The sequence below is a fragment of the Ambystoma mexicanum genome, chromosome 8 (genome assembly GCF_040938575.1).
Source record: "Ambystoma mexicanum isolate Mex_15411 chromosome 8, UKY_AmexF1_1, whole genome shotgun sequence".
Lineage (NCBI taxonomy): Eukaryota > Metazoa > Chordata > Amphibia > Caudata > Ambystomatidae > Ambystoma > Ambystoma mexicanum.
Genome location: NC_090929.1, coordinates 834,295,444 through 834,439,622, shown reverse-complemented (window position 1 = coordinate 834,439,622; position 144,179 = coordinate 834,295,444). Strand labels below are relative to the sequence as shown.

General features: G+C 48.4%; 1 protein-coding gene across 2 annotated transcripts; it reads right to left on the bottom strand.

Annotated features, from left to right (window-relative positions):
- Positions 1-67,744: 67,744 nt before the first annotated feature.
- Positions 67,745-132,382, bottom strand: MACROH2A2 (macroH2A.2 histone). 2 transcript variants are annotated; one of them, XM_069610710.1, is made up of 10 exons: positions 132,151-132,294; positions 119,697-119,749; positions 113,284-113,501; positions 104,860-104,966; positions 99,731-99,931; positions 99,455-99,565; positions 87,124-87,223; positions 83,821-83,910; positions 80,557-80,731; positions 67,745-68,502 (listed from the first exon to the last, which is right to left on the bottom strand). In XM_069610710.1, the coding sequence occupies exons 3-10, from the start codon at positions 113,453-113,455 to the stop codon at positions 68,337-68,339; spliced, it is 1,122 nt and encodes a 373-aa protein (XP_069466811.1). In that variant the 5' UTR covers positions 113,456-113,501; positions 119,697-119,749; positions 132,151-132,294; the 3' UTR covers positions 67,745-68,336. The 2 variants fall into 2 exon arrangements, with proteins under 2 accessions (XP_069466811.1, XP_069466810.1); XM_069610709.1 differs by lacking the exon at positions 119,697-119,749 and having other exon boundaries at positions 132,151-132,382.
- Between the last annotated feature and the right edge of the window lie 11,797 nt (positions 132,383-144,179).

Sequence of the window (144,179 nt, the reverse complement as noted above, 5' to 3'; positions counted from 1 at the left end):
AGCCAATGACTGCCCTCTCCCTAAACCCCTGCTCTGGCAGCCATCTTCAGATTAGGTAGCACGTAAAGTGGCAGTAGGACCAAGAGAGGAGCCACAGAGGAGTAGGTAGGAGGGTTGACCCATGCTGGAGAACAACAGTTACAGGTAAGTAACTTGTTCCTTCTCCAGCATGGGGTCTGGCATGGATTCACATGCTCAGGAATAAAGAATACACAGCAGTACATAATTACTCAACCAGAGGAGGTGGCAAGGCTCAACAGAATCAATTACTCTTACCTCCTCACCAGGTTCACCTTCAAGCGAACAGGTTGTGCAGCACTGCTTGGCCGACTCTGGACTCCTCCCTGGAATCCCTGTTGACGCACAAGAATTTCATGAAGGTGTGCGTCGACCTCCATGTAGCAACCCTGCAAATGTCCAGCAGGGGCACACCAGACAGGAACGCCGTCGTTAAATCGATCGCTCTGGTATAATGGGCTCTCAGACAGCCAGGCAGCAGTTGGTTTGCCAACCAGTGACAATGAGGGATGCAGATGGAGAACCACCTGGAAATGGAACCCTTGAACAGGGCCTTCCCATGGTTCACAGTGCCAAAGTTCACAAAAAGCAGAGATGTCTTCCGGAAACTCTTTGTGCAGGCGACATAAAACTTTAGCGCTCCAGCCACATCTAGTGAGTGCAAAGTCCTCTCAGCCGGCGACAAAGGCGTCGGAAAAAACACAGGCAACACCAAGCGTTTGTTGAGATGAAATTCCGACAGAACCTTGGGCATGAAGGAGGGGTGCATCCGCAGCACCACTCTTGTCTCGTGGAAAGTCAAAAAAGGCTGTTTGCAGGACAGAGCCTGAGTCTCACCTACGCTTCTGGCAGAGGTGATGGTGACGAGTTAAGCTGTCTTCCAAGACACAAACTTGAGCTGAACTTGATGCATAGGCTTGAATGTAGGCCCCATGAGCCTAGTTAATACCATGTTGAGTTCCCACCCTGGGGCCGGAGCCTTTACCGGCGGGAACGAATGGAACAGTCCCTTGATGAACTATTTGACAAGAAAATGCGACCAAAGGGAAGACCGTCCTGGAGATCGGGTGTAGCTGGAGATAGCCACCAGATGCACCTTGATGGAGGCGTGTGCCAACCCCGATTTAGCCAATAACAATAAGTACGGAAGAACTTGGGGGGCTGAGACCCTCAGCGGGTTAATCTTCTGTTACCAACACCAAGTCGCAAAACACTTCCATTTGTGTCTGTAGCATTTAAGAGTCGATGACGCCCTGGCCCTGGCAAGGACCTCCCTGCAGTCTGCCGGCAGCTCATAACCACTGAACTTTGCAGAAGCCAGGCCTTCAGGTTCAGCGATCCTGGGTTGTGGTGCAGGATAGCACCTCCTTCCCTGGCGAGCAGATCCACGACCACTGGTAACTTGACTGGACGGGACGCTGACATGCTGAGAAGGTCCGGATACCAGATCTGCCTCGGCCATGCGGGTGTGACGAGGATCATCCTGCACCAGTACCATCTGAGTTGACTGATGATTCGTAGCATTAATGACAACGGCGGGAACGCATATAGAAATGGGCCTTCCCAAGGGAAGGTGAATGTGTCCCCCATGCTACCCGGCTGGGGAAACCTTCAGGCGAATCTCCGGCACTTGGTGTTCTTTGCCGTCTTGAACAGATCGTTTTGGGGACTGCCCCACTAGTGGAAAAGTCTGTCCACTTGATCCTGCCAAAGCTCCCACTTGTGACAAGAGCGCAGCTCCCTGCTGAGAGAGACGGCAGTGGTGTTCTTTACCCCCATCTGGTGAAATGGAACAAGGAGCATCCCCAGGGCTATGGCCCAGTACCACAAGTCCTGCGCCTCTTTGGAGAGCGCTGGGGGATCTGGTGCACCCCTGCTTACGGATGTAAAACATTGTGGTGGCATTGTCTGTGAAGACCCTCACCACTTTGCCCTTGAGGGATGGCAGAAACAACTTGAGGGCCCACAACACTGCCCGTAGTTCCAGTTCACTGATGTGTAGCATCTTCTCCAGCAGCCACAGACCTCTGGCACGAAGACGTCCGGTGTGGGCTCCCCAACCTTCCAGGGAAGCGTCTGTCATGACCGTCTCCTGGTACAGGGAGCTCTGGAAGTCTGTACCTCTGGCGATGTTGGAGCACACGCCCCACCACCTTTTCGTTCAATGGAACTCTTCATTGAGCGTGATTCTGTCCTGGAAGCCTCCGGACACCTGGATCCAACGGGCATCCAGGAATTCCTGCAGCAGGCGCATCAGCAATCTGCAGAACCGGATCAGGTATATGCAGGTCAGCATCATGCAGAGCAGCGACTTCATGGTCTTCACCATGGCGACCTTCCGTGCTAACAGCCGTTGCACCTTGCCCAAAATGGCAGCTATCCTCTCCTCCAATGGCGGTGCCAGGCAGGACACAGTGTGGAGCCTGATTCCCAGGAACAGCGCGTTCTGCGATGGAGTCAAGCAGGACTTGCCATAATTCACTGAGAACCCTAGGTCCATTAGCAGCCGGGGCGGTCCTCGCCGTGTGATCGACGGCGATGTCCCTCGACTTGGCACAGATGAGCATGTCGCCGAGGTAAGGATACACATGAATCCCAGTAGTCGTAGATGGGCCACCACCGGCGCCAGGCACTTGGTGAAGACTCTGGACGCTGACTTCAGTCCGAAGGGGAGAGCCTTGAACTGGTAATGCTTCCCTAGTACGACGAGCGCAGGAACTGGCAATGCTTTTTGTGTATGGGGATGTGGAAGCATGCGTCCTCTAGATCCAACGATGACAGAAAGTCTCCCTCCTCCCGCTGATCAAGCATGTGCTGCAGCGTGACCATCCTGAACTTCTGGGACTTTATGTACTTGTTGAGTCGTCATAGATCGAGAATGGGCCTCCAGCCCCCGGTCTTCTTTCTTACGAGAAAGTATCTTGAGTAAACTCAGGAGCCCTGGAGTCGCTTTGGAACCAGCTCTAACGCCTCTTTTCATAATATGGCCTGAACTTCCAGCAGCTGCTCAGGGATGTGTTGTTTTTGTTGGGCCACCAGTGGCATTTGCAGACACTTCCGTTGAAATTCTAAAGTGTGTCTGTGGGCGACAGCGTCCAGTACCCATCGATCGGTGGAGATGGTCTCCCACACGCTGACGAAGTTCGCCAGCCGGCCTCTCACTGGGGTGCAGGGGTGGGGACCCGACGTCTTGGCTGGTTCAGTACTGTTTGGAGGCCGGCACGCCGCCCTGGGAGCCTTGACGATGACTGTGGCCACCTCTGAAGGCCTTGTAGCGACCCGTGTTCGCTTCCTGGGTCATGGAACAGGAGGGTTGGCGGTAAGAGAATGAGTCCCTGCCGAAACGCTTTTGAAAACCTACTAGACTTCGCTCCAGAGGAACGAAAGGGCGGACAGTGCTTTTGCAGTGTGCCCAAAGCATGGGCTGTCTCTTTGTCGGTCTTGATGGCCTGGAGGGATTCATCGACTGCCTTCCTGAAAAGGTTGTCTCCGTCAAACGGCATGTCCAGGACCTCCTGTCTAAAGTTGCTGGCCTTGAGCTAGCCACAACGACAAAGGCAAACCCTGCTTCCCATCTGGAGGAATCCTGTGTCCACAATGTCCAGGGCCACGGTGATGGCATGGTCCGATGCCACCTCACCTTCCTGAAGAATCTCCCAAGCTTCAACCCGTTTGTCATGAGGGAGGAAATCCAGGAGTGGAGCCATCTTGTACCAAAGCTCCCGTTCGTATCTGGCCACGATCGCTAGGGCATTGGCCGCCTTGACCGTCGTTGCCACCGAGTAGATGACCTTTCTACACATGGAATCTAATTTCTTCCCTCTCGTTGTCCCGGGTGCAGATTAAGAAGCTGACGAGTTTGACGACTTCTTCCTGGCGGCTGCCGAGACCACTGAGTCTGGCGATGGCTGAGATCGCAGACACTTGGGCGCAGACTCCAGTACACGGTATTTCTTTTCAAGCCGGTCTCTCTTCACTGGGGCTGAGGCAGGGTTCCTCAGCAGTGCCAGCCCCTCATCCCCGACATCGTCCAGGAGCGGTACAGACAGAATGGACTTCCTTTTCACCTCCCGGCGCTGGGATAGGAAGCCCTCCTTCTTCTCTTCCGGAGTAAGTTGGAAAAGCTCTGACGCACGGATAATCATGGAGTGGAAGGATCCCACTTCGTCCGGCGTAGAAGTCCTTGGTGGAGGGGACATCCTGCGTCGTCATCGGTGTCCGTCGCTGTCTATGTCCCCGACCCCCTGGGGGGGCAGGGCAGCAGTGGTTGGAATAGAGGCGTAGCGTGCCTGCTCCTTTTTTTCGACGGTGGTTGCCCCAGTGTCAACGGGGTCACTGCAGGTGGTGTCGCTGGTGGTGCCGTCCGCATCCTCTTTTGATTCTCCGACACCAGCGTGTTGGAGGGTCAACAGAATATCCTGTGGCAGGTCTATAGGAGGTACCCGGGGACAGGTTGCTGGGCCCAGCGCCCATGTTGTCATCGTCGCTGCCTCCGGCAGGCATCTCCTTGATGTTCTCCTCGTCGTCACCACCACCCTCCTCCTCCGGGATGGTGTGAATGGTAACTCTCTTCCTCCTTGGATGAAGAAATGTCCGTTGCCCTGGAGTTCCTCTCTGCCTCCCCCCTCCCCTTCTTTGGTTCCTGAGTGGTCGGTCTCGGGCTACGTTCCGGCATCCTCTTCTCCAGAGACTTTTCTACTGGCTTGGACGAAGCCTCCCGCCTGGGAGGAAGAGCCACTCTGGTCGCCACCAAGGCACCCTGGACCAGGTCAGCCTCTTTCGCATTCGTGAGGGCAGCACCGACCATCTCAATGGAAGAGGACATTTTGGCCTGGATCACCTGGGCCTTCACGGGCAGGTCGGACGCCTTGTCCTGCTTGGCCTTCTCTTGTTTCTCATGCAGCTTCCCTAGGGTAGCTGACTTCCTCTTGGACGAAGAGCTGGAGCGATGGCTGGAGATCGAAGCAGATGGAGATGATGAATGCCCCCTGACCGTTGCGGGACCCACTTGCGCGGCGACTCCGACGGAAACGGACTTGCGGTGCTTGGCCTTGTCTTGAGCCCCCATGGATGGAGCACCATCAAAGGACTTAGAAACCCACTCTGGTTGGCTGGATCCTGATGAGGCATGCCCCTGTGAACCACCCGGTGTAGAGGCCCTGGCCTTGAGCCACGTCGCCAGCCAGACGTGTGGATCCTTCATCGTGCGCTTGGCGAAGCCACGCAGATCTCACACTCTTCTTCCTTGTGCGTTGGACGTAGATAATACAGGCACTGGGAATGCTTGTTCATGAAAATGTTCAGCAAACCGCAGCTGGTGCACAGCTTGAAGAGGGAAGCTCCGTCCTTCTCATCCGACATGATCCGGCGCAGTGTAGGCCTGATGGACTTCTTGAAACTTCCAAGAAGAAAACTCAATGATTTCTGTCCTAGAATGGTGATGAGAGTTGCCGTAAAAAACGTGTCCCTGTTAATTGGATGGATAAACGATGGAGTACACGGGCTCGATTGAACCGAAAACAGAGTTTTCCTATGAAAAAAGCACGAAAAAGACACTGAAGCTCAAAGAGCAAAATGCAAGGACTCCCAACACTTGAACGCGCAGTAAAAAATCTCAAGATGGTCGCCAGAGGAGGGGCTTAGGGAGAGGGCAGTCATTAGCTGGGGCAGTAAGACCAGAGCTCAGTGATTGGTTTATAGGAGAAAGACAGTTTATAAACAAAAGTGAAACTGTTTTTTCTTTCACAAGGATTCCCAGCCTGACGACGGGGAATATTCGTGAGCATGTGAATCCATGCCAGACCACATGCTGGAGAACCAAGGTTGGAGGGCCCACATTGGGGTCACCAGAATCATCCTGACTGGTTCTTGCTGCATCTTGTGCACTAGCCTGTTGAGCAGGGAAAATCAGGGGGAGGGGGAAGCATAGACAAATTTCCCCGACCATGTTATCCAGAGATCGTTCCACTTACAGCGGTTCTGAGTCTACCTGGAGGCATAATCTGGGCATTTTGCATTCTCCAGAGTTGCAAACAAGTCGATCTCTGGGAAGCAATCGCCACTCGTACTCTACAGGTAGTGGGAAGTCTCTGCTAAGTACGTACACCAGAAGATTGAGTTCCCCTGGAACGTGTTGACAGAAGGTAACATCTTGTGTTTGAGAGCCCATTGCCATATATTCTGAGACAGTTTGGACAGTCCTGGAGAGTGAGTGCCCCCTTGTTTGTTTAATTAATACATGGCTGTAGTACTGTCCGTGAGGACTAGAACTGTCTTCCTCTGGAGATGTGGTTGGAATGCCTTCAGGGCTTTGAACACAGCTAGCAGTTCCAATAAGTTTATGCGATTGGATGCTACTGCTGGGGATCCGCACACTGTGCATCGTCTGATGATGGAGGTGAGCCCCCCACCCTGTCAGATGCATCTGTGGTGAGAGTGGATTCTACTGCGGGGGTGGTGAAGGTTTTCTCTTGCAGGAGGTTTTCCCTTGAACACCACTGCAGAGACTGAACAACGGCTGCTGAGAGAACCTCTAGATCGTCCCATTGTCCGCTGGCCTGACACCATTGGCTCGAGAGCCACTCTTGCAATAGGGCGCATGCGCAAATGTGCATGTGGAACTAGGCAGATGCAGGAGGCCATCATCCCTAATAGTCGCATAGTTTTGCCTACAGTCACCTCATGACTGGCTCCATAGTGAGGGATCTGGAACAGCATGTTTTGAACCCTTTTATTTTTTTATTTTTATTGCATTTGGTTTGCAATCTACATACAATAAACAAGAAACCTTAACAATTTAACATAAAACATTCAAATACAAAATTTGTAACTCAAACATTTTCTCTTTCAAGCTAAAAATGCCAGGGAGGGGTGGGAAAAAAATAATAAAAAGAAAAGAAAAAAAGAAAGGGAAAAAAATAAGAATAAAAATCTTATGGAGTCAAAAGCCTGCCTCTTTCCCAGTTCATTAAGGAAATAATTTTGTTTGAGGATTATGTAGATCTCCATGATGAGACAGCTTCATGACCCTTTTATTCTGGCTAAAACCCGCCCCCCCTCCTCCTAATCTTAGGTTTATCAAAATGTAGTTCATTTGTTACCCCTGGGACCAATTTTCTTGCTGCTTATTGAAATTCCAGCAGTGCTGATCTATATTTTCTTCCTCAGTCCTTCTTTTTGGTTGAGATGTTGCAATCCACCAGATGTATGGATTGGAGAAAATGTACCACTGCTGCTGTAAACTGTGTTTCATGCCCTGCTATTATTCTCTGCCATGTATTCTCTGATAATAACCAGTCAGATCTTTCTACGAATCTTCCTAGTATTTTCACCCTTCGGCCCCACGTTGCTTTACATTCAATTAATAAATGTCTCAGGGACTGGTTTCTTGGAGCCGCACATCCCTCACAGTATTGCACTGCCCGGTCAGGCTGTTTTCGAATTTCCAATATTTCCCCGTGGGTAGTAAATTAAGTCTCGCTCTGAGAAGATTATTCCTGATTTTTTCATCCGGGAATTTTTCCAGGGAGGGTTCCCATTCTCTTATCAACGACCAGAAAGGTATTCTTTGGGACTGATGATCTTATTTTCCCTATTGTTTCTATCCAATCTAATGTTTCCAACTCCCGTTTTACCTTCAGGGGGTTTTTGTCTAGTGTTTCCAGACTCTGATCCGTCCTGGCTAGTGCAGTTTTTATTTTCTGTTCCAGTCCCTGCAGAATCCCAGATTCCAGTTGATTATGATGTTCTTTGATCTCCTCATACAGAGAGCCACTTTTAGGATTTGTGATCTCCCTGTAGAAGGACATCAATTTCCATTCTACTAAGCAGTTCAAGGACTTTAATTCCAGTTCAAATCGCAACTGTCCTCCTGGTGTGCTCCACGGTAGATTTAGGGCTCTCTTCCAAATTCTGCCCTCCACTTTGGCCAAATTTAGGTCCCACAGTTACAGTTTGGCTTCTACGCCATACAATTGTATTGGCACTATCTTGACCAAATAGTATTTTTATCATTGGGACCACTGAGAATTTGCAATATCTACCTCTGATTTTAATCAAATGGGGAATTAAACAGGGCTTTAGAGAGCAAATCTCTTTCTGCTTTATGGTTGGCTGGGCTTGCATAGACCTTATAACCCAAATATGTAAGATCTTCTACTTGTGGGATTTTATGCCCATCTAGGACCCATTGCTTAAAGTTAACCCTTTTCCTTGAATGCTTAAATACCAATATCCTGGACTTCTTCGGATTTATTATCAACCCATTTTCCTCTGCATATTTACTCAGTCCATTCAGCATTCGCTGCAAGCCAATAGTGGTTCTGTCAAGCAGGACGATGTTGTCCGCGTAGGCCAGCCAGAATATTTTCGTTCCATTAAGTTCTGGACTGGACAACCCAGACGAGATCAAATGGTCCCCTGCGTCTAATAGAAATAGGTTGAAAAATGTGGGTACCCCAGACAACACTGTCTTATCCCTCTTTCTACTAAGACTGAGTCTGAAAGGTGGCCCTTGTTATCCAAGCGTACCCTAACACTTGTTCCCCTGTGTAATTCTATTAACATTGACAGGAGCGTCTCTGGGATTCCCTTTCTTCTGAGTTTATGCCATTGCCTTGATCTGTCTTTTTGGTCAAAGGCTTTGGACAGATCTATCCAGGCCCCAAATAGTGGTGTCCCTCCCTTGACTATTGATGTTTCGCTAAAAAGGTTTAGCATAATCCCGTTCAAGGCCATTGATTGACCCTTTCTAAACCTGGCTTGACATTGGGATATTACCTCCTCCCGTTCTACCCAGATCGAGAGTTCATTTAGCAGAAGCTTCATGAATATTTTACTTTCGATATCCAGGAGGGCGATAGGGCGCTCGTTTGAGGGGTTTGATCTATCCCCCCTCCTTGAAAAATGGTATAATCAATGCTTTCTTCCAGGACGGGAGAAAACTCTTTTGCTGTAGGATCTCGGTGAAGAGTCGTTTTAATAGTTTTGCCCAAAGTGTTGGATTTTTCCTAAGTACCTGATAGGTAAGGCCGTTGGGACCTGCGGCTCTTGATGTTGAGGACTTGGATATTACTTCCATGATCTCGTCCTCCTCTACTCGCAATTTCCACCCCTTATCTAATAACAAGCAATCTGGTTCTTTTAGTACCTTCCCGAAGCTGTTTGTAAGATGTTCTAGCCAGCTTTTTTCAGGCACCAAATTACATAGCATGCTGTTAGACTGAGAGTCTAGCTCTCGTATCACTCACCAGAAGCTTCTTGATGTTGAGTTTGAGACTAGTTTTAACATTTGCTCCCCATCTCTTTGATGAAAGAGAGCTTTATGGTTCTTTACCCAGGCCTTGTAGTTTCGTTGAATTACTTTTATTTGTAGAGTGTAGGATTCTTGATCCAATTTTTAAATCTTTAATTCTCTAATACTTTTTCTCAGATTTCTCTTTCTTTCCCTGATTTCTTCATCAACGCTATGAAGATTTTTCTGCTTTGCTTTATTTAATGGTGATTTTGGGGGGGCTAGTGACCATATTCCATTCACAAACTTTTCTGGTTGACATAGCTCTTGGGTCATCTGTTCTGAGATGTTTTGTAGTTTTTTATTTCGATCTTTCCCTTCTTGGCTGCATTTCATCAACCTTATTTTCCCATTTATCCCTTCTAGTTCTTCGTTATGGATTAGCTTAGTCAATTCAGGGCCGTCTGTGAATGAAAGTTCTAGTCTCGAATGGTCACTTCCTCCTTCTTGTTTTACTTTTAATTCCGATTTGCGGGAGAATAATCCCTTGCTGACAAAAATATAATCTAGCACTGAAGCAGAGTTGCCTTTGTGCCATGTCATGCGGGGTTCTTCCTCCTCTTGATTGGTATTGTTTAACATTTTCAGGTCCCATGCCTTTGTAAAGTCCAGCCAGGCCCTCCCTTTATTTGAGAGTATGTACTTCTCTCCCCCCGTAGATTCTCTTTTGTAATGCACACTGTTAAGACGGATTTCTGAACTCTGTCCGGGAGGGGCAGAGGTTCAGAAGGCCAGCCCAATTTCTTGGAACAGGGTAACCTCTGGACAAGCCAGACCAATCAGGGTAGCAATCGCGGCGGTCAAGACTAGGTCTCAAGAGGGGTGAGGGTGACTGAAAGCTCGCAATGAGCACACATAGCAAGGACACTTACAGATTACTCCAAACAGGTGTTATATTAAAAATATAGACACATTTATTCCAAGGCCTTTGCAACAATGACCGTAGCGAGAAATCACAATAAAACTCAAGTAAACCAACACATACCAAACCAATACAATATATATACAAATACAAAACGAGTCTAACGCGTTAGACGCACGAAATGTGTAGACCACCTAGATGGGGAGAAAAACAGGCAGTGCGAATAATAATCAGACCCAGTCCGTCTTCAGAGGCACCTAACTAAAAGGAAGTCCAAACCCTACGGAGAGTGGAGCCTTGTGCTCAAAAGTACCTGCACACGCTGGTGCCAACGGGCAAAAAAGGGGAGTCTCTGCGAGGGAATCAGGCAGTTCAGTTCGGTGAACAAATGAAGATGAACAGAGCTCCGCGACTCAAGCGCAGCCTCCACTGTGGGCAGAAGCAGAGCGCGAGTACGGAAAGGTGTGCTGTTAGACACAGTGGGGAAAAGCTATGGGCTCCTGCAGGAGGGTGACCAGTTCCTAGCTAGGCTACTCACCGGTCCCTGATGCAAGCAGACCCAGGCTTCTCCGCGTCCGTTTCAGTGCTGGCAGGTTCAGATAGGAGCAGGGGACGTCTCGTCGTCGTGTAGATTCCGCAGCAGCAGAAGATGAGTTGGGGACGTCCCAAACGCAGTGAACCCGCACAGTTTGTTACCACGGCAGGGCAACGGAGCGGCCATGTGTATCTCAGCCAAATGTACACTACTCACTTCAGACCTGGGAATGCCAAGTGTACGAATCGTGTGAGAGTGACAAGGACTCGAAATACAACACAGCCTGACGGCGGTTACAGAGCCAGACTCCTGGGTAGGCTGGTCAGTCTGCTGGATGGCCCAGAGACACTTCCAAAGGCTTACGTGCAGGAGATGGTGAAGGTGCCGAGAATAGCTGTCCCCGCTATTCCAAGGGTCGAAGTACCAGTACAGGCCTTCTCGTTCGATCTGAGGTAGAAAGGGTTTCACAAAGCGACAGCAGTGCAGAGGAGCAGTCCTTCAGCGGGTCACCAGCGATTCCTTGGATCAGCCTCGTGGTTGCAGGATACTTGGCTTCTGTATCCCTTTGTTCGTGAGAACTCAGGAGATCGACATGGTAGTGGTGTTTCCAGCCTCCTCTTATCCACGGTTCCCTTCGCGCCAAAACGGAGAGGACCCAATGGGAGATCTGCTCACAAAACACTCACACCATACGTGGACCTTTCACGGACCACGGTGGTCCCAGGCATTCATACCACACTAGACTCTCTGGCACCCAGGATGTGTATTGGGACCAGACATCCCAGCCCACATCCTGGAGGCACACACAAGGCCTGTAGAAGCCCGCAAAAGCATATGTGTTTCGCGGGAAAGTACATGCCCAAATAAGGAAGTCCCCGGGTCGGCTCGACCTGGGGAAGGTGAAGGGGGCAAGACGGTCAGCGGACAGGACAAAGAGCCTCGTGGTCTGGCCATTTTGGGAGCCAGGCCACCATTTTGGGCTAAGCGTGAAAGACGCGCTTAAAACGCCAAAAGGAGCTCAAAAACACAAGAAACGATCGCTGCCAGCAGTCCCGTCCGTGATTCACTTGCACCGATCATTTACAATCCAAAAAGAGTATCTAGGGCCTGTAGAAGACTAGAGACCCAAGAGAGCAGTAACTTAGCTTACAGTGCCCTCTTGTGTCATGTTGCACAAAAGCTGCAACATGATAAAGAAACTACGGAAAACAACGTTTCCCGGTACTGACTGTCTTAAGGGCATGTCAGTTTCCCCATAAGAATGGAGCGAAAGCCCAAAGGAGTGCAGCAGAAGGCTGCACTTCTCTGGCAAAGTCTAGATCCTGGTGAAAACAACAGCAAAAAGTTTAGGGGTTGCCACATGGAAGGAAAATTACCCACAATTAAGAAATCTTTCCTAACACTCGCCCCTCCCAGACTATGGACAGGGGGAACTAATCCACCCCTGGATGAGTCTCTTGTTCAGGTCGGTTAAACATTCAGGACAACCCATCAGCATTGCTATGTTGGACACCTGGCCTATGCTCAATAGTGAAGTCGAAGCCTTGTAGACTTATGGACCACCTAAGCAACTTTGGATTCTCTCCCTTCATGTTCATTAGCCACTTTAAGGTCTTATGGTAAGTTTGCACAGTGAAGTGGGTCCCATATAGGTAGGGCCTCAGCTTCCATAGGGCCCACACAACAGAGAAACTTTCTCTCTCCAGTGTGGACCATCTGAGCTCTCTGTCCTTAAGCTGGCGACTAATAAAACCAATAGGGTGTTCCTTACCCTTCTCATCTACTTGCGATAGTACAGCTCCTATCCCAGTGTCAGAGGGGTCCGTCTGCACAATAAAAGGTCTTTGATAATCAGGGGCCCTGAGGACAGGGGCCTGGCACAAGGATTATTTTAAGCCGTTGAAGGCCTTCTCACACTCGTCGGTCCAAGTTACCTTCTTGGGTTTCTTCGGAGTGGTGAGGGCAGTCAGAGGGGCAGCTATGGTGCCATAGTCTGCCACGAAGTTGCGGAAATACCCCGTGAGTCCTAAGAAGGCTCTCACTTGGGTCTGTGTAGTGGAGGTAGGCCAGGCTTGTACTGCTTGTACTTTACTGGGAAGAGGCTGTATCCTCCCTGCACCTACTTCATGTCCAAGGTAAACCACTGAGCCTTGTCCAATCTGGCATTTACTAGCCTTTATGGTCAAGTGTGCTTTCTGAAGAGCCTGGGGCACAATCCCGAGGTGTTTCACATGGTCTTCCCAGGTGGCACTGAAAACTGCTATATCCTCCAGATATGCAAGACAGAATTCGTCCAACCCATTCAACACATGATTCACAAGCCTCTGGAAAGTGGCAGGTGCATTTTTCAACCCGAACGGCATTACCCTGAATTGGTAAAGGCCGTCTGGAGTAGAAAATGCTGTCTTCTCCTTGGCATGTTCTGCTAAAGCTATTTGCCAATAGCCAGCAGTGAGGTCAAACGTGCTAAGGTACTTGGAGGCACCCAAAGTATGCACCAGCTCATCTGTTCGAGGCAAGGGGTGTGCATCTGTCTTGGTGACAGCATTCAGAGCCCTGTAATCCACGCAGAACCTCAATTCAGAAGTGCCTGCCTTTGGAACCAAAACCACAGGGCTGGACCAAGGACTACTAGAGGGTTCAATCACCCCAAGGTCTAACATCTTGTTGACCTCAGTCTTAATGTAAGACCGAACTTTGTCTGACATCCTGTATCCCCTACTTTTGGTAGGTACATTGTCTCCTGTGTCTATGTTATGTTTGCACCAAGGTGTCAAACCAGGGGACTGTGAAAACAGGGGGGAAAACTGCCTAAGCAAACTTTTCACCTCAGCCTGCTGATTAGAAGTCAGGTGAGGGGCCACTCGGACACCCTCAAAGGAGCTATCTGAAGGACCGCTTTGGAACAGGTCGGGGAGAGGTTCAGACTCCTCTTCCTCAACATCTGAAGCCAGTAGCAGTGCTGCGATTTCGACTCTTGGGACGAAAGCCTTCAGCCTACTTACGTGGAACACTTTTGGAGCCTGTCCAGGCCTTCCAAGGTCCACTAAATAGTTAACCTCACCCAGGGGCTCCACCACTGTGTAAGGGCCTGACCATTTGTCCTGTAAAGCTCGAGGCCTTATGGGATTCATGATCAGGACTTGCTGACCAGGTGTAAAATTGATGAGGGAAGCTTTCTGGTCGTACCAATGTTTCACCAGCGCTTGTCCTGCCTTCAATTTATCACTAGCCAAGCCCATCAGAAGTATCATCCGTTTTCTGAGCACCAGCACATAATCTACTACATTGGTAGTAACAGGGGGAGTGGGCATCTCCCATCCCTCTTTGACTATGGCTAAGGGTCCCCGTACAGGATGACCGAACAGAAGTTCGAAGGGGCTGAAGCCAACACCCTCCTGTGGTACCTCTCGGTAGGCAAACAGTAAGCATGGTAAAAGAAGATCCCATTTCCTTCTCTGAGGTTCTTCCAGAGCCCCAATCATGCTTTTTAACGTTCTGTTGAAACTTTCCACCAGACTATTGGTCTGGGGGTGGTAGGCAGAAGAGAACTTGTAGGTGACCCCACATTCTTTCCACATAGCCTGCATATACTTCGACATAAAGTTGCTGCAATGATCCGACACAACTTCTTTAGGGAAGCCAACCCTAGTAAATATGCCAAGTAACGCTTTTGCAACTGACTTGGCAGTTACAGTTTTCAATGGGATGGCCTCAGGATATCTGGTTGCATGGTCGACCAGCACCAGGATAAACCTATTGCCTGAGGATGTTTGCGGGTCAAGGGGACCAACAATGTCGATGCCTACCCTTTCGAATGGTACTGCCACAACTGGGAGTGGTACCAATGGAGCTTGGATTGTCGAGCCAACCTTACCAGATAACTGGCAGGAGACACAACTCCTACAGTGACTTTCTACTTGCACCCCCATCTGGGGCCAGTAGAAGTGCATGGATAACCTTTGCTTGGTCCTCTTAATACCAAGGTGACCAGCAAGGGGCACTTCATGCGCCAGCTGCAGGAGGAAGGGTCTTACAGCAAGGGGGACCACCAACCTCCTATGGTCTCCTTCTGTAGACTCTGTGGGCTCACTATACAGGAGTCCACCTTCCCAATAAATCCGATACGTCCCAGGAGGTTCACCCTCAAGCTGGGAGCAGGCCTGTCTCCTTAGGCCTTCCAGAGATGGGCACTCACGTTGGCCTTTACTGAATTCTTCCCTGTCAGGACCACCTTCTACTAACAAGTCTTTTAGTTCCGGATGGTCGTTGGGCTCAAATACTTCAGGCATCGCCACCTCCTCATCAGGCCCGGGCGATTGACCAACTTCCTCCACCGCAGTGGTAGGCGAGCTCGGGGGAATGTTCTCTTTCCCTCGTCTTGACTTTCTTACTCCTTTCGCCTTGGGTTTCCCCTTCGGCTGTGGCGGCATATTGGTCTTGGCCAATGCTGCCCGTGTTTGAGACCGTGTGCAGGGTCTGTTGGCAGTGTCTCCTACGAGCCCTAAAGCTCTGAGATCATTGCCTAACAAGACCTTTCCTGGGACGTTTCTCTGAATGCTCACTGGAATCCTGACTGCTGTACCATTTAAAGCAAGATTTACAGGTATTACTGGAAACATGCGAGGTGGGCCGTCAGCCAACTTAGTGGGCATCAGAGTAGCTCTGGCAACTTCCTCTGAGTCTACCAAGGTAGAATCCACTACAGTTTGACTGCACCCACTATCCCTAAGAGCTGGAGTATCTACTCCATTGATCAGCACACTGTCTTTAAAGTAGTGCTTGGTATTATCTAGAATCCTAGCATAAGCCTCTGCGACTTTAGGCTCCCAGGGAAACTAAAACTACCTCAGCTTCTATCCCGCTGGGCAAGGAGTCGGAGGAGAAGGATGCTCCTGTAATCTCTTCTTCCTCGTAGGAGGGGAAGGCCAGATTAGCGGAGTGGACCCCCAAAGGCTTAACCTTACACCGGGGATCCCCCTTCACGTGGTCAGTTGCTCCACAAGCAAAACAAGATCCATTGGGTCTGTTTACATAGGGAGGCTTATTGTAACCATAGTTCTGTTTCGGAGGCTGACCTCCACTACCCTGTGAGTTCTCTTGTGTCTTACCCTTATTTTTCTTTTTGTGGCCCTTTTGAGAAGAAGATTTATCAGATTCCCCACCTCCTTATCTTTGGTCTTTTTCCCTTCCTCCTGCTTACCAGGATGAGTTTTGTCCTTATGGGACACTCGATGTGACACCCATAAGTCTGCTACAATGGCCAGCTTCTTAGGATCTATCTCCTTCGAATCGGCCAAATGCTGCTTAAGCTCCGGGGAAGAAGATGCAAAAATGTGTTCCAGCATGACAAGATTTATCATGCCTTCAAAGGTAGAAACCTTATAACCTTCGACCCAGCCAGTCAAGTTTTTTAAGGATTCGGTTACATAAGATACCCAAGTACCACCTTCTTTTTTCTTGTACTCTTGGAATCGTTTTAAATATTGGGCAGGAGTCTTTCCAAACTTAACTTCACATGCATACTCAAACGTATTCAGCCAGTCCATAATGTCATTCCTTTCCTCATACACACTGAGCAGTTCTTTTGGAAACCGTGGATGAGAGGAGGCCCCAGACCCATGTCCGGGACCCTTGGATCCATTTGCAACCTGAAGCTTGGCCAGTTCCAACTGGTGATCCCTGTCTTTCTGTTTTTCTGCCTGTTCGATTTTTAGCTTGACCCTATTGAACTCAAGCTCCTCCTGTAGTTTGGCCATATTGAACTCAAGCTCCTTCTGCCTAAACAGCAGCTCTTGCTTCTTGAATTCAAGCATGGCCTCCCCATCGACACTGGCAGAGGAAACATTAGACCTCACATCCTCCCTGTCCTCGTGGTCGCGGTGGACCAGTGCAGCGGCAGAACCGTCGGTTCTGCCAGTGAGAGCAGCCCCACTTCCTTCCGCACTGTCCTCCGAAGTTATAGCGTCAAGCTGTGCTTCTTGCCACGCCACGATTCTTTGGATCATATCCAATTTGGTGCCTTAAGAGGAGACACCTCTCTCCGCACACATCTTTCTCAATGTTTCGGATTTAGAAGCATTTAAAGTTAACAAGGTATTTGTTTCCATACTGTTAGATAGGACTATGTTATACTACGACAATTTACTAGACAGGGTAGCTGCCCACATGGAGAATGCTCCCCTCGTTGCTGCCGGAGCAGTGACGCCTGCACGAAGCCTCCTGAAACATATGCAGTCCATTCTGCTGTTTTAGGAATAGCGCTGTGCATGCATCTCCTTTTCGGCTGCACCCGCTAAATTGGATGCTGCCTACTCTCTTTTTGAAAATCTCGGAGCTTTGACTCACTCCTTCACCCCAGCTGCCTGCTGGAATACTGATGCTTGTGGACTCTTGATGCCGCCATTGGCACCCATGTGGTAAATACCACGCCAAGATGGCTGCTCCACTGAAGTGAGCTGCCTACACTTCCCCGAGGCCACCCCCGTGACGTCGCAGCCGACTGCTGCATCCGGATTGGATGGCCAGCACCATATGATTGCCCTGCCGGAGCCGTGAGGCGCAAGCCGTCCCACTTCATAAGGACCACAAACAAGGATGAATCCTGTCCTGTGCCTGTCCAGTGACTCTAGTGACTGTGGCCAGACCCTTTCGCTTATCAATGCGCACCCCTGCGCCCACTGTCCGGTAAGTCTCCTCTCCATCGGAGAGGCCCTTCGCAATGCCTGCCACGCATACTTAATCACCCCTACCATATCTTACTCTATGCCGGCACTTTTCAAACTTCCTGCCATTTTTACCAGTAACCCATGCGTGAACCTCTCAACATTTGCCTTCCCGCGACCTTTACCTGGGGCACTCTTGGGTCCATGTCCACAATATCGTAACTTCACCATTACCCTGCTATCTGATTTGTCTCAACTCGCCTATGACTTCCAGATATGACACTTTATAAACTTTGACTGCTAATGCAATTTGTACTCGAGCCTGACTATTTGCACTGTATGTTGACTATGTATAGGTCTTCATTGATTGCTAACGTGCTATTCTCTGCCCCACTTTGACTTGGTCATATTACATGTCAGCCTATGCCTGCCTTGCTGCTGCATATCTGAAACCTCCCGTTTTGCACATTATCAGCTATTTCGATTCTAGCCTATGTCTGCCTTGCTGCTGCATATCTGAAACTGCCCGTTTTGCACCTATCAGCTTTGCCTGTGCTCGCTCTGCCTAGCTAAATAAGTGCCTGCAACTCTAACTTGTGACCGCACTTCGAACGTTGTGCCCCTCCCCTCTTTAATCTCGGTAACATGTTACTACACCTGGCCTCCCTTCAGTCACTGCTTCCCTTACTACAAGTACCACTCTTAGTGTGGGCAATTACCTGGACGTTATACCTACCACCACCCAATTTAGCTGCACTCAGCGCCGTGCACACCACACCTAGACTCGTTGATTCCTACCTAAGTATTGCACCGCAAAACAGCAACATCTACCTTAACGATCCGGCCTTATGGCTTGCCCATTTCGCCAAAAAGCCTTCTCCTAACCGACTGTGCTCCATCGCTCTCAGGAATGAAAGACTAGGCTCCAGACTCATGGGCAAGAAGGGTCACCCTATGTACCCGAACTTACATTTGAAAACAATGACGCTTAGCCCGCCCCAACAAACACCCACTTCACCTATGCCCTCTCACCCTCAGACCAACACAGTGTCAAAAAGCAACGCTGGTTTAATCAAAGCTGCTTTGATCAACGCAAGGTCCTTAGCTGCCCATGCTCTGGACATCGCTGATCTCATCAAGACTCAGGAACTTGACTTCGCCATTTCTGAGACTTGGTTACACGCGGCATCTGGCCCTGCACTCTCTAGCCATCCCCACAGATTACTCTATCATCAGATGTGATCGCACCTCGAGAGGGGGAGGAATTGCATTTATCTCTAGAAACTCATTAGGACTCAGAACGATCATCCCAAGCACTAAGGTGGAATCCGCAGAGGTACTCTCTGTCAAACTCGGACTGTCAGCCAACCAAACAGTCACCATCCACCTCATATACAGACCCCCTGGTCCACCCACATCCTTTGTGGATGACATTGCTGCTTTAGCACTGGACAATGCAAAATCTAACTCGCAAACCATAATTCTTGGCGACCTCAACCTAGGATACCAAGACCCTAATGATACTGCGGCCCTCGACCTTGCTAATACCTTATCAGATTTAGGATTTTCACACCACATAGAGGACCCTACCCACATTAAAGGGCGGTCCATTGACTGGCTCAGTGACACCAATTGCAATATTAGCGTACTTTCCAACGCCCCTTGCATCTGGTCGGACCACCATGTCATCACCTTCAGTATTGAAGCAGCCTTACTACCTACGCCCCCGGTCGCCCCAGCCACCCTCACTAGAAATAAAAAGAACATTACTTCGGTAAAATTACTCCCACTCATCCTTCCCACCCTAAACAATGCTCCTGACACTTGTATAGACCCTACCATCTTAGCCGACATGTACAACCAGTCGGTGCTTGCAGCCATCAACTCTATTGCCCCACTCAAACTGAGGAAACCCAAACAACGAGCTCACCTCAATTCGTGGTTCACTACCCAACTCAGAGTGCTACGCAAAGAGAAACGGACGGCAGAGTCACTTTGGAGAAGTCACCATTCCGACGCCCATAAGGACAGTCTCTTGATAGCTACCCTTAATTACAAAGTAGCTCTACTTCAGGCAAAAAAGATTCCTACAACCACCGCATTATGTCTGCCCAGTCTAACACCAAGGAACTCTTTAACATTCTCAAGGAACTTGAGACACCTGCGCCCCCCCCCCCCCGACTCCTGTACTAAAGATAGCTCTTGGTGCACAAATATTCAGTCGGCTCTCCTGGGTAAAATTGCCACCCTCCAATCTAAAATTAGAGACAAACAGAATGCCTGACAGTCGGACCAACCACTGACCACACCCACACTCAATACTTACCAAGTTAATCCTTCTCATAAACCTTTCTCTTTCTCCCCACTCACCACCGTTGAAGTAGAGGGAATCATAAACAACTTAAAACCATCCAATTGCCAAGGCGACCCTTGCCCAACACCCATTGTCAAGGAAGCATCTCATGAATTAGCCCCTTTCATTACAGCTTTCATAAATGCTTCTTTCAAGACAGGTATTGTCCCGGATAACCTAAAGGATGCCTGGGTTATCCCACTCCTCAAAAAACCTACCCTTGACCCTAACATCCCAACTAACTTCAGACCAATCACAACAGTCCCATTCCTGCTTAAGATCTTGGACCGTGCAGCTTACCTGCAGATTCAGGATTACCTCGAACTAAACAATCTTCTAGGCTTGAGACAATCAGGATTCCGCCCTAAACACGGCATGGAATCAGCCTTGATTGATCTAAAAACGCAGATGGATTCACTAAAGGACAATGGGTAGTTAGCCCTTCTACTTCTCCTCGATCTTTCTGCGGCTTTTGATTTGGTCAACCACCAAATACTATGCCAACATCTTAAATCCGCAGCCCATTTCTCTGACTCTGCCAATGCCTGGATCCACTCATTCCTGAGCAATAGATCTATGAGGGTCTTCTCTCCTACGGCATCAGCTGACCCCTCCCCCATTCACTGTGGCGTTCCTCAAGGATCATGTGTATCCCCTACGCTGTATAACGTATTCACTAAGCCCCTCTTCGACGTGCTTGACTATCTGGGTGTCTCCTATACCAACTATGCGGACGACACCCAGATACTCATTCCTATCACGGGAGACTACACAGCTGACACCAAAGCCCTCAATGATGTCTACTCGGTCATTCAGGCTTGGATGGCACATCACGAACTCTGCCTCAACGATGATAAGACCGAGCTCCTACTTCTAGGTTCCAACCATCGGCTTAACAAATTAGACCAGACCTACAAGTCATTCACCATTGACGGCAACAATATTAAGGTTTCCAAAGACACCAAGACCCTAGGCGTCTATCTTGACTCCACGCTTTCTTTGAACAGACAAATGCAGTTAGGTCAGCATCTGCCTATACTTGCAAACTCATCACCGCTTGTAGACCCTTCCTTAACTCGACCAACTGCATCACCCTCGCCAGAACTCTCGTCAAGGCCAAAATTGACTACTGCAGTGCTCTTTACCTAGGGACCAGCCAGTCTAACCTCAATAAACTGCAAACTGTACAAAATAATGCCTTAAGGGCAGCCTTAAACATCCCGAGACGTTCCCATATCTCCTGTCAGATCGGACTTACGTTGGCTCTCGGTAAAACAAAGAATTGCCCTGAAAATGCTAGCCTTGACTCACAAATGTCTTAACAACAATGCCCCACCTTACCTGTCTGCCCGTCTCACACTACACACATCATCTCGTCCAATTAGAGCAGCCCAAACTCACAGCCTCACGTTGCCTAGATTCAAACTCCAAAAAGCGGGCGGGGTGAGCTTCCCTGTCCTAGCCTCCAAACTTTGGAACACGCTTCCCACTCCCATCAGAACTGAACCATCGTTCCAATCCTTCAAGAACAACGCCAAAACTTGGCTGTTCTCCCATGATCTATGAGACCCTCACCTTATCTAGTACTCTTGTGTGTTTTAGGTCATGCTTATACACCTCACTGTACTTACACTACAATCTGCTATGATACTCTTTCTGTATATTTCTGTATATTACCGTATATTGTGTGTAATTTCCTTGTAATTAAATAATTCTGTAATTAATGTACTTAATGTAATGTAATTATTTGCTGTAACATGTTCTCAAAAGTATGCGCCCGGTTGCCCCTGGGCCTGGTTCTTTGCGCTTTATAAATAAATAAAATACAAAATACAAATACTACGTGTCCTGGTAGGAATAACTTGAAATGCCTTCACTTGTGCGCAACACTGGATACCTTCAGTCGTATCCCACTGCTGTACACCAATTTGTTAAGACGGATTTCTGAACTCTGTCCGGGAGGGGCAGAGGTTCAGAAGGCCAGCCCAATTTCTTGGAACAGGGTAACCTCTGGACAAGCCAGACCAATCAGGGTAGCAATCGCAGCGGTCAAGACTAGGTCTCAAGAGGGGCGAAGGTAACTGAAAGCCCGCAATGAGCACACACAGCAAGGACACTTACAGATTACTCCAAACAGGTGTTATATTAAAAATATAGACACATTTATTCCAAGGCCTTTGCAACAATGACCGTAGCGAGAAATCACAATAAAACTCGAGTAAACCAACACATACCAAACCAATACAATATATATACAAATACAAAACGAGTCTAACGCGTTAGACGCACGAAATGTGTAGACCACCTAGATGGGGAGGAAAACAGGCACTGAGAAAAATAATCAGACCCAGTCCGTCTTCAGAGCCACCTAACTAAAAGGAAGTCCAAACCCTACGAAGAGTGGAGCCTTGTGCTCCAAAGTACCTGCACACGCTGGTGCCAACGGGCAAAAAAGGGGAGTCTCTTCGAGGGAATCAGGCAGTTCAGTTCAGTGAACAAATGAAGATGAACAGAGCTCCGTGACTCAAGCGCAGCCTCCACTGTGGGCAGAAGCAGAGCGCGAGTACGGAAAGGTGTGCTTTTAGACACAGCGGGGGAAAAGCTATGGGCTCCTGCAGGAGGGCGACCAGTTCCTAGCTAGGCTACTCACCGGTCCCCGATGCAAGCATACCCAGGCTTCTCTGCGTCCATTTCAGTGCTGGCAGGTTCAGATAGGAGCAGGGGACGTCTCGTCGTCGTGTAGATTCCGCAGCAGCAGAAGATGAGTTGGGGACGTCCCAAACGCAGTGAACCCGCACAGTTTGTTACCTCGGCAGGGCAACGGAGCGGCCGTGTGTATCTCAGCCAAATGTACACTACTCACTTCAGACCTGGGAATGCCAAGTGTACGAATCGTGTGAGAGTGACAAGGACTCGAAATACAACACAGCCTGACGGCGGTTACAGAGCCAGACTCCTGGGTATGCTGGTCAGTTTGCTGGATGGCCCAGAGACACTTCCGAAGGCTTACGTGCAGGAGATGGTGAAGGTGCCGAGAATAGCTGTCCCCGCTATTCCAAGGGTCGAAGTACCAGTACAGGCCTTCTCGTTCGATCCGAGGTAGAAAAGGTTTCACAAAGCGACAGCAGTGCAGAGGAGCAGTCCTTCAGCGGGTCACGAGCGATTCCTTGGTTCAGCCTCGTGGTTGCAGGATACTTGGCTCCTGTATCCCTTTGTTCGTGAGAACTCAGGAGATCAACATGGTAGTGGTGTTTCCAGCCTCCTCTTATCCACGGTTCCCTTCGTGCCAAAACGGAGAGGACCCAATGGGAGATCTGCTCACAAAACACTCACACCATACGTGGACCTATCACGGACCACAGTGGTCCCAGGCATTCATACCACACTAGACTCTCTGGCACCCAGGATGTGTATTGGGACCAGACATCCCAGCCCACATCCTGGAGGCACATACAAGGCTTGTAGAAGCCCGCAAAAGCATCTGTGTTTCGCGGGAAAGTACATGCCCAAATAAGGAAGGCCCCGGGTCGGCTCGACCTGGGGAAGGTGAAGGGGGCAAGACGGTCAGCGGACAGGACAAAGAGCCTCATGGTCTGGCCATTTTGGGAGCCAGGCCACCGTTTTGGGCTAAGCACGAGAAACGCACTTAAAACGCCAAAAGGAGCTCAAAAACACAAGAAACGATCGCTGCCACCAGTCCCGTCCGTGATTCACTTGCACCGATCATTTACAATCCAAAAAGAGTATCTAGGGCCTGTAGAAGACTAGAGACCCAAGAGAGCAGTAACTTAGCTTACAGTGCCCTCTTGTGTCATGCTGCACGAAAGCTGCAACATGATAAAGAAACTACGGAAAACAACGTTTCCTGGTACTGACTGTCTTAAGGGCATGTCAGTTTCCCCGTAAGAATGGAGCGAAAGCCCAGAGGAGTGCGGCAGAAGGCTGCACTTCTCTGGCAAAGTCTAGATCCTGGTGAAAACAACAGCAAAAGGTTTAGGGGTTGCCACATGGAAGGAAAATTACCCACAATTAAGAAATCTTTCCTAACACTCACATCCTGCATTAAAATCTCCTGCCAGCAGAATATCTGCTTCTTGCCATTCTATCTTGATCTTACCCAGCAATTCTGCTAGTTTTCCCAAAAAAACACAGAATTTTAGAGGATTCAGGATTCCAATAAACATTTCTCAAAATTAAAGCAGTCTCTTTTGGGTCAGTGGAAGAATTGATTTTGCAGGCCAGTATTCAGATTTCACCTTTCCAGATTTGGGTGGCATGTTTGCTGGTACTTTTTCTAATCGAGATGATTAATCCCCCCACCGGCCTCCCTTTTGCCTGGCTGGTAAGCAGAATGTTGTGAAACCTTCTATCTCTATTGGGTTTACCAGCCAGGTTTCTTGGAATGCCAAAATATCCATCTTCCCAAATAAGTAGTCTTTTGTTTCTTTCACCCTGAACATGCTGGAACCTCTTGTGTTCTAGCTGACCATATTCAATACCTTTTGCCTAAAGGCTCTGGGTGCCTAGACCCATGCTTCTCAGAACTTGTGTCAGTATGTCGGGTAGAGCTGCCAATGTTTTTTTCCTGCAGCAATGCTTCTTGAGTAACTGTTCCTTTCCCTTCTACGCCAGGCCCCCGAGGGCCCCTTCCATCCCGCTGCTCCATCGCCTTGTGCCACTCTTGTTGGTTTGGCTGGGCTCTGGGGGAGCTGGGGAGGGAGATATACACTATTAGTCCTTCTTGTTCAAGCTCTTTGCTTGCCTTTAAAATTGCAGCTAGTGCTTTTTTTGAGGTCATACAATTTCCACCATAAACACATTTTTCTGATCCGGAAACTTCACATATTCAATGTCCTCTGTAGAAAATAAGTAGAGACATCTGCTTTTTTTGAATATGGACAGTATCACCATTCTGCTGAGGGATTTAGATTTTGATGTTTTTGGGGACATCTTCAGCTATAGTTTTGGAATTTCAAAGCAGAAGTGGGCCGATTTCCGCCTACCGGCGGTATGTTCTGGTTCAAGTACAAGAAAGCGTTGCTTAGCAATGTACCAATAGCCTCGCTATCGTGCTGAAAAGCGCACGGCGGGCATTATCAAGGCAGGCATATTTGGGACAAACGGAGATATCTTATTTCAAGAACAGCTGTGCACATAGCAAATGGGGTTATGCAGGATGCAGGAGCACATGCCTTTGCCTTGGACATCCCTCGCAGTGCGGCAGAGCGTGAGGGAATGGCTGCTTGCATTTCCCATGCAGCGTGATGTTGAACGAGGTGCGTCTCGATTCATTGGATTGTTGATCAGCTGGGTGGAGATGATTCAGGCAGCACGGTCATCCGCAGAGCTTCCACATGGTTGGAGATTATGTCTATGGGGCTCATCGCCTGGAAAGGGCTCCTGCCCTCGCCAGGAACGTTCGGCAATGGGGCGAAAAGGTGCAAACAGGGCCTTTTCTACGTGGGTCTTATCAGAAGTGGGCCGGCTTCCGCCTACCGGTGGTATGTTCTGGTTCAAGTACAAGAAAGCATTGCTTAGCAACGTACCAATAGCCTCGCTATCGTGCTGAAAAGCGCACGGCGGTCATTATCAAGGCATGCATATTTGGGACAAACTGAGATCTTATTTCAAGAACAGCTGTGGACGTAGCAAATGGGGTTATGCAGGAGCACACGCCTTTGCCTTGGACATACCTCGCAGTGTGCCAGAGCGTGAGGGAATGGCTGCTTGCATTTCCCATGCAGCGTGATGTTGCACGAGGTGCGTCTCGATTCTTGTGATTCTTGATCAGCTGGGTGGAGCTGCTTCATGCAGCGTGGTCATCCGCAGAGCTTCCACGTGGCTGGAGATGATGTCTATGGTGCTCATCGACTGGAAACGGCTCCTGCCCTTGCCAGGAACGTTCAGCAATGGGGCAAAAAAGGCGCAAGCAGGGCCTTTTCTATGTGGGCCTTCTCAGAAGTGGGCCAGCTTCCGCCTACCAGCAGTATGTTCTGGTTCAAGTACAAGAAAGCGTTGCTTAGCAACATACCAATAGCATCGCTATCGTGCTGAAAAGCGCACGGCGGCCATTATCAAGGCAGGCATAGTTGGGACAAACGGAGATATCTTATTTCAAGAACAGCTGTGGACGTAGCAAATGGGGTTATGCAGGAGCACACGCCTTTGCCTTGGACATACCTCGCAGTGCGCCAGAGCGTGAGGGAATAGCTGCTTGCATTTTGTTGTATTGTGCTTACTAGCTGAGTGGATGACATCACTGCTAAATGGAATGTAGTGATGTCAGTGTGAGTGGAGTGTTGGTGTGTGAGGGTTCTAAGCTTGGCAGTTGGAGTTATGCTGACTTGGAAAGGACATGCCAATGTTTTGTTCCTGGAATTGAACTACAATAAATCTACTTAATAACTTACCTGCTGGCTCGGGTGTACATCAGCTTCCAAGTTATTACACTGGCGACGAGGATGGGATCCTGTCGTGGAGGGGACAGAGAACCAGGAAACATTGCCCTCCTTTGAATCCATGTCCATGATGCAGTTGTCAGCAGGCTTCGGATCCAGAGTTGCCTCGATTGGGCTGTGTGTCCTTTTTCAGCAGGCCGGGCGGTGCTGAGTTGGGGAACCCAGTCGGCACACAGGTTGTGTGTTGGAGCAGGTTTGCACAGCAACTCTGAGAGGGCCGCCGGACCCAAGCGCCACAGGTCGGTGTGCAGTGCCTCTGTATCTTCTCCAGTGTGGAGTGTCTGGCAGCACTGGTATCGGCTGCTGGTGTGAGGTTTCCAGTGACCGGGTGGTGCTGAGGGGTGCCTGTCGGCACACGGGTCGGTGTGCGGTGCCCTGGGAAGCCTCTGTAGCTTGCTCCGTTGTAGAGTGTCTGGCAGCACAGGTGTCGGCTGCGGCGTGAGGTTTCCAGTGACCGGGTGGTGCTGGGGGGCGCCTGTCGGCACACGGGTCGGTGTGCGGTGCCCTGGGAAGCCTCCGTACCTTCTCCGGTGTGGAGTGTCCGGCGGCACAGGTGTCGGCTGCTGGTGTGGGGCTTCCGAGACAGTTTGCAAGGAGTGGGAGCATTTTTCTGCGTGGCCACAGGGCCACCCGAACGGCGTGTTCCACGTGTTGGGCGGAGACGCGTGTGAAGCAGGAGTCCGGACTGCCTTCGGTGCCGGGGAGAGCGAGTCGGAGAGCATCGGTGCCGGGGAGAGCGAGTCGGAGAGCATGTGGCGGAGGGGACCATGGTGACTCTTTCCCCTGGTGGCCTTGGTGTTCCGTGCTGTGTGAGCGGAGGGAGAGCGTCCTGAAAAAGGGTTCCTGGTGCTGTGGACCTTGGTGAATCACCTCCGTTGTTTTGCGGGAGAGATGTTGCTGCGACCCCAACTCTAAGCAAATGGTGACGTGGGGTCCCATGCGTCATGCGTTCCAGCACGTTACGCTGGAACGCGGACGTATTGCTGACGAATGGATAGAACTCACGTCAGGGCTCACGTTTTCCCTGTTGCTTCGTGTTTATCAGCGCGAGCTGCAGGAACGCAAGGGGGAACTGTTTTGTATGGCGAGTACGCAGCACAGGGATGTGCATTTATTTGATCGCGACTCCACGGACGATTTTCAACTTGCGACGAGGGGATGCAGCAAGGAGAATTCTTGGTGCTGGAATTCCATCAGGCCAGGTACAATGGAGGAATTGCCTGCGCCTGGTGTATGGAGTTGTGGCGACGCGCGGGCCTGGAAGCAGTGGAGATCCCTATCAATGCGGTCCGTTGCGAGGAGGAGGACGTTCCCTTTGATGGAGAACTGTGTTCACTAGTGAGATTCATTGGTAGTTATGCCGGCTGTGTTTTGGGTGTAGCGTGTATATGTAATTTGGGCCCGTGTCATTTGGGCCCGTGTCAGTGAAGTGGAAGCGCGCGCGCTGGTTGTTTTGTATGAGTGTGAGTGGCTGTCTCTTAGGGTTGTGGTTGTAGTATGCCACTGGTGAGTGTGAACTAGTGATATGTTGTTGTGTTAATGTATTGAGAAATTGCAATCTTGTGTGCTAATGAGAAGTTGTTGAGTGTGTTCCTGCATTATTTGTATTACGTTGCATATTGTTTTCTCTCATTCAATGATTCTTTGCAGATGGAACTGTTCATTACTTAAAATGTTTTCTTGCAGGTTGTATTTCCATTATTGGGGGTACGGACTCGTGGGTGGGGGCACTTGCGGGTTGAATTGCTTTGTGAACAGCATTGTTTATCCAGTGCTGTGTGTATTTATATGCGCCTACAGTTATCCTTTACCAATAATTACGTGATATGCATTTTTACACATCATTTTGTATTTAAAATGTGTGCAATGTTTTGCGTGTATGCCAACCATCCGGTTTGGGGGTTTGCATTGGTGCATGAGGTGAACGTTGCGTTGTGTGGGAGTGGTTGGTTATTAGGTGTTCTGCTGGGGTGCAGCAGGTGAGGCTGGACCTGGGGTCCATGATGAGTGGCGAGTGTGCTGCGTTGGTGCAGTTTGGCCGGACCAGGGGTCCAGTAAGTGAAGTGTGCTGCGTTTTGCGTTCGCAGGAGGCTGGACCTGGGGTCCATGGTATGTGGTAGGTGTGCTGCGGGTGGCAGTAGGCTGGACCTGGGGTCCAAGGTGCGTAGTAGGTGTGCTGCGGCTGGCAGTAGGCTGGACCTGGGGTCCAGGGTGGTTAGTGTGTGGTTGGTGCGTGTCTAGTCCAGGTGTTTGGTCCTGGCTGTGTGCCGCTTTCTTGCGAGTTGGTTCTCTAAGGTTAAGGGTTTGGTGGTTTTGTGGTATCCTTAGGGGTGCTGTAGTGAACTGTTCCGTGTTGTGCTTGTTGTTGCTCTGTTGAGCTGTGTGGAGTGTGCCCGGGGGTGGCAGCCCTGGTGTCCTAGGGGGCAGACTAGGACGGGAGGATGTTTGTGCACTGAGGGTTGAGGAGTGTTAGGTAGTTATCTATTGGGGACGCTGGGTCGTGGCAGGACCTAGGTTCTAAGGGGCAGCTTGGAACAGGTGGAGGTGCGTAGTTTTTATTTTGTTTCTCGAAGGTTGTCCAGTTCTGTTTTTGGAAGGAGTGAGCCCTTTGTAGAATGCGTTGGGTTCCTCTCTGTTTGTTATAAAGGGAGGAGTGGAAGTGGTGTAGATTTGGGCGTAGGACTTGGTATAAGGGTTTGGTAGACACTTACGTGTCAAGTGGCCCAACGTGTTGGCACAGTGTTAGTATCTTGGGGGTGCCATGTAGGTTTTATTGGGTTCTTACTCCTTTGGTGGAGCACTTCCTGTTCCTTGGTGTGTCGGGGTTTTGGAGTTATCTGGGGGCAGTTTCTTGTCGCCAGTGGTGTAACTAGTTGGAGCATTACGTGCTGGCCACACGTACATGCAGGGGTTTTGTCTGGTGATGGTTTAGGTGTGATCATTCTCTGTTTCCAACAATGTAAAGGAGGGAGAAGTGTTGTATTGTGCTTACTAGCTGAGTGGATGACATCACTGCTAAATGGAATGTAGTGATGTCAGTGTGAGTGGAGTGTTGGTGTGTGAGGGTTCTAAGCTTGGCAGTTGGAGTTATGCTGACTTGGAAAGGACATGCCAATGTTTTGTTCCTGGAATTGAACTACAATAAATCTACTTAATAACTTACCTGCTGGCTCGGGTGTACATCAGCTTCCAAGTTATTACACATTTCCCATGCAGCGTGATGTTGCACGAGGTGCGTCTCGATTCTTTTGATTCTTGATCAGCTGGGTGGAGCTGCTTCATGCAGCGCGGTCATACACAGAGCTTCCAAGTCCCATGGCCCACTTCTGAGAAGGCCCACGTAGAAAAGGCCCTGTTTGTGCCTGTTCGCATCGTGGAGCGCAAGGAAGCGCTCTTTTCTGAACTCCTTTCACATAAAGTATGTATCCTTTACCAGTATAATGCATACCTGTTAAAAAAGAACTCCTGCTGCCGCTAGACTAATCCTGTTTTCTACCTCTGCTCCAGACTACCTTAGCACTGCTACTGCATCCTGTCTTCTATGCCCTTTACAAGTCGTAATGCAATACTATTTAAGATCGGACAAACTCCAAACCGTATATTATTGCTGCATACTCCTATTACAAAGTAATCCTGTTTTCTACCTCTGCTCCAGACTACCTTAGCACTGCTACTGCATCCTGTCTTCTATGCCCTTTACAAGTCGTAATGCAATACTATTTAAGATCGGGCAAACTCCAAACCGTATATTATTGCTGCATACTTCTATTACAAAGTGTTTCTAGGTCGTCCATAGCCATACGTCCATAGCCATAGTCCTCCACCATATCCCTCAACCAATCCAATGTCCCCTAGCTACACAATGTTTTCTTTTTTAAATAGTTTATTATTTTAAACAACACACCAAACATTACAAACAAATAGGACTTCCATGTTTGTTTTACAGCATTGCATTACAGAGTACACTCTTCTGTCCTTCCCCCTCCCACCCCATTAACTCGAGCCCCTGTGTCCATATCATCAGCCTGTTCATCTTCAGACATATCCGCTGCCTTTGTCTCTTCCGTGTCATCCTCACTATGGTCGTCCTGGGGAGGTCCCGCCATCGAGGCCACCAATTGTCTCCGTGCTATCAGGGGTCCCACCATCCCTCATGCTGACCGCCTCGTACCAGGCGGCCGTTTCTGCCTCTGCCCACTTCATGAGATCAGCCCACCACATCACAATTCTAGGCCTGTAGGCTGCTTTCCAGGCCATTATAATCCTCCTTTTGGCCAGGATGTAGGCCACGTCCTTCATCTTGATAATGTGGCTCAGGTTGCGTGGTCTGGGAAAGCCCCCAAGCATGCATGCCCAAGCTGACTCCACCTCCAGCGTGATACCTTTCTCTGCCAAGCACATTTTCAGTTCTGTCCAAAACCTTCCCACCTCCGGGCAAGCCCAAAACATATGTAGCATCCCGCCTCCTCCTCCCCACACTTGGGGCATTCCTGAATCACTGGGCCACCAAACCTGGCAATTTTGCTGGGGGTCAGATATGCTCTATGAGTGATATATAATTGGATCTGCTGGAGCCTCGCGTTTCGGGACACCTTCTTATGATACTTTTGGGCTCTGTCCCATTGCCCATACGACATGGGTTCCCCCACCTCCTCTTCCCAATCTCGCCTCAGTTGGAACAACTCCTTCCCCACCCTGGTTCCCAGTAGCTCATATATGCGGGATATTTCATGCCCACCCTCCGAGATGTCATACATCGTCTTGATGGTAGCATCAGGTTGTTCCGCTAGCACTGCCGCAGGCCACCTTTCTCGCACCTGTCTGATGATTCTGGAATAGGTAATATGTTGGCCCTTGTGCACTCCGGTGTCCACTGTTAGCCTCTGAAAGTCCAGCGCCTCCCCCTCCTGCCCCATGTCCCCAAGAGTAGCCAGGCTCACCGGTTCCCAGTATTTACAGACCCCTTTTATCATTTGGGAGTCCTCTCCGCATAGCGCCACTAGCAGTACCTGCATGGAGAGCGGGGTTGGGCATCCCACGGGCCGCCATGCTCTATGCCACACCTCCCGGCCAAGCACCAGCAGCCTCGCCATTCCCAGTGTCTTCGCCTTAGGCAACCACGCGGTCTCTCTAAGGTAGTAGGGAGCAGGATCCTTATATAACAGCCTAGCATTAGCCGTTTCCTCCTCAGACAACCACCTGGCCACATATTGCAGCTGTCCCGCCAAGTAATACAACTCGAAATTCGGTAGGTTTATACCACCCTTGTCACACGAGTTTTGTAGTTTCCAGAGGGCCACTCTATTCCTGGAGTTATGCCATATAAACCCCCTGCACAAGCTGAGGAGTCTGGCGAAGAAGCGCTTGGGGAATCACATATGGGATGTTTACAAAGAAATGTAACAGTCTGGGCAGGACTACCATTTTAATCAGGGCCGCTCTCCCCATCATGGCCAGGGGTAGTCTGGACCAAAATCCCATGCTATTTTTAATACCTTTTGTGTTTGTGTTCTTTTCCTGTCGTGTGGTAAATGTCAATACCAAGGTATCGGAACGTCTCAGTACGCCAGGGTATTGTCAATACCGGTAGGCTACTTCTATATCTCCACAGGGGAAACAAACTGGATTTCTTGGGGTTCACTGCTATGCCCGAGAGGGTAGCGTATCGTTCCATCACCTCCAGGACATATTGTTGGTTCTCCTCTGGGAAGCGTAGATATAAAAGTATGTCATCGGCATGCAAGGATATAAGATGGGAGCCTCCCGCCGTGTGGATCCCTATCTCCCCATATTGTTGTTTGAGGCATACTGCCAGTGGCTCAAACGCTAGGATATATAGCATAGGCGACCAAGGGCAGCCTTGTCTAGTGCCCCTGCTAAATTGCCATTTATCCGAGATAGTAGCACCCGTTTTGACCCTTGCAATTGGGGAACTTTACAGCATTTTAACCCACCTTAGGTACCCCAGCCCCATTCCATATTCTGTAAGAGTCGCTAGCAGCCAAGGCCATCTCACTGAGTCGAAGGTCTTAACCGCATCCAGCAAAACGATTGCCAGTTCGCCAGGGTCCTGCTCTGTTTGGTCAATAATATGGTGGAGTCTCCTATGGTTGTCAGTTATATTCCTAACAGGGACGTAGCCTGTTTGGTCGGGGTGTATCAGTCTCCCGATGACTCGCTTAAGCCTGTTTGCCAGCACAGCCGTGAGGATTTTGCTGTCCTGGTTAACCATCGATAGGGGTCTGTAAGACCCACAATCTGTGCTTGGCCTACCTGGTTTTAAGAGCGGGATGATCACCGCCTCCCGTAGGGACTCCGGCAACCTACCACGCTCAAACGCCTCATTAAGCATGGCCAGCAGCGGGGGGAGCAGCTCTTGTTTATATGTTTTATAGAATTCACTGGGGAGCCTGTCCGACCCCGGAGCTTTGCATGTGGGCAGGTGCTGGATCACTATCTCTAGTTTGTCTGAGGTGATTGGAGCATCCAGGTCTGCCCGTTCCAGATCATCTACCGTGGGCAAGCCTATGTCTTCTAATGTATCCTGGATCTCTTGGGCCTTATCTTCTCCTATGTCCTCATAAAGGCGCTTATAACATCTAAGGAACTCTCCGTTTACTCCCTCTTGGGTATTCCAAATCTGGCCTTCGTCTCCCCTAATTTCCCTGATCACCGGTTGTGCTGTTTCACATTTATATAACCAGGCCAGCAATGTGCCCGGCTTGTCTCCCCCCGCATGCTGTCTTTCGACATATTTCTTGTAGCTCAACTTGCATAATCTATCCTAGTGCTCACTGCTGGCTTGTTGGCTATATCGATCCTCATCCTTCTCAGGTACATCGTCACTTTGTTACGCTTCAGGTAGCTATTGAGGCCCCTCACATTCCAAGTGACCACTCTGACTACCTGACGCCATTTATGGAGTATCCCGCCTCCCCTCCCAGTTTCCCTCCTGTCTGAAGTGACGCAAAATTTGTCTTGTTCCCTACCCATTTCCAACAAACTCCCCCCTCTCCCCTTTCCCAACTTTAAACCACTGCACACAACCCCATCCCTCCCCTCACCCCGCCCCATCCCAACACGTGCCCAGCTCCATCCCTGGATCTCAGGCTCCCCCCCGTGTTTGGTCCTGCCTCGGAATGCCGAGGCCAAGAACCCTGCACAGTGTCACCGGACTACCGGTGACCTAACTAGACTTCTCGTTATGGGGGTATGAGGGCAGTTTCTGTAAGGCTCCCGCCCTGATATCAAAGTTTCTCCCTGCCAACGGATCCTACATACCTATGGCCCAAGCAACACCTTCCCGTAAGCCATGTCTCAGACTATATTCCAGTCCCATTGTCCTTGGCTGGTACACCCTGGGTGCCCCAGACTTCTGCTACTTATCTTCTCCATATCGGGTTCTCAGGGCAGCTCTGCATGTCCAGCCATCCCATACTATCCTCCGGGGTCTCGAAAAACAAAGTTCTGTTCTTGTGGAACACCTTCAATTTTGCCGGGTAGATCAGCATGTACTTGTGACCTGATTCACGCAATCTTCTCTACACAGTCCCAAAGTTCATGCGTTTGCGCTGCACCTGCAGATCCGGGTATGCAGTGATGTGTGCCGACCCCCTTTGTATTGTTCTGCCCTTCCGAAAATGTTCGAGAATCTTTTCACAATCCCGGTAGTTCAGGATCTTGGTGATCACCGGCCTAGGAGGGGTCCCCGGCGGCAGCCTCCTCATCAGGGCCCTGTGCGCCTCCTCAACAGCAAACCCCTGGGTCAACACACCACCGGTTATCTCCTGCAGCAGCATGGATTCAATGTACTCCATGGGGTTCGGTCCCTCAGCTCCCTCCGGCAGACCAATGATGCGGATATTATTCCTTCGGGCGCGTCCTTTTGCCTCCTCCATCCTACTTTCCTGGTTCCCCACGCGTTGTACTAGGGCGTGAAGTTCCGATTTATGGGTTGCGCAGTCTGCTGTGTTCGGGGCCACCTCTTTTTCTAAGTTCCCTGTGCGTTCCGCCAATGATCGGACATCTTGTCGGAGAAGATTCACCTTCTCTTGCACTGCTTCAACTTTGGGCTCCAGTGCCGCTTTCAATTCGGTCATGGCCAGCCCAGTTTGGTCTCCCATGCCACTTTCAGATCAGCAATCGCAGCAAAGATCTCCTGGTTCGTGCCCATGGTGGCTGTGCCCCCGACGGGGGGTTTTGTCTTTGCTCCGGGCTCCTTCAGCACCCGGTGATGATCTAGCGTATTCGTCGAGCATGGGTTGCTTGCCCTTTGTTCTTAAAGGTTTATTGGTCATCGTGTTGTGACAAAGCAGTGCGGGCGAGTGAGCCCCACAACCTGCAGCCCCCTGGCTTAGTAAAGTTTTAGGCTGTTATTAATGTTAGGGCCTGGCCAGGCCGCACCAGGGGCGTCTTCAGGCTGTATAGTGCCACCCGCAGCCTCATACCGCACCACTACGCTCCATGGACCCCCGGCGCCTTCATCACGACCTGGCAGTGTCTCATCCCGTCCTCAAAGGTCCTCCTTCGCTGGCACACACGCCGGGCTCGGTCTCTGCTCCGCCTCGCCTGCCTCCTCTCCCTGCGATGCAGCGGTCAATTTATATGGCCCTTTGTTCACCGTCCGCCATTTTGTTCAGCCCCGAGACTCAGACTCCCCAAATCTTACAGCATCCGTCCCACGCCCATCACGCCGCGGATCGGGCCCTCATTGCGCTCCATTCGTGCCCCCGACGTTCATGCATCCATAGGTGTGCAGCAGGCTCATGTGGTAAAGGTGAAGCACGTTCATATCCAAGGATCAATGTCGGATCTGCGGGAGCCGTCCAGAAACACGTCCACTCACGCGGCCATGTCCCCCAGCTACACATTTTTACGCATGAACTAGCCCCTGTTTTCATAGCTGCCTGCTATAACCCTTACTGATACAACTGCCTGTGACTATGTGACATGTAATCTGCCCAATAGCTAAAATTCGAATCTGCACATTGTCTCACTGTGTTTCATGGCACATTGCTTATTGCTTACCCTGCAGTCTGTGTTTTTAGGCCCACTTAGCAAAAATCAAATGTGCCCATTGTGACTTACTTGCTTTATGGCATATTGTCTACTTTGCAACCTTTGTTTTAGGCCCACCTAGCAAAAATCAAATTTGCGCATTGCGTTTTACTGTATTCATGGCACATTGCTTACTGCTTACCCTGCAGTCTGTGTTTTTTGGCCCACTTAGCAAAAATCCAATTTGCCCACCGTGATTTACCGTGCCCCACTACGCACTGTTCACATGCTTAAGCCTGCCAAGCAAATTATACCACATCCTGACTCTCAACATACCATGCCAAAGTATCTCTTATTCCATTCTGGTATTAGCTGCTCTACTTTTCCTTGCCACCAGCATCGCAGTCCATCTCAACAGAACCATACTAGAGGAGAACAGTCTACACCCACCCAATTTGCTAAACATGGCTCCCAACCCCAGCAGCCTTGCCCCCTCTAATCAGCTCCCTTGCAAGTCTTCAGGAGACTATACTACAGTCCCATGTACTATGCCCTACAGAAATCTCAAACTGTGTGCCAGACTTCAAAACTATATGAGCCTCTGACCAGATCCTTACCTTCTAATAACAAGAAAACAAACTGCCACCGCATCATGACCTCCAAAATAGTTAAATGGCCCACTTCCTCATCCATCCTTTGTGCCACTGCTATTCAGATAACGGCACCCCCTTCCAAGCCTATGAGTCATACCAGACTTACCCCACAATCAACCACAGCCACAATAGACAATCAGCACCTCAAAGGAGCCCTTCTTAACGCAAGGTCCCTTGTGGCCCATGCCATTGACATAGCTGACTTAATCACAGCAGCCTGGACTTCCTAGCCATATTGAAATCCTGGCTACACAACGCCGCAGGACCTGCTCTTATGCTAGCCATCCCCGAAGGATACACCATTTTCAGACAAGACAGAGATGGAACCCGAGGCGGCGGAATAGCTATCATATCCAGAGAGAGCCTATCAATGAGAATAGTTTCTCCCCAAACCCTGTAATCCTGTGAATACCTCTCTATAAAACTCCAGCTAAATAACTTCCAATCACTCACCATGTACGTAATATACAGACCTCCTGGACCCATTGGAACATTCGAGGAGGACCTGCACAATATACTTGACAGTAATCTCAAACCTACTTCCCAAGTACTGTTGGCTTGGAGACTTTAACTTAGGCCTTAACGATCCCTCTGATAAACATGCCTTACAAATCGCCATTGCCCTCAACGCAGTAGGACTCTCGCAAAAATTAAATGAACCCACCTATATCAAGGGCAGAACCCTGGACTGAGTAGCTGACTACAACGGCACAGATACCATCACCTCCATTTCCCCTCTTTCATGGACTGACCACTCCCTCTTATTCATGACTATCAACCAACAGACCAATATTCATAGTTCCTCAAGAAGCACGACCCTGTCTAACCAGAATGAAAAAGAATATCACAGTGGACAATGTGATTCCTAATATTCTACCCACCCTAAATTCCCTGCCGGATAATCTTGACCCAAGTACCTTAGTCCAGGAATATAACAAGATTATGCTCTCCACATTGGACAATGTTGCCCCTCTCAAACTGAGACCAAGGAAAGATAAAGCACACCTGAATATGTGGTTCAATCCACAACTAAAGGACTTGCGACTACTAAAAAGAAAATGTGAAACTGCCGGGCGACTCTGCCCCTCTAGCGAGAATAAAAAGAAGCTAACTACTTCTACTTTACTCTACAAAAATGAAATCTGTCTGGCAAAACGAAATTCATACAATGAACGCATTAACAACTCCAAATCCAGTATGAAAGAATTATTCACAATACTAAGAGAATTGGAGTCCCCCTACCTCCACACCTGATATATGTATCAAAAACAAGACTTGGTGCTCTGAGATCCAACAAGCCTTAACTAATAAAATAAACACCCTGCAAATCAAAATAAACAATAAAAAAGACGCTCTGAATTTACCGCAGCCATCTAACGCTCTCCCACCAAGTAATAAAAACATTGATCAAAACAATAGATTCCGTTTCACTAAAACCACCATCCTAGAAGTTGAAAAAAACAATTTATCACTCAAACCTACTAACTGCAAAGGAGCTGCCTGCCCAGAACACATCATAAATGATGCTGCGCGAGACCTCTCCCCATTCATCTCCAAGCTGATCAATGCCTCATTCGCCTCTGGCATCGTCCCAGCCAACCTTAAACAATCCTGGGTACTCCCACTCCTGAAGAAGCAAACTTTAGACCCACTCATTGCCACAAATTACCGTCCTATCACGACGGTTCAATTTTTACTTAAAATTTTGGACAAAGTTGCTTACTCACAGATCCAAAAATACCTTGAGCTATATAAACTCCTAGGGGTCAGACAATCAGGATTCTGACCGTTACATGGGACGGAAACTGCATTGATAGATCTGAAAACACAGATCGATGAGCTGAGAGACAAAGGAAAGACAGCTCTACTGCTGCTACTTGACCTCTCAGCTGCTTTTGATCTGGTGGATCACAAAGTCCTCTGCATGCAGCTTGATTCAGCAGCCCACTTCTCCACAGATGCCGTCAAGTGGCTAGAATCATTCCTGAGTGATAGGACTATCAGAGTATTCTCCCCATTTGGCGGTGGCTGATCCTATCCCCATCGTGTGCGGGGTCCCTCAAGGCTCATGCGTGTCCCCAACTCTGTATAACATATTCACTAAACCTTTGTTCGATGATCTGGACCTTCTGGGTATCACCTACACTAATTACGCAGATGATACACAGATTCTCCTCCCGCTTTCTGGGGATCATGGCAAGGACGTTGGTGAATAGGATCTACCTCATCATTCAGGCATGGATGGCCACACACAGCCTATGCCTGAATGATGACAAGACAGAGCTGATAATCCTTGGTACCCCTTCTAACATCTCCAAACTAGGTCCCGAATATGTCTCTCATCATTGATGGCAACAACACTATAGTCTCAAAGGAGGTAAAAACATTAGGTTTCTACCTGGATGCCACTATGTCTTTCAATAAACAACTGAAATCCCTGGCCTCCAACACAGCTTACACGTGCAAGCTTATCAGAACCGGTAAGCCCTTCCTCTCTAATGACAGCTGCATTATACTAGCCAGAGCATTAATTCTCTCCAGATTAGACTTCTGCACTGCTCTCTACAGTAGCACCAACAAAGCCAGCATCCAAAAACTACAAATATTACAAAATAGCACTCTTAGAGCCGCACGAGGCATTAACAAAAGTGCACATCACCGCAATCAGGCGCCAATACAAATGGCTTTCCACCCATAACAAAATACAACTAAAAATCGCCTCCTTGACACACAAAGCACTACACAATGCTGCCCCCAGCTACCTAATTGACAAACTGTCAAAAAGAACCTCCAGCAGGCCTCCCAGAGTCGTCAATACGAATTGCCTGGTGGTACCAAGATTCAAATCTTCCAAGATTGGCGGCAATAGCTTCCCTGTGAAGAATTCCTTGCCACACGAGTTGAGAGCTGATCAACCCTACCCACATTTTAGAAAGAACCTCATCACCCACCTCAATCTGACTGATGACCAGTCCACCTGAAACTGAAACCAAAACTGAAACCAAATACTGCACACTAGCACATTTTCAACCCCCAATATTGTAAACTATTGTATACTACTGCACATTATGATGTAAATAACTTTTTGAATGCTATTACCTGTATATTATCAGCATTACTTGTCTTGTACTTTACGTGTCAATTGTTACTGCTTGTCATGTAACCTTGTAAGCCTTGCATCTCCTTGTTGCACCCTCTTACCTACGGGTCTGGTGCACATTAGAAATTCCATAAACAAACAAACAAAGCCAGTAGGAGTTATTTCATGGTTAGCTGGTTCACTGCTCTGTCTCCCCAGTTCCTCTCCAGATCTTGGTTCCTGAGGTCCCACTCTTTCATCTCCGATTCAGGACCAGTCTGGAATTTTCCATTGCCCAGGCTCATGACCACCTGGGTTGGGGGCTCTTGCTGTCCCATAATTTGCAGCGCCAGCTCACTTTTCTTCGTCTTTTCAAATATTGGGGCTATTTTTATTTTAGACCCCCCCCGCCCGATCCCTGTGGGTTTTTGCTCTTTTTGATGAAAATCAGGTCAAGTTTCAGTTGTTTGTTGTTATGAGTCTTTAGATCCTCAGCGGGCTTGGTTGGGGCCTCAGTTTGTAGGCCAATACTCACACCCACTATTTTCGGTATGCTCATTGAATCGACTTGTCTCGCCCTTCGCGCGTCCCTCTGTTTTCGGGTCCGATTCTCTGGGCTTCTCTCAACTATTTCTTGCCCGTCCTCTGCCTCCATTTCCCAGGCTTTTTTCCTATTCTGCTTTTTTTTTCCATTTCTGTGGCCCCCTGTTTATTTTCTTCACTTGCTGTTTCCATTTTTTTTTTTTTTTATTATTCTTGTTTTTTTGTCAGATGAGGGATGACTTCTTGCTTGTCATGTATCCCTTTTTGTCTTTTCTTTCTTCTTCTCCTGTAATTTTGATTGCTTGCTTCTGTCCAGCTTGTATTGGAGTTGTTTATGTTGTCTCCTATTTCCTCCTCCATTATGCTTTTATCCTCTTTTCCAATGGCCTCTTGTTCTTCCACTATTTGAACTGTCTTCAAAAGCTCTTCTATGGTTGATTCCGATAGAGGCGTGTCTTCAGGCGCTTTAGGTTTGTGTTCTCCAGTCTGGCTCTCAACATCTCTTGATGGTGGTTTATCCCTCCAGTTTCGCAAGATCTTCTGGATCTGATCTCTCCCGGTCTCCTCGGCTTTTCCATTGTCAGTCAGGAGGATCCGAAGAACAGCCGTTTCTTTTCTATGATTTATAGATTCTTTTTTTACTTCTTCTATCAACGGAATTACTGTGGTGTTAATCACATTGCTGAGGCCAACCATAGAGGCTTCGCATTTCGCCACTTCATTGGTTAGTTCCAGTACTATTCCTGCTTGGGACTGGACCTCCCTCTTTAGTAGCTCAAAGACCAAGACCAGGGAGTTCAAGACATAGTTAAGCGCACTCAACGTTGCGTCACTTGGAGTTGGACTAAGCTTGTGTTTTCCATTCTTCCCCTCCACTGAGTTACCGTTGTGGACACCTTCCTTTGGGGCTTTTCTCCCTTCTGCCTCGATGTTACTTGTTCCCAAGTCTCCCTGGTCTTCTGCCTTGCCCTCTGTACTTTCATGCAGCTGCTGTTCTTCGTCCTGGGTGTTCTCCCTCCTACCATTTTCTTCTACCAGGTTTGTCCAAATGGTATCTGATTGCTCGACCAATTCGTCCAGACTTCTACTCCTTCTCTCAAAATATTCTTAGAATTTTTTAAAAATATTTTTGGTAGTGACTGTGTATTCCAGTCCTCTTTTCCAATGGTTTATTCGGTCTGTCTGGGTTTCTTTGCCGTTGTACTCTTCTTCTAGTGTATGATTTACACTGTGAATTTGAGCCACAGTTGAAAGCTGGTTTCTAATTCACCTCTTACTAAGGGTGACCCCACTGTGGTGGAATGTGCCACTGGTTCCAGATAGGAGCCGTCCCACTCTGGCGCCTTTGTCAGGTTCAGGAGAGCTGTACTCCTGAATTTCATTTTTAGAGGGTCCGCCCGATAGTTCAATCAATGCTTTTAATTTCTCCTTCTCCCTTTTGTTTTTTTCTAGTCGCTCCCGCCGCGTTTGCAGTGCACTAATATTATTGCTCGCATTCACGTTGCTACTGGGATCAGTAGTTCACTGCTTGATGGTCTCCACAGTTTCCAGTTTAATAATCTCTTTGTCAGTTCGAGTAACAATGCTGGAATTATTATTTATTTTAATAGATCCCCTGTGCGGGCTCTCTGATGGTGCTGCTTTCCCCCACTCACGTCGCGGGGAAGATACGTTTTCTGTTCCTTGTCAGCACTTATATTGATATTACGCGTATCTCAGTGACTTGCCTGCTTCAATTGCCGCAGTATCCCGTTTACTTTCACTTTTACTATGCAGCTCTTATTGCCCCCCCCCCCCCTTCTGTTTGCAGTCTGTTTAATCCCCAGTCAATGCAACGTTGGTCCGCACCTAGAGAAAAGAGGAGGGGGGAGATAACGTGTTAGCTTTTGTGAGATTACTGTGTTTTCCAAACTTTGGACTGCAGTAGGCAGCTCACCGGGTCCGCAGCTTTTTCCCTTCTTCCTCTAACTTCCGGGCTTCAGGATCAGCCTTCCCCCGCGAATCTGCTGAACATGCCGAACACGCAAAACACTCTTCTCGATCCGCTTGAGATTCTGGTGAGTAGAAATAGGCACTCCTCCCCCTTGTCAGGACAGCCAGTGTAGAAAGACTTGAGCAGAGTAGAGAACACGCAAAAACACTCTCTACTCACTCAGCTCTCTTATTGGAGGGAAAGACGAGGCCATCTTTGGTCTGAATTAGAGCCCCCAGAAATTGTTTGACTTGGCTAGACAAGACTTTTTCTCGTTGATCAAGAACCACAGGTTGAAGAAGAGATCTACCGGCTTCTGGGTATTTGTTAGGCATGTTCTGTACGAATCCCATTATTAGCCAGTCGTCGAGGTAAGGGTAGACTGGGTGGACTGCCTGCACAGGTGAGTAGCTACTTCTGCCAGTACCTTTGTGAATACCCGTAGAGCTGAGGCAATGCCTTGAATTGATAAGAGGACACGCACGATTATGAACCTTAGGTACTTTCTGTGCGCTGGCAACATTGAAATATGAAATTATGCATCTTACATATTCAATGTAACATGTAATCCCCCTGCACCAGCAACATTTTTGAGGTTTGACATATTTGTTCACTGGGCGCAGGTCTAGCACAGCGCATGGCAATATCTTTTTTGGGTACGAGGAAATACACTGAATAAATACCCTTGTTTACCTGGTGAATGGGGACGACTGCTACAGCGCCCTTTTCTAGAAGTTTGCAGGTGTGCTGGTGATAGGAATCTGCTCTTCGGTGGGTGAAATCGAGGTGGACGGTGGAACTCGATGCAATAATCGTGGTTGACGGTCTTGAGCACCCACTGGCCTGATGTGATACCCTGCCATGCGTGAATGAATGACAACGATCCCCCTGACTGAGGAGGCATGGAAGGGGACCAGGGCTGGCGAGTCATTTTGATGTGGAGGCCGAGGAGCCTCTTACGGTGGAGTTTCTGGATGTACCCTGCCCTCTTTGCTGATAGTGGCTGATATGATATGGCATTTGTAACGCGCCTATACACAAGTGTTTCAAGGTGTGACGAGGCAGGGAGGGGGGAACAAAAGGAAGACAGGCAACGATCCTACTAGGCCAGGTGTCATTCAGATTGCGCAAGTGCATCGGTAGAGGGGAAGGGAAAAGTGCAAGGGAGAGGGGAAAGTGCAGTCCAGATTAACCTTGTCCCGAGGACCATGGGGTGCCTCCAGCACTATATTGCCCGTGGGGAGATCGGGAGAAGGATTGACCTCGAAAGGAACAAGAGTTTGAACCTCCCTGCTGTAGGAAAGGCTTGGCTGTAATCGGTTGAGCGATTTCAGCATCTCATGCTCTTTTTCAGCCGTCTCCAAGGCGTCATCGACAGCCTTACCAAATACGTTTGACTCCTCTATGGGTTTATTTATCAGACAGGCCTGAGTCTCCGGCTTGAAGCCTGAATTTTTTCAGCCAGGCGGGTCTCTTTAGGAGTTTCTTGTGCCAGAGAGTGTCCTGCAGTTTTAGCAGCGTCTAGTGTGTTCTTTAAAATATTATTGGTCTACCTTCAGAGACGACAGCCAGCAGGCGTGATCGTGTGGTTTCAGGGACCTCTTGGAGGCCTTCTTGAAGAAGGCCCATTGTACATTGATGTAACTAGCAAGAAGGGTCTATTACTCGCGATTCTGGTTGAATAGGCCGCAGATGTGGTAATACGTTTGCAGAGGGCATCGATTTTTGCAGTCCTTATCCAGGGGAGTCTATGGTGGTAGGATGTGTGAAGAAACAGTAGCAAAGAGATATCATAGCATTGCTTGTCCCATCTGAGAATCGGACCTAGAGTGAGTATCCAGGAAGTAGTGTTGTGTAAAGGTGTGTGCAGAACTCCAGGTTGCTGCTTTATAAATGGACTGAAGAGGGACATTTGCAATGTATGATATGGAAGCCCCTGTGCCCCGAGTAGAGGGTGCTCTAGGCTTGAAGGGCAGATCTCTCCTGGCAAGAGTGTAGCACAGTGTGATGCAGTTTACGATCCACTTTAAATAGGTGATTTATAGACAGGGTTCCCTTCTCTACCAGCTGCCACTAAAACAAAAACCTGGTTCGTTTTCCTTAGTAGTTTTGTCTTTTCCAGATAATCGATTACTGCTCTCCTCACATCAAGTGTGTGTGGAGGCTTCTTTCTGCCGCGTTAGTGGGGTTCTGGAAAAGGTGGGTAGTTCTATTTATTGGTTTACATGGTACTTCAAAATAAACATAGCGCAAATAGTGGGTGAGTGCGCAGGACCACCTTATGTTTGTGAATCGTGACAAATGGGTCTTGAACTGAAAGCGCCTGCAGTTCACTAGCTCTCCTTATTGATGTGACCATCCCCAGGAAGGCGGTCTTGTAAGTGAGTGCTTTAAGGCTAGTCTTATGCATAGGTTCAAAGGGAGGCCCCAAAAGTCTAGTCAGTACAACGTTCAGGTCCCATCCGGGAGTTTGGTTGGAGATAGGGGGATGAAGTCTTTTATCCCCCTCCATAAAAGCCTTGATTACTGGAATTTTCCACCACAAAACATTCTTTTGGGATGGGGTGTAAGCTGAAAGTGCAGCTAAGTGGAATTGAAAACCAGGCCCGAATCCCGTAGGTCAGTTAGGTACAGGAGCATGCAATAGGATTGATGCCCTTGGCATTGCACCAGATGACAAAGCGTCTCCATTTGCTGGAGCAGCAATGTCTGGTGTTAGATTTGTGTGCTTTTTAAAATATGCCCATGCATCTTTGAGGGAGTTGGAGGTGTCCGAACTCTATGACCTCAGGAGCCAGGCTGCTAAATTGAGAGTTTGCAGGCATGGATGAAGTGTCCCCCCCCCCCCCGTCTTGTGACAGCATGCTGTACGGGCATGGCAGTTTCCTCGCTGGGGAGACTGATATTGCCATCAGATGAGAGTACCAGGGTTGGCAGGCCCACCAGAATCATTGTCACTGGTTCCTGGTGCATCTTGTGCACTATCATGTTGAGTAGGGGAGTCGGGGGGGGTGGAAAGCGTAGACAAAGTTCCCTGACCATGTTATCCAGAGACTGTTCCCCTTGAAGCGGTTGTCCGTTTACCTGGAGTCATAATCTGGGCATTGTGCGTTGTCCAGAGTTGATCTCTGGGAAGCCCCAGTCTGCTGCGTTGTCCAGAGTTGATCTCTGGGAAGCCCCAGTCTGCGAAGACGGTGAGAACCATGTCTTCGTGTAATCGCCATTCATACTCTACGGGTAGTGGGAAGTCTCTGCTGAGCATGTCTGCCAGAAGATGAGTTCCCCTGGAACATGTTGTGACAGGAGGAACATCTTGTGTTTGAGAGCCCATTTCCATATGTTCTGTAACAGTTTGGATAGCCCTGGCGAGTGTGTGCCACCTTGCTTGTTCAGGTAATACATGGTTGTGGTACTGTCCGTGAGGACTAGGACTGTCTCCCTGGAGGTGTGTATGAAAGGCCTTCAGGGCCTTGAACACTGCTAGCAGTTCCAACAGGTTTAGGTGGATGGATGCTACTGCTGGAGACCAAATGATGTGCACCGTCTGACAGACCCCATCAGAGATGCGTCCGTGGTGAGAGTGGCTTCTACTGCAGGGGTGGTAAAGGTCTGCCCCCTTTAAAGATGTTTTCCCTTGACCACCACTTCAGAGAACAATGGCTGCTGAGACAACAACTAGATCGTCCCATTGTCCACTGGCCTGACAAAATTGGCTTGAGAGCCACTCTTGCATGGCCTTGGGCACGGTCACCTTGTGATTGGCTAGTGAGGGATCTGGAACAGCATGTTTTGAACCCTCTCATTGGAGGGGCAGACAAGCCTGTCTTTTATCTGAATTAGAGCCCCCAGAAATTGCTCGACTTGGCTGGGGTCTAGGCTGGACATTTTCTCGTTGATCGAGAATCTCAGGCTGAAGAGGAGATCTACTGTCTTCTGGGTATTTGATAAGCATGTTCAGTATGAATCCCCTGTTATTAGCCAGTCGTCGAGGTAAGGGTAGACTGGAATGGATTGCCTGAGCAGGTGAGCCGCTACTACCGCCAGTACCTTCGGAAACACCCTTGGAGCTGAGGCAATGCCGAAGGGGAGAACCTTGAACTGATAATGCTTGTGGATCATGAACCTTGGGTACTTTCTGTGAACTGGAAACATTGAAATATTAAAGTATGCATCTTTCATATCCAGTGTTGCCATGTAATCCCCGAGTCAACAGTGGGATTACTTCCTGCAGGTGTCCATTGATTCCCTCGAATACATAGCATCGAATGCAAAAGCCTAAAAAAAAAAGCATCGAAAAAATGCTTTTTTTGGTAGGTAAAAGTTTTCTTCTTTTATTAAAATGTGTTTACGGGTTAAAAAAACCATGGGTTGAGGGACCCCCCCTCCCCCCCATTAAAAAATTGCATTTTTTTATGCATTTTTTTTTTCCAAGGCTTTTGCATTCGATGCCTTGGATGTCGAGGCCATCACTAGGAACCCTTCCTGCAATGTTGTCATTCTGAATTTTTGTGGTTTGACAAATTTGTCCGCTGGACGTGTCATGAGGGCTGGAGGCTGGAAGCTTTGGTCCCGATGGAAGCACCATTAACATACACATTACGGCGCCTCCTGCGCCGTTCTAGTAGTTACGTTTTGTGGCATTCATAACGAGGTTAGCCACGCCCCCTCAGTGCGTTGCAACAATCTTCCTTTCCTTGCTCCACTGAAGCTGTATACTTCAGTGCTCCTAGCGTTTCCAGCCTCGGATTCTCCTTCCCTCCTGTGTCTCCTTTCCCATCTGATTCTTTCCCACTTTGCCTACCAGACTTTCAGCTCCATTCGTTCATCTGTATTTTTCTGTGTTACCTTCCGTTTTTTTCCAGGCTTGCGTTTGGTCTACCCCTATAGCTTTTCTTTTCTACCGGCATCTTTCTGCCATCTTTACCACCTCCTATTCTTTCCCCCTGCTCTCTCTCCTGTGCTTAAGTATTTCACGACATTCGGTTTTCACTCTTATCTCTAAAGGCTCCGGTTTCATCACGGCTCGGTGAGTTTTTTCCGTGGTGTTTGGGGGTATCATTTCTCTTAGTTCGTTTTCTTTCCTTATTCCTTTCTTTCCTCTTCTGCTTACGCAATTTCTTCTGTTATACTCGTTTTGCCTGTTTGCTTACCTGAAGCCCCTCCTCCTAAGCTTCCTGTGTCACAGGCTTGCCTTCCATCTGGATACCGAGTGGTTTTTGAATGCTTCAGCTCCTGGTAATACAGTCTGCAGACTTGGGAGACTCCTGCCCAGCCTCTGCTTAAGGACATTCTTGGAAATCTCCGGCCCAACCTTTGTTTAAGTACTGTTTGCGGAATCTCAAGACCAAGACTTCGGACATTCCTCTTCCTTCGGTCTCGGAGTTGAATACTACTGGGGTTTTTTATGCCACTGGCTTTTCCCCCCCATATTGGGCTGTAGAGGGAAGTGCCATAAATTATTGCAGTCTGTTTCCTAATAGCAACCATTGTGGCGCATTCCCGAAACAGACCCTATCTCTTCTCTAAAAAAGGAATTTCCGAAGAGACAACAGAACTATCTGGATCGGAATTATCCTCCAGTGAATCAGACACCGAGATACAGGTGAGCTCCACTCCTGACAGGACGCAAGTCTAACACAGGGCGCATGGTGAGATCCTTTTTACAAGTACGTACACTGACTAAATACGTTTGTTTACCTGATGAATGGGGACAACTGCCCTGTTCTTGAAGGATATGCACCTCTTCCAGCAGAATCTGCAGGTGTGCTGGCGATAGGCATCTGTTTCTTGGTGGCCGGTGGAGCTCGATACAATAACCGTGGGTGACGGTCTTGAGCACCCACTGGTCTGAAGTGATCCCCTCCTAGGCGTGAAGAAAAGATGTTAAACGTCCCCCGACCAGGGAGGCATGGGAGAGGACCCAGACTGGCGAGTAATTTTGGAGCAGATGCCGGGGAGCCTCTTGGGCTGGAGTTTCTTCCCCTACCTTTGCCTCTTCATTGTCCCCTCTGTTGCCAGCTGCACCTTGTCTGGAGGACCATGGGGTACGTCCTGTGCCATATTGATTGTGTGGCGATCGGGAAAAAGACTGTCCCCGAAGGAGAGTTTCTTCCCCGTTGTTAAGGTCTAGCAGTGATCGAATTAAGAGACTTTTTTCACCGTCTCCAAGGCATCATCCACAGCCTTGCCAAACAAATTTGTGTCTTCCACCAGGTTGTTTATTGAGGAGGCCCATGCCTCTGGCTTAAACCCTGAGTTCTTCAGCCTTGCGTGCCTTTTGAGAAGAGTACCTTGGCCAGAGTTGGCCCTGCTGTATCCAATGTATTTTTTAGGATGTTGTGGGTCACCTGTTTTCCTTCCGAGACAATTGCCAGTAGGCGTGATTGCACCAGTTCAGGGACATCTTGGATGCCTTCCTGGAGCAGGTTGTTTGTACATCACTATAACTCGCAAGAAGGGTTGTATTATTAGCAATTCTTGTCAAATATGCCGCCGAAGTGGTGATGCGTTTGCCAAGGGTGTACAACTATTTGCAGTCTTTGCCGGGGGGCACTTCTGCAGTAGATAGACACCCCAGCACTCTTCCTGTTGGTAGTGATAACCAGAGTCTGGAGTGGCATACCTTCGGATGTACAATGGGCCAGAATGAGGGGGCGGGGGGGCAGTTTCTCCACCCGAGGATTGACAGCCCTTGTAAGGGAAGGGGATAGCAAAGAAGGTGCAAGGCGCTTCTTGATGGAATTTAGCTGCGAGACTCTAGCGTAGCTCCGGTGGATGAAAGGGAGATTTTGACACCTGCAGGATTCCTTGTGGTCTTCAGCTCTGCTGAAACCTTTGGGGCTGACACGCTCGTAGACAGCGCATCAGCGCTAGTTTATTTTTTGGAAGAGACGCCCTTATGGGTATAATGCCCGGATACATGCCGAGACGACAGATCCGGGGAGGGCGGCTGATCATGAGGATCGGTAGGCGCCGTTGAAAATTTCAGTGGGCCTATAGGCGTCTGATGCTTCCTCGACATGTCCGTCAAGGTAGATCGTGGGGTTGTACGTTAAGCCTTCGATGGTGCGGGTGTTCCCCTGGGGTGTGATCTCCCCAAAGCAGTGCCGGCGGCCTGCATGTCGGGTCCAGGCAACTGGGAAACAGACGGTTCGACAGAAATGTCTATGGTGTCCACATCGGAGCCATGGCTGCTGCTAGAGTCCTCGTCACTCTCGGCAACAGCGCCTACGGGGGAACCACACTCGCTCTGCATCACATAGGCTGCCCACTGTTTTATCTGCCTATCTTTAAGCGTCTTTGGACGAAAAATCTTGCTCTTTAAGCGTCTTTGGACGAAAAATCTTGCAAGACTTGCAGGATCGCTTATCGTGGTCACGAAGTAAGTACCTATTGCACTTGCGATGGGTAGCCTTCGAAGGCTATTTTCCATTACAAGACAGACACAATTTAAACAGAGTCCTCTCCAGAGCAAAGGTAAAGCCAGACCAGAAAGGGAATGGGTCTCCAACCGTTCATCTTGTTCTTGACGAGAAAGTACAGAGAGTACACTCTGGAGCCTCTTTGGAGACATGTTCTATCGCACCCGTCCTCAGCATGGCCCACACCTCCAGCAGAAGCTGATGGACGTTGTTTTCCTGTCTGGCCATGGGTGGTATAAGAGGACACTTCCGTTGGAATTCCAGAGTGTGTCCGTGGGCCAGCGCGTCCAACACCCAACTGTCGGTGGAGATGGTCTTCCACATGCCGACGAAGTTTGCCAGCCGGCCTCCCACCGGGGTGCACGGGTGGGAGCCCAACATCCCGGCCAGTTCAGTCCTGCTTCACCATGGAGGAGCCGCCTTGGGGACCTTGGCGACGACGGCAACCACCTCCAGGTTTGCTGTGGCCCCTGTAGGCCTCCTGGGTGAAAGAGCGAGACGGTTGACGGTAGGATGACGCAAAAAGTTTGGAGGAAGACTTCCTCCAGACGTCTGCAGAGTACGTCAACGCAGACGAACCCGCAGACTTCTTCCTAGTCGCCGCCGAGACCACTGAATCTTGGCAAGGCTGTGATCTCAAGTACTTGGGTGCAAAGTCAGGCACCCTGTACTTTTTCTCGTACCGGTCCCTCCTCGCCAGGGCCCGAGGACAGGTTCTTCATGAGGGACAGTCCCTTGTCCCAAATGTCCAACAGCGGGAAACAGCACAGTCTTCCTCTTATCTTCCCTGTGCTGGTACAGGAAGCCCTCCTTCTCCTCGGAGCCAGTTGGAACAACCCAGAGGCCCTCGAGATCATGGTATGAAACGAGCCAATCTCGTCGGGCAGCGAGGCTCTGGGCGGAGGGGGCGGAAGATCCACTCCGCCGTCGTCGCTGTATCCGGGTCAGTCTCATCCCTCGGTGGAGGGGAGGGAGGCGATGGAGGGTAAGGAGGTGGAGGGTGAACTCTCTTCTTGTGCTGGGGTTCACTTAATGGCCCAGGTGCTGTGGGGTCTCCCGCCGGCGACAGGGGTATCCTTGTCCAAATCTCTGAGCACAAGGTGTGCAAAGCCTAAAGGATGTCCACCGAAATATCCGCCAGAGGTGGCGGCGGCGATGGCTGCAGCGGAGGGGACGGCGGCAGTGGCGTAGTGTCCTCTGGCTCCTGACCACCCGGCTCCTCCTCATCTTTATCTTCACAACTCTCTCCACATCTGCCTCATCGGGTTACCTCCCGTAGGAACCGGCCTCAATGACCTTTTCATCCAAAACGGTCTTAAGAACAGCAAGCTCCTCCTTGGAGAGGAGATGTCCGTGCCTTGCAGGACTCCTGTTCCCCCCTTCGTCTCGATCAGGGGTTCACCTGTGCCTTCTCTACGGACAGAAAAGATGATTCCCTCCTGGCCGGCAGGGAACTCTCGCTCTGGATGCCATTTCCTGTGAACCCGTATCAATGGCCTTCGCCAGGAAAGCCACCACTCCTTCAATGGAGGTTTTCGCCGAGGGAACCTGGGCCTTCACGACTTTGGTCACGCCAGGGGCCTTAACAATGGGGGGAGGGTCAGCGCCATGCTCCCCTTTGGCCTTCTCCGTTGGAGCCGACTGGAACTTCTCCAGAAGTTTACTCAGTTGCTCCGACTTCCTCTTCTCCGCCGAGCCAGACCGTTGGCACATGGTGAAAAGGTGCCGGAGATGCTGCGCCCGTCCTGGCCACTGAGGAGCCTGCCCAAACGGCGCTCCCAGTGCCCGCGGACTCGGTGCATTGCCTTCTGTTGGGCCCCCATCGCCGCGGTGCGCTCAAAGATCTTAGAAGACCGCTCAGATTTCTTCTTTCGGCTGGGTGAACGGGGCTCTCCCGACTGGAGCACTTGTTAAGCCACTGGCAACGGTCTTTCATGGTGTGGGGCACCATATCCTTGCAGAACGCACAGGCCTCCTCCACGTGCGTCTGGTCGGTATACAGGCAGTAGAGGCACAGGGAGTGCCCATCGTCCAGGGAAATGTTCTGTAGGCCGCATCCAGGGCAAATCCTGAACAGAGGTGTCGAGTCTCCTCTATCTTCAGCCATGTCCACGCGTCGTAGGCCTCCAAGAATCTTCTGCAATCCCGCAAAAAGGGAACTCGACGAAAAATCACCCTTGAGGGGGCATAGAAAGTTCTGAAAAATGGGTCCCCGTTAGTCGGATGATGGATCGATGGAGCTTGAGGTTCGACTGACCAAAAAAATTAGAGCAAACTAAGAAAAATCGCAAACGCAGTGAAGAGCTATAGCACAAGGACTCCCAACACTTGAACGTGCGGTAACAATCTGAAGATGGCTGCCAGAGGAGGGGCTTAGGTAGAGGGGCAGTATGACCCAGAGACCAGTGATTAGTTGTTAGGGGAAAGACAGTTCAGAAGTGAAACTGAAACTGATTTTTTCTTTACTGAGGATTCCCAGCCTGATGACGGGGAATATTCATGAGTATGTGAATCTATGCCAGACTCCATGCTGGAGAAACGTGGGTTCCCTGAAGTCGCAGATGGGCCGCCAGCAGCACCAAGCACTTGAAGAATCTGGGCGCTGACTGCAGCCCGAATGGAAGGGCCTTGAACTGATAACGCTTCCCCTGAACGACGAAGAGCAGAAACTTTGATGTCTTTTGTGTATGGGGACATGGAAGTACATGTCCTCCAGATCCAACAACGACAGAAAGTCCCCCTCCTCCAGCAGCCCGAGCACATGCTGCAGCAGGACCATACTGAACTTCTGGGACTTTATGTACTTGTTGAGCCGTCGTAGGTTGAGAATGGGCCTCCAGCTCCCAGTCTTCTTTCTTACGAGGAAGTACCTTGAGTATACTCTGGAGCCCCGGTGTCGCTGTGGAACCAGCTCTATCGCCCCTTTCTTTAACATGGCCCGAACCTCCAGCAGTAGCTGAAGGACGTGGTTTTCCTGTCGGGCCACCAGTGGTATTCGCTGCAATTCTAAGGTGTGTCCGTGGGCAAGAGCATCCAGCACCCATCTGTCGGTGGAGATGGTCTCCCACACACTGACGAAGTTCGCCAGCCGGCCTCCCATCTGGGTGCACAGGTGGGGGCCTGACGTCCTGGCCGGTTCAATCTTGCTTGGAGGTCGACAGGCCGTCTTGCAGTCCCCAAAAACGTCCATCCCCGAAGGCCTTGGAGCAACCCCTGTTGGCTTCCTTGGTCGAGGAACGGGAGGGAGGGCCGAGGACGAGCCCCCCCAAAAACCCTTTGAAGAGCGGATAGACTTCCCTCCTGAGGAACAAAAGGACAGTAGTTGTTGCTGTAGGGTGCCATGGGCACGTGATGTCTGTGTCCACCTTGATGGCCTGGAGAGATTCATCCACAGCCTTCCCGAAAGGGTTGTCCCTGTTAAAAGACATGTCCAAAACCCTTGTCTGGACCTCCTGTCTAAAGTTGGTGGCCTTGAGCAAGCCATGACGGCGAAGACAAACTCAGTTTCCCATCTGGCAGAAACCCGTGTCTGCGATGTCAAGGGCCACGTGATGGCGTGGTCCGATGCCATCTCTCCTTCTTGAAGGATCCCCAAAGCCTCAAACCGCTTGTCATAGGGGAGGAAGTGCAATAGCGGGAACAGCGTAAACCAAAACTCCCAGTCGTATCTGGCCACGTTTGCGAGGGTGTTGGCCACCTTCACAGTAGTCGCCGCAGTGTAGATCACCTTCCTACCCATCAAATGCAACTTCTTTCCCTCGTTGTCCGGAGGGGTGGAGGAAGAAGCAGAGCCCAACGACTTCTTCCTGGCGGCCGCCGAGTTCGGCGATGGTTGAGACCATAAGCACTTGGATGCAGAGTCCGGCACCCTCTACTTCTCCAAATGGTCCCTCTTTGCTGGGGCTGTAGAGAGCCAGCCCTTCGTCCCAAACATCGTCCAGGAGCGGTACCAAAATTGTCTTCCTCTTCGCCTCCAGTTATTGATTCAAGAAGCCTTCCTTCTTTTCCTCTGGCGTGAGCTGGAAGAGCTTTGATGCTCGGGCAATCATCGCATGGAAAGATTCCACCTCATCCGGCGGAGAGGCTCTGGACGGAGGCGACGGGAGGTCCCCCATCCCACCGTCATCAGTGCTCGTTGTCGCCGTGTCCGACTCAAGTCTCCCTCAGGAGTGAGAGGGATGGTGGCGAAGGTGGCATGGAGGCGCAAGGTGCCTCCTCTTTTTGGCCGGTGGTTCCCACAGTGGCAACGGGGTGGCCGGCACTGGCGCCTCGCAAGGTACAGTCGCTGGCATCCTCCTCTGTATCTCAGACACCAACGTGTGTAGGGTCAAGAGGATGTCCAGTGAGATGTCTCTAGGCAGGCATGCTTGTAGCCTCCCTCCTGAGAGGAAGCGATATCTTGGATGTCGCCGGGGCACCCCATGGGACTGCCCCTATGACCTTCGAAAGTGACGCTGCTGCCACCCCCACCTCGAGGGAGGGTGACGGTTTTGCATGGTGCACCTGGGCCTTCACGGAAAGGCTGGTCCCCTTATCCGGTTTGGCCTTTTCCTTCCTGGCTGTGTCAGATGCTTTGTCCTGCTTGGCCTTCTCCTTCGGGGCCTTGTCAGACCCTTGGTCTACCCTCGCCTTCTTCATCGTGGGTGGGTGGGTCGCCGATGGAGATGACTATTGCGCCCTGACCGTCGTGGGACCCGCAGCAGCAGCGACCCCAACAGAAGCAGACTCAGTGTTTGGCCTTGTGATGGGTCCCCACAGGTGGGGCACCCAAAAGCCCACTCAAGTTTACTGGATCTGGGAGAGGCATGCCTCTGGGTGGCAACCGGGGTAGAGGCCTTGGACTGTAACCACGCTTCCAACCGTTGGTGTCGATCCCTCAACGTGTGCTTCTAGATGCCACAGCAAAACGCACAATCCTCCTACTTGTGCATTGGGTGCAAGCAATACAGGCACTGGGACTGCTGGTCATCCATGTACACATTCCGCAAACCGCAGTCGGAGCAGAGCTTGAAGAGGGGAGCGCTGTACTACTGCTCGTCCGACATGATCCACGCGGTGTAGCCCTGAAGAATCTTCTGGAAGTCTCCAAGAAGAACACTTGACAGAATACCCCTTTAGGGGTGCTGAGCAAATCCAAAAACGGGTCCTAGTTGTGAGATTGATGATCGATGGAGCACACAGGCTCGATTGACCAAAGAAGAGTAACTCTCAAAAAATGAAAAAAGCAGCAAAAAGCTTGAAGCGCAAAGCACGTGGACGCCAAACACTTGAACGTGCAGTATGGCTGCCAGAGGAGGGGTAGAGGGCAACCATTGGCTGGGGCAGTAAGACTCAGAGCTCAGTGATTGGTTTATAGGAGAAAGACAGTTTGGAATCAAAACTGAAACAGTTTTTCTTTTACCAAGGATTCCCTGCCTGATTCGGGGAATATTCCTGAGCATGTGAATCCATGCCAGACCCCAAGCTGGAGAACTTCCAATCGTACCTGGCCTGGATAGCTAAAGCGTTCGCCACCTTGACCGTCGCCGTTACTGAGTAGATGACCTTTTCTACCCACAGCATCCAATTTCTTCCCCTCACTGTTCGGGTGAACAGAGGTCATGGACAACGGGTTGGAGGACGACTTCTGTACAGCCACCGAGTCTGGTGATGGCTGTGACCACAGTTGGGTGCATTCTGGCACCCAGTATTTCCTTTCTATCTGGTCTCTTTTTGCCGGGGCTGAGGCTGGGTTTTTCAGCAGCGCCAGACCCTTATCCTAGACGTCGTCCGGGAGGGGCACCGCCAGAATGGTCTTCCTTTTCGCCTCCCGGCGTTTATAAAGGAAGCCCTCCTTAGTCTCCACCGGCATGAGCTGGAAGAGTTCAGATGCGTGGGTGACCATGTAGTGGAAGGAGCCCACTTCGTCCGGGGAAGAAGCCCTTGGAGGCGGAGAGAAGCCACGGTCGTCTGTCTGTCATCACATCTGTCCCTGTAAAAGGGGTTGGGTGGGGGGCACTGGCAGCTGGAGTGGCGGCTTAGGGTGCCTCTTCCTTTTCTTCGGCAGAGGCAGGCCCGGTGTCAACGGGGTCGTCGCTGGTGGTGGTGCCATCAGCTTCCGCTTCTGTATCTCTGACACCAGCGCATGGAGGGTCGAGAGAATGTCATGCAACCGATCTCTGGGCGATGCCTGGGGAGTAGGGTCACTCTGCCCAGTGCTTATGTCATCCCCGCCGGGAGCGACAACCTTGATGTTTCCGTCGTCCCCAGCGTCTTCCAGGATGGTGTGGACGGAACTCTCTTCCTCCTCGCCAGAAGAAGAAAAATATGTGCCCTGGAGTGCTTCTACACCCCCACCCACCCCCTTTTTGGGTCCGGAGTGGTTGGTCTCAGGCTGGGAGGAAAAGCCACGCTGGCTGCCAAAAGGGTATCCTGGATCGGGTCTGCCACTTTCACCTTCGAAAGGGCAGCCACCACCAGCTTGCTAGATGAGGACGATATAGCCTGCATCACCTGGGCCTTCACGGGCAGTTCGGACAACTTGTCCTGTTGTCTGTGTTGCATGGTACATTTCTGATTCTGCACTCTTGGTTTCTTTGAGATGCATCGGATATGAATGGACTGGCCTTGCCAAAGGACTGGCCTAACTACTAACAGCCATGAAAGCGATGTCGCAGAGAACAGCAGCTCATCTGTGGAATACTTTTGCAAAGGTAGCGGGCGCCCCTCTCTCGAAAGAACAGACTTGATAACCTGTTCAGTGGTTATTAACCACTTGAGAGTTCGCAGCCACTGCTTTTACTCACTGTGCCTTTCACAGATGGGAAATATCCATTTGCATATCAGTCTTTGTCCTGCCCAGGGGCAGTCCAGCACCGAAATGCAATGGCAATTCCAACCTGAACGAGAGTACCACCAGCAACCCCATGCACGTGTTTCACCCTTGTTGGGGATCATCAGTGAGGTGAAGCTGATGCCTCTCTAAGCACAGTGAGAGGTAGACCACGTCTGGTTGCCCCCAGGAGACCTAGGGTTACCAATCCCAGGTTCCTTGAAAAATAGTTTTGCAAAGGTAGCGGGCGCCCCTCTCTCGAAAGAACAGACTTCATAACCTGTTCAGTGGTTATTAACCACTTGAGAGTTCGCAGCCACTGCTTTTATGTGGAATACTGCAGGCCTCGGAGGTGGCCATGAGAACAGACCTCCCTCCTCGAGAAATACACAGTTGTGAAGCTGCTGGCTCAAGTCCCAAGGCGAGGCTGCCATGCAAAGACAATCTGATGTTACAAAATGTACTATATTCACCTCTTTGGCGAAATGACTGGTTATGATACGTACAGCTAATATGAGAATAATATGTAGCTTCTGCATTGTATGTCAGTATGAGCCAGGTCTGGGAGGGGGCCGCGACGAATGCAGCCCTCCGGAGCTTGGGGTGTGTTAACAGCGTTTTTCACTCAAATTCTGGCCTTGTGTATATGTGTCAGAGTGCCTGGAATGCCTGAGACGGTGTGAGGGAGCTAGATGAGTACTGGTATCGTGGGGAGCAGGACAAACCTGTAACATGTGGTGCCGATCCCTGGAGCTCCCCTTCTTGAAGAGCATGACTGGAGATTACAGCAATACAACAGGTAAGTGGAAAAAAAAAAAATCACTGTACCTGTTGCATGTTTGACTAGTGGAATTTGGAGTCTTCAGAGACTCTAGGAATAATACAGAGATAGTGCCTCAGAGTGCTGTAGTGATACAGTACAGGGTAACACGAGCAGCTACATGACTGAAATAAGGTCAGAGCATTCTTAGGCACCTGTGGTACAGTCTGAGCACCTTTCGTGGAGAGGCAGTGTAGGGTCGATGATGTGAAGGGCACAGAGTGGGAGTGTGAGGTCTGAAGTTTGAGTTAAAGTGGAATAAGACAGAATACAGAATAGTTTCAGTGACAATATGGCAGATGCCAATCCACTGACCAGACAAGAGGCGGGGGTGGCAGATCTGTCATATAAGTCAATGGCTCCATAAATCATATAGTCTTAGACCATCCTGCGGTGGCAACGGCAGGAACCCCCACCAGCCGTGGACCAGCTGCCCCAACTGCACGCTACAGAGAAGCCAACCATCCCGGCCAGCAGACCAGAGTACATCTGGTGAGGCCTGGGCACCTCCTGAGGCCCACTGCCCTGGATTCCTCTCCATAGCAGCACAATCTGCTCCAGAACCGCACTGTGCCAACTTGCCCATTCGTGGGTCCGGCTTCACTGCGCTGCTAGGCAATGCCAATAACATTCACCTACATCCGCCAGCAGGCGGAAGAGCCGGCCACTGTTTGTACATTTGCAGTCTCAAATACAATTGATAGTGAATTGGTCTTTGGTTGACAGTGTTTTTTCATTTTGGTAAAGGTAATTTGGGTGCTGCTTGGTGGTGACTAGTAACACTCAGACCGCCGAGTGTGTCACAATTTATGAAGAACAGAATTTTCAAGTCACCTTCTAGCGCACCTGAAGTTAACGCCAACTATAGGGGAAATGATGTTCCAAAAATCATGTTTGTTGTATCATGAGGCCTTTTTATTCCAAAAATGATTCTTAAATAGTAGTGCCCTCTACACGTGTTTCACCAAATTTATTGGTTCATCAGGAGGGATTTATAACAGAAAATTCAATTCAAATTCATTGATTAGATATAAACATGCCTAAAAGAAAACAAAAATAATAATATATATATAACTAATGTGCATCTCTAGCAATGTGAAAGCAAAGAAACATTATTTGTATCACAAAAATAACATTAGGCGCAAAATAAGGTTAAATCTTGAGAAAAACAGGCAGTAAATTCATTTCAGAATGAAAGTTAACGTGTTGTTAGCATATTTCCTTGTTATGCATAACATTTGTAATCTTACCTAATGATTAAATATTCATTCATTCAGAAAACTCGGCCCATGTTTAGATTCCAAATTAGTTTGAAATTGGAGTGGTCTTGGTAACGTGTGTGTTTGGGGTTTCCCCGGTGCCGTTTTACCCCAATAGGAGTTTCTAAGAAAAAAAAAAGAAAAGATGAGGTGCTGTTAGGGTGGATGTCAGCTGTAGTTGGAAAGTCTCTATCAAAGGAAATATTATTGTATATGTGCATTAGATTGGCAAAGGAATAAATAAAAAGGTTATTTTTACCTTTAAAGTCTTTCCATCGAGACTTGAGAGCTTCTGAAAATCGTCCTCTTTCCTTGTTTTTAAAGTCGTTGTCCTCTTTCCTTGTTTCTAAAGTCGGTTGGGTTTGTTTTACATTATAATGCCTTTGCAGCATGATCACGTGCGCACTAGCATTACCAGGGCGTTCAGCTAGTTGCCATTTTGGATAACTCTGGATGATGGCTTGTGACCATCCTCTTGTTTCTAATGTCGGTTGGGCATATTAAACATTGTGTTTCATGTATAAGAAGATCACATGTGTGTAACGTTATATAACTTAAGACAATCGTCATAATTATACTGGGTCAAAAAGAGAATTAGGTCTTGTGGTCAAACTAATTAGCTAATGCATTTTGTTTGGAAAATTTATGAACTAGTAAGGATTTACTTTGGGCGAAAAAAGGTCACGTTCAAACAATGTGAACGTAAGTGCGTCAGGTCATTGATTGGTATAAACTGTTGAAGACAGAATATGTCAAATCGAATGAGCATAGGTTTTTAATGTAGGATTGGATGTTTTTCGTGGAAAAATGTTAGAGTAGCATGCAGGATTGAGCAGAGAATGCGATTTTGTAGTTGTGCATCTAGTCTCAAAGGTTAATGAATAATATTAAAGTGTAGTGTGGATAGTACTAAGGTGAACAGGTTTATGGGTCTAAAGTGAAACTAATTTGTTAAATAACAGTAATGGATGTGAAGAATGTCTGGAACAGTTTGTTGTTTGCATTCCAATCATTTACAGCTAAGAAAAATTTACTTTATGTAGCTTCTAAACAGTTGAATATTTTGCTGATGACCCTTTATTATTGAATGTGATAATAAAGGTAATTGATGACCGTGATTATAAGAAATGTCCCAGTTCCATGTCCGTGTTGATACCTGGATTGCAGCAGTCCAGAGAGCAGATCCAGAATGCTTCCCTTTGTCTTAGTCTTTTCTCCATATTTCCTCCTTTGTGACTTTTTCTATTCCAAAAAATGTAATTTTGTCCATTTGAGTTTCTGAATGTTCGGTCAAAAAATGTAAACCAAGGGGAAATCTGAGATCCTTGTTAATAATGGTTCTTATGTGTTCTGTGATTCTTGTTTTCAGCATTCTGATCGTGCTTCCCACAAACAGCCACGAGCATTGACATTTTATTGCATATACAATATATTTACTTTTGCAATTTATGAAATCTTGAATTTTATGGTTATGTCCATTTGGCATCGTGATGTTTGAGATGCCATTGTCGGACTACTGACACATGTTGCATGTTCCACATTTAAAATTACCAATTAGGACAGTCTGGTTCCAAATTTGTGCGAATCCCTTTTGTTTCCGATGTAATTCAAAATGTGATGGACTGATGATTTGCTTCAGAGTTTTAGCTTTTGTGAAAGTAATTTTGGGTTGCTCATCTAGAAATGGCTGTAAATCCGGATCTAATTGCAGAAGGTACCAGTGCTTTGATAGGATTTTCTTAAGCGGTTTTGTTTCTGAATTGTAAGTAGTAGTGAATCTGAGCTTTTGTGACTGAATTCTAGTGCTTTGAGATTCCTTGTTTTGTAAAATGTCAGATCGTGTTCTGATGGTGTTTTTTTTCTTGTGCTTTTTTCAAAATCATCTTAGGATATCCTCTTTTGAGAAATGTTTATGTTTCCAGCATAAGGTTTCATATAAAGAGTTGAATGAATTTCATGGTTTTTGATGTACAGTTCCAAATCTAGAAATTGTATTTTTTCAGTGCTTTCAGTCATAGTAAGTTTCAAATTATAGTAGTCGTTATTGAGATGATTGATGAGTGATTTTTTGATCACCTTTCCAGACAAGAATGTCAATGTATCTTCCCCAATATATGATTTGTTGATTGTCCGTGAATGAACTGCGATTCCATGCACGTTTTAATTCATAGGATCCCATGTATAAATTGGCATAGACAGGGCCAAATTTGGCACCCATTGCCGTGCCTTGTTTCCGTCTATAGACTTCTTTGCTGAATAAAAAGATGTTGTTCTTTAGGGTAAATTCCAACCTTTTGCAGATCATCTCGTTTTAAATAGGAAATTGACAGCGTTTGTAGAAATGATTGAACAGTTTGGATGCCTTTGTCATGAATGATACTTGTATAGGGTGCTGTTACATCGAAGGTCACTAGTCTGAAATCAGACTCCCAGTTTATGAAAGTTAGCTGCTGAATCACATCTTTCGTGTCTTTGATAAAGGAAGATAGGTTTTGTACCAGTGGTTGCAGGTGAGTCTGAATATATGCTGAGATTGGTTCGGTCATGGATCCTATGCTGTTAATGATTGGTCTGGTGCTTGGTAAATTGTCAGTGTTTATGAATTTTGGGAAGACAAATGCTTGAAATAATTGGATATTGATTGTTCATGAATTAAAATTCATCATCTGTCGGAAGATCAGCATCATTCCATTCTTTACTCATGATGGTCTGTAGTTCTTGGAGTTGTGGCATAGGATTCTCCTTACAATATGTGTCGTTCAAGTGTAATTCAGCCATTTTAAGATAGTCTTTGGTGTTCAGCAGGACTTCTCTTCCCCCCCCCCCCCCCTTGATCTTGGATCATTCAATACAGCTTTTTGAAAGCTGTCCACAATGTTGCCAGTTGGCAATTTCACATCGAAGGCCACTTAAAAGCCGTTTGCCCCTGTTCGCGCCTAGGAGCACATAGCCAGCCCTAGTCCTTGTAAGTTCACCTACTAGGTAAGTCACATCTACAAACACTCTGACTCTCCTACTGCCTCGTTCCCTTCCAATGGCCTGTAGCAACGCTCCAAGTCCCTGAACTTTAATTTGCACACCTACTGCATTGTGCCCCAAATTGCTTAGAAAAATTGTTTGTACTATTATACAAATGTATCACACCACAACCCACAGGCCAGCCCTCGCACAATCCCACCAACTCGCACACAGCTCCCTCACCCCACATCTACGCACGTTATCATTAACTCTAACCCTAGCCACCTACTGGCTCGCCACCAGCATGCTGCCGCCCACATATACACACACTCCTCACCACTAGATTACCAGTGTCAACTACCACAACGGCCTCCATACCCTGCTACCACTGGGCCAGACCCTTCCATCTAGACGCTCAGGGAACACTCGGAGCAGAGTCCAAACCCCTGCATACCATCACCACATACTATAGAAACTACCATCTCAACTCCCACACCCACATACGCCCTCCACCCTACAACAGGCACCAGTCCTCTGGCAGTCCCTCTTGACCCACCATACCCACCCCCCCCTTCTGCTCACCTCCCCCAGCACTAAATCCACCCTTCCTCTCAGACCTACCTTAACCCCTCCCACATGCCCCACCACCAATCTTCATCCCTCCCTATCCCCTCAAAATGCCCCCTCCCAACCCTGCCCACAAATGTTCCCTTAGCACCACTCACTCCCTGCTCACACACTCAAGATCAGTGACCTAATCACCTCGACCTACTAGCTGTCACAGAAACCTGGCTCCATGAAGCTTCAGGCCCAGCCATCTCCCACCCATACCCCCCCCCCCCCCCAAAGGGTGCACCAGCTTGAGACAGGCGAAGACATCTAAAGGTGGAGGCATAGCTCTTATCTCTAAAGAGACACTTGTAATCAGACCCAGCAACCAACATTGGAAAAATCACACTGACCTCCTCAATGCCAAACTAACACTATCTCCCCACCTGTACCATTAACATTCTGATCACATACAGACCACCTGGCACATCCCCATACTACCAAAAACACCTCCATATCCTAGGAAACAAGTTCCACTAAAACTATCCTACTTGGAGACTTCAACCTAGGCCTGTATGACCCAAAGGACAAAGCAGCTGCCTCATATGCCAAAAAGCTCACAGACTTAGGGTCAGAATCAGAGCCAACTCACAGTAAAGGTCACTCCATTGACTGGATTGCAGGCCACAACTCCCTCTTCTAGACATTCCAGAACTAACCCCCCCCCCCCCCCCCCATTTGTTAAAAAAACCCCTCCTCTCTTGCTAACATCTATTCACACACCCACCCACACCAAAGCCATCGAGTCTATAGCCCCTCGAGGATAAGAAGGGGGAAAAAAATATCCATGCACACCAACTCCTGGTTCACAGAAGAGCCATCAACCTTACGTACCAACAAACACCTGGTCCTAACAAAGTGGCAAACCATACCAAACCACGCCAGAATTTAAGACATTGCACCAACATACAAAAACACCATATTTAGAGCCAAATCTGAATCTCTCAACCGTAGAATCTCCACAGACCACTCCAAATCCAAAGAAATGTTCTCAATCTTCAAAGATCTTCCACCAGTCCAGACGAAATCAACAAAGGTGAAGCGTGGTGCTCTAGTATTCAGGCAGCCCTCCTTAAAATCAAACTTCTCCAAGATAAAATTCAATCTAAACGCAATGCTCTACCCAAACAGGACAAAATGCCCACCCCCATCCCCTCTACCTTTCATCTCTATACCCTCTTCTCCTGCAGAGAAGTCACAGAAACGGAAGTAACAGCTCTCCTCCAACACATCAAACCATCCATGTGTAAAGGAGCCATCTGCCCACCAGCCACCATCAAACAACACACAGATGCAGTGACCCCCATTATCACAGCATACAATGCTTCTTTTTCCACAGGTACTGTACCACAAAGCCTAAAGAAGCATGGGTCCATCCCCTCAGAAGGAAGGCCTCTTTAGATGCTGCCTTCCCCAACAACTACCAACCCATCACCACAGTCCCCTTACTTCTCAAAATCCTAGATAATGCTGCCCACTCCCAAATCCAACACTACCTCGAATCAAACACCATTCTAGGCAAAAGACAATCAGATTTCCGCAAAGGCCACTGCATGGAAGAAAAAAAAACAAATCATCAAAAATAATGGACAAGGGAAAGCCCTCCTGAATCTTTCTGCCACATTTCATCTGGTTGATCACAACATCTTGACCTCCCAACAAGAGCCACCTCATGGATAACATCCTTTCGAGAAGACACAACCATGCAGGTCCATGCCGATCAGGCTAATGCACCTCCCACCACCATCCACTGCAGAGTACCCCAAGGGTCATGCACAGCACCTATCCTTTACAACCTATTCACAAAGCCACTTCAATTCGCTCGGCATAGCATATGCAAACTATGCCAACAATAGGCAAGTACTTCTCCCTCTCACTGGCTCATACGACCAGGACGCAGCAGCCCTCCTTCAAATCTACACTACTATCCAAACCTGGATGGCAGCCAATGGTCTCTGCTTAAATGGGGACAAAACCAAGATCATCTCCCTAACTCCCAAGGAAATACTACCCAAACTTGACCAAAAATATGACAACTTCACTATTGACAACTCCAACATACCTGTCTCTAAAGATCCTAGGAGTCCATCTTGACTCAACCCTGTCATGGACTCGTCATGTCAGCAACATTGTTTCAGCCTCTGCTCACACCACCAAACTTATAAATGCCATAAAACCGTTTTGACCGCCCAAAACTGCCTTTCCATCGCCCAGGCCACAATAGGAGCTAAACTACTGTAATGCACTCCTTGCAGGTAGCTCAATCCTAAATCTTCACAGACTCCAAGTAGTACAAAACAACGTGCTCCGCGCAGCCCTCAGCATCCCAAAAAGGGACCACACATCACCCAGGCCAGGCGAGCCACCCACTGGCTCCCAGTTAAGGAAAGGATCAACTTCAAGATACTCACTCTAAGACATAAATGCATCAATCTCACTGCCAAATCATACTTGCAGATACCATTAACAGAGACCCATCCACACGCCCCAAAATAAGTCACCACGCGCCCACCCCCCCCCCACAATCAAAAGAACAAACATGGGAGGCATCAGTTTCCCCCACATAGCACCTAAACTATGGAATGCCTTACCCAAAGCTGAACCCTCCCTATCCACCTTTCGTAAAACTCTTAAACCAGCCTTTTGAACTAGCCAATTCGGCGCCCCACCCACCCTAGAACTTGTTCCAGCACCCAGATCATGTAACTAACTTTTGCATACTATGTAAACACAAAGATTTGTTTTAGTTCCTATGTAACCAGCAAGTTTCTCTTTAACAGCACCATGATGCCTAAGGGTTGCTGCACGCTTTATAAATGCTAATAAATAAGGGGCGATTGCTGTGATGGAGAGGCTGAAGAGCATGGTGGACGATCGTATGTGGGCCCCAATCTGTACAAAGGAAGGAGGGGGTGGGGTTCCCCAGGAACATCAGTTACGAAGAGTACCACAGGGAAGGGACGGGGGGGGGGGGGAGGGGAGGGGCAATCATGCTGAATCACATCCAAAGCACAAATAGTGATCAGAGGCCCTCAAATTTTGAAGTAATGCTTACACAAATGTTCATGAGGGGCACAATGTGGCAGCTGTTGCCAGACAAGATGAGGCGGGTGGTGGAAGGGAATATGGATCTAGAGGAAAAGTTAAGATCCGCCCAGGGGTGGGCAGACATTCTGAATGGAGCTGATGACGGATGGCTGAGAATGAAAAAAAAGCAATGTCAGTGAAGGAGTGGGAAGAGGGAGGACACAGAGGGGCAAGAATGTGAGGGGGTCGCTCTACATATTTGTGAGAAAGGGGAGGAAGAAGACACAGGCTGGCTGGTACCAGGAGGAGGCAACTGTGTGCAACAGAGGATATCTTGGACAAAACAGATGCTATGACAGATTTGGCAAATAGGGACCTGCCAGGATGGGGATACATGCCCAGACAAAGGGGCAAGCAATAAACTGGATTTCAGAAGGATGGGTGACTGCAGTGTGCACCTTCAGATGGGGCAGTGAACAAAATGCCAGTAGAAGGTGGTCAGTGTCAGCGTCACTTCGTGGTGGGGGAGCACAGTATGTTCACCAATCAGTGGTGTTGGGAAGAAAGATAACGCCATCTCAGCGAGAGTGGCCTGTGACACCTGACAATGACCCACAGCGAATAGCATCCATAGATAAGGAGTGTCATGTGATAGAGGGCTCACAGCTTGAAGTGGTGGAGATTATCCTACACAAGTTCAAGGAGGAGGATCAAAAGGACATGTGAGCAGCTCCTGGCCATTTGGAAAGGGAAGATGAAGAAATTATGCAGCATATCAATGCAGAGAAAGGGCAAGCCAATGCATTTCAGTGCCCGACAAATGGCCTAGTGGCCCATGGCAAAAGAAGGCCAGCAGGAGCACATGGACATTTGGGTGGCTCATTGGAAGAAAAAACAGAAAGGAGCAGTTCAAGTCAATGGATGTGAAAGGCACACAATGGGAAGACTGGCTGTCATTTTTTCTCCATGACTACTGAAAGAGCAGTCAGCAACCAGGTATTCACCATGTAAGATGCTACTTGGGAGAACTATGACAAGCATTGACAAGTCGCTGCGGACACTGCTTGTGCACCTTGGGACTGGGAGGTACCAGAGGCTTACTATATACTGGAAAGTAAGGGCAACATGGACTTTGACAGTGCACACAAACATGACGGACACCTAAAAGGGTTGGTGTTGAATGTGAAGCGTGAGAGGGATGCTCAGAGCTAGAAAGGGTGGGACATGTGATGCATGTTTTTATTGTTTTAGATGCACCTTAGATTATGGCCGATGCTAATAGGTGGGGGTGGTTATGCAATAGAGTACAAGGAATGAATGGCTTTAGATGTGTAGACATTAGTCTTAGTTTGACTATGTATTATTTTTCTTGTTTCCTTATTAAGTGAGCATCGTTTTAATTGTGCGTTTCAGTTAGCGATTCAGAAATAAAATGAAAAGGGGGGGTTGAGGGGAGTGGGCAGATGGTACATTTCTGATTCTGCACGCTTGGTTTCTTTGAGATGCATCAGATACAAATGGACTGGCATTGCCATAAAAACTGGCCTAATCACTAACAGCCATGAAAGCGATGTCACAGAGAACAGCAGATCATCTGTGGTATGCCACAGGCCTCAGAGGTGGGCATGAGACCAGTCCCCCTCCATTGGACCAAGAACAAACATTGAAGCCAAACTCCATCGAAGCTTATGGTATGTATACCTTGCACCACATCTGTGGGCACAGGTCACAAGCAGGGTCACTGATCAATGCACCCTAGACAGCAACCATGGCTATGCTAGTCTGATCATAGCTGTCCACACTGAAACCCCCAACATACCTCTGCCATTAATATACAGAGAGAACCTACAAGAAACTTAGTCTAGCTGGGCACACATCAAATCTCCAGCACTAGCACTCTAGCTTAAACCACCAACTGCACCTGCCCATGTGCCTGTCCTCCAGTCTGCTTACTGGAGCCAAGCCAGCCCACCCAAGTCCTAATAAGGGCAAGGGGCGGTCTGCCTCAGTTGCGTGTTTGGGTGCTAGCTTTGTGAGAGGGGACAGGGGTCTGCAGGGAAAGGGGTTGAGGCGAGTAAAGGAAAGGCCAGAGGGCCATGTTTGTCGAGAGGGGGCAGATGAAGTGGATGTTAGGCCATTCCTGCTGGTAGGGGCAGGGGTGAGGGGGAGTGGGCTTTCGCTGTCACAACAGCACCGCCAGAATTTCTTGGAAACGGTATTGGAGGGTGTTGGACAGGTCTGAAATGTATGGGAAAATGTGACAGGGCTATTTCGGGAGCGGGGGTGAGTGGGGGGTTGGGAGGGACTGAAGCGGAAGGCGAGTTCCTGAAAGTCTCACCTGGTCTGAGAGTTGGACACTGAGGTGTGTGGCTGGGAATAGGTCTTTCAGCTGGTTGGGCAGGATGGGGAGGTGGAAGAGGCTGTGGGCAGAAGTAGCCGAGAAAGGGGAAAGTTTAGGGTGTTTCTCTGTGCACCAGGGAGCTCCTCTGGTATTGGAGTTGGAAGCTGTGCTGTGTGTAGAAGAGGTTGGGTGTATGACTTCCAGTACAGTAGGCAGGAAGGGGTTGCAAATATGGGGGGGGTGGGGCATTTCATGATGAGCTAGAAATGGTCTCTGGGTAGAGGGTGTGGTGAGGGGGTGGCATGGGGTCAGTCTGTGGGTAGGGCTTGAGTGGAAGTGTTGGAGATTAAAAGGTTTTGCAGCGGGTTCATGAATGAGGGTGCAAGGGTAAAGGAGGATGAGGGGAGTGATGCAAAGCATGGATCAGAGTGGTGTGATTGCATGTTTGGGGGAAGGGGGTGTTTGTGAGGTCCAGCAAGGGAAGAGTCTCGTCAAGGAGGGTGCTGGGAAGGCGAGAATGGCCCTGGTACCCTTTAAGTCCAAGCTTGCAACAACATGGGGCGTCCCTGGGTAAAGGGTGCAAGAAGCCCTTTAAGGGCAGCATTATGCCACCCTGCAGATGAACCCAGTGGTACCACAGGGCACAAGGAACAACATTTAAATGTGGTTATTACAGTCATAGTTTCTTGTTTTGGCCACACCGCATTTTATTCCCAAAATAATTAAGTTTTGACTCCCAATTCCATCTTGACTCGTCATGGAGCCCAGGTGATGGGACAAAATCATAGGCCCAGACTAAGCCAAATTGTGCAACTACAACATTTTTCAACAAGTACACAGTGGGATTACGAAGTCAAATGTTACTGGCCAGCAAATAAATCACTCCACTTTTAGAATTTGCTGGTTACGAAGTAACCAGTTGCATGAGGGAAATACATGCTTATGTCACACAGACTATTGTCTCCAAACTTCTCTCCAGAACACAGAGGCAATAGAAAATCAGCCATTAATTTAAGACTAATAGTGTGCGGTGTCAAACTTACAACACTTGAAAAATAAAAACACACAAACTTGTTTCCAAATTTTCTTTACAAAAAACAAAAACTGCAATATTTAACAAACTACAGCAATGGTTCAACGAGTCCGGGAAAAAATATTATGAACAGAGGGTGGCCAATAAAATTCTTTAAAACATGGAATGTAGCCAAGACATATCTTCATTGCATCCAGTATTAACAGTTTCTCACAAAGTACACGAATGGGACAAACTAGTGAGAATTAACATATTAAATAAGATGGTCTTTATAAGTCAATGCTACTACAAAAAGGTGCCTAAAACTATGAGGTGAGAGACATATCCAAGAAGTGATTAAGGTAGGTGATTGCCAGGGGAAAGTTCAGGGATTTAAAAAACTGCAACGGGCACATCATCTAGAAGTTATTTTGCCCATCCTACTTTGCCTCCCGTCTCCTCTCAACAGGCCACTCCAAAAGTCTCAATCGGAAAAGTCAACATTTAAAAAAATCACCAAACTTCAAGCTATGATCACAACCCCCACAACTCATGAAATTAAAAAAATCCTGTTGCTATCAACCACGTTCATTCAATTATTTTTCTTTAAAAACGTGCCACACCGGTTTGTTCCACCCCATGCTGATGAGTTTACTTGACGTCCAGCTTTGCCATTTCTTGAACATAGATGCCAATGCTCTCACTGTCATACAACAGGAAGTAAATGTTCTTCAATGTGGACGAGCTAGAGCCGACAAAATGACTGGCAATGGCTCGAAGGATCACCTGGGCTGCTGTCTGTTTGGGAAAGCCATTCCTGTGAGGAAAAGAATATACAAGATCAACATAAAAGGCTAGTATGTAGTAAACAACCTAGGGGGAAAATTCAAATACACAGTAGCTCTCCTTAACGAACAATGGCTTCCCTAGTGCCTACTAAACTAGTGATTTTTCAGACTGCAAAAATACATTCTCTAAGCACTGGTTCCTTAAGCCAATAAATGTCCTGCAGTCAAATATGAACGGCCCCTGCTGCTGCATCACATACCTCCAATCCACACAGTGGAAATAGATTAAAGAAAGCACGAGAGAAACATTTCTTGGTGGCCGAGTTCGCCAAAACGAGTTGATGAAACTAGTCCAATCCAGTTAGTTGAATGTGGTCTACTGTGCCCACCCGACTGGTAGGCCCACCTTATTGACTGCAGCCCACAGACCACTGAAGAACCAACAACGCTGTAGGCTACTATGTGCCAATGGTGTAATCGAAGAACAGCCCATTAAATTACTTACCTCTGCAATGGTTTTTTCTGATGGATGTTCCTGACAAATTCCCATTTAGGATATCCTTCCACAGCACAGCTGAGCTTTACCGCTACCAGGGGGCACAGCGTCGCTCAGCCTAAAACCTCTATACATCCCCACATAGGTACAATTTTGCGGCCAGTATATATGGAGGCACTGCTCCCCAGTGACCTCAGTTTCACCCTTTCCAATAGCACACGCAGAGGGGCCACAAAACCAAAGGGGGGTACAAGCCATCTGCCAAGTGGGGCTGGGTAGGGAGGGCGATGAGGAATCAGTGTGAGGAACATCCAGCAGAAAGAACGTTACTGAGAAGTCATTTGTTCTTCTAATGATTCCTTCTTCGCACCGATTTCCCAACTACGATAGACTCCCATAGCAGTTCATGGATCTGGAGGAGAGAGGCGGGCAAGGCCACCATCTATACCATAAAACCATGAAGGACTGACTGCCCTACCCAAGCAGGATTCCAGCCCCGACTCAGAATCCGGGCAGTAATGTTTGACATCCATGTGCAGCAAGGCCCACATAGCTGCCTGGCAAATGTCCACAACAGGGACCACACTCTGCAAGGTACGTTTTTCTAAGTCCAGCTGGTGTGGGACTTCCCAAGACTAGTATTGAGGACCCAAACTCTTAATATAGGCCTATACTACACAAGTCAGTTGAGTGGCTGAGCAGCCAGGCTCATTTTAGGAGGGAGTTATGTGAGCTATGAAACAAGTTACTCACCGGTAACTTGTTCTCCAGCATGAGTCTGGCATGGATTCACATGCGCATGAATATTCCGTCAGGCTGGGAATCCCCAGTAAAGATAAAATAAATCCGTTTCACTTCTGAACTGTCTTTTTTAACAACCAATCATTGGTCTCAGGGTCATACTGCCCCCAGCCAATGACGGCCCACTACCTAAGCACCTCCTTGGGCAGCATCTTCAGATTTGGTAGCACGTAAAGTGGCAGTAGGACCAAGAGAAGAGCAGCAGAGGGGTAGGCGAGAGGGTTCGCATGTGAATCCATGCCAGACCCATGCGGTAGAACAACAGTTACAGGTAACTAACTTGTTCCTTCTCCAGCATGGGGGCTGGCATGGATTCACATGCTCATGAATAAAGAATACATAGCAGTACACATGCACAATCACAGGAGGTGGCAAGGCTCAACATTAATCACTCTTACCTCCTCACCAGGCTCCCCTTCAAGCAAACAGGTTGCGCAGCACTGCTTGGCCGACTCTGGACTCCTCCCTGAAGTCATGTTGCTGCAGTAGAACTTCGTGAAGTGGTGCATCGACCTCCATGTAGCAGCTCTGCAGATGTCAAGCAGGGGCAAACCAGACAGGAACATAGTCGTTTCAGCGATCGCTCTGGTCGAATGGGCTCCGACAGCCAGGCAATGGTCGGTTTGCCAACCAGTGACCATGAGTGATGCAGCCAGAGAGCCACCTAAAAATGGAAGTCTTCGAGAGGGCCTTCTCATGGATCACAGGGCCAAAGTTACAAAAAGTTGCGACGTCTTCCGAAAACTCTTGTGCAGTCCACATAGAACTTTAGCGCTCTAGCCACATCCAGCGAGTGCAAAATCCTCAGCCTGCAACAAAGGCGCCGGGAAGAATACAGGTAACACCAAGGGGTCATTTAGATGAAAGTCCAACAGCACCTTGGGCATGAAGGAGGGGTGCGTCCGTAGCACTACCCTCGCGGAATGCCAAATAAGGTGGGTTACAAGAGAGGGCCTGGATCTCTCCCACTCGTGCAGCAGCGATGGCCACATGAAAAGCTGTTTTCCACAACAAAAATTGCGCCAAATGCATAGATTGGAACGGAGGACCCAAGAGCGTGATCAGCACCACATTGAGCCCCCACGTCCGGTCCGGAGCCTTCCCTGGTGGGAACGAGCAAAATAGTCCTTTGACGAACTCCTTGACCAATCGATGAAACCATAAGGATGAGTGTCCAGGAGATCTGGTGTAGCGGGAGACAGCCGCCAGATGAACTTTGATTGGCGCATGGGCCAGTCGTAGAGGGACGATCTTCTGAGCACGGCACCAGACGGCAAACCTCTTCCATTTGTGCTCGTAGCATTTGAGAGTAGAGTAAACTCTGGCCTTGGCAAGCACCTCCTTACAATCCGCAGGGAGATCGTAACCCCCAAACGCTACCGCTGCAGGAGCCAGGCCTTTAGGTTCAGCGATACTGGGACGTGGTGTAGAATCGCGCCTCCTTCCCTGGCAAGAAGATCTGCTTGACTGGAGGGGACGCCGACATGTCCAGAAGGTCCGGGTACCATATCTGCCTCAGCCACGCCAGTGAGCCGGGGATCATCCGGCATCAGGACAGTCTGAGTTGACTGACTAATCGAAGAAGCAACGCATACAGAAACAGCCTGTCCCAAGGGAAGGAGAACACCCCCCCCCCCACCGCCCCCCCCAATGTACCCCGGCTAGCACACCTCCAGCACTTGGTGTTCATTGCAAACAGATCAATCTGGGGATTGCTCCATCTGCAGAACAGTTGATCCACTTGGTCCTGCTAAATTTACCACTTGTGGCAAGAGCGCAGCTCCCTGCTGAGAGTCGGCACCAGTGTTCTTCACTCCTGCCAGATGAAACGAGATGAGGAACATACCCTGTGCTACGGCCCAGTGCCTCTTTGGAGAGTGCCGGGGATATGTTTTCCCCCCCATCTGCTTCCAGATGTAGAACATCGTGGTGGTATGGTCTGTGAAAGACCCGTACCACCTTGCCCTGGAGGGATGGAAGAAAGGACTTGAGGGGCCCAAAACACTGCCCGCAGCTCCAACACGATGTGCAACGTCTTCTCCTCCAGTAACCACAGGCCTCTTGCATGAAGATCTCCGTTGTACGCTCCCCATCCTTTCAGGGAGGCGTCTGCCATGACCATCTCCTGATAAAGTGGGGTCTGTAAATCTGCACCTGCGGACAGATATGTGCGCACCCCACCACTGTATCGCGACAAACTCAAGTGTGATCTTGTCCTCAAAGCTTCCCGACACTTTGTCCAACGGGCGTCGAGGAACTCCTGCAGCGGGCGCATCCGTAGCCGGCACAGCCGAATGAGGTATATGCATGACGACATCATGCCGAGTAGGGACTTTATGGACCTCACCCTTGCAACCAAGGCCAATAGCAGTTGTACCTTGCCTAGGATGGCCGTGATCCTCACGTCCAATGGAGACGCCAGGCACGACACTTGAGACGGGCTTCCAGAAACAAGAGCATCCTGCGATGGAGTCAAGCAGGACTTGGCAAAGTTTAGAGTGAACCGCAGTTCCGTCAGGAGTTGGACTGTCATTGTCGTGTGGTCGACTGCAATGTCTTTTGAGTTCACTCGGATGAGCCAGTCGTCCAGGTACGGGTACACATGGATCCCCACGTAGACACAGCTGCGCCGGGGCCAGGCACAGACTTCAACCCAAAGGGAAGGGCCTTGAACTGGTAGTGTTGTCCTTGAACCACGAAGCATAGGTACTTGCGGTGTCCCTGGTGTATGGGGGGGGATGTGAAAATAGGCATCGTCCAAGTCCAGCGACAATAGAAAATCCCCCTCTTCCAGCTGTCCTAGCACGTGCTAAAGAGTCATGATCCGAAACTTTGCAGACAGCGGAGGTCCAGAATGGGCCTCCAACCGCCAGTCTTCTTTCTGACGAAAAAGTAACAAGAGTACACTCCTGAGCCCCGGAATCTTTGGGATGAGCTTGATCGCCCTTTTCTGATCATGGCCCATACCTCAAGCAGCAGCAGAGAGATGTGGTTTTCCGGATGGGCCACTGGTGGTATCCGTGGACACTTAACTAGAGTGTGCCCATAGACAAGAGCATCCAGCACCGACCGGTCAGTGAGATAGTCTTCCACGTGCTGACAAAGTTTGCCAGCCACCCTCCCACCGGGGTGCACGGGTGGGGGCCTGACTCCACGGCCGGTTCAATCTTGTTTAGACATCGAAGTGCCTCCTTGGGGACCTTGGCGGCGACTACGTCAACCTCCAGACTTGGCGCGGTACCTGTAGGTCTCCTGGGCCGAAGAGCAGGAGGGCTGGCGGTAGGCCGATGCACCTCCTCAGAATCCTTTAGAGGAACCTTGGGATTTAAGTCCAAAAGGACGGCCGTCGTTGCTGAAGCATGCCCAAGGCACAAGCCGCCTCGGTGTCCACTTTGATGGGCTGAAGAAACTCGTCCACAGTCTTGCCAAACAAATTGTCCCCATCGAAGCGCATGTCCAACACCCTCGACTGAACATCCTGGCAAAAATTGGTGGTCCTCAAGCCAGCCTCGCCGACAAAAGGCAAACACTGTTGCCCATTTGGCAGAATCCCGTATCGGCAATGTCCGTGGCTACTTTAATGGCGTGGGCCGAAGCCACCGCGTCTTCCTGTAGAATCTCCAACAGCTCAGCAGGAACTCCAGGAGGGGGGGCCCCATCTTAAACCAAAGTTCCCTGTCGTAACGTACCACGATGGCGAGGGAGTTGGCAGTATTTATGGTCATTGCCGCCGACGTAATCACTCTTCGCCACATGGAGGGGAAGAGTGGAGGCTACCGACAAGGATGAACCCGAAGACAACTTCTTGGCTGCCGCCGAAACCACAGAGTCTGGAGACGGCCAGGACCGTAAGCACTTGGGCGCAGAGTCCAGCACTCAATCTCGTAGCAATCCCTCTTCGGATTCTTCATGAGAGACAAGCCCTCGTCCTAAATGTCATCCAGTAATGGGATCAACAGCATGGTCTTCAGCTTCACCAGGTCTGAGGCCCTGGAGATCATGACGTGGAACCAGCTAACCTCGTCGGTCAGTGACTATCTGGCTGGCTAGACGCGAGATCCCCAGGCCACCGTAGTCGTCCATGCCAGTGCCAGTCGTCATGCCCAGTTTCCAGGTCATCCCTCGGTGGGGGAGAGGGAGGCAAGGGGTGGTGAACTCTCCCCTTGAATGGTGGTTCCTCCGATGGCCTCGGAGCCACAGGCGGGGCAGCCAGCGCAAGGGGCATGCTGGTCTGGATTTCTGAGCACAGGATATGCAGAGCCCCGAGATAGCCCCAGGAGGCTGCTGGGGTGGAGACGAAGGGGCCCAGGGCGTTTGCAGCATAGGCTGGTCTGCTCCGTTGTCACCGCCCTGTTGCGCCTAGTCAGCCTCCTCGTCGTCACCTTCGTGGGGATACCCCCACCCCGTAAGGCCTGCTCTCGATGCATCTCCCTTTCTAGAGGGCCGGCAGGCTGGTGAGCGCTTCCTCTGAGGAAAATGTCCATGCCCTGGAGGACTACCGTGCCCACCCTCCCCTTCTCTGCAACCAAGGGGGACAGTTCCGGTGAAATGATGGGCATCCCTTTCTCCGGTGTCTTCTCGATGGGCTGGAAGGAAGAATCCCTCCTGGCAGGCAGGGAATACTTCAGGGTCATGCCCTGCGAATATGCCCCGGCAGCCTTTGTGAAGGATGCCGCCACCACTTCGATGGAAGTGTGGGCCTTTGGTTGGTGCACCTGGGCCTTCGTGGTCCTGGCTGCATCCTCACCTTAGGGGGAGAGTCGGGCCCCAGGTCCTCCTTCACCTTCTCCGTCGGGTCAATATGGGACTTCTCCAAAAGCTTGTCCAGATGGTCCGACTAACTCTTCTTTGAAGAACCTGAGCAGTCCCGGAGGCAGTGGCCTTGCAGCGTTCAGCCTTATATTGGGCCCCTGAGGGGAGGTGCCCTCAAAGGTCTTAGACCGCTCAGCTTTCTTCTTCTGGGCAGGAGGAGGCATGCTGCCTGGACTCACCCAGAGTAAGGGCCTTGGCCTGCAGCCACTCGTTGAGGCGCTTGCATCGGTCAGCCCACGTGTGCGTCACCATCTCCCAACAAGCCACGCAGTCGTCCTCCACATGCATCTGGTCCCAACGCAGGCAGTAGAGGCACAAGGACTGTCCATCGTCCGAAAAGACATTCTGTAGGTTGCAGCCGGGGCAAACCTGCGAGGCGCAGAGTCCTCCTTCTCCTCCACCATGACACACGAAGTAGACCTCGAAGATGATTCTGGAATCCTCCAAGAAGAAACTAGTAGTAAAAGCTCAAGAGGTATAGCACAAGGACTCCCAACACTTGAACGTGCAGTAAGAATCTAACGATGGCTGCCAGAGGAAGGGCTTAGGTAGAGGACAGTCATTGGCTAGGGGCAGTATGACCCAGAGACCAGCGATTGATTGTTAGGAGAAAGACAGTTCAAAAGTGAAACTGATTCTCTCTTCACCAAGGATTCCCAGCCTGACGACAGGGAATATTCATGAGCATGTGAATCCATGCCAGACCCCATGCTGGAGAACTAGCAATGTTTGTGAATGGGGGCGTCAAAGTAAGCGCCCTCCACATCCAACGACAGTCACCCTTCTACAGTTGGCCGAGCACATGCTGCAACGTGACCATCCTGAATATCTGTGACTTGACTAACTTGTTGAGCCGTCGTAGATGGAGGATCTTCGTCTTAGCAGAAGGAATCTTAAGTAAACTCCGGAGCCCCGGAGTCGCTTCAGAACCAGTAATATTTACCGACACAAAATGTGTGTCCATGGGTGAGAGCGTCCAGCACCCATCGATTGGTGGAGATATTTTACAACACGCTCATGGTTCGCCAGCCGGCTTCCCACCGGGGTGAAGGCCCAACATCTTGGTCGGTTCAGTCCTGCCTGGAGGCCAGCGTGCCACCCCGGGAGCCTTGATGACTGCAGCCACCCCCGAGGGCCCTGAACGACCCCTGTAGGCTTCCTGGATCATGGAACGAGCGGGTTGGCGGCAAGAGAGCGATCCACCACCAAAACTCTTCCAAGCACTCCCCGACTTCCCCCTGAGGAACAAAAGGACGGACAGTGCTGTTGCAGCATGCCCAGGGAACAGCCAGTCTATGTCGGCTTGAAAAGATTAGTCGACTGCCTTGCTGAAAAGATGTCTGTCAAACAGCATTTCCAGGACGCTCATCTGGACACCTTACCTGAAGTTGGTGGCCTTCAGCCAGCCACGATGTCCAGGGCCACAGTGATGGCTTGGTGTCGGACCATCTCACCTTTCTGCAGGATCTCTGTTGCCTCTTCGTTTGTCCTCAGGGAGGAAATCCAGAATCAAAGCCATCTTGTACCATAGCTCCCAGTCATTGGCTGCCTTGACCGTCGTTGCCAAGTAAAATGACCTTCCATCCAACAGCATCCACTTTCTTCCCCTCGCCATCCAGGGGAAAGGAGATGTAAGACGACAAATTGGACGACTTCTTCCTTGCCGCAACTGAGACCACCGAGTCCGGCAATGGTTGCGGCCTCAACATTTGGATGCAGGCTGGCAGTTCTCCAGACTGTCCCTCTTTGCCGGTGCCGAGGAGGGGTTCTTCAGAAGTGCCAAACCCTCATCCAAGATGTCGTCCAGGAGCAGTACTGACAGAATGATCTTCCTTTTCGCCTCCCGGCATTGGAAGCCTTCCTTTTTCTTCTCTTCCAAAGTGAACTGAAAAAGTTCAACGCACGGGCGATCATGGAGTGGAAGGAACCCACTTCGTCCGGCAGAGAAGCCCTTGGTGGCGGAGAGAGTCCACAGTCATCAGTAGCCGTGTCTGTCCCCATGTCTCTGGGGGGGCGGGGGGATTGTTGGGGTAGTGTATGCCGTGGGAGGGGGACAGTGCCAGTTGGAATGGAGCCGTAGGGTGCCTCCGTTTCTTCAGTGGTGGCCCTGGTATCAGTGGTGTCGTCGGCATCCTCTTCTGAATCGACAGAATATCCTGCGCCAGGTCTCTGGGCGGTGCCCAGGGGAATAGGGTCACTAGGTCCAGCACCTATGTCATCGCCCCCCTACTTCGGGACCTCCGGGGGCAATCCCTCGACATTCTCGCCATCACACATCTCCTCCGGGATGGTGTGGACAGAAACACCCTCATCGAACAAAGAAATATTTGTGCCCTGCAGATCTACCTGCCCCCTTTTTAGGTCCCGAAGGGGTGGCTTTGGGCTGAGGTCTGGCATCCTCCTCTCCAGAGTCTTCCCCATTGGCTTGGCAGAAGCCTCCTGCCGGAAAGCGAGTGCCACCCTGGCCGCCACAAGGGCAGCCTGGACCGGGTCAGCCCCCTTCACCTTCAAGAGGGCGGCAGCAACCAGATGGAAGATGACGTCTTGGCCTGAACCACCAGGGCCTTAGATGGCAGGACTGACACCTTGTCCCGTTTGGCCTTCTCCGGTTTCTCTCACAGCTTCCTCGGGGTAGCCGACTTTCTCTCGATCGAACACAAAGGATGATGGCTGAGGAATTGAGGCCGACGAACACGCCCAGACCTTCCCGGGACCCGCTTGCATGGCGACCCCGGCGGAAGTGGACTCTGCTTGGCCTCGTCTTGCGCACCACCCCCCCCCCCCCCCCATGGACAGAGCGCCCTCAAAGGACTTAGAAGCCCACTCTGCCAGACAGGGTAGAGGCCTTGGCTTTGAGCTACGTCGTCAGCCGGAGGAGTCATTCCTTGTTAGGAAGAATTCTCCCAAATGCCAATTACTCCCACCTTAGAGCCCTGCAGCTCTTTTGCTAAACTGTGGGACTTTGAACTTTCTAATTCTGTGTGTTTTAATCGCGTGTTTTCTTTGGTTATGGAGTTTTAGACAACTCCGTAGGCATCATCTTTTCATGTGCGTCACACAACACCCTCAGTGCAGTGGCACACGGAAACCTTTTCAGGCTTTCCCAAGGTTTAAATGCCTTCTCTGGGATAAACTGTTTCCCCAGAGTAAGTAAAGTTAAATTGACTTTACTAGTCTTTAAATTCCTAGACCCCCCATTTTACAATAGAGTGCTGGAGGGGTTACCTAGTATCCCCTATGTCTAGATACTCATAGCAGTCAAAGGCTACCCTTTCCTCTCGAAATGGCTGGTGACAGTGGTTTTACAACAAACTACCATGATTTTTCCTGCAGAGCCATGTTTTTCAAGATGGCGTCTCTCAAACAGGTCCCAGGCTTATTTTTTCGCCATTACTTTGTGGAAAGGTCCTTCTAGAGTTTCTCTGCGCCCCAAACCAGGTTTGGTCCCTTCGTTTCATCGCCTTTGGCAGGCTTCAGGACTGAAGACCGCCTCTGGCGCCCGAGTGTTGGCAGTGAGGGAGGTGCCTGAAATTCCTTGTGCTTGGTCTCCTAGCAGACACTCTAGCGTGATTGGCTGGCTGACCGTCCAGCAAGGACAGCCACCCTGCTGAGTGAGTGGCAGCTAGGCTGGAATGAATGTGAGGAAACTAGATAAGGCAAGTCTCTTGGCTTGGAAGGCAGTCGACCGCTTGAACGAAAGATCTGAAGACGAACTTGAAGAGGACAGCTGCTGCAACTCCTGGACCATTGGTTTGCCCGGTGAAGCCCTGCTGAAGGTCGGAATTACAAAGAGTTGGGCTGGAACCGGAATAACCATGGAGAGGGGTGGGAAACACCAGTTTGTGTGCTTTACGACAGCTACCGGAATTGAAGATTTGCCAAGTGCCACCTTTGACCAGTCCCAGTGCAGGAGTCCCTCTGACATCCTCCCTCTTGTCCCCAGGACCGAGGCTCAGGAACAGCGAGATCTGCAGGAAATGCCAGGAACAGAAGTCTTCAGCTGCATCTTTTTCTTCATTGTAAATTACTGTGAAAACACGACCGAGAGAACTTACCTCTCACTGCGAAAGTGCTTGGAACTTTGGCAACTTGTATGCCTAGTCAGCTTGTGACCCAACATATGAATCTTTCTTTTACAAAATACTTCTGAGAACTTTGGCAAATACGTTTCCGTTTAACAACCAGAACGGCTTTATCCTATGCAAGACTTTGGCCTAACCCATTGCACTGAACTGACTCCTCGGTGAACTAACTATTTGCACTGTCTAAGAGTAACTAATCTTTATTAACCTATGCCTTTTTGTTCCTACTTCAAAGTACTCTGAATGCCATTTTGCTCCTCCTTCAAAGTAGTTTAAATGCCTCAGAACCAGTGTAAAGTACTGAAATATATTTTTGTGTCATATTGATTGCCTCCTTCTAGTGAATGTTTTATAACTGACTGAAATAATTTAATAAGTGTTTTACCAAGAAGCCTTAAGTGTAAGTTTATTTGAATACTTGCAATTGTAGACCTGTGTAACAACATTACAGCTCGCATTCCCTCTTGAGATCAGCCTGGCTGCTCAGCTCTGCTACCAAAAACTGTGGTACAGACTTATACCAAAGGTTGGTTTTGCTTACACCTGTAGTCAGTTGTGTGTAGTGGTCCCAAAGGCTACTGCATACAAGCTCGGCCTAACAATCCTCCATCGTGCGCTTGGAGAAGCCACGGCAGATCTCACAATCTCCTTCCTTGTGCATCAGGTGTGCATTAGGAGTAGACAATACAGGCACTGCAAATGCTGGTCATCCGTGAAATATTCTGCAAACTGCAGCTAGTGCACAGCTTGAATAGGGATGCTCAGTCCTGGTGGCCTTATGGACTTCTTGGAAGTTTCTAGAAGAATCACTTGACGATTTCTGCCCTGGAGAGCAGATTAAAGGGGGCCGGTTTTTCAGCATCTTTAGTCGGATTGGTAAACGATGGAGCCCACAGGCTCGATTGAAACGAAAACAGTTTTCCTACCCCAAAAAAGCGTGAAAAATGCAGAAAGCTTGAAGAGCAAAACATTCACTGGGGCAGTATGACCCAGAGCTCAGTGATTGGTTTGTAGGAGAAAAACAGTTTATAAACTAAAGTGAAACTGTTCTTTTAACGTGGATTCCCAACCTGACAGGGAATATTCATGAGCATGTGAATCCATGCCAGACCCCATGCTGGAGAAGAACGTTACTAAAAGTTCTGAGTTTGGAAAAGTTTGCATATATGTTTCAGATGGTTTAGATTTGTTACTGAAAAAGCTATTCTTATGTTACTTCAACTGTGGTTTATTATCCCAAAAATATTGCTGTTCTATTGTTTTACTGTGTTATAATACTGACTTGAAAGCAACAGTGTGCCCTAGTGTGTACATGTAAAAGAACTATTTTGTATACAACTTCCAGGCGTATCAGTGTTATCTTGGACTAGGCGTATGCACATTCTTCTTAGATCACTACAGCCCTCCTTCGTTAGACTAAGCCTGGCTGATCAACAGTGTGGTTCAGGCTAAATACAAGTAATGCAATCCTGTACACCCAAGGTGGGTGTCTCTCCCTCCCCCCCAGTGCTGTCTCAGACAGTAGGTGGGCATTTCCGAGGGCCCAAGTTCGTTTAAGACAGGACAGTGGAAAGCAATAAGTTGGGTCGACTAATATGGAGTAGGCAGGGTGGTGGCAATACTAACAAATGATCGTGGCGTTTAAGAGGCATAGGGAAGATGAGAGCGTGCAGCAGAGAGGAGACACTGTTGTATTATGAAACCCCTCATAATCAGATCAATACCAAGCATAAAATGATGTAAATTGGCCCCCTAAATAAGTGAACACACTGGTACCCTCCGTTTAAAACCTTTGTGGAGGATGTAGTTTTAAAAAAATAATAAAATACCGCTCCAAAGCTGGAGAACTTATGTGCCCAGCTGTAAAAAGCATGTTTTTATAGACAGCTTACCTGCCACTTGGAAAAGTAGGGAACGCAACAGACTTCAGCTTTTTATCCTCAGCAGCTGACAAGCAATTCTTGACCGTCTTCTCTAGCTGTTCTTCACACTTGTCTGATCCCCACTGTGGGATGTGGCAGTGAATGACAAACTTTGCAGATAGTCCATTGGCTTGACTGAGAGCAGCTGTGGAATAAAAAGAAAAACAATTCAGATATAGCTCCTGCTCAATTTTATTAAGACCACACACACACACACACACACACACACACACACACACACACACACACACACACGACCACACACACACACACACGACCACACACACACACACACGACCACACACACACAACCACACGACCACACGAACACACACACACACACACACACACGACCACACACACACACACACACACACACACACACACACACACACATCATTCTAGGTGTGCCTAGTAATGGCTTGAGCTCTCTACCAAAGGACTTGGAGATATGCATCATAGGGTGCTGTGATTTAAAAGGAGGTCATCATGGTGAAAGCTCAATTATAGCAGCAACCATTTTGATGTATTTGCTGAAAGTTGGCAAGAGCTATTGTAGGTTTTAAAAAGCATCTAGGTTTGGTTCATTGACAGATTGCGTTGCATTATATGTGATTTGTAACCCTTAGGCTGGTGGGATCAACTAGCCTCCAGACAAACTATTTTGACGCAACCTACAACTTGCTGCAACTTCCCAAGTCTGGAGAAGCCCAATACCCAAACCACCCTCTAGTTATGGCTGGAGGGAGAGGAGGTTTTCTACCAACTGTTGTGCTTTTTTAAATTTTTTTTTTTTTTAAATCAAACATGGTGGCTCGTATTTCTTGTGTGGTTGTCATTTGTTAGCCCTAGTTCTACCATTCAGGGAGTGGGGGGGGGGGGGGGGTGTATGGAGGGAAGAGTCTGAATGTGCTTTATACCTCGGGTGTCCCCCGCCTAGGCTCCAGTGTGTCTGAAGGCAGGAAGTAGGGGAGGAGATTTACACTCCTGTGCTTGACTAGCAGAGTGCCTGAATGGAACCAGTTCCCACTGTGGGGCCGGCTGTCCTGATTGGACTGCCAACCACCCCTTTCTGTAAGCTGGTAGGAGAGTTTGAAGAGGAGTGAATGGGAAACAAAAAGGTGAGGTCCCTGGGGCAGAAGGTAAGTTGACCACTGGAATAGAAGATCCAAAAGGTGAAGCAACCACTGCTGTCCTGACCCAGTTTTCTTATCGGCAGGGGAGCTCCGAAGAAGACTCCTTCCCTTTGGCTGGTGGGACCAACCAGCCTTGAGACGAACTGCAGATCGAGCCATCCCCCAGCCAAGGTGCTGTGTCCTTCCAGGGCTGCAAACCACGAACACCAGGTGTTAAAAAGAATTGCATGCAGTACTCTCTGGGACCATCATATACAATTAGGAGCAAGTCTGTACTACAGTTTTGTGGTAGCGAGCCGAGCAGCCAGGCTCATCTCAAGGGGGAATGCGAGCAGTAAACGAAGTTACAGAGGTCTTACAATCACAGTGGTTCAAGCAGACACTCAAGGTTTCTTGGTAAAACACTTATACATTTATTACACAATCATTTAGAAAACTTTCACTAGAAGGAGGCAACTTATTACACAAAAATATACTTCAGCACAAAATAAGTAAATTGTTCTCCCTGAAATAGGAGCAAAACAGCATTTCAGTCACTTTCAATAAGAATACAAAAGGCACAAGTTAATAGAAGAGATCACAAATACTTTTCTTAGGCAGTGCAAATAGTTTGTTCACTAGAGGACTCGATTCAGTTCAATAGGCCTAGGCCAAAGTCAATGGGCTAGTGTCTTGGATAGCAAAGAGCAGTTCTTGTAGGAAACAGTAAAGTCTTTGCCAAAGTTCTCAGATGTAGTTTGTATGAAAAAGAATCATGTTGGTTCACAAGCGGATTAGGCCTGCAAGTTGGGAAAGTGCCATAAACTTTCACTGTGAGAGGTAAATTCTCTCAAATTGGGTTGGCACAGTACCTTAATATGAAGAACAAGATACAGCTGAAGACGTTGGTTCCTGGCAGTTCCTACAGATCTCTGTCCGTGAGCCTCAGTCGTGGGGAAAAGAGTGAGGATGTCGGGGGACTCCTGCACTGCATGGGATCGTCGGAAAACGCTGACAAAATGGAGTCACTTCAGTTCTGGTGGCTGTAATTCAAGCACACAAGCTGGTGCCCCTCTCCCTGGTTAATCCTAACCAGCTTTGAGAATGGTTTCCAGGTGGCTTAAGAGTTGATTGGTCCCACCAACTCAAAGGGAGAAATCGTCCTTGAAGGGGCTTCTCGGTCGAGATGAACTTGGCAATTTGGACCTGCAGCAGGGCTTTACCGGGCAAACCAACGGTCCAGGAGTTGCAGCAGCCATCCTCCTCAAGCTCATTCTTTCGTTCCAGTGGTCAACTCTGCCTTCCAAGTCAGTTAGCTGCCACTCACCCAGAAGGGTGGTTGTCTTTGCCTGACAGCCAGCTGGCCCATCATCTAGCAGTGCATTCTTAAGTACATGGAATTTCGTGCACCTCCCTCGCTTGCTGCCCCCGCCAGACACCCTGGAGCCAGACTTCACTCGTGAATCCCGCCAAAGACAAAACAAGGGACCAAACCCGGTTTGGTGCGCAGAGTAAATCTCAAGAAGGACCCTTCCACAAAGAAATGGCGAAAAAAGGGCCATATTTGACAAAAATGGCACCCTTGGGTACTTTACTGCAGCTGAGAACACAGCTCGTGGTAAAAGCACACCACTGCCACCAGCCATTCATCGAGGAAAGGCTATGAGAAGCTAGACAAAGGGGATAATAAGTAACCCCTCCAGCATCCTATTGTAAGATAGTGTGCTGTGTCTAGAAAGTTCTAAGTAAGTAAAGTCAATTTCAACTCACTGCTCTTGGAAACAGTTTATCCAAGAGAAGGTATTTAAACCATGGGAAATCTAAAGACTTCCGTGTAACTGCACTATAGGTACTGTGTGACACAATGTAAAAGATGATGCCTATGAGTTGGTCAGACTCCACAACCAAAAGATAAACCGTGTTCAAATCACATTAAATAAATAAGAAAAAATCTCTCCAGGTAAGTCCTCAAAATCCAGCAAATTGCTGTGGGTCTCCAAGGTAAAGAGGAATTAGCACATTTCTGAGAATTCTCCAACACTGATGATAACTGTACTTGATACACACAATCGGCTTTTCCACACAGATGGTGCTTACACATTATCAAACCATACCTTACCTTCAGAGACTTCCAAAGAACCATGGGATTTTCTAAGCTCCTTGACAGCTTCCAGGAATTCCTTCCCTCCAGCCTTTTCCAGAGCATTGCCTGCAACATTAAGAACCTACATTAAAAGCTTAATTCAGCCAACAGGACAGTTTGGAAACATTTACTTACATGCATAAACTTCTAAGACACTGTGCCACAAGGTCTTCAAATGCAGATTTTATAATTTGTGCTATATTATGGCATTTAACATTTGCATATTTTTCTAATCTGCATTCCTTGCCTCGATTGCATTCTTCAAAATGTAAAACTATACAAGTCCATTCCTATGCTAGCCATGGACCCCCTTCCTCATGAACTCGCCAGTACGGCAAGAACCTAGCCCCCACCCCCAAATTCCACTCAGAGGCCTGTCCATTGATTGCCTCAGGTTTGGCGTGCTGCCAAGTACATTTCAGCCTCCACCACCGACTCATACCTTTAGGCTGACACCGACTCATACCTTCTAGGCTGACACCGACTCATACCTTCTAGGCTGACACCGACTCATACCTTCTAGGCTGACACAAATACGGCCCATAACTTGAAGATTTTGTACTTTGTGGTGAAATTAGCAGTGTTCTGCAACATGTATATGCTCTATACATGTATATGCACTCCTGGTGTTATTCCCATCTCATCATTGGCGATTACCAAAAAAATATGGTTGTAACTGACATATGTTAGGTAAGATCTTCATAGCAATGATGAATCTTCCTCTTTGCTGGAGTGGTAGATTCTTTTTTCCTATACCTCAGTGAGTGGGAATCTTTTTCCACACTTTATGGGTGTCACTTTTAGACGCTCCATATTAGGAGTTATGCTGTTTGACAACATTTTGTAAGTGCCTATTGTTGCTGGGTTGTTCTAGGGGCTCCCCTTTTATTTCTCTGGCTAACCTTGAGAGAAGGCACAAGTTACATACCTGTAACTGTTGTTCTACAGCATGGGTCTGGCATGGATTCACATGCTCATGATGTTAGGCAAGTATTAGGGAGGACTCATTTCTGTGCCAATTCCCTTCAACCTTAGAGCCCCTCCCCACCTCCCCCTGCTCTTTTGCTGGACTTTAGGACTTTTTAATCCAGGAGTGCGTGACACCTTTTTCTAACTCCCCTCATGTAATTTGATCTGATATTGTTTGGAGTCTGACAAACTCCATAGGCATTTACTTTGAATGGTGACACAGCACCCACAGATAAGTCCTTTGGATTGCTCATAAGGTTTAAATACCTTCTCGTGTGAACTACTGTTCCAAAGTGAAATTGCCTACTTTTACTTGCCCGTTTTTCATATGTAGGTCCAGTACACGCGATCTTTTGTGAAAGTGCTGGGGGGGCAGGGGAGGGTTTTTTTCCCCCCTTTTCCTACTTACTCATGTAACATTTTTCTTGTTACTCTCACGACTCCAAATGGCTGGTGGCAGTGGTTTAATTTCCATACCATTGTTCATTTCTACTGCAGGCTGAACCGTAGCGCACCCATAAATCGCCCCAGTAGTCTTTCTTTGCCATTTCTCGCTTGCAAGGTCTTTCTTGGGTTTTACTCTGCGTGGCAAACCACGTTTAACCCTTTTGGCTCTGCCTTTGGCGGGCTTCAGTGGTGAAATCCACCTCTGGCAAGGTAGGAAGCAAGGGGGGTGCCCGAAACTCCGTCCTTAGTCTCCTTGGTTACCCGAATGGACGAACAATAGACGAAAAATAACTGGAAGAGAAGCTTGAACTGCCCAGTGAAGCCCTGCTGCAGTGCTGAAGCTCCAACTCCGGATCGACTAGAGGAGCCCCGGAACGGACGACTTCTTCCCTTGGTTTGGTGGGACCAAGTAACCCCAAGACTAACTTTGCTGGAAGACCTTTCCCCAAATGGTTGTACTGGTTTGCTGCTGCTGGAACGGAGTGCCAGGGGGTCGAGAAATCCATAGTCTAGTGCATCGTCTTTAAGCCAGACCAGAGCTTAAAGAAGATCCAGTGGACCATACCGAAGGACGACCCAAGCCTGAGTCACCTCAGAGTGCTGGACTCCAGAAGCAAGGGAAGCCCATCAAGTGTCCTACAACCACAGTGGTGCTATTCGCCAGTAGTAGAAACCGCAAAGTGCCGCTGATCTGAAAAGAGCCGATAGCCGCCGCTGACCTTAAAACTGCAGTGCAGGAGTCCTCCAGACGTCCTCCCTCTTGTCTGCACGACTGAGGCCCCAGAACCCAGGATCTGCAAGACTGCAGCCAGAACAGAAGCCAGCTGGATCCTCTTCTTCAAACCCAAGGTACTGTGCTGACTAATGGGGTACTTACCTCTTTGGTCTGTAGCTTCCATTATCTCACTTGAGACTTGCAGTAGCTGCTTTTTGCAGCGTTGATTTCAGCTCTGACCCTCAAAAGCCTAACAGCTTGTGGCCCAACAGTGGTTCCTTAATAACTAACTTTGTGCAAGACCTTTGTGCTATCAAGTGCCTCAGCTCCACAGACATTGTTCAAATTGACTTTGGCTGTCCTGGCTCTCTGCGGACTCTTCTGACCAATTGACTGATTCTTACTGTCCCTCATAGGTGGTGCATACGGTCATCTTGTATTGCTGGGAAAGATCCAATCTAGACTTCCTTGGGAGATTGAAAAGTGCTCACATGCTCCAACCTTTTTGCTTCCCTAACCCTTTACATAACCAGAGAATTTCTTAAGTACAATAAAGTGATATATAAATGCCAATACTGCCTATTCATTGAAGTCACCCAAAGGTGTAGTTACTTACCTTTAACGTGTTCTCCAGCATGGGCCTGGCCTGGATTCACATGCTCATGAACATTCTCTGTCAGGACAGGAATCCTCAGTAAAAACTGTCTCTCCTATAAACCAATCACTGAGCTCTGGGTCATAATGCCCCCTAACCCCCTCCTTTGGCAGCCTTCAGATTTGGTAGCACATAAGTGGCAGTATAACCAAGAGCAGCCGCACAGGGGCAGCCAAAATGAGATGCAACACCCAGGTCATATTGGCTAGCACTGGACTATATGGTTAAAAGGGGTGGAGTGGCAGGGAGACCTAGTATTTCAGACCACAAAAAAAGTCAGAAAACCAAAGTTCAAAAGTTGGGAAAACAAAGTTTACAGTTCCATGTAATTCGGTTCTAGCACAAACCTCGTCCTTTTCACATAAGTGGTTTATCTGCTTCCTTTAGCCAATGCACAACCTGAGCTTTACAGATTACCCAAATCACAATTCACAAGAAAAACAGTTGAGCTTCTGGAGAGAGCCAATGACAAAAGGCTGCACTCGGGACTTACCAATGTCCTCCTTTAGGTCGATGTCTGCAGAGGTTGGGTGGATGATGCCTTCAACCTTCATGGCACCAATGTGGCTGAGGTCATTCTGCGTCAGACAAAGCTGCATAATAGAAGAGAATGTACACACGTCAAAGTGTGCAAAGTGCAAACGCAGTATTATTCAGGTTGTGTTGGGTACGAATTAGTGCAGTCCAACTCGTGTGGGGTTACCCAAGACATCTCTTGTTATCAGGTAACTCCCATTTAATATAGGCCTGTACTACACAAGTTGGTAGTGTGACCAAGCAGCCGGGCTCATCTTAAGAGGGGTTATGTGAGCTGTGGAGCTGTACAATGAAATCAGTTACAAGTCTCCAAGTTAGTTATATAATACATTATTTATACACAAGGATATTTAAAGCATTCTTTAAAAAGTAGTAATTAGCTGTATCACTAATCCCAAATTAGGATTCAATTAATAAAGTTAAGGAAGAAGGTGAGTAATTCATGTTACACATGTTTCAGCACCCAGAGGTGATGGCATTTGAGGCTAGAATAGCATTTATATAGTATCACCTTTGCAATATTGAGTTGCAGGAAGGGTTAGAACAGACAGATACAAGAAAAGTTAGATTAGGCATGCAGGCAGTCGATTATCCCAGCATTGAAGTGTTCAACATTTAAAACCTGTAAGGGGGAACAAGACCTGCCAAAACCAAAAGGTTCCGAAGGCAGCCAGGTCAGCCAAAGCGAATGGGTAAAGTCAAAAGATCTGCTGCTCTTCTTAGAAAAATGTTAAGAGAAATCACAGCAACTCCAGAGGAGTCACCTTTAGAAAGCACAAAAGGCCAATGCAGGTAAGGAACAAGTTACTTAATTGTAACTATTGTTCTCGAGCATGGGTCGGGCATGGATTCGGTGTCCAGTCAAATGGTCGGAAAAAAAAGCCGAATTTTTTTATATATATTTTTAGTTTTGATTGGTTAAAAATATCTTAAGAGGGGGTTGGGGGCAACCCCCCCCCCCCCAAAATACCTTTTTTCCCAACCATTTTACTTCGATCAAATGGTCATTCGATCATTTCGTTTTCAACCATTTGACCTACAACCCATGGATTCACATGCTCATGAATATTCCCTGTCAAGGCAGGAATCCTCGGTAAACGAAAAAGAAAAAAGAAAATATGTTTTTCTCCTCTAAACTGAGCTCCGTGTCATACTGCCCCCAGCCAATAACTGCCCTCTCCCCAAGCACCCATCTTCTGATTTTGTAGCATGTAAAGTGGCAGTATGACAAAGAGCTGCAGGAGGGAGGCTTCGCATGCGAATCCACGCCAGACACATGCTGGAGAACAATAGTTACAGGTAAGTAACTTGTTCCTTCTCCAGCATGGGGTCTGGCATGGATTCACATGCTCATGAATAAAGAATACATAGCAGTACATAGACAACCACGGCAGGTGGCAAGGCTCAACAGAAGCAATTACTTTTACCTCCTCACCTTTTAGCAAAAGTTTGTGCAGCACTGCTTTGCCGACCCTGGGCTCCTCTTTGGAATCCCTGTTGACAGTAGAATTTCATGAAGGTGTGCGTAGACCGCCACATGTCCAGCACGGGCACACCAGACAGGAACGTAGTCGTCGGAGCGATCACTCTGGTGGAATAGGCTCCGACAGCCAGGCAGCGGTCGGTTTACAAACCAGCGACTGAACCCTTTTCCACACTCACATAATCTTGAACTCTTTTTATGGGTGTCATTTTTAAGACTCTCCATATCATCTTAACTTATTGTAAATAAGTGCCTGTTGCTGGGTTGCCCTAGGGGATCCCTTTTAACTTTGTTGTGCTAACCTTGAGTGAACTACAGTTCCCATGGGTAGAAAGGATCTTTGGATCCCTTTTACATTTTATTTAGTGAAACCCGCACACCCCCACCTTATGTGGAGTGCTGGGGAGATACATTGTATCCCCTTTCACAGTAAAGCTAACACTTCTGTTACAGTGACAAGCTTACCTTCAGTGGCTGCGATACCCTGTATTAATTTGGTGCACCTTTACCACTAGCTGTGTACACCTCTGCACTAAAGGCACCCAAGGGTGTCAATTTTTACCAAAAATGGCCCATCTCTTTTTTTGTGCCAGTTTAGTGTTTCTTGTTCCTTCCCCTGACATCCAGGGTGGGAAATTCCTGTGAGATTTTTGTCTTCAGCCCAGAGAGCAGCAAGTGAGGTAGGAGTCCAAAACTCCCCAGCCCTTTGTTTTACGCCTTGCTTGAATGGGGACAAATCCCAGTGGGGGGGGGCTGGCTGTCCTGATGGACAACCGGACAACCAGACCGTCTCTTCTTGTAAAATGCATTGAGAGAATTCAGAAGTTGTGCTGTAATTCCTGACAAATACTGCAAACCTGGAAGATGAAGACATGTCGACCACTGGAACTTAAACCAAGGATGACGAAGGAAAAGCAGCGGAAATGATTTCCAGCGACCGGAGAGCCTGCTGTGTAACCAGAGCCTGCTGTAGCCCTTCCTTCCAATTGACCTGGGGACTCCGAAAACGACCCAGAGCCTGGTGAGACCCACTAGACACAAGACCACCTGCATTTTGCCCCATCCCACACGTTGCTGCGACCTTGTGTTGTTGCAATACCCAATACCCTGGGACCTCAAGCCATCATGCGGTGCATGGTCTTCCGAATTCTGAAATTTCACTGAAACTTCCACAAGGATGCCCACAAATCTCCAGAGACACGAATTGAGTCCGAAAAGTCCCCTCACAAGAGCGCAGGACCTTTAACATGACGAGAATTCAACCACGATTTTCTGTTCTTCTGTGCCCTTTCAAAAAGGCACCAAATCCGCAGAACCGCATTCAGCTTTGAGGGGAAACCTTGCCTACAGCCACCTTCTTCAATCCCTGCTGCAAAGTCCCTTCTGAGGTCTCGTTTTTCAGTCTCCACGACAAAGAATCCATTGACTGGGTATTTGGCTGCAGACCTTTTAGTTCTCCTGCTGCAAAAGCTTCTTCAATGCGGAGGTACGGTGTTGGCTTGGGTATGTACTTAACTACACAGAAATCCTAACAGGCTTAAGGTAAGTGGTGTTTTCTGTGATTGGGAGGCCCTTCGTCCAGTGCACCCAGTTCCACTGTTAGAATCCTGCTAGGGTGTCTTTCGGCGAAGTCCCTGTACCCTCTTCTAACTCTAAATTAGAGTGCTTACCCGTTTGCCCAGTTTTCCTAAGGAAACTGACTTTTGCTACTAAAGAACCTATTCTAGCACTGCCTGTTGGTCACTAGTCCTAGTGGCCTCCTTCTGCCAAGGAGAACACTGATTGGGACTTCTGCCTAGAAAAGAAAATAAGTGTTTCAAAGTTACTTACTTGTAAAGAGTTGTTTGGTAACAATTCTAAGCGTGAACAGTGACAAGTTCTTATGGTTAACATCTTTTCTTCCTTAGCAACTGTTTTGCCAGTCTAAAAGAAAGTAGATGTGAAGGTATTTTACTCTAATTAGGTTGTGCCTCTTCCCAAAAGTAAAGTGTTGGTATCACCAGATTAGTCCTTTGAGGATAAATTGTAGGAGTGTCGCCCCAACTGGGTCTTGCTTCCTCAGACTTGCTGCTAGCCGGTCCTTAATAAGTTTGCATTAGGTTGTTGCCTACGCAAAATAACTATTCAGTAAACTGTAACATTGGGTTTTACTTTCACCCTCAATTGTGAGGTTAAATAAAGTATGTGGCTTTTACTTACCTTGTGTTAGCTGTGACATCCAAATAAGTTAAGAGTTACTGCTTACCTCAATCTGGGGTTCCCGGATTTCAACAGCACCTGTAATTGTATTATATCCATAGGTTTTACTCACCTAACATGACAAAAGTAGTTATAGGTTTTTACTGCACCTGGAATAAGTGTTTCACTATTCATCAAAAGTATATATTGTCCAGTTGACTGATTACATTATTTGTGCTGAGAATCATTATACAACTGGAAGGGTCTACTGCCCTTGCATTACTGAATGTAATTGTAAAAGGTAACCATTGGTTTTTACTCCCCAAGAATCAGCTTGACCTATACTGAAGGTGTATGAAAAGTTTTGGACTTCCCTAGAACTACTGTTAAGTACTTCAAATAAGGTCTATATTTGGGTAGGAGTACTTTCAAGTATAGTGTTAGTATAGTGTTGTGTTTTTATATTGGGATTTCATATAGTGTGTTAGTACTTACCCCTAGATTTATCTGGGCCTACCTGTATTTAATTAAATCTTTTATTTTTACAATACAAAAGGTTTGTGTTTCTTTGGATCATTTGTATGAAAATTTCACATGTACTGATTCTACAGCACGCTCTCCCTCCTAAGATAAGTCCGGCTGCTCAGTCTACTTTACCATATACTCGGGTGGTACAGCCTTATACTAAGAGTGGAGTCTTGTACTGCCTCAGTTGAATGGTTTTACTAAGCCTTAGTTGGACTTCGCAGCACCAACCATGTATCGTGAAAAGCCAGAGAAGGCCGTTTGCAGGATAGGTCCTGGATCTCACCTACTCTCCTGGCAGAATTGATGGCCATGAGAAAAGCAGTCTTCCGCGAAAGGAGCCCGATGCATAGGCTCGAAGGGTGGCCCCATGCACCTTGTCAGCACCCAGTTGAGTTCCCATGACGGGGCAGGGGCCTACACCGGCAGGAACAATTGAGGAACTCCTTGACTAGACAACAGGCCCAAAGAGAAGACCGTCCTGAGACCTGGTGTAGCGGGAGATAGCAGCCAGATGCACCTTGCTAGAGGTTTGCCCCACTTTGGCCAAGGACGGAAGAATCTGCAGCAGAGGGTTGACCCCGGCACCACGTTGCAAAATGTTTTCACTAGTGCCCGTAGCACTGAAGAGTAGACCATGCCTCCCTGCAGTCCGCCGGCAGCTCGTACCCTCCGAGCCAAGCCTTCAGGTTCAGCGATCCTGGGTCGTGATACAGGATTGCACCGCCCTCTCTGGTGAGCAGATCCATGACCACTGGCAGCTTGACCGGAGGTGACGTTAAAGGTCCAGGTTCCAAACCTGCCTCGGCCATACCGGGGCGATAAGGATTATCCTGCATCAGCACAGTGTGAGCCGATTGACGACTCGCAGCAGGAGAGGCAACGGAGGGAACACAAAGGAAGAGGCCTTTCCACGGGAAGGAAAGCGCATCCCTCGTGCTCCTCGGCTGATGCAACCTGCTGGCGAATTTGTGGCATTTGGAATTCGTCACAGTTGTGAACATATCGATCTAGGGTCTGTCCACTTGATCCTGTCGAAGCTCCCACTCGTGGCAAGAGCACAGCTCCCTGCGGAGGAAGTCAGCGAATGTGTTCCTGACTCCCAACAGGTGGAATGGAAGGGCGACAGCCTAGTGCCACAAGTCCTGCACCTCTCTGGAGAGCACTGGGGATCTGGTTCCCTTTGCTTCCTGATGTAGAACATCCTGGTGGTATGTCAGTGAAGCCACACGCCACTTTGTCCTTGAAGGAGCGACTTGAGAGCCAAGAACACTGCCCGAAGCTCCAGGACATTGATGTGGAGATCCTTCTCCTCAGGTCGCCACAGGCATCTGTCGTGGCGAGGTCTGTGCGGGCTCCCCATCCCTCCAGGAAAGCGTCCGTGGGGACAGTCTCCTGGTACGGGTGCTCTGGAAGTCCATGCCCCAGCGATGTTCGGAAAGCACGGTTAGGGATAATTCTCAAAATGTGCCAATTGCTCTCAACCTTAGAGCTCTCCAGCTCTTTTGCTAAACTTTGGGGCTTTGAACTTTTCCATTCTGTTTGTTTTCTGTGTTTGGTCATGGAGTTTTAAACAACTCCATAAGGCATCATCTTTTTTATTTGTGTCACACAGCACCCTCAGTGCAGTGACACAGGGATGTCTTTTAGACTTCCCAAAGTTTTAAATACCTTCTCTGGGACAAACTACTGTTTCCCAGAGAATGTAAAGTGAAATTGAATTTACTAGTCTTTCCAAATTTCTAGACCCAGCACACACCATTTTACAATGCAGTGCTGGAGGGGTTAGTTACTTAGTATCCCCTGTGTCCAAATACTCATGTAGCAGTTAAATGCTACCCTTTCCTATTGAAAAGACTGGTGGCAGTGGTTTTACAACAAACTACCATGATTTTTTTCCCCGACCGCGAACACCAGTAGCTAAAAATCACGGGAGCCATGTTTTTCAAGATGGCGCCTTAAACAGGCCCTGGTAGCCTCTGCGTGCCAAACCAGGTTTGGCCCCTTTGTTTGTATGCCTCCGGCGGACATCAGGACCGAAGACCGCCTCTGGCATCTGAGGTCGGCAAGAAGTGCGGGAGGTGCCCGAAACTCCCTGTGCTTAGTCTCCTAGGAGACCCAAATGCACTCTGGCATGATTGGCTAGCTGACTGTCCGGGAAGGACAGCCACCCTGCTTGGTGAGTGACAGCTAGGCTGGAATGAAAGGGAGAGACTGTTTAAAAGGCGAGTCTCTTGGACTGGAAAGCAGAGTCGACCACTAGAACAAAAGAACCGAGGAAGAGCTGGAAAAGGACGGCTGCTGCAACTCCTGGACTGTTGGTTTGCCCGGTGAAGCCTTGCTGCAGGTCCGAATTGCCAAGTTCATCTCGACAGAGAAGCCCCTTCAAGGACGACTTCTTCCTTTGGTCCCACCAACTCAATCAACTCGTAAACCAACTGGCTACCATTCTCAAGGCTTGTTAGGATGAACCAGGGAGAGGGATGCCAGCTTGTGTGCTTGAATTTACAGCTACTGGAACTGAAGTGACTACATCTGGTTTGCTTTTGACGAACCGTGCAGTGCAGGAGTCGCCCGACGTCCTCCCTCTTGTCCCCACGATGGAGGCTCAGCAACAGTGAGATCTGCAGGACCTCCCAGGAACCAACGTCTTCAGCTGCAGTGTGCTTCATATTAAGGTACTGTGCCAACCAGATTGAGAGAATGCCGCTCTCACGGTGAAAGTTCGTGAAACTTTCCCAACTTGCAGGCCTAATCAGCTTGTGACCCGACATACGATTCTTTTTCACCTAAACTACTTCTGAGAACTTTTGCAAAGACTTTACCATTTGATACCAGAACTGCTTTTTCCTATCCAGAACACTAGCCCACTGACTTTGGCCTGGCCTATTGATTTGAATTGAACTCTTCTGGTGAACTGAAACTATTTGCACTTTCTATCAAGTATGTGATTTATTGTACTTACCTTGTCCCTTTTGCTCACTTCTAAGTACCTGAACTGCCATTTGGCTCCTATTTCAGGGGAGCTCAAATTGTCTCAAAAGATTAGAGTTTTGTATTGAAGTGTATTGGTATATAATATTAAGTTGCCTCCTTCTAGTAAAATGTTTTCTAAATGATTATTCATTTATTACACAAGTGTTTCACAAAGAAACCTTGAGTAGAAGTGTCTACTGGAACCACTGTGATTGAAAGTCCTGTGTGTAATTACTTCTACTGCTCACATTCACCCTTGAGCTAAGCCTGGCTGCTCAGCTAGCTACCAAAAACTGTAGTACAAACTTAAACCAAAGGTTGGTTTGGCCAACACCTGTAGGACTAAGTGTGTCTAGTGGTCCCAGAGGGTACTGCATGCAATACTGCCCAACACGCATGTCCCACCACCTTCTCGCTCGACTGAAGACCTAGTCTAGGGCAATCTTGTCTGCGAAGCTTCCGGACACCTGGATCCAATGGGCGTCCAGCAATTCCTGAAGGGGTTGCACATGAAACCTGCAGAGCTGTATCAGATCTGCACGACAACATCATGAGAAGCAGTTACCTGATGGTCCGCGCTGTGGCGGTCTTCAGTAACAGATGTTGCACCTTGCCCAGCATGGAGACAGTGTTGAGCCTGGACTCCAGGAACAGCACGTTCTGTGATGGAATCAAGCAGGACTTAATAGTCCACAAAGAATACAAGATCTGTCAGCAGCCGGATGGTTCTTTCCGTATGTTCGACGGCTACTTCCCCGACTTGGCACGGATAAGCCAGTCGTCGAGTTATGGGTACACACGAATTCCTTGTAGATGCAGATGGGCCGCCAATGGCACCAGGCACTTCGTGAACACCCTGCGCGCAGTCCGAAGGAAGGGCCTTGTACAGTGCCTTCACTGTACTACGAAGCGCAGGAACTTGCAATGCTTCTCGTGAATGGGGAGCGCGGGGGGGGGGGGGGAGTGGAAAAATGGGTCCTCCAGCAACAATAAGTCTTCTTCCTCCAGTTGGCAGAGTACGTGCTGCAACGTGACCATCCTTTTTTTTGGGACTCTAGGTATTTGCTGAGGCTCCGCAGGTCTAGAATGGGCCTCCAGCCCCGAGTCTTTTTTACCAATAAGTATCTGGAATAGACTCCATCGCCCACCCCCCCCCCCCCTTTTTTTAGCATGTCCCGTACTCCTCTACCCCCCCCCCCCCCCCAGGATCTGAGGGATGTGATGCTCCTGCCGGGACACCGGTGGTATCTGCCCACACTTCTGCGATAACTCGAGTGTCCATGGGCGAGAGCATCCAGCACCAATCGGTCTATATAGATCTTTTCCACTGGGCTGCAAGGCCGACATCCTGGCCGGTTAAATCGTGCTTCGGGGCCTGTTTGCCGCCTTAAGAGCGACATTGGCTGTTAGGCAAGAATTGTTGTAGTAACCATGTGGGAGACTACACCACCCTTGTCCTCTTGGTATTAGGTAATCGACCTATTGGGATAGGTCTGTACTATACAAGTTGGTAGTGCGACTGAGCAGCCAGGCTCATCTCAAGAGGGTTAAAGGTGAGCTGTAGCAGCAATGAAATCCATCAATACAAGTAGCCAAGTGTTATGGAGAATTCTCATTTCTTTGCTAATTCCCTTAGAGACCCCCAGCTCTTTTGCTGGACTTTTAATTTGAAACCTGGTGTGCGTGAACACGATCTCACTCCCTCATGTATTTTGATCCGGTTTGGGTTGTAGGTTTCCTTTGTTTTTGGAGTCTGAAACTCCATAGTAATCTACTTTTTGGTATGGTGACAGCACCTTCCGTGCAGTGTTACAGAATCCTTTAGATTTCTGTGAAGGTTTAAATACCTTTGCTTGCGAGAACTACTGTTCCCACGAATAGTAAAGTGAAATTGACTTAACTTCCCTTTTTCAGTCCAGCACACCCCATCTTATGTGGAGTGCTGGGGGGGAGGCGGGTTACTTAGTAGCCCATTTTCCTACTTACTCATGCAACATTTCTTATGCTATCATGACTACTTTAAAATGGCTGGTGGCAGTGGTTTAATTTTCCTACCATTGTGCTTTTCTACCGCAGGCCGAATCCTCAGCTGCAGCACCTATGGGTGCCCATTTTGTCAAAATGGCCCTGGTCTTTGCCATTTTCAGTTTGTGAGTTTTCTTGGGTTATACTCTCCACTCCAAACCTGGTTGGAGCCCTTTGTTAGTTTTGCCTTTGGTGGGCTTCAATACTGGAACCAGGACAACCAGAGCTCAAGTCCCCCTCACCAGAGTGCAGGAAGCCCAACCGGTAGCCAAGATCTGTGGTTGTGCCGTTTATCGAGCGCTGAAACTGCTGATCTGAAAAGATCCCATAGCTGCTGCTGCAGACCTCCGAATTGCTGTCGCAGGAGTCCCCAGGCGTTTGTTCTCCCTTTTGTCCCCACGTCTTGAGGCCCAGGTACCCAGACAGAAGCCAGCTGGTTTTTTGTGATAATGTTCCTGGTTGTCTTTTTTCGCCATTTCTTTGGGGAAAGGTCCTTCTTGAGATTTACTCTGCACACCAAACCAGGTTTGGTCCTGGTTAGTTTTGTCTTTGGCGGGATTCACGAGTGAAGCCTGCCTCTGGCTCCAGGGTGTCCGGGGTGGGCAGGAAGTGAGGGAGGTGCCCAAAACTCCGTGCTTAGTCTCCTAGGAGTCAGGAATGCACTCCTAGGTGATTGGCCGGCTGACTGTCCGGCAAGGACAGCCACCCTGCTGTTTGACTGGCAGCTAGGCTGGAATGAATGGGAGAAACCTGCATAAAAGGAGAGGCTTTTTGGCTTGGAAGGCAGAGCTGACACTGGATGAAGGAATCCGAAGATGAACTTGGAAGAGACGCTTGCTGCAACTCCTGGACCGTTGGTTTGCCCAGTGAAGCCCTGCTGCTGTGCTGAAGCTCCGAATTAGTCTAGACTAGAAAAGCCTTGCAAGGACGACTTCTCCCCTTGAGTTCGTGGGACCAATCAACTCCAAAGTAAGTCACCTGTAAGCTGGTTTTATTTTCACTGCAGTTGCTGCTGGAACCGAAGAACCTAGGAGAGGAACACCAGATTGTGTGCGTTGCTTTTAAGTTGGCCAAGAGCTCCCCTCTGGACTCGCAGAAAGCAGGCCTGACCAAGCCTGAGCCGCCTCAACAGGGTGCTTGACCCCAGATTCAAGAAAAGCCCATAACAGCCAAGAATCAGTAGTGGTGCCATTTGCTGAGATGCAAGGAGCTGGAACCAGGAAGTGCCACTGAATAGAAGTTGGTCCTTTTCTGTCGCCGACCATCCCGTTGCAGTGCAGGAGTTCTCCAGATGTGGTGCTTCTTGTCCCCACGACTGAGGCCCAGGAACACAGGATCTGCAGAGGTGCACATGAAGAGAAGCCAGCTGAACAGTTTTTCTTCTAACCACAGGTACTGTAAAGTCTAAGAACTTACCTCTTGTTGTGTGTAACCTTACTTCTCAGTTGAGACGTCTTGGTTGCTTCTGTAGAGTTGCTAACAGCTCCTTTACCTCACAAGCCTAATCAGCTTGTGGCCCTGCTTTGATTTCTTCTTTTCTACAAAGACTAACATTGTGCAAGACTTTTACCTACCTGCAAGAATTGCTTCAGCTCACCTACACTTTTGTCCAATTGACTTTGGCCTAGCCTGGCTCCCTGAGTGACTCTTATTCCCTCAGACTGTGTATTTTGTCTTCTTTCCAGGAAGGGGCTAACTTGCTTTGCGTTGGGGGGTACTTACCTGCTTCAGAATATTTGTGAGATCTCGTGTCCCAATAACCTTTTTCTTTGACATACTAAGTATTGCTCTAAATGCAATAGTGGTATATTAATGTCCAGTGTCCTACCTATTTAAGTCATCTGAGGGTGTAGGAAGGGTATGTATGCCATCCCAAATTGGTACTTGATGAAGTGTGTGTATTTTGGAGTGCATTTGTGTGTTACTGTTATATTGCCCCTTCTGAAGAAGGCTTACTCAAACTGTTAAATTATTAATTGTTTAATCAAGAAACGTTGTGTGCAAGTTTATTTGAATACTCGTCACCGTGAATCTCTGTATAACTCCTACTGTTCACATTGACCCCTCTTGGAGATAATCCTGTCTGCTCATCACACTACCAACATGTGTAGTACAGACTTATGCCAAAGATTGGGTTCCTATTGCCAGAAGGTCAGGTTTGTTGCAGTGCACCCAAAGCATACAATCTTGCTTAACAGTGGCCCTTCTGTGCATTATCCAGGCAGATTTAACAACCTGTGAGTAAGAAGACTAAAAAGTCACCAAGCGAACACCACTGCCACCAGCCATTTAAGTAAACTTGCAATTGTAACAAAAATGTTACCAGATAAGTAGGAAAGGGGATACAGCGTAGCCCCCCCCCCCTCCAGTACTTCACTTAAGGTGGGGTGTGCTGGCTCACTATATAAAATGTAAAGGGGAATAGAAATCCCACTTTGCTTCTTGGAACAATAGTTCACCCAGGAAATAAAAAACCAAAAAAAAAAAATGCAGTGTGCCGCCGTCATAGTACATTAGAGTCAGTCCTCAATTATATGAAACAAACTCCAATCGCCCACTATCGCGAGACATAACACGTCCCCATAGAGTACCAATCATCTAGGGACAAGGTAAAATAATTACCAAGTCCAAACAAAATGTTCTGGGGTTGGCAGAGGTCAGGAAGATTTATCATGAATATGAAAGTCTTACCCAACACTCATCCATACCTCTACCTCACAAACAGCACACACTTCACAACTCCAAACATGAAAGCCAAATCGAAAACCCAAACAAGTGGATTCCAGGGTAACCTTTAGAAGACAAAGTTTTTGCACTTTGCTTATGTAAGATCAGGGATAGAGAGCTTAGGTTATTGAAGACCACAAACTAGTAGTTAACTGAATAACCTGTTTGAGGGCTTTTGAGGTGAATGGCAGAATGAAACATGCTGAAACTAGATACAAAGTTTTACCCAACTCAATTGGGGACTTTCCTTGTACCTTACTTGGTTATTTTATCAATAAATGTAAGTATTTTCTACACATTCATATAGATCATTTGAAATACTTAGGGTATTTAGCTACAGTGTAGCGAGCAAAAACATGACCTAATTAATTACCTTCTGCCCCAAGAGGAGGCTTTTGGAAGAAAGAACAGTAAATCCATCCCCCGGTCCATCTTCAGTGGCTGTGTTGGAAGCACTCTCTTTCCCAGTGTCAGACTGCTTTTCCTGTGGAGAGAAGTGAATATAGCAACCAGGTTAAGTTCCTACTACAAATCCATACCATTCAACACTGCCCTACAGCCGCTTTTTCACACCATAATCCACTTTAGTTATTCGGTTTTGGCTGAAACTAAACTCTAAACCGCTAACAGTTTTCAAAACTAAACCTACCTTTTTCGCTGCCTTGCCTTTGGCAGCCTTGCCCTTCTTTGCTGGCTTTTTGGCTGGTGATGGAGTTTTGTTCTTTATCTTCTTCTCAGGAGCTGGTGAGAGGATGGTTTCCTTGCTTCGGGAGCCCCGCTTTTTGGCTAACAGCTCAGGAAGAATTCTGGGTAGGACTCCTCCACTAGCAATGGTCACGCCTTTCAGCAGCTGTGAGGAAACAAGATATAAGTCAAGAGTATGTGACCCTGAAACCAAGATGTATCCACATTTCAGGAGACAAAGGCCAAACAGACAGGGAGGCAACGAATGAGGACAGGGGAGCAGACACGTGAAACTGCGACTGATGGTGTACACTTTTTATATGCGGTGTAGGTGTTGCATGCCCATTGCTGCAGAGAACCCATTTACTAAGGAATTTGCAGCAGACCTACACCATTGAATTTCAGCATGAGCTAATCTTTAGAACATTTATACTTAGTCTGTTAAGGAACACACTTAAAAAAAAAAATTTGCTGCAGAGAATGACCAACCTTGAACATGCATGTTAACAGCTTCATTAAAATGTGCACGGGGGTAGACTGCACAGCATTGCGAAACAAAGCAAGACTCCTAAAATAGGGGTTATTATTTAAGGTTGCAAGCTGCTAGTCGGCCATACATGTGCTTGTCATCAATTCCACACACACCATTGATTACACATTAAGGGTCAGATATCACTAGCCAATGGCTAGAGGAGAGTACAAATACTGTGCCCTGCGTAACATGTACAAGTCCATTAGGATGATAAATAGCTACACATCCACGGCTGGCTGAAACCCATTTGGATCTGTTCCAATGTCAGAGAAATCCGTTTAAGATTTCTGGAGCGACACCCTAGCAAAAAAGCAACATGCAAATATTGAGTTAGCACAGTAACTCATCACCCAATCTCAAGGTCCCCCATCACAATTACCAAGTCACGTAAACTGCTGCCACCAGTTGGAAGCTGCAACTGATTCTATTAAACGACACTGAAGCATCAGAGACAGTAAAACCCATCCACCAAACACTGCCAATTACAACAGGGTGTTATGGGAGGTTGCAAACTGTTAAACAGAAAGTCAGTTTACTACATGTGGTAGCCCCTGTACTTTTGTCTGGGTTTGTGACTTTTCTGCCAGCAGGCCTAATCTCAAACCAGACAGTGTTTGGCTCCGCATTTAGCGCTTTGCCTTAAGAATCCTTATGACACATAATGCAGGGGTTCCCATATGTACATCCTGGTCTTAGTGGGGTTTTTGTTTCCCTTTCTAAAATGGTTCCACTGTAGAATCCATCCTACCTGGCTGAGTCCGTTTAGACGACTCCTCCATTCATCAACATGGAGGTTCTATTTCTTGCCTGGAAGATCTGAGGGGGCACATGACCATCCCTATAACAAAGGATGTGCGAGAAAGAGGAAGTGGGCCCATTTGGCTACTAGGGTTGGGGGCGGGTGTCTGGCATATGCAGTGTCTGGGACTGTGTTTATTCCTTACTTTGTGCAAGACCCTTCCAGAATGCATACTCTGCCACTGGCTGACCACCACTCTATTTGAATTATGCTTGGCGTGCGATTGGGTTTGCCCATCGACTCCAAAGCAGGGCTACAGCACATTCACTGACTGCCCACTCACCTCATCTAAAGCTTGATTGCCGAACCTGCACTCTGGAAGGCCTGCTGCTCAAAGGAGGGCCGAAGCTCTACCAAGACCTTCTCACAGCCAACTACTTACTCTGTGCAAGGATATTGCTCCCCGGATCCCCAGCACTGCTTGCAGGATTTCCCTACTGACTTCATGCCTGGGCCTCCAAGTTGAGATGGATTTTTAGAATCTGACCTTGATAACACATTTTAGCAGGCCAACCTATTTATAATGAACTGGGGAACTCGGAGGACAGAGAGGGGGACAGACAGACAGACACACACACCAAGTGCATGACCTTACATGGGATTTCTCGGTTCTTAGGTCAAATTACCTTTTTTTATTTACCCACCTGACGGGAAAAGACCACTCCGTGAGCACACAGAGCACATCTGTCACGCCCCTGCCACATACGAGTAGGCGGGGCAAGACAGAGGACGGGACACAGGGGTGCCGGGTAAGTATAATGTGTCCATGTATGTGCAGGGTGGGGGCAGGGAGGAGCAAAGTAGGGCTCGGGCGGGTAAACCCGCCAAAATATATATATTTTAAAAACACAACAGGCATGTCCTTTTGCCACTTTGAGGGCCGCACACACTAGACCAATGTGCGACCTTCAGAAAGCAGGAAACTGACATAGAACCAAAGCAGTAAGAAGGCCAGACAACAATATGTCCAAAGAGCAGAGTGGGTCTGGTAGCGAGCTGTTCCCGCGAGGAGGTGGTGTGTCAGCACAACCAGCAGTCACAGCTGCAAAATACAAAAGGAACCATGGGCTCAGTGAGGGGCTGGTGGACGGCTGTTCTCACTGTTCGAGCAGGGAGGCAGTGGCGCCTTGACTATATTCACATTATGCTCTGGTTTTGAAAGACAGGGTTTGTGGCAACTTGGAAACAGTGGACCCTCAATGGAAAGGTGTACACGGTGGGCACTTGTTGCTCATTTTTTGTTGACATGCTCAACAAGGCTCTGGTGAAGTATAGCAGCATTGGATGTGGCATGGTCGACAGCAGAAAAGGAGGGTGTGGAGTCCTGAGTCGACCTTAGCAAGCAGCTGATGGGAAGAGAACAACTGGGCCATAGAGAAGAATCCAGGGCTTGGGCCATTTCTTCAGAGATCCAAAACGACAACATTGCATAAACTGCGACTGCCTAAATCTGGACTGCAACACTCCAAGGCAAATTTCCTCTGTATACTTTTCTCACTTTGAGGTTGAGCCAGGGCTCAACCATCTTGGTCGATGGCACATGTGACGGATACCATCTGTATGGGTGTGAAAGCCCTGGCTCCATTTGATTTTTAGTGTAATAAAATGATGCAGGTAATTAGGTTTCTGAAGGGGAGGTCTGCTAATCGGGCCTCCCTTCTTAAATGCTGCATTCCAAAATTAGAGAGCAAGTGCAATGAGGCCAAATAAGGCAGTGTTTAAATTGAGACTAAAAAGGCAAGACAATTAAAAAAAAAAAAAAAAAGAATCAGATGACTTGCAACTGAGAATCTAGTAGGTTCAGCCCTATACTAAGTGTTTTGCCACATTTACTTAAAAATAATGAATACATCACACAGACCTTCTTGCACCAGGTTCCACTGTACATCGGCATAACTAGCAAGCAACGTAGTGTTGTTTGCCATGTGTGTGGTAAAAGCAGCTGGCATGGTAATTCGCTTACCCAATGGCGTACAGCCTTTTAGACTCCTATTGGGAGGTGCCTCCCCTGTAGCAAGGGGTACTCCTGCCAGTTTCCTGGTGATGGTAATCACTAGGGAATCAGGGGTGGCATGGCTTTGTATATATTGAGGGTCAGTAGGCAATGGCTGAAATAATTTCTCCACCCTTTGACTGCCCTGGTATGGGCTGGCGTGAGCAGGGAAGGAGCCAATCTCCTTTTGATCGAATTTAGGAGGAATGGCTTGGCTGGTGAGGGGGGTGGGGGGTGTTCTCTTTGAGAATGTCCTCCACAAAATCTTGTACAAGTATGGCCTCTTGGCTGGCAATCTGAAAATAATCGGCTGCCTTTCTTAGGATGGTATTGAAAGCCATCTGATCGTCTACTGGTGAAGCTTGGCGTGCCAGAGTGGAATCCACAAATAGGACATCTGTGTCCTGATGAGTAGGGAGCGCCCATGGCTTCCTCAACTTGATGTGTCCTCCCAGTCTTCCGTTGCATCCACCCGTCATCTTCAGCGTAGTCCTGTAGGAAGGTAGTAGCCCCTTCATCGTAAACGTCTTGATATGTCCATTTGAATTTCATCTTCAGGGTGGATAGAAGTGAAATGTTCCTGAGAAGGTTCTAAATTTCCAGGAAATCTTAAGGTTGCCACAGAAAGAGGATCCTCCCGAGGTCTCTTGGGTGTAGGGTGCCCCGAACGCGAGACAATCCTTTCCAAGCGGTCCATGAATCCTTCCATTTTTTCCCCTGGTCTATTTAGATGAACCAGAAGGTGCAAAAGGTAGAAAATCTTAATTTCCTTCCCTTTGGTGCCGAAATGTATTACTAATAGTGCTAGACAAAGGCCCCTGACTGTCTTCATAGTCCTTGCGAGCATCAGGGTGCTGTGGCGCGTACGAGTCCGCGGCACGCTCCTTGCATTGTTGACTCCTTAGGCATCAGCCCCACTGCCGAAGTAATCCCTGCAATGCTTTCGGTGATGTCCGGCGAATCGGGGAGGCCTAGCAGTAGATTTGTGTCCTGCCGGGGCCTTAGGTGCGGAGCAGCAGCTGAGCACACTTCACCGGCCAAATGCGATTTTGAGGTAGTGCCCTTAATTTTCAACAGCCCAGTCAAACTGCTGCTGCGGATTGGGAGGAGTGCGGTTCCAGGTTTTGCCGCCTTTCGCCTCCGTTGAACTACCGGTTTCCTCATGCGTTCGGCCTTGCTCAAAGTGTGCTCTCATGCTCGGCCTTTTATACCTGTAAGGGGGGGAGGGGGGAAGGTCCTTCAAGTGTTACCTCACTCTGCCTGGCCCTTGTGTTGGGACAGGTCAGGTAAATGTCTCTGGTGTTAGTCCCGGTGTAAGAAAGTGTTTGCGTCGGATAAAAGGGGGCTGGTGGAGATTCTAAATATCCTATGGGGTAGGATGGGGCAAAGGTAAGGAGCGGGATACTGTGTCTCACCAGTCAGTGTCCCTCTTCCACTCCCCAAAGCACCCCCCCACCAAGACCCGCTAAACCGGGTGATCCTCCCCCACTGGTCCACCCCCAGGAACTGGATCCAATAGAGATGGCCGTGTCCTGGCCAAATGGATTTCAGATCTCCGGGGACTAGCGGGTGAGACACCTTCAGGTTTCACACTACAGAGTACATTTTTTGCATCCAAACAGACTACAATCTTGCCCCAGACAAATGAGGAATCCGGACAAACACACCCGCATACAAATATAGAAGAATTAAATGTATTAATATTTGAAAATCTAATTCAGGTATAGAATAGCAATTTATGGTACAAAGTACAGAGCCAGCCAAAATTACCTGGTTCAGTTCTTCGTCGTTTGCAACAGCTAGAAGAATATGCCTTGGGGTGATTCTTCCCTTTTTGTTGTCTCTTGCAGCATTCCCTGCCAACTCCAAGATTTCAGCTGCAACATAATAATTTTGTATTAATTTCATAAAAAAGATAGCAACTTAGCTCAAATATTACAACACCCTCCAAACAGGTGGTATTACATCAACTATAAATTCAGTAACAATGCTAACCTGCCCCTACCTGCACCATTGAATGAAATGGTCAGCACGAAAATAGAGACTGGTGTATGCCTCACCCAAGCACACACTACAGTGCGGAAGAGGGATAACCCCCACGTCAGTTGAAAATGGTTCAGTCCAAGAGGGGGGAAATAGCACAGGCCAGAGAGCCAAATCCAACCCGGCCGCCCCCCACAAAAGAGCACAGCACTTCAATGGATGCAGTATGAGGTGCGCAGTGTCCCCTGGGAGCAGGAAGGCCAGAGGGCACGCGAGGCAAGCAGATCGGTGCGGCAAGATTTGGTACAGGGTCATATATAGTGTAAACATGACCCAGATCCCATTTACCATTACTGAATAGTCTTCATTCCTCAAAAACAATCGCGCCCCAGGATCCAGATTTAAAATATCACAAAGTCAACCAGGCCGCAACACGGCAGCAATGGGAAACACCTTATGGTATCATTGTCATCTGTGCTAAATGGTGAATTGTAGCACCTCACCTCTTATACAAGCAGACCACCTTGTGGTGCCATATACAAATTAAACATGAAAGGAAGGTTTTTCCCCCCTGGCTACCTCACAGTTCGTTTTTTTTTTTAAACCACAACTGGGACCATGAGTTTGCACCTATAAAATAACCTGCTAAATAAAATCCTCCACTTCATCACAAAATGCAAAAACAGCATGGAAAAGCCTTACTTTGTTTTATAAAAAAAAAAACCAAACTGCGAGGTATCCAGGAAAAACAAAATTCCTTTCAGTAAACAAATGAGGTGTGGGCTTCACCTCAAAAAACTTCCTGTGTTCCTGCACCAAAACAAACAAAAAAAAAACCCAACAAAAACAGTTTAGCAAGGTCTGTTCCAAAACTAGGGCCCTAGTACAGATTTACAAATTAAACATGAAGGGTGACACGATTTCACCCTGGGGCACTGGACTAGCTAATTTAATCTGGACAAATTGTCTGTGGATCAAAGTAGTTCATGACCTTACCCAAGACCCCCAAACCCATGCACTCCGAACTTGGGCGTCACATGGTCAATCAGATCAAATGCCAGAGGTCCAAAAGGGACACAGGCAGCCACCCCCCCCCCCCCCCCCCGACACTTGCAGTACAAACCCAAATAACTGAAGGCTGGTATTCTACTATTCAGTGTGTAACTAACTGTTTAATGCCACGACTCCAATGTATGCTCTCGTGCGATTAGCAGATTTTATTTAGATCTGCGCTACTGCTCTTCGGCACACAGAGATACAGCAAAGCCTGTGGCGCTGCACCAACAGCAGTCTCGCATCGCTTCCCTGGCATGCTTTGGGCCAGAGGGAAACTAATTCAGCTTACATTCCAATCCATGCAGACATTGACATCTGGGACACAAGATCACTGATAGGGTGCACTGAGCATTTCCCTCTATGGAGGTTTCTTTGCCGTCCTCCCAGTTGAGGGGAAGATTATGCTTTTCCCCCCTCATTAGGGAGATTTCTGTGCCAATTCCCTTTTGCAGTAGAGACCCAAAGCTCTTTTACTGACTTTAGGACTAAACTTTTATCCTGGAGTGAATGAGACGTTTTTCTCACTCATGTATTTTTATCCGATTATGACCCTGTGTTTCTTTTGGTTTTGGAGTCTGACAAACTGCATAGCATCATCTTTTTGTATTGGACACAGTACCTTCAGTGCAGTTCAGTGCAGTGTCACAGAAGTCCTTTGGATTTCTGGTAAGGTTTAAACATCTCTTGGATAAACTACTGTTTCCAAGAGTCGTAAGCGAAATTGACTTCACTTACCTTTTTTCTCTTCATAGACCCAGCACACACATCTTATGTGGAGTGCTGGGGGTTTACTTCGTATCCCCCCCCCCGCCCGCCATTTGTCTACCTTCTCATGTAGGTTACCCATACTACATTTAATGGCTGGCGGCAGTGGCTTAATTTTTCCACCATTGTGAGTTTTTACTACATGCTGAATCCTCAGCTGCAGTATTGTACCCAAGGGTACCCATTTTGTCTTTTTTGCCATTTGTTTATAAAAGGTCCTTCAAGATTGACTGTGCGCCAAACCTGGTTTATTCCCTTTTTTCATGTTGTCGGTGGCGGGATTCAGTGGTGAATGTTAAGCAGAATCCTGTGCAGTGCCCTTAGGGACCACTACACACAATTAAGACTACAAGTGGTAATACAAGTTCACCTTTGGTACAAGCCTGTACTACACTGTTAAAGTGGTAGCAGTAGCTGAGCAGCCAGACTTATCTCAAGAGCAAATGAGCAGTAGTAGAAATTACACAAAGGACCACAATTAACATGACTCAAGCAAACACTGACTCAAGGTTTTTGGTTGAAGAGTAATACACTACACAACCAATTCTCTTGGCACAGAACAACTCAAGGTAAGTACCCTATGTTTGGATGGACTGATGTAAAACAAAAGACGTTACCAGGAATACAGATGCAATCACTTTTTGACAGCAATGACAGTTCGGTCTTACGAAAGATGCACGTATCCACGGAAAGAAATGTTAAAGAAATGTTACCTGGGCAACCACACACTGAGTTAACCAAAAAGTTGGGGGCAAAAATCATAGGCAATACTTTTGTCAAGGCAGACAGAATCAGAGAACACTTGCTGACAGGAAAACCAAAAGTCAATAGGCCTGCGCCAGTGTCAAGTGGAACTGGGTTCCTGTTGTCAAGGATCACAGTCAGACAGTTCAAGCTTCAACGTTGCCAGGAGTACATGGATATTGTCAATCGAGGAAGCACCCAAGAGGGAAGGAAGACAAGGGCACGCCTTGGATGATGAGAAACCGGGATTCACCCTAGTTCCTCGAAGCTGGACACAGTACCTTATTCAATTAATAAGCTGGTGCCACTGCATTCGTTACTGGTAGTTTCCTGCAGACCCACGGTTCCTGGAGCTTCGGTCGTGGAGACAGGAAGGACGTCTGGAGGGGTCTGCACTACTCAGGGATGAGGCCAGCAGCAGCGACGAATAAAAGGTGCACTCCTTTAAATGAGATGGCTATCCGGACCACTACAGCAGAGTGCAGCGATTTCGACCACGAAGAGGACCCTCTGGCTGTGGAAGATGAGCGGGTTGACCCCACCAGGGAAGAAGACTCGAACTGAATCTGCTCTAGTCGTTGAAGGGTAGATAGCTCAGGGCTTCACCGGGACGGGGTAGTTGCAGCTGCGGTCTCCTTCTCCACTTCTCTTCTGTTCTGTTCCTTGTAGCTCCAGTGGCGACCGACTTCCAGCCCAAGAGTCCTGCCTTTTATGCGGAAATCCCCCATTCACACAGCCTGGCTGTCAATCACGCAGCAGAGGGGGGGGGGGGCAAAAGACGGTGAACAAAGAAGGCTAACCTGGTAAAACACAAGAAGGACTTTAACAAAAAGAAATGGCGAATTAACCGGAGCAAAAAGAGCATCTGGTCAAGCGGGTTTATGTTAAAGGCTAATATAATAGTCTAAAACAATACCACGTTTATATAGTATAACCGCGGTAGAAAAGTTTGAGTAGATACCACTGCCACCAGCCAAGTCTAAATGGCGCAAAACAAAGCTCAGAGAGGCACAGGCAAAAAAGGGTAGGAATTAACACTTTCCAGTACTCCATGTAAGATGGGGTGTACTGGGTCTGTAGTTTAAAAGTAACTATGTAAAGTTAATGGCAACTTTACATATTTCTGGGGGACAGTAGTCAGCCCCAAAAAAAATGGAGTCAAAGGAAGTCTCAAAGACAACCCTGTGTTACTGCACTGAAGGTGCGGTGTAACACTCCCAAAAAGGTGGTCTCATGGAGTGGTGTGCTCCAGAGCCCAAGATCACACAAACAGTAGCAACACACATGGCAAAACACATGCAAGAGTGGGGAAAGGTGCACACTCTTACCAAGTGGAAAAAATCCAGCAAAGCTGCTGGGGGGACTCACTAGGTGAGCGAAATTAGCCATAGAATGAGAACTCTCCCCAACAGTGAAGCCCGGCTCTGGCTCCAGCATGTCTGGCAGGGCAGTGTTGGGGAGGAGCTAGCGCCTTCCTGCACCCCCTCAAGCGCTTTACAATTAGGCAAGACCTCCAAGCACTATAGCACTGAGAAAACTTTGTCCATGCAAATATAATCACATACAGACATGGGTGCCCACTAAATGAACAGTATTTAAATATAAGATGCAAATAACCATTAGCTGAAAAAACTTGCAAATGTAATTCTGTGTAGTTCGAAATCTCAAAGCACGGTAAACCGCAGAATCCTCTGTGCCAAAAAGAATGCAGCCTGTGCTAAAAAACAGACTACAGGGATTGGGTGAAGCCCGGCTAGCTCCAGCAAAAAGCATGAGGTAACTCAGCTGTTCCCTGTCCATCACAAGCCAATGGAGACCAAAAAAGATTCAATGCACGACATACAGAGTACTATGGGAAAACATTTTTTGTACAATTACTGAACCAGATGAAGACTATTGAGTGAAGTGTAGAATATGGCGGGAAGGTGCATTTATGTATAAATGTTTATAACAAAGCAAATACTAAGCACGAGCTACAATGTTTTCCTGCAGAAGCAGCAGTATGTTAAGTAGCTTGTAATCTGGCCATGCAACACGAGAGACTGCAGCATCCCTTTTAAAGGAAGAACAGTTTTGAATGAGTTCTGCCGGTATCCAGTGACCAAGTTGAAGAGTATATAAAGGCGCCTGCTTGCCATTAGTCTGCAGGAGCCAGCCAAGTAGGACAGAATGCTGGTCGGAAGGTCCTTCGACAGGGACAATTTGTTCGGGAAGGCTGTGAAAGTCTCTACAAGTTGTCTGATGCCACATCGCCTTCCTGCAGAATTTCCAGCGCTTCCGACCTCTTGTCAGGGAGGAAGTCCAGGGTGGGGGGCGATGCTGAACCACAGATCCCACAGCGCGCTACAATGGCATTGGCGGCCTGGATGGTCGTCGCTACAGAATAGATGACGCGTCGTCCCATGGCATCTAACTTCTTGCCCTCGCTGTCCGGAAGGGTGGATGCTGCCGAAGAGGCACCCAAGGACTTCTTGGCCCGAGCCTTCACAGTCAGGACCGGAGCACGGTCCTGTGTGGCCTTCTCCTTAGGGGGGAGGGTTCTCCTTAGGGGGGAGGGTCCGCACCCCAATCACCCATGGCCTTCTCCGGCAGGTTGGTCTTGGACCTAGAGTTTGCCTGGATGGTCAGACTTACTTTTGGCCGAAGATCCTGAGCGTTGACTGGCGACTGAAGCTGGAAACAAATGCGCCATGGCCACAGAGGAGCACGTTGCAACGGCGCTCCCGGTGGCAGTGGACTAGCAGTGCTCATCCTTTGGACCCCTGCGGGAAGGGCGCCCTCAAAAAGGTCTTATAAGCCTGCTCAACTTTCTTGGAACCGGGAGATGTATTCTGCTGGGACCCACCCAGAGCAGGGACCTTGGCCTGCAGCCACTCCTTCAGCTGCCTATGCCGATCCTTCAGCGTGCGAGGCGGCATTGCCTGGCAGAACGCAAGGTCTTCCTCCACATGCATCGGGTACAGGCAGTAAAGACACTGGGAATGCTCATTGTCGGAAAAGGCATTCCGCAAGCCGCAGTTGGAGCAAATCCAACGGGGTGCTGAATCCTTCTCCTCCGATATGGTCCACGCGGCGTAGACCTGAAGAATCTTCTGGAAGCCTCCACAAAGAAACGCGACGAAATTCGCTCTGATGGGGGGCTGAAGAATCCGAAAAACAGTTCCCTGTTAATCGGAAGGTTGATCGATTGACCGAAAAATAGAGCAACACTTTTCCAAAAAGCAAAAAAACGCAGCAAAAGCTCAGGAGCTAAACACGAGAACTCTCAACAATTGAACGTGCGGTACAAATCCGAAGATGGCTGCCAGAGCAGGGGCTTAGGTAGAGGGCAGTCATTGGCTGGGGGCAGTATGACCCAGAGCTCAGTGATTGGTTATAAACTGATTTTTTCCTTACCGAGTATTCCCAGCCCGACGATTGGGAATATCCATGCGCATGTAAATACATGCCAAACCCATGCTTGAACTGTCTTTCTCCTAATAACCAATCAATGAGCATGTGCTGAAGTACGATCATGCAGAATTTTTGGGACTTTATACATCCCAAAAGAAATAAACACCAAAAATCACCTAAAATTTAGGAAATTACTAAACCTGGCTCTTCAACGCCACCCAGACTCCAACTGAAAACCGAAACAGTACGAAAAAGGGATGACTAAACTGGAGTGCACGCAGACAACTCCCAGTACCGACGGTGGACAATTCCCTATGTGAAGAAGCTCCCACGGCACTGGGACGAAGGACCCTGGTCAGAGTGGAACACATGAGACATCCACGGAGACAACAACCCACCTAATTCCACCGAACACCTGCACTCGCCCCTTAGTTGCCACCAGGTTCCACAGTGTGGTGGAATTATCAGGATATTGGCAATCACCACACTAGCTGAGCTGTGGACATTGGCAGGTGCACTAGCCGTACGAGTGGGAAGGGAAGACAGGCTGCACTGCGAGGGAGGCTGGGGGAGGAGGGGACCAGATGTGAAGGGACCTTGAAGGCCAAACGGACCCAGATCAGAACGAGGCGCAGGGGGCTCCCGAACCCCACCTGGGGAGATTACAGAAGCCCAGCACCTCAATTCAGGATAAAGATGCCAACTAACCAATTGCACTAACAATTCCCCCCTCTGCATACACCTCTCAAACTCCAAACCAAACAACCACAAACCTACAGCACAACAAACCGCACAAACTTCACTACATTGCAACAACATAAGAAAAACACACAGACTCGCACAACAGTACACGACGACTACTGGCTTCAAACACCCCAAGCCCAGCCTACTGACCCACCGGGCTGAGGCCGCCAACAGCACATCACTGCTCTCTTGCACTTTTCTAGCTTCTTCCCACTACCCCCCCTTCCTCTTTCAGAGCCGCCAGAGGACCACTCAGGTGGTGATAATGTTAAAGGACATTTGTACTGCACACTAACATTAACATTTGTTTAAACGACAGAGGTCCAGGATGGGCCTTGAGCCGCCAGTCTCCTTTTTACGAGGAAGTACTGCGAGTACACTCGAACCCCCGCAGCCTCTTTGGGATGAGCGCTATTGCACCTTTCTCTAGCATAGCCCGCACCTCCAGCAGCAGCTAAGGGACGTGGTTCTCCTGACAGGCCACCGGTGGTATACAGAGACACTTCCGTTGAAAGGTCAGGGTGTGTCCGTGGGTGAAAGCGTCCATCACCCAACAGTCGGTGGAGATGGTCTCCCACATGCCGACAAAGTCCATCGGCCTCCCACCGGGAGCACGGGGGGCCCCGAAGCCACGACCAGTTCAATCCTGATTGGATGTCGAAGGCCCGCCCTGGGGAACCTGGTGACAACGTCATCCTCCGATGGCCTTGGAACGAGCCTGGTTCGTTTCCTGGGCTGAAGATCGGGAGGGCTGGCCGTAAGAAGTGGAGCCCAGCTGAAACCCCTGGACGAACCTTGGGACTTGCTGCCTGAGGGCCGACGGACGGCCTCCATTGTTGAAGAGTGCCCAAAGCCCGAGCTGTCTCTGTGTCTGTCTTCATGGCTTGCAAAGACTCATCCACGGCCTTCCCAAACAGATTGTCTCCGTCATGTCCAACACCTTCAACTGAACGTCCCGACTAAAGCCGGTCGCCTTGAGCCAGCCACGACGATGGCAAACGCTGTTTGGGGAAACCAGCGTCAGCGTTGTCCGTGGCCAGATTTAATGTATTTGGCAAACAGGTGAAGGAAAGATCAAGTTATGACTATATTTGATAAGATAAATATTGTCACGGGTGAGACGATTTTTTTTAGAATCCGAAAAATGTTAACGCACAACCTTGAGTCACTGAAATCATGTGTGGGAGATAATGATCATAAGGTAGTTTACTAAAGTCCAACATTGGTTCTAGGTAACGGACCAGGCAGACTTTCCCAAAGTCACTCCTTATTGAAAGTTGTATCCCTGTTTTCTTGTTGAACAATGTATTGCAGACACTCTCGTACTCGTAGGGGGAGGTGGACTTGGATTTTAGTCAAATAAAAAAGTCTGAAGCGGACGTCTGAAGGGGACCAAAGAAATACAGTAAACTATAGATTTAGCAGAAATGTTGCAATTTTAAAGACATTACAAAGTGTGTTCAATATTTTGAGACAAACAGATACATGTAACTGAGGCACTCAATTTACCTGCCAAATATTCTATCACAGCCGCCATGTACACTGGTGCTCCCATGCCTATCCGGTACTTGTATGTCCCTTTCCTCAAGTACCGCATCATTCTACCAACAGGGAAAATTACTCCTGCCTTGGATGAGCGGGACAGTTTGGTAGTTTTCTTCTTCCCCCCTCTCGCAGACATCTTTTTGGCAGCTAGTGTTTACCAAGGGACAGGTAAACTAATTATGCTGAAAAGATAAATGCAGACAGAAAGGTTAATTTCAAATACGAAACAGTGCATCACCCTCACAGCCAAAACATATTGTCTATAATTGCCACTCTCCCTGCTAGATCCTAACACACAAACAACTGTCTTGCACATAGAACATGTACGGGGAACCATAGCATGCATGACTGGGAGGATATGTTAACATTTTGGAGATTAGCATTGCTGGCTTTAAAAACACACCAGATCACACAATATTATTTGGGAAAGATCTCTTTACAGCACCTTTCCCCTCCATTTATATGGACCCCAAAACTGAATCGAACCTGATCTTTTTTCCAGTTTAGTGAATCCTTCACCTTCACTATACAGGCTTTTGCACATCTGTCAGGGGGAAACTGACATGTCCTTCAGTCTGTCAGTACTGGGAAACATTGTTTCCCTTAGTCTTGTTACATTATCACTTTATCATTGTAAAATGCATCTTACAATGTAGTACGATGGGGTACACCATTTCACCTTGGACTAACACTCAGGATTTTGGATTGCGGTGTGCCTAAAGGGACAAGCTGGTACTTTTAGCAATATTTTGGTGCATTTTACTTTAGCCTTACTGTGTAGGGCTATCTTCTGTGGTTAGTGGTCAAACATGGCCATGTCACAAGGTTGTTCATTTGTCCCATGGCCATCTTGTCAACAATACTTCCCGGCCTGCGAGGACAGGAAAATCCTTATATGGACTTCCCGTGCCCGGGAAAGCCGAGGGTTTTCGCATGCCTACCTGCAGGGCCATGTGGTTTTGCTTCCAGGAAGTGGGTTGGGGCTGCCTGGCCCCAATCCACAAATGGTTGCACTGTGTCTGAATGGTATGCATGAGCTGTGCCACCGGTGTTCCCGATTGGACCACTGCTTGGGGAGGGGGGGGGGGGTTTGAATCGGTCTGATCTTCGATTGGGTTAGTGGGAGTTCGACTCCTAACTGCTTCACAGATCCTGAAGGAGCCAAGTATCCTGTCCAGTTGCAAGACATACAAGGAGACTGTGGACCCGTTGGAAGAAAGCATGGCAACCAACTTCTCCTGCGGTCCTGGAAGAGCCATGTCTTGTAGGTGATCTTTAGAAGTCCTGCAAAAGGCGCTTCACCCTTTGGAGTGGAGGGAACATCCATTGTCGACATCAGCTCAGAGTCCTGCAAAGTAGAGCCCTTTGAAGTGCCCCTGGATCACCCAGTGGCTGCCCAGCTCAGATAGAGCTACCGCGCTGCAGACATTGCTGCTATGCGGTGAGGCCTGGAGCTTTGGGGAAATCGACAGATACGCTGTGAAGTCTGCCGGCGTTAAGTGTCCCCCTCAATTTATTACGTGCCGAAGGCATCAGGGAATTACAAGAACACATGGGACAGCACGGAAAGCATGGGACAACCTACAAGGATAGAGAACAGTCTAAGGTAATATACTAAAACAGAATTTTTAGTTTCTTGTGAGAGGATGTTAAGTTTGTCTCCAAGAATAAAGCTAAAAAGGCAGAAGAAACATACGCCTGCTGACAGAACCAGAAAAAGTCAACAATTGCCCCGGACTCGGGACTCTGGTCAGCAGCTGACAATTGCTTGATCCAAGTGTTCTTTTGGGCTGGTAAACAGCTAGTCTGTCTTTCTGGTGCTGAACCATAGATAGCGTGTGTACCAGGACAAGGTTTTTAAACGGAATTACCCAAAATGTCTGATTTTAAAATGACCAAATGCGTGATTTGGCCAAATTTTGGCTACTCGAAAATTCTGGGTGGCCGAATGCAACCAGATCATGCATTCGGTGCTAGGGGCTGTCCCCCACAGCCTTGCTCACTATATTGTGAGCCTGGGGTTGCAGGGGTGGCCACCACAAAAATAAAAAGTGTGGCGGGGCGGAGGCGTTGCAGGGATACCGCGAGGCAAGTAGGGGTGGGGGCCAGGGAGCAAGTTGGAAATGTTCAGGGGAGAAAAGGGAGGTGGTTATTTTGGAGAAATTATCTTTGGTCTTTTCCCCCTCAAACATTTGGATTTCGGGCTTTCAACCCTGATACTTTTAAACCGCACTCTGGCCTTTACTGCAAGCCAATGTCTCCCAGTGTTGGGCGATATGTTAGTTGCCATGCAATGGTGGCTGTCGTCCATCTATGTTTTCTGGCATCCATTCCTGTGCCGAAAGGGGTCCTGCATCAAGTTATTCAGCCTTCCCCAACTTGAAGACCTTGCACCAGCATTGGTCTCAGACCGGAGAAGTGCTCGAACATGAAACCCCTGGGCATCAAAGAACGTAGTTAAGGCCGGAAGTGTGACCTTGGACATCTGTAGACCTGCCACGTCCCAAGAAGAAACGGGGGATGAATTCCAACAGTACTTACCAGAACGCCCAACTACCTTTTAAAAGTTTGGTACCCACTAGAAACTTTTACAATAGTTTGGCTTTGCCGCGGCTTGCTTGCGCAAGCATTTCAAAAGTGGGGAACCTCTTTATTAGCTAGGATAACTTGTCATCTAACCCAGAAGCCCTCCACTAACTTTGTCCCACCTCACAAATCTGAGAAACTTTGGTGAGCTTTTGGGCACAGGGCCCTAAACATCTTTGGGATGGACTTTTGAAGTTAGTGTCGCTTCTCTGTGGACCTGTAGTGTCGCATACCTTCCTTTGCAGTGGGTTTTTGTTATGTATTTTGCCCTACAGGGGGAAAGGAGTTCCAGAGCAGTCACAGAGATGGCATTACTATGGATTTTGTGGCCCACTGCATCTTCCTGAGGGTTCTACCCACACCACTCCAAGCACTTCTAGCTTTCATGCTGCCTCCTTGCTGTGAGGGACAGTTACCCACAGCTTCATATCCCCCCCCCCAAAACTCCCTTCAAAGCCCCATCTGTGCTTCCTTCAAGACGTCCCTTGGTTCCACCAAAAGGACTGGGGGTCCTGGAGTCCAGTTTGGAGGAAGGATACAGCATGGAAAGATACTTTTTAAAAGATAACTAGATGCATAAATGTGGAGTGATTGCACATGTGCATACACGGGTGAGCATTAACATGTTCTTACAACGGCATGCTGACATTGACATATTGGCCACAATAAGCATGAAGAAGCTTTTTTTTTATTGAAATATATGGACACAGCAGCAAGCATGAAAAGGTTTTAAAATGGCAATACTTGGCCTACATTGGGACAAGCCAGCATAGAGCATCATGAGTTTCTTACAGCAGTATGCCAAAAATGTAACTTTTACAATGGCAGTGATGGCATACAGGTCGCAGCACTGCAAGTATCATGCACCGGCACCCCTCTTTGTAGAGCAATAAAATCAGCTACCGCCCTCTTGTGGAATGCACCCTCAGGCCATCAGTAACCTCCTTTACAGCCAGAGTGTAACATTCAGTAATACCCAAAACAATCCACCATGACAAAGTCTGTTCAGTGACAGCATTTCCCAATCTATGACCCAAATAGCCCATAAAGAGCTGATCTAGCCTAATCTTAGTTTTTAAATTTATTTTATTGGCTATTTGTATGGCACCTATACAAGAAATGGTGCCACAAGACAAGGGGTGGGGGACGTGGGGAGAAATACGCTGGGAAAAGGGAGAAAGACGACAGTAACTGTCCAACTAGGCCTTGTGACATTTGGATCGTGCAAGGGCAGAAACAAGAAGTACGGGCGAGTGCTGGTCTGCACAAAATATGAAGCGGTAGAGAGGGAGGGGAAGTGCAGGGTAAAGAGTAGAAAGAGTGCAAGTCAAGGTGGGGGGCAGGGAGGGCCACGCGAGTGCTAAGGGAAGGTCAGGAGGGCAAGTGCAGGGATTGCATGCGGTGCAGTGAGTGACGGTCAAGATGGTAAATCTGAGGACGGTGGGGGGCCCCGATGACCTGTAGAACTCATGAGGGGACCAGGAAGCCAATCACTGCAGCAGACAGGGGTGTTCGTGGCAGGGGGTGGGGGGGAGGGCGGGGTGAAAGGGCAGGAAGAAAAGAAAAGGATGAGCTTCGGAACTTCCAGAGGGAGGCTCCCGCAGAGAGTTGGAGCTAGAAGACTGAAGGGGTCTAGCAGGGAGGTATTTAGGGAGAGAGTTGGATGTAGTGGGGTCCCAGAAAACCATGTGATGCAGAGGGTCTTTAATTAATGATCCTAGCAGCAACTAGAAGCCAGTGTGGAGATTTTAGGGATGGCAAGATGCGGTCCCTGGGCTTGAGGTCAAGGAAAAGTCTTGCAGACCTGGTCTGGATTATTAGAAGGCAGTGGAGGGGCGGGGGGGGGGGGGGGGGAAATAAAGGAAGATTAAGGAAGAGGCTGTTGCAGTAGTCAGCCTAGAGCTCTGTAGACATGCGTTTCCGTGAGAAGGCCCCAGGAGGAGATGCAGCTGATCGTGGGTCTTCTTGGCAAGGTTTGCAATGTGAGGAGAGAAAGACAGAAGGGAGAGTGAGAGGAGGGGACCGATAGAGGGAAGCCAGAGGGTAGGAGGGAGCTGGGGTACCAATGAGTAGGATCTCAGTCTTACTGGCATTAAGGCAGAGATCATTGGCACTACACCATGCCTGAATAGCAGTCAGACAGTCAGGGATGAGAGAGGAGTAGAGGGAAGCTTGAAGTAGAGCTGCGTGTCATCGACATCAACACTGGAAGGAGAGAAGAAGATCAGATGAGCCAGAGGGGCAAGGCAGATGTTGAAGAGCCACACAGTGATGGAGCCTTGAGGGATGCAGCGGGTGGAGAGTGTGATCAGGGAGAGAAGGGTGCCCAGGTGAACCTGGGAAGGTCAGTCGGAAGAATACGGTCTATCAGTCCAGTGCCAGGGCTGTGATGCCAAAGAGCCGATTTGTCAGGGTGGCATGATTGACTGTCGAAGGCAGAAGAAAAGGAGGATAAGAATGAGATTTGTGAGCTAGTCTTCACAGGTGTTCAGCAGAGCAGCTTCTGTGCCTCTTATAGCTCTGAAGCCAGCCTGGTAGTGGAGACAACCAACAGATTGTGTGTTTGATCAGTTGGGAGATAAGCTTCTCCAGGAGTTTACCTAGCAATGGAGGCAATGTTGCCCTTGATAGTTCTTGAGGAGCACGGAAGCACCTGTTTGGAGGAGACTTAGAGAGGACTAGAACACTCATGCGGTGCTATGGGTGAGAAGGAAGAGAATATGAGGGAAGCAATCTTTGGATCCAATCGATGAAGCCTCTCCATTCTTGGAAGGATGCAGAGGTGTGGATAAAAAGAGGGCAAGACTTTTGTGCCTGGGAGAAATTGATTTGGAAGACAGCTTGAAGCTCTTGCACCCTGCGAGCAGAGGTGATCGCTGTCAGAAAGAAAGTCAAAGTCAGCAATCTAAGAGGACACGAATGAAGGGGCTAGAAGGAGGCTTCCATCAAGAAGCTTACCACCAAATGAAGGTCCCAAACAGGAACAATAAAAGGAACCGGCGGGAAGATGTCTCCCAGCCCCCTTCAAGAAGTGGATCACAGCAAGTATACGAGCCTTGTTCAGGCGAGCACTACCAGATAACCCTTTGCAGTGGAAATCTGTAGCCCTTGATGGGCTAGATAAGGGTCTGCTGTCTGCTCTCCTGGCTGTTGGCCTCACCTCCTCACTTCCAGGCACACTGGAGCTGTGGAGGGGGATGTTTCAGTAGTGAAGCCCACCAAAGGCAACACAAACAAAGGGCAGAGTAAAACCCAAGAAAATGGCGCAAAAAAAAAAAAAAAAAAAAAAGAACAGGGCCAGTTTGACTAAATGGTAACCCATGGGTGCTCGAGGCATAAATTAGTTTTCAAAAATTGATTAGCAGAGAGTTTGCCAATTAAAATGTTCTTGATTAGTAAACCAACCCATTTGATTAGCTATGTTGTACCAATATTTTTAATGTCAACAGATGTTATTTGTATCCAAAACGTAAAATGAGCAGCATATTTGTCTACCGCTGAAGTAAGAAATTAGTGAGATGAGTCAGGCCTGGCCAATGTATTGATCTGCTAGACGTGCAGGTTTAGGAACTTAGTTTACCTACTCAACCTAAGAGAAAGGCATCTGACCCATGCCAAGGGATGACAAAATGTAAATCTTTCTGTAAAATGGTGCACACCACCACAGAACACTTTGTTTGACACACTGCTACCACCCAGAGACCAGCCGTTCACAGTGAAATTTGACATTTGCTGCAAACAAAGTAAATCTTAAATGAAAGTTTCAAACATGCCCAGCAAATGGAACTCACCCTTCATAAAATCTACTCCAGAGGGCGAGTAGACTTGCAAGCCCTGGATGAGTCTGTAAAATGTAAAAGTTTAGCTGCATGAATGGACACAAATGAATACATTGATAAGAAGCACTCTACTGCAGGTGCAAAAATATAATTAAAATCAGAGCAAAGCCAGCTCTGGAGGCCAACTACTGTGTATGGAATCGCAGAAGTTCTGTAGATGTGCAGACTGCAAGGAACTATTCATGACTACTTTGTGTAAAAATCTAGTTCATTTTGAGTATCGATTGTGCAAGAGGAAAGAAAAAGTAAGACTAAGCAGAGTCGATGGCTCAGCAGGCAGAGAACAGAGAACATTAGGTTGAATATTGCAGTTTTTGGCCATCTCACTTATAAGGTAGCTGGTATAAAGCAACAGGGCGATAAGATAGAATGTCTACAAGTATGGGATCAGCACATGGGTTGAGCACCAGTTGCACAGACGTAGGCAACGAGCATGCCACAGACTTTGTTTTTCCACCAAGCATTTGGCAAAGTGATGTACATTTTCAAAATGTTTCACTTGTCAATGTGATCCTTCTTCCCCAATTAAACAAAATAGTTGAAACTACGAGATTTAGATGCACTAACCTACATTTTACTGAGACAAAAACAGTGCTTTACAGTAATACTGTATTTATGCATTATGTAAGAACTTACATTTTTAGGAATGGAATTACATGACTGTCAAATAAATGTAAAGTCTTACATAAACTGTTCTTTGCCAGACAGTATATAGTTGGCTTATTAAAACGTATCATCCCAATTACGTCTAGTTAATTATTTGAAAAAGAAAACAAGCTTGCCTAGCACTCCCACACAAGCCTTTGCCACGTATGATTGGAGGAGAGGGTTACTGCTGCACTCACTCGCCATTAGCCACTGAACTTGCAGTGAACAGAGAAAAGAGGGTGAAGACAGACTAGTGCAAAAGAAGGATGAGCAGTGCTTTCATTGAGCAGAGTAACTAAATAGCTAGCTTTGCTGCGTAGAGCAGACGAGTGTGCAGAAAAAACAAGTGCTTCTAGCGGATGAATACGTTGAGCGGATGAATACGTCGAGCGGACAAGAGCCTAGAGCGGACAAGCGCACGAATGCGTGAATGATGGAACAGGGAAGTATGTGGAAGGTACTGGTATGATAATATGTGAAAGGTACGGGTGAAATATGTGGATGGAGTGCATAAATCAACCTGGAATACACCGACCGGATGGGAGTACATGGAACAGATTGGAGCGCGTAGAACGGACTTGTGTGCGTGGAACTGAGTGGAGTGCATTGAACGGATTGGAGTCCATGGAACAGATGGAGCGCATAGAAGTATGCAACATACATGGAATGGTTTAGAGTGCATAGAACGTTTGAAAGAGCACGTAAACACTCATATCACATCACCACACTTACTCTTCTTCACCACCACTCAACTAGAACAGAGATACTATGACACCATTCGGTATAGCTGTTCTCATACCAACATCCGCCTCATACTCCCCATCACTCTAATGAGCGCTGGCTACACACCCCCCAGCCAGGCGTTCTCCTCAGGCCTAACGCAGCCAGAATCGATCTGAATAAATCTGCCAGAACGAACACATACTCCTGATCTCCCAACCACCACACCTAATGCTAAGAAGCAGCTATAACTCGAATACGAATGAACACACCAGCTGCACACATATACGGTGCTCACACGCACCTTTGACTCTATACTCTCGCCACTGACTTGAACTTCAGTTCCCGAGGGCGTTCAACCTACAAGCACCTTGAGACTATACCAAATGGTATATAAGGCACTATATATAAATGCAAAGTAATATAAATGCAAAGTAACATAACACAAGTGTCAATTTAATTAGCAAACCTACATAATTGCATATCAAATTGCTACGAGACACTGCATTTTTATGCCCTGGGTGCGACACAGCAGCTGAGGATTCAGCCTGCGGTAGAAAATCACAATGGCAGGAAAAGTAAAGCACTGCCACCAGCCATGTAAAGTAGTGAGGGTAACATTTGTACATGAGTAGGTAGGATAAGGGGCTTCCAAGTAAACCCCCGCACCCCCATCCCCAGCACTCCTCATAAGACGGTGTGTTCTGGACCCACAAATAGAAGGGGTAAGTTAAGTCAATTTTAGTTTACTATTCTTGGGAACAATAGTTCACACAAGAAAAAGGTATTTAAACCGTACGGGAAATCTAAAGGATTTCTCTGTGAAACTGCAGTGAAGGTGCTGTTTGTCACCATACAAAAAGTAGATTCCTATGGAGTTTGTCAGACTCCAAAAACAGTGGAAACACAATCCAAATCAGGTCAAAACACATGAGTGTGAGAAAAAGGGCTCACTCACTCCAGGGTTAAAATTTAAAAAGTCCAGCAAAAGAGCCAGTGGTCTCTACGGTTGATGGGAATTAGCACAGAAATGAGAATTCTCCCCAACTATAATGAGCACATGAACAACAACCACCAGGCAAGTCCTTGACCACAAAACAGAGCGGACACACCCACCTTGATCAGCGACATGGAGACTGCTAATGCTGCAGCAGAAACAGAAGCGAGAGCCCACGCCAGAGCCACGCCACTATGTGAACACTACATACCTGTTATATGCAGTACCCTTTGTGAACAATACACACAATTAAGACTCCAAGTGACAGTACAATTTCACCTTTGGTACAATCCTGTACTACACAGTTCTAGTGGAGCAGCAAGACTCCTCTTGAATAAGTGAGCAGTACAAATACACAACGGACAGCAATTACTAAGATTCAGGCAAACACTGACTCAAGGTTTCGAAGTAAAAGAATATATATATTTATTTACTCAACAGTTGTATAACATTTCACTATTCTAAGCAAGTTAAAAATCACAATCATAGTACACCACGTCCCTTAAATTCCAGACAAGTAAGCTCACAAAATGAAATGGGAGCAAAATGGCATTCCAGCAATTTAAAATGGAGGGAAAGACCGTTATTAGAAATTAAGTACTCAGGGCAATTGAACAAGAGAGACTACACTGAGGAGATCAGATAGAAAAGGCTTAGTGCCAAAGTCAATGGGTCAAAAGTCTTTTGCTCAAGATCATACAGTTCAAGGTAGTTCGTGGCACAGATTCCGGGCACGGTTGGTTGGTAGAAAAGTTAGTTCAAAGAGAAGAGAAGGACAAGCCCTTGGATTGGAGAAAGATTTCAAACACTTTCACTGTGGCTGACTGAAACAGACAACCGGATTTGCAGAGTACCTTAAAACGGAGAGGGAGCTGTAGCTGTGGCGGACGGTCCTGGTGGTTCCTGCAGGCTCACGGTTCCTGAAGCGACTGTCGGACTGACATGAAGTAGGAAGATTGGAGGCTCCTGCGCCACCCAGGGAAGAAACCAGCAGCAGAGTAAAACAACGAATAAAAGGTGCATTCCTTAAAACCCAAGCAGGGTCCCAAAAAGGGATAGGAGTTAACCCTTCCCAATACTCCATGCAAGATGGGATGTACTGGGTCTGTGGTTTAAAGTGACTATATAAAGTTAATGGCAACTTTACCTGTTTCTGGGGGACAGTAGTCGGCCCCAGTAAAATGGAGTCAGAGGAAGTCTCAAAGACAACCGTGTCGCACATGGAGTAGGTGAGGCTCCAGTGCCCAATATCACACAAAGTGAAAGCACACAAAAAAAAACCATGTAAAAAGTGGGGTGAAAAGCTCACACTCGGACCAGGTGAAAGAAATAAATCCTAGCAAAGCTGCTGGGGGACTCTTTAGGTAAGGTAAATCAGCCATTTATGAGAATTCTCCCTAACAGTACCTTGAATGGGTGTACCGAAGTGCTTTGTTTTAAGAAAAAACATACAGCAAGCGTCCCCAGTGCTCCACAGCCTAGACAAAATAGTAGATATACAGAATACATAAGACTTGGAGTAAAGAGAAGAAAAAATGAGAAAGAAGGAGAAAGAAAAGAAAAAGATCACCCAATATCCTGTTGGGCTCTTAAAAGCCACATGAACCGAGGCGTGGCCAAGATGGCAGGCTGGGCTGATGTGTGCAGTGTTCCATCCATGCAACTGGCAATAAATGGTGAATTCCTGCATCTTCTGTAGATCGAGTGAACTCTGGTGCACGGGGAAGGCTGCGGACTGACTGCAGGCCAGAGGAGAACAAAGGTGCAGGCCGGAGAGCCCAGGCCGTGAGGAGTGCTGGCTGAGGAGAGGCCTGCAGGGAAAATGGCAGGCAGCAAAGTGCGAGAGAGTCTAGATCCAGGTGGGACCCGAGCCACACCGCCTCAGTCCTGGGGGCAGAGACCGACGTGCATGTCAGCGCGGGCCAGGCTGGCGCTGAAGCAGAGGCTGGCCGTAGGGCCAGCAGTGAACCCGGGAGAGAGGTTCACAGCATGGTGAGAAGCAGGAGCTCGCTCCCATCGAGTGTGCGCCCAGAGCAAAAACCAGCCTCTGTGGAGCTGAAGGACCTCCACAACTACTATCCGCTGTGCGGCACGGGAGTAGAGAGCACAGTGAAGGTGGGGGGTCCCCCATGCCCGCACAGCACAGGCAAGCTGAAGACTGTCTGGAGGTGGTGGCAGGCACACTGTACCCACGAAAAGGAGGGGTGCAGCCTGCATAGGGACAGCTGGAGGAGGATTGCCTCCCGTGTCCCCAAGAGTGGCAGAGGGCGAGGGGGCAGGCAGGGTGCAGGAGTGGAGCGTGGAGGCACAAGCTGCAGACAGAGGACTACCTGATCTGCAGAGTTGGCAGGACCAGCCCTGAGAGACATCCCTGCTTGGGTTGTGAAGCCTAGGAGTGGAGTGTGCAGATGGAAAACAGTCTGCCAAGGAAGGAAGGGGAAGAGGCGACAAAACGGGCTGGGGACTGCATCTTACAGAGGAAGGTGCGAGTGAGAAGGGGAAAGCTTGGAAATCATTGGAGAGGAGGTCAATGCCTGGAATGGAGAGAGGGGGGCAAGGAGCCCCCTAAGGCCACCCCATGAGTTAAGTGGGCCACCCGGCTCATTAAACAGGATCGCTAGCTGGGGACTGTCAAAGAGGGCCCACAGATGGGCATAGCGGTCAGATTGTTCGCCGGTAGCAAGTGGAGATGGACATGGGCAGAGGGACAGACACCACGCCTGGAGGGGAGACCAATTATAGTGAGAAATCACTGGTTAGTGAGGCACCCTGGTGCCACGGCAGACATGGGTCGGAGGGGCAACGAGGAGCAGAGAAGTGGCAAAGCAACCCCCCCTCAAAGCGGTGAAGCCAGCTAAATGTGAGGGTCTGGAGGATGCAGATCGGACAGAAGAGGAAGGCACACCTGGGGCTCAGGTGCAGGATGGTCACCAGCGGGGGCACACACAGACTAAGCTCCACTTTGGGAACCAGACAGCGTGCAGTGATAAAAAGATAGCATTCACCAAGGAAGATCTTTAAGGGGGAGTTAACGGAGACGGTCAAAGCAGAGGCAGCCAGTATCAGGGAGGAACATTCACAGTATATCACGGCGAATCATAGAGATAGATATCAACGCACTGGGTGAATGAGTGAATGAGTGAGAGGCACATCACGGGATTGGCTGAAGTAGTACCAGAACTGCCTGAGCAGGCAAAGGGCACTGATGAAATAAGGGCCTTGAAGTGCGAAGATCTGGAAAACAGATCACAGAGGGACAATATCAGGATCAAAGACCATAAGGAGGGGGCAGAAGGGTCGTACCGGGAGGGCTGCATCCGGGACATTTTTGCAGATCTCGTAGAGGGGGGAACATGGAGATTGAAAGAGTACATAGAGTGGGTAGTCGGAAAGCTGACCCAAGGGCAAGGTCGCAGGATGATCTGGTGAAGATGCACAGTATCAAGGACAAATCACAGCTTATGAGTGCAGCCAGAGGGAAAGGGAACATTCAGCTGAGGGGGGAGTAATAAATTATACAATGATCTGTCTCAGTCAACACCAACGAGGAGGATGAAGTACCAATGGCTCTACCCGACAAGGCTTCAGTTCCGCATGGGGAATGAGGAAAAGACTGTCTCAGTTGGAGAATGGGCTGAGGGCCCTGGGCATTTGTCCACGAGACTCAATGTAGGACAATGCGGTGAGGCAGAAAGGGGGAGCAGGACAAAGCAGCTCCTAGTGGTGGAGCTCAAAAAAGGGGAAGGCGGCGTGAAATGGACAGATGGATTCAGGAGCGGTCTGTATCACGTATGCCGGCAAATCTCTCCAGAGAAGACTAAGGCGGGAGATTGGGAAGCAATACGGCTAAGCGCGGTAATGAGCCTTGCACAATGTTTGTATATGGAGTTCACGTCGAGAACCTGGACGAAAGATCCAGAGATTGTTAAGAGTTGGGGACATACATCTACTTCTCTAGGGGGCAGTCTAGTACAACGGGGCTTGGATGGGGAGGGAAATGTGTCCAGGGATGAAGTTGCACCTGCAAGCAAGCATGAATGTATAAGCTAGACTCATGGAACGTGAGGGGGCTGAACAGCCCGAGCAAGAGAGTGACGGTCCTACATGAGATTAAGAAAAGGGGAGCAGGGAGACGTCAGCAGACACATTTCATGGGGCGGGATGTGGATCGTCTTCATAACAGGGAATATCCACTTGAATATCATGCAGTTGCTGGAAGCAAAAAGACAGGGGGTGGCCATCCTTTTTCACAAATCAATGAAGATTGAAAGGGGCCATGGTGAAACAGAATCTGGAGGGTAGAGGTGTTGGTGAAGGGGAAATTGGGTGGTCAAATGTGGCATTGGTATATGCTCCCAACCGTATAGAAAGGGTTTTTGGAGGGATGCCTGACGGAACTGGGCAGGTGTGTGGGGTGGTGAGCTAATGGTGTCAGGAGAGGGGACACAACAGGGACAATGACCAAACAGTTGAGAGAGAGAGAATTGAGGAAACTGGTGTACACCGCCCACAGGATCGGGATTACCAATTTTACTTGCACGTCCACAAAACATATTAGTTTAGTTTATTATTTGATAATGCGCTCAAAACCCTGTGGTAGCCGGGCGCAGCAGTGAAAAGAATACCTAAGTTTAGTTACATACAGTTGATACCTTACATAATATAGCAATATTTACAGTACGAGTCAAAAGTCAAGGAATGCAGATTTCAAGATAATACAAATCTCAGGATATTTACATATAGAAAACCGGTGTCAAGAGTAAGGGAACAGTTTAGCAGGTGTCATTGGTCCAGAGCCAGTTTTTCACATTTCTTCCGAAGCTAGAGTAGGGCTGATCGTCTCTTAGAGCAGACGGGAGTGCATTCCAGGCACGCGCAGCTCTAACAGGGAAGCTCGCTCCCCCACCCCGATTTCGTGAGTTTGAATCTGGGTATTTCTAGTAGAAGATGATCAGAGGCGGATGATAAAAACCACATAAAATTCGGGGGGAGGACAGGGAGACAGCAGCGCTCTACACAACAATTAAACAGTTGCTGTCCAAAGGGATGGAGGCATTGAAGAACTGCCAAAAAAAGGAACAATATATCACTATCCATGTAGATGACGCATATTCCCCCCATCCCGAAGCCGGGCAAGAACCCACAACTGAGCTCCTCATACCTGCTGACTGCACTCATTAACAGAGATGCCTACGAGAGTGTTGGCCGCTAGGCTAGAAAGGGTGTTTCCGAGCCTAATTGTGCAGGATCAGCCAAGGTTCCACCAGGGACAGATATTAGAATGTAAGGGGGGTAGGGGGGTTATGCACATAATTGACAAAGCCAGGGGGTGGGGCGACTCTACACCCACTTGCTTACTAATGCTCGATGCCAAGAAGGCGTTTGATAGAGTTAATTGGGGTTTCATGAGCCAAACTGAGCAAGGTGGGGTGGAACCAAACTTCTTGGGAATGGTGCAGACAAATTACCAGAATCCCCATGCTAGGGTCAAAGTGAAATGGGGGCCGACAAGCCTGTTGGCAATATGTCGGGGAAGCAAACAAGAGTGTCCGCTCCTATCTCTTTGCGCTAGTGATGGAGCCATTTGCGCATCGTGTAAGGGAGAACAGGGAGGTACAGGGGGGCAAATTGGCCAACTCGCATCATAAAAATTGGCCTATTTGCAGACAGTGTGGTTGTTATGGTCACTAAACTGGAAACACTGTTACCGGCAATAAGATACGGGCCTTCTCTGGGCTCTCTGGATTCTATTCCAAGTCAGAAATACTAGGCTATCACTAGGAGAGGAATAGCAGGAACGCTTAGAGAGAAATACCCCATTTAGGTGGGCGATGGGCCAGGTTAGGTATCTGGGGGTGAACTTGACAGCAACTATAAACCAAATATTTGGAGCAAACTATCCACCACTGGTGAAAGAAATTAAAGCAGATCTTTCAAGATGGAAGAGGCTGCATGCGCCATGGTTAGGAATGATTGCCAATGTGAATCCTCCCCAGTCTGCTGCATCCATTTCAAGCAATCCCCTTACCAATGCCAGAGAAGATGATTAAGGAGATCCGGGAGGACATTATGGGTTTCATATGGAACGGGAAGAAAACCAGTATAGAGAGAGAAAGTCTACTTGGAGGTAAAAGACAGGGGGTGAGCTGCCCCAGCATGATGAAATACTTCCAGGCAGCACAGCTAAAAGGTGAGGGAGGACAACCAGAAGCACTGGGTGGTCATGGAACAGGCCATGGCGGGAGAATATCTCTGGAAAATACCATGGATGAGAAAGGGGAATGGGCCTGGAGGACTTCTGGAGAACCCAATCACAAGCAACACCATGTGCCTCTGGGACCAGCTGAATAAGAGGTTGCGGTTGGCGCTGTGGTCCCCAACCTTTCAAAATCCTGCATTCCCGCCGGGAATGGATTACAATAGGGTTTAAAAACAGTAGATAGCGGGAGGGGTAAGGGAGACTGGAGATCTCTACGAGGGGACAACGCAAATCATTTGGAAGTTGTTGGCGTATGACCTTGGAAAGAAGGACTTCCATGCCTATCAGTAGCTAAAACACTAGGTGGGTGCTCCTGTGATAATGGAAGGTGCCACAAGGAAACTGACAGAATGGGAAAGGCTACTGCCATTCAGCGAGCACAGGGGCCTGATATCAGCCATTTACAGGATCCTGTCAGAAAAGGAGGGGCAGGAGAATTGCACAGGGAGGAATAAATGGGAGGGTGGGCGGGGGAGGGTATTTACAGGTAAAGAATGGGGACATGCAAGGGATGGTACAGCCCGTACACCTCGGTACAGCACCGGGAGCTGCAATATAAATTGCTAAACGGGTGCCACTACATCCTAGAGAAACTCCATAAAATGTAACTCCATAGAATGTACAACAATCATCACTGTGCTAGAGGAACTGTTAGGGGGTGGGGGGGACTACAACAGAGCTGATCTAGTGGTGGTGCCCGCAGCTCGAACATTTTTTGCAGTAGGCCAAGTGCTCTAATGGTAAAACTACAATATTCGTTGGATTTACCTTCAATTGATGGATAAAATATGAACTCCGTACATAAGCGCTTCTAATAAAGTGCCCAAATTGATATTAACTATTTTTAGAAGGCAAAAGCATTCTCAGTTGTGCTAGTTCATAACCCAATGCATTTCGGAATTATATTCCATCTGCAGGGTTGTCTGCTGATGTGTCTGAGGTGTGTACTGGCTTCAGGTTAGTCCCTCTGAATACCAGATCCTAGCCGGCTGCCAGTTGATTGTCAGGCGGGAGCTTTTTGCACCACTTTCTCTGGGGCAGCCCTTATTTCGGCGCAGTTACCGCCGGGCACTAATAGCGGTACAGCCAGAGTCGGGGCACGTTCACGCAAGGCTGTGATGCACTGTCAAATTCCACTGCAGGTAGCGCTATTTACGCCGGATTACCGTCAGACTTGTGATGAGGCCCATTGTAACGTAAGATGTGCTACGTAGCCATATCTTGCAGTCAACCCAAGTTGTACTAGGTAGCCATATATTGCATTTTGGGGGCAGGAAATGTGTTACAAATTGGGAAGAGTAGCCTTGCCTCACATTTAGACAGAATCGTGAAGGTTAGCCACTGAGAAGAACTTTACTGCCCAATGTACTAACCACCCCGCTCCCCTACTACACAAATGCCTTCTACTATACACGCACAGGGGGTAGCCTAACCACAAACACAACATAACTAACTCGCATACAACAATCTCAGGCACTGGACCTTACCCCTACGGACACAGCAAGCCAGTGTGCACCACTAAAACACCAGCCAATTTATACATAAAGCACACCCAACATAACAGATATTCACATACAACAACCCAGGCATTGGGCCTCACCCTTACAGATACAAAGGCGTCCTCTTTCTTGCATAGCCACGTGAGCGCCTTGAGACTACCCCTGGGTGGTAGTGGTGCACGATATATAAGTCCACGTAACCTACAGAGTAATGACTGATACAACTGAACATCCCTATTAGCACATGCTAAAACCAGCGGTACATGTCTCCCACCAATTTGTAGAACGTAGAAAAGCCCTTCCTGAAAAGCGATACCTTGGGCCCTTCACATAAATGACAAACCCAAACCCAAAGGCAGTACCCGAGTTCTTCCAATTTGCATGAATCGCCGAAAAGAAACTTCTCCCTGCTCTTTACTAAATTTATTATTTTATTTTTACATCTGTTTAACGCACACACACACCGACATCAGGGAGCTTAACCAAGTTACATGGAACCCGTAGGCAGAATAGCTCTTAAATTTATATTTAGACTTATGAGTAGGCAACCACGTAGGTACAATAATGAAAATGATCTTTCATAGGTTACAGAGACGTGAACAGGTCGAGGCCGAAGAACGCTAGCTCTGTGGTTTTAAGGGGATGCCATGGTTATATCCAAGCAAGAAGTCGTCCGAAGGGGGTTAGTTCCAGCTATAAACCAGCTCCTGGTGTAATACAAATGCCTCAATTAAGATAACTCAGCTCTTGATTGTATTAGCAATATCCATGCCCTTGAATTGAAGTCTTGTTAAAAACGAGCATCGGCATATGAAGGTTGTCTTTGCAATGCCAGCTTTAAAACGCGTTGTTCAAAGAGGTCGTTATCGTTCATCAACTTGTTTTTGTAAATATATAATATTATCAACGCTAGGCGAAGAGTTCAACCAACAACAGAATATGAAACTCGCCGTGCAGAAACGTAACCGCTCTTGTAGAAATAATTTAAAAGTCACTAAACGCGTTGAACAATGTGTTTTAGTCTACCGAGCCGGCAAAAGCTTATTGCAATTACAGTGGGGGCCCATTTGCTTGTTTTATCTACTATATTACAGAGGCAATTACAGCAAAGGGCGCTTGCTTTTCCCTCACTTGGATTTTATTGTACGGGGCAGCTACAAATATTCCATAGGCAGGTAAAGAAATTCCAAACTACAAATCCCCGAATGCAAAAACAAAACCAGAAGTGGACTAGTGGCATGAACGGAATGGTGCATGTATGCTATTGCGAAATACTCAAAAGTGAAAGGGTTTCTGGGGCGAGTAGTCCGTATCCAATAAAAAGGCAGGCTGTGTCCCAATAAACCGTTGCGGAAATATTAGTGTGTACAAGTAACAACCTACAGCTGAGAAGGGTAGGTCAATTAAGGTTAAAGCCGACCATGTCGGTAATGCACAAGCAATTTAAGAGTCGACCCATGGGGGGGGGGGGGGGGACAGAAGACGGATTGCTATATGTGCTTCTTTGTGGAGAGTGGGCGGGGTGTGTGCGTGGCTTTCAGTTCCGGGTTGTAAGGAAAATTCACCCAAGACTACATGAGGGTGGGGAGAGCTACAACAGAAAACGTGTAGTTGCAAATTATACATACAAATCACAGCCACTAAATTGTGTGTATTAAACCGATGCAAACAGAAAACACGGCCTTCGTTCGGCCCAGGATGGCAGGAGTAGAGGGGCGGGTACAAATACAAATCCCCACACAATTGACACGGTTAAAGAGCAATTTTTAAACCAAAAAAAAGGTAAGAGTATAACAGGGAGATAATGGGCTAGCGGGCGGCAGTGTCGAAGAAATGGGGGCGATTCTAAACCAAGGGCGGCTCTCTACTGCAAAAAGCGGGAACCCGCGAGCTTAAGGACGATGGCGCCTAAGGGTCGGGGCCTCTGTGGGAGAGAAGCAGAAACACAAACCCTTGAATCTCAGCAATAAACAAGGCACTAACGCCGCAACCGTACGACACATGCCCACCACACTTATTCAACTGAAGTGACCAGCAAAGACATTTTTTTTTTTCAATGAATAAATGTATCCCCATTTCCTGTCCTAACGAGGAGAGACCTAGGGGACTTAGACCTGACTTTCCAGGGTTAATGCAAAGCGTTTTTTGAAGGAATTACATTGAAACGCAAGCATTCGCGTTTTCCCCAACGGAAAGACAAAACGATCCCCGCGTAGGGATTGCACACACACGAGACGTTGGATCAGCGTCGAAGGGCGGCCTATTTCCCCCAGTGTAGCTTACCTCGCTGCCTCCGCTTGCACTGATGGATATGTCCGTCGCAGAAATTTCTTTCGGGGTATTTGGCGTCCTTCCTCGTCCCTTTCTTTCCGCGTGTGTATTTAGAGTGCAGCAGCTAGCTCTCTGTGGGAGGAGGAGGAGGTAGGGAAATGGCGGGCAAACCAAAGGGGAGGGAAATAGGAAGAAAGGGGTGGCCCCCTGAAATAGAAGCAGCCATTGTAGACCAATCCATAGCCTTTACAGAAAAAGTACAAATTGGTTTTGTTTTATTTGTAGTCTAACAACTTGACTGTGGCCAATTCATGCAACGTCAGTTTCTTGTGAATTTTAAACACTCAAACTCCTAACTTACCTCGAGAGAAACAGACACCGTGTTATGCTTTGCTTATAGCCTTCTCAACATTAGGAGGACCGAATGCATATTTCCTCCTATAGCGATTCTTTTTAATATTGTTTTCCTTTAATATTTTGTCCCTAATTGTTATTTCATATAGTTTTATGACAATAATTAAATAAAGCATTACGTATTTGCCATTACTAATTAAATTAACTTTGCAAAAAAAGTCTCATAGGGGGAAAAAGCACACTGCCACACTCAAATGGCATGCAGGAGCAGAACCATCTTACGCACTTTTGGGGCCCTGGGCACGGACAACTTTGGGGCACCCCGCCACCAAACCAAAGGAATTAAGGGATCAAGAATATTGGTCACGCCTCCCAGCCGCACCCCTTCTGCTCACATCCTATAGGTTGATATGCTGTCTCACAGAATAATAAGCATGTTTACTCCCTCTAAGTCCCCTTGCCCTCTTCATTCTTGCTTTAATCAGAATGATAAACAAGTAGCATTTCAAGACCAACATTAGCAGTCTACAAAGGAGTTACTGTTCTAGTACATACAGGATACTTTTTATCAATAACATCCAGGAAGGTAGATGCAATATTAATGCAGGACCGCATGTAAAAGGTACATGTAACCCATAATAGACAGAGAACTCACATTAGCTGCATTACAGAATGCAAAATTGCTTGTGCATTGATAGAGACCTTATGCCGGTCCGATAGCACAGCCAGTAGAGTGCTCACTTTGACATCTGTGAAGAGCCTGCTGACCGCAGGTTTGAATCCAGGCAGAGCCAAACTCAGCCTTTCATCTTTCCGAGGTCAATAAATGAGCACCACACACTGTGGGTAATAAGCAGCGCTAAGATACCCGAGTTCGTAGCGCTATTTAAATGCTAAATTATTATAAGACCACCATTTAGTGGCCCCCGAGCCTAAAAGCAGGCTCCTTGCTCTTCTTTCCCTCCGGGCACCCTCTTCCTGAATCCTCGTCCCTCCCGTCCCACCCCTACCCGCTCCAATTGGTCCATCGATAGTGATTGGCGAGTCTAGTGACTCGTAGTACCCACCAGCTCCATTTGCCATCCCTGGAGCCCGGTGAGTGTGTGCGGCTAAATGTGACTTGTTTGCATTTCTTTCTGCCCATTTAGTGGCAACCCGAGCCTAAAAGCAGGCCCCTTGCTCTCCTTTCCCTACCTGAATCCTCGGCCCTACCGCCTCCCGTCCCGCCCCTGCCCGCTCCCATTGGTCCATCGATAGTGCTTGGCGAGTCTAGTGACTCGTAGTACCCACCTGCTCCATTTGCCATCCCTGGAGCCCAGTGAGTGTGTGCGCCTAAAAAGCGCCAAGTTTGCATTTTTTCTGCCCATTTAGTGGCACACCGAGCCTAAAAGCAGGCCCCTTGCTCTCCTTTCCCTCCCAGCACCCACTTCCTGAATCCTTGGCCCTACCGCCTCCCGTCCGCCCCTGCCCGCTCCCATTGGTCCATCGATAGTGCTTGGGGAGTCTAGTGACTTGTAGTACCCACCGGCTCCATTTGCCATCCCTGGAGCCCGGTGAGTGTGTGCACCTAAAAAGCGCCTTGTTTGCATTTCTTTCTGCCCATTTAGTGGCACCCCGAGCCTAAAAGCAGGCCCCTTGCTCTCCTTTCCCTCCCCGCACCCTGTTCCTGAATCCTCGGCCCTCCCGCCTCCCGTCCCGCCCCTGCCCACTCCCATTGGTCCATCGATAGTGCTTGACGAGTCTAGTGACTCGTAGTACCCACCGGCTCCATTTGCCATCCTTGGAGCCCGGTGAGTGTGTGCGCCTAAAAAGTGCCTTGTTTGCATTTCTTTCTGCCCATTTAGTGGCACCCCGAGCCTAAAAGCAGGCCCCTTGCTCTCCTTTGCCTCCCCGCACCCTCTTCCTGAATCCTCGCCCCCTCCCGCCTCCCGTCCCGCCCCTGCCCGCTCCCATTGGTCCATCGATAGTGCTTGGCGAGTCTAGTGACTCGTAGTACCCACCGGCTCCATTTGTCATCCCTGGAGCCCTGTGAGTGTGCATGCATAAAAAGCACCTTGTTTGCATTTCTTTCTCCCCATTTAGTGGCACCCCGAGCCTAAAAGCAGGTCCCTTGCTCTCCTTTCCCTCCCTGCACCCTCTTCCTGAATCCTTGCCCCTCCCGCCTCCCGTCCCGCCCCTGCCCGCTCCCATTGGTCCATCGATAGTGCTTGGTGAATTTAGTGACTCGTAGTACCCACCGGCTCCATTTGCCATCCCTGGAGCCCGGTGAGTGTGTGCGCCTAAAAAGCGCCTTGTTTGCATTTCTTTCTGCCCATTTAGTGGCACCCCGAGCCTAAAAGCAGGCCCCTTGCTCTCCTTTCCCTCCCCGCACCCTCTTCCTGAATCCTCGGCCCTCCCGCCTCCCGTCCCGCACTTACCCGCTCCCATTGGTCCATCGATAATGCTTGGCGAGTCTAGTGACTCGTAGGACCCACCGGCTCCATTTGCCATCCCTTGAGCCCGGTGAGTGTGTGCACCTAAAAAGCGCCTTGTTTGCATTTCTTTCTGCCCATTTAGTGGCTCCCCGAGCCTAAAAGCAGGCCCCTTGCTCTCCTTTCCCTCCCCGCACCCTGTTCCTGAATCCTCGGCCCTCCCGCCTCCCGTCCCGCCCCTGCCCACTCCCATTGGTCCATCGATAGTGCTTGACGAGTCTAGTGACTCGTAGTACCCACCGGCTCCATTTGCCATCCTTGGAGCCCGGTGAGTGTGTGCGCCTAAAAAGTGCCTTGTTTGCATTTCTTTCTGCCCATTTAGTGGCACCCCGAGCCTAAAAGCAGGCCCCTTGCTCTCCTTTGCCTCCCCGCACCCTCTTCCTGAATCCTCGCCCCCTCCCGCCTCCCGTCCCGCCCCTGCCCGCTCCCATTGGTCCATCGATAGTGCTTGGCGAGTCTAGTGACTCGTAGTACCCACCGGCTCCATTTGTCATCCCTGGAGCCCTGTGAGTGTGCATGCATAAAAAGCACCTTGTTTGCATTTCTTTCTCCCCATTTAGTGGCACCCCGAGCCTAAAAGCAGGTCCCTTGCTCTCCTTTCCCTCCCTGCACCCTCTTCCTGAATCCTTGCCCCTCCCGCCTCCCGTCCCGCCCCTGCCCGCTCCCATTGGTCCATCGATAGTGCTTGGTGAATTTAGTGACTCGTAGTACCCACCGGCTCCATTTGCCATCCCTGGAGCCCGGTGAGTGTGTGCGCCTAAAAAGCGCCTTGTTTGCATTTCTTTCTGCCCATTTAGTGGCACCCCGAGCCTAAAAGCAGGCCCCTTGCTCTCCTTTCCCTCCCCGCACCCTCTTACTGAATCCTCGGCCCTCCCGCCTCCCGTCCCGCACTTACCCGCTCCCATTGGTCCATCGATAATGCTTGGCGAGTCTAGTGACTCGTAGGACCCACCGGCTCCATTTGCCATCCCTGGAGCCCGGTGAGTGTGTGCACCTAAAAAGCGCCTTGTTTGCATTTCTTTCTGCCCATTTAGTGGCACCCCGAGCCTAAAAGCGGGCCCCTTGCTCTCCTTTCCCTCCCTGCACCCTCTTCCTGAATCTTCGCCCCTCCCGCCTCCCGTCCCGCACCTGCCCACTCCCATTGGTCCATCGATAGTGCTTGGCGAGTCTAGTGACTCGTAGTACCCACCGGCTCCATTTGCCATCCCTGGATTCCGGTGAGTGTGTGCGCCTAAAAAGCGCCTTGTTTGCATTTCTTTCTGCCCATTTAGTGGCACCCCGAGCCTAAAAGCAAGCCCCTTGCTCTCCTTTCCCTCCCTGCACTCTATTCCTGAATCCTCGCCCCTCCCGCCTCCAGTCCCGCCCCTGCCCGCTCCCATTGGTCCGTGGACCTTCATCACTGGTCTTCCCAGGGCAGCCCTCTGCCTGTGTCGGTATTGCATGCATGGCAGGAATGGATCAAAGCACACAAATCTAGTGGAGATGCAGGGATGGCCGGAATCCCCAGAGACTACACGCTCTTCCCCGGAGACCCAGAGAACAGAGTAAAAACGCAGCGTCTCTGGGTAAAACCCAGAGGTTAGGCAGGTATGTGCTCCAGTCTCTTGACTCTTGGACAGTTGGATTAAACTTGTGGTCTGGCGGTTGTCCTTGGCAATCTTGGCTGAAAGCATTGATGCAACCGGATGACAATACACGCAACAGGATATGTGAAGGCATTATGAAGCAAAACACAGACAGCAGATTCAAAGTCACAAATAAAATGGTTTATTAACTCAAATGTCAGGATGGAGGCCTAACTTGCCCTATGCTAAGGTGGGATTTCCCTACCTGCATGAAACTAAGAAAAGTCTGAGTTCAACTTAAAAGTCTTTCTGTGTCCAAAACCTATTCTTGCCCTCGCAACTAAAGCTAAAAAACGTGTAGGGATATCAACAACAAACAAAATGGTGATCAAACAAAGTTCTGAGCTGCTTTCATCTTCCAGCATCCTTTTCAGCTCCTCTTCCCCAAGTTCAAAAAAGTTCCACAAACCCTTTGGGTTGCCTCTCTAAAGTGCAAGGCAATACAGTTCCAAAGAAAAGGATCTTGAGGGCTCCGTCTTCAAGACAGCATTAAAGTTCATCAAGTTTCAGGGTCCCCTTCCCCAAGACTTCAATGTATCAACTTATACTTGGTTTCCGTCTTTCAATGTTCAACACAACTCCAGGTCCACTTGACACTCCTTCTGGATTGCATTAACAGTTCACTCAGACTGCTCCTTCTTGGTTTGCTTCACAATGTATTTGGCTTTCACAATTGAGGGTTACCTGGTCTAGGCGCAGTTGTCAGACCACACAGTCCACCCATCACAGGTCGCACAACTAGGAACTGTATGCTCTTCAGCCCACACAGGTTCTTCTATATTTGCCCCTGTGTAAAGATTCACACTCACTTAGCTTCTCCTTGTCGGCCTCTTGGCTTTATGTGCAGATTCACACTCACTTGGCTTCTCCTGTTTAGCCTCTTGGCTTTTTCACAATGTGCCACATATCCTCTGCCAATTTTTGGCCTTGCCGCACTGTACTCTTACATAGAATTCACAGCGTAGTGGTTTTATTTCTTCCCCACCTTTCTTTCATGCTCCTTCGCAAACTTTCACTCTTGCTCTCTTATTTCGTATGCAGTTGTCAGATGGGCACTTTAACATTTATCTTTCATCAGACCGTAGCTTTGCCCATAGAGCTTTCATTCAGGTCGGTATTCAATATTTGCTTAACATCACATTCTGAAGTGTTCATTACTTGCTTGGCTTTAAATTGTATTTTCAAAAGGTGATCATGGGGACTTTCAATTCATTCAGTATTCAAAAGTGTTCATTCTATTACTCAGGACAATGTCCAATTACTTTCAGATCATTCGGCATTCAAAGATTACTTGTTTCAGTTTGTTCGGCATTCTCAGATACATGTCAATATTAGCGGGGCGCCACGGACGCAGTGTTCCCTGGATTGCACTCGCTGGTTGTGCGCGGCCACTCTATACTGCTTCGCCGGTTCTCGGTTCGATCCTCCTGGATCCACAAGCTTTGCATATCTCGCGTCTGCCAACAAGAGCTTCCCTCGCTCTCCCCCTTGCTGCAGCGGCTGTGGGATTCGGGCACAGCACAGCTTTCCGTTGTAGCTATCGGCAACTGGAGCTAAGCCGGACCGTTAGACCCTCTGATGGCCCGCACTATGGGCCTCATCACAAATTTGGCGGTAACCCTTAAATCCGGCGGCCGCGCTATTACTGCCGGATTTAAGGGTCCGCCAAATCAGGGCTTTGGCGGATTTCTCCCCAGCTCTGAGCTGGGGGGAAATCCGCTGAAAATTCACGCTATTTCCCGCCGGCGGTAAGAGCGCGAAAATTCCCCATTGAGCCGAATGGGGAATGGGGAATTCACGAATGGGCTCAGTGGGGAATGGGGAATTCCATTACCGCCAAACCCGTGATCCGGCGCTAATAGCACCGGGGGTTTGGCGGTAGGGCTAATACCGCTGGCGGTAATACCGCCGGCATTACCGCCCAACTTGTGATGAGGCCCTATACCTGGGTGTTTCTCTGCTTCTCCGGACTCGCACAGTTCCTAATTCTCGTTTCTCCAACATCCTTTTCTCCAGCCCGTTCCGTTCCCTGCTGTCTGGCATGGTGTGCAGCCCCATCTCTTATACCCACTAGGAGTGTTGAAGGTCCACAGGTGTGGGTCAGTCGGCTTAATTGCCTGCCCTCTATGCAGCCTATTTGTTGGACATGCCTGACTCCCCAATGGTACTCTTTCATAGTCATCTTCTTCATCTCAGTACTGGAGTGGTGAAAATATTTACTGGTGTTCACTACTCCTAGTCGCCCATTCCTCGTCCCAGTACTGTAGTAGGGTGAATGGGGAAAATTGAGGGAAGCTAGTTTGCAGTAGCCCGTGAAGACCGGGGGAGGGTTAGGTTGCTTCTCAGAAGGAAAAGGCGGATACCATGTCTCACCTATGGGTACCCTTTTCGCAATCCCCAAGGACTCTCTACCCAGGTGATCTTCCCTCGCTTCTCCACCCCCAGGGTCATGATCCAAAAGTGATGGCATTTCCCTGGCAACCTGAGAAGCAGATCCATGGGGAGTAGGAGTGAGGATACCCTCAGGTTTCTCACAGATACCTGAGGCACTGTGCCACTGAGCTTGTACAGAGCACAACCATGAAGGTAATTTAACTTTGGCACCCTTGATTACAGTCTGTGGAACACATATAAAGCTACTTAGTGTCCAGATCCAGATACAATCAGATGAAGCTGATGTGGTGCTCTAGGGTTCCACAGGATCTGGTTATTTTAATGCTTGCAGCAATCGGAATTCAAAGGATATTTTATTTGTTTGTAATTATCATGCCCTTTCATATACAACCATCCCAACCTTACTCCAATTCTGATTACTACTGCTACAAACTAAGGACTGCATTAGAACAGGGCTCTCCAACCTTTATGTTAGCAAGAGCTACTTGTAGTTGAGGTCCACTAGGCGGGAGCTACTGGCTTGAGCGGCTGGGGTGGCAATGTTCATGAGCATAGGAATTTGTGCTGACATATGTTTGGGTGCTTTATTTGCTGTTTGGCCAGAAAAGGAAAACATATGCATTCCATTATATTAAGAACTTCAAAAAGTTTGCATGATTTTTTGGAGACTTCACAAGCAAAAACAATCTGATCAATCAATGGCCCTCATTACAAGTTTGCCGGTCCAGAAACAACTGTGCCGGTAAGCTTACCGGCACTGTTGTTTCCGGACCGGCAAACTACGAGTCCTGCGTGCGGGTGCCGCCCCGACCGACAGATATGCCCTGGTAGGCACGGCCGCAACTTTCACTGAAACACCGGCACCTTCAGTGGTCCCCACTCCCCTAGAGTCCTACGGGACTCTATGTAAATGAGGAACAACATAGTTACCGACCGCCTGACTTAGGACTCTATGGAAATGGGGAACAACATAGTTACCGGCGCCTGACTTACCAGCAGCCCGGGTTGTAATACCCCAGTGCTACCGGCAAGCCATGTGCTGGTAACTGTCTATGGGTCTGGCGGCAGCCTGCCGGAGTTTACCGCCACAGCTACCGCCGGACTCGTAACGAGGGCCAATGTATTATTATGGCTTAAAAACAAAATCAGCCATCGTAGACAAAATGACGGTTTGTCAAATAAATCAAATCCACGCCACCGTAGCTCACCCGCAATTTAAGCAAATTGGAACATTGTGGCATGCTAATAGGCCATATCACAAAATTAAGCCAAGGAAATGTAAGCTTTCCCTACTTTGTTCACTACCCTTAAATGTTTTGTATGTCAAAATAATGTGGACAATTGAAAACATTGACATGGTGGATCCATTTATCACTTTAAAAAGTTAAATGCATGTGCGAACAGGTGTAAATCACAGGGCCATTATAACACACTGTTTTATATAGATGACTTGAAATGTGCACAAATCATATAACAACCAACAAGACAACATATTAATTGTTACATTAACATGTTATGCACAAATAGTATGGTTGTAGCATGGGGCTCTTGGTTCATAATAGTCAGCGACCTGCCAACCATCTGCCCATTATGATGAAGGCTGTGTCCCAGAGAAAAACAGAAAACAACAGGCAGGAGTGCTGCCTCTCCCTGCAGGAATCATGCCTTCTGCTGCATGCTCAATGGATCATTACTGGCTTTTACCTACTGCTGTCCTAGACATAGTGGGGGCACCAGCACCTTAAAAATTATATGAAATGACAATGATGACATAGGGCCCCATCAATTATAATTGGGGAATTCGAAATTGTTTCATAATATTGTGTGTAACGTAGGTAACCTGTTGCCTTCAGTTTTCATTTGAAGCCTTAGCAAGCCCTAGGAAGGTCTTTACTTGTAAATGCAAGCGAGATCGCAGGAGGGGGAGGGGGCTATAATTAATGAGGTGGAGGGGAACACTAATATTGAACCACCACAGGAGTGTATGGAGAAGTTTTTGCACCTTAACATTGGTCTACTTAACACACGTTCCTTAACTAAACATGCTATTAACATCAAAGACATGATTAGTTCTAACAACTTTGATATTCTCTGTGTAACAGAAACCTGGCTTAAAGACCCAGTGGGGCCCGCTTGCGAGCAGGATATACCAGAAGATTACACTATTTACTTTGACAACAGATTGCAGGGTAGGGGAGGTGGGGTGGCAATTATTGCTAAGGATAGCCTCAAACTTTCTAAGGTGACTCTAGGCTTTAGCGGTTGTGAAGCTTTGCACCTGAAATTGGTGTTCTCACCTAACAACTGCCTTAACCTAATAGCCATCTATAGACCACCGGCACTGGTCAGACTTCTCATTGGAACTCTGTTCATACCTCAACACTCTAAGATCCGTTAATGTGTCCACGGTTATTATGGGAGATCTTAACCACTGGCGAGGGAATAAAAAGGACAAAGGAGCCATTGCTCTGGAAAAAGCATTGAACAATCTTGACTTTAAAGTTCATTAATAAGGACCCCACTACCCCTCAGTGTAACCAGTTAGACTGGCTGTGTGGATATAATATATCCCTGCAAGACTGCAGAACCACACCCTGTATCTGGAGTGACCATTATCTGATATCGGCTAACTTAAAACTGCCTTCTTACGCACATAAGCATAATCCCCACATCAAAGTAGCCAATAGAAACTTTAAAAATCTAAATAGGCTACAGCTTAAGTCATGTTCTGATAAAATACTGAGTTCTTTTCAGGATCATGACTCGTTTGTCAATCTTTTAGATAAATACAATAAGCATCTTCTTGAGTTAGTGGAGTCAGAGGCACTGCTCATAACTAAGCTAGCTAGAAAAAACAACAACAGCCAAAAATGGTTCACCTCAGAGCTCCATTTATTGAAGAAGGAAAAACGGACCTTGGAGAGAAAATGGATCATAGATAAATATGTGGATAGTAAAAATAATTGGAAAAGTAAGGGCAAGGAATATAGAGACAAAATTAAGGCAGCTAAGGCCGGTTTTTTTCAACTCTGAAATTGAGCATGCAGGCAACAAGACCAGCAAACTCTTCGATATTCTGAAGAGTATTGAAAAACCTGCAACCCTTACCCCTCCATTTATGCCCACAGAGGTGGATTGCAACACGGTCTTAAATGCCTTTCAAGCCAAAACGGAAAAAGCACGACAAAATATCATCAAGGCCAGATCTTCCGTTAAACAGGACACGCGGCCCACAGAAGTGGAGGCAACTGTCAGAGAACAGCTTTTTAAATTTGACCCCATTTCAGAGGCAGATCTGCTAGAGGTGTTGAATAATATGAAACCTACCACCTGTTAGAAAACATTTTACCACCTAGTATCATCCTCCAACACACAGACATTTTCGCTCCTATCCTCCGGAGAATAGTGAATGCATCTTTTCACGAGGGTACAGTGCCCAGAGATCTGAAGAAAGTCACCATCGCCCCACTTGTTAAAAAAGCTGGCCTGGATCCTAAGGACCCAACTAACCTTCACCCAATAACTAACTCGAATTTCGTTCTTAAACTACTAGACAAGGTAGCAACACAGCAACTTCACCACTTTGTAGAGAACCAGGAGGTTTTGCACCAGCAACAATCAGGTTTCAGAACGTCCCATAGCACCGAGACAGCCATGCTGGACCTGCAGAATCAGTTGCTGAGTTTGCTAGACAAGAATAAGTTAGGGATGCTGATGCTCCTAGACCTAAGTGCCGCTTTCGATCTGGTGGACCATGTTCTTCTCATCAAGGCACTTAGAGAGAACGTGGGCTGTTCCAAAGGAGCCATTGATTGGCTTTTGTCATTTCTATCTAACCGCCAAGCCAGAGGCAATTGGGCTAACAGTTTCTCTGATCCCTGTGACATCCTATTTGGAGTTCCCCAAGGGGCCAGTCTGTCCCCGATGCTGTTTAATATATATATGCGCACTCTGTGCAGCTTATTGGTGGAAGCAGGAGTGTCGTTTACGAATTACGCGGACGACACCCAACTCATATTGGAATTGGGGGGTAGTCACCAAGCCACGGATAACGAAGTGATTGTAAGGGTTTACAAGACAATAGACGACTGGATGCAGGCAAATTGGATGTGCCTGAATGACTCAAAAACCGAACTGATGCTGTTTGGTTCCAGTCGTCAGTTGGCCAATCTGGGGGCAGAGTACAATTCTTTCCAAATCAAGAATGCCACTATTTTGGTAGCCCCTAAAGTGAAAACCCTGGGTATGATGGTCAACTCTGCGGTCGATTCTCATGCCCAGACCAGCTATCTTCAAAAAAATACGGTGTATTATCTCAGGCTAATGAAAGCAATTAAGCCATTCCTTAATGAAGGCAATATGGCCACGATAGCCAGAGCCATTATTCTATCTCGGCTTGACTATGGGAATGCCTTGTTGTTAGGGGCCTCATCTAAGGACCTATCCAGCTGCCAAGTGATCCAGAACAATGCGGTCAGGCTAGTTAAGAATTTGAAGAAGAAAGACCATACTACTGCAGGCAGATTATCTCTGCACTGGCTTAGAGTAGAGGAATGCATAAAGTTCAAGGCTCTCTGTTTGGTACACAAGTGCCTTTATGGCACAGCGCCGGACTACTTGAAAACGGGCTTAGTGCTCTACACTCCCAGGAGAAGTCTACGCTCGGAGGGAAAGTGCCTTCTGTCTGTGCCTAAGTTCAAGTTGAAATCTGGGTTGGGTAGATCCTTCCTGGTGATGGCTCCTAAATTGTGGAACAGCGTTCCTGAAACTCTAGGTCAGAAGTAAATCACCTTGCTTTCAGGAAGCAGTTGAAGACACACCTTTTTAGATGATGAATCCGGGGAAAGCAGTGTTCAGGGTCACTTATCAGGCCGCAGTATTCGTTATTTAATGTCTGTCGTGCAGCTGCTGTGTTGTAAGTTTAAGCGCCCTGATGCCCTCGGGCTACCGGCACTATACAAAAATAAAATACATACATACATACATACATCATGTCCTTGGCGGTATCCCGGTGGAAATTGATCTGGGATACCGCCAATGCAAATAGCTTTACCGCAACACGGCCCGGCGCTATTAGCGCCAGATCCCTAGTTGCGGTAAGGCTGTTACTCCTCATTTTTTGTAGAGTCCATAGGACTCTATGGGTCAGTAACAGTGCTGTTAGCGCCGGCACAATTAGCGCCGAAAATGGAAGGAA

Bases quoted from the DNA above. Each gene is read 5' to 3' on its own strand.
- MACROH2A2 (XM_069610709.1), bottom strand. From the start codon at position 113,455: ATGTCTGCGAGAGGGGGGAAGAAGAAAACTACCAAACTGTCCCGCTCA. The intron at 104,967-113,283 runs GTAAATTGAGTG...ATTATGTTGCAG, and splicing joins TGTGATAGAATATTTGGCAG to CTGAAATCTTGGAGTTGGCA. The intron at 68,503-80,556 runs GTAAGCTGTCTA...TTTTCCTCACAG, and splicing joins CCTACTTTTCCAAGTGGCAG to GAATGGCTTTCCCAAACAGA.